This window comes from Lemur catta, chromosome 1, assembly GCF_020740605.2.
Source record: "Lemur catta isolate mLemCat1 chromosome 1, mLemCat1.pri, whole genome shotgun sequence".
NCBI classification, from domain to species: domain Eukaryota; kingdom Metazoa; phylum Chordata; class Mammalia; order Primates; family Lemuridae; genus Lemur; species Lemur catta.
In genome coordinates this window covers 144,385,680-144,498,995 of record NC_059128.1, presented here as the reverse complement: position 1 = coordinate 144,498,995, position 113,316 = coordinate 144,385,680, and the positions used below count along the sequence as shown (strand labels likewise).

At 37.9% G+C, this 113,316-nt stretch overlaps 1 protein-coding gene across 1 annotated transcript; it reads left to right on the top strand.

Annotated features, from left to right (window-relative positions):
* The first annotated feature begins 22,809 nt into the window (after positions 1 to 22,809).
* OXSR1 (oxidative stress responsive kinase 1) lies at positions 22,810 to 108,808 on the top strand. Its single transcript, XM_045536581.1, has 18 exons — positions 22,810 to 23,213; positions 35,193 to 35,305; positions 42,709 to 42,817; positions 53,043 to 53,184; positions 65,489 to 65,544; positions 71,828 to 71,937; positions 74,533 to 74,634; positions 78,103 to 78,236; positions 83,310 to 83,358; positions 84,008 to 84,073; positions 91,236 to 91,358; positions 96,035 to 96,070; positions 98,748 to 98,894; positions 100,318 to 100,382; positions 103,210 to 103,262; positions 104,737 to 104,805; positions 105,675 to 105,739; positions 106,116 to 108,808. Exons 1-18 carry the CDS (start codon positions 23,144 to 23,146, stop codon positions 106,188 to 106,190), a joined length of 1,584 nt encoding a protein of 527 aa, XP_045392537.1. The 5' UTR covers positions 22,810 to 23,143; the 3' UTR covers positions 106,191 to 108,808.
* Positions 108,809 to 113,316: the final 4,508 nt, after the last annotated feature.

The window sequence follows — 113,316 nt, the reverse complement described above, 5'->3', positions numbered from 1 at the left end:
AATTCTAGAAGAAGAGGTTGGAAAAACTCTTATAGGTATTGGCCTAGGCAAAGAATTTATGAAGATCCTAAAGGCAATCACACCAACAACAAAAATAAATAAATGGGACTTGATTAAATTAAAAAGCTTCTGCACAGCCAAGGAAACAATCAATAGAGTGAATATACAACCTACAGAATGGGAGAAAATATTTGCATGCTATACATCTGATTAAAAAAAGACATTCTCCAGGCCAGGCGCGGTGACTCACGCCTGTAATCCTAGCACTCTGGGAGGCCGAGGCAGGAGGATCGCTCGAGGTCAGGAGTTCGAGACCAGCCTGAGCAAGAGTGAGACCCCGTCTCTACTGAAAATAGAAAGAAATGATTTGGACAGCTAAAAATCTATATAGAAAAAATTAGCCGGGCATGGTGGCGCATGCCTGTAGTCCCAGCTACTCGGGAGGCTGAGGCAGTAGGATCGCTTAAGCCCAGGAGTTGGAAGTTGCTGTGAGCTAGGCTGATGCCACGGCACTCACTCTAGCCTGGGCGACAAAGCAAGACTCTGTCCCCCTCCCAAAAAAAAACGATATTCTTGGGACATTTGGGGAAATTGAGTATTAGATGATGCCAAAGAATTATCCTGATTTTGTTAAATATGATAATAGTGTTGTGGTTATATAAGAAAACCTCCAAATATGTTAGAGACCAATTCTGAAGCGTGTTGGTTTGAAATGACTGATGTCTGGAATTTGCTTTTAAATACTTAAAAAAATTAAGACAGAAAAATTAAAAAAGATATATGAAGCATATGTGACCATCTACTATTAGTTGCTAAATTAGAGATTCATTTCTTCTCTCAATTTTTATGTGTTTGAAATTTTTTGTAATAAATAATATGTTTTCAGTTAAAAAGTACAAGCATTATTGTAGACAAATGTGTCTTTTGCTGCATCTCTCTAAGGTAGGTACAGTATTTTAAAATCATTAATTAAGAATTACTGAAATAGAAAATTATCTTTTCCTATCTGGACAGGGGGGTGGAAGGAAAATTCGACAATATATTCTCAGACATCTGAAAATCTCATTTGTGGCAATTGGTTTTAAAACATTATTTATTTTAAGGGTTTTTTTTGTTTGTTTATTTTTAGAGACAGAGTCTCACTTTTTTGCCCAGGCTGGAGTGCAGTAGCATGACCATAGCTCACTGCAACCTCAGACTCTTGGGTTCAAGTGATCCTCCCACCTCGGTCTCCTGAGTAGCTGGAATTATAGGCATGTGCCACCATGCCAAGCTAATTTTTTTAATTTTTTGTAGAGATGAGGTCTTGATATGTTGCCCAGGCTGGTCTTGAACTCCTGGCCTCAAGCGATCCTCCCACCTCAGTCTCCCAAAGTGCTGGGATTACAGGAATAAGCCACCACACCTGGCTAATTTTAAGGTTTGGAAAAAGTGTTCCAAGAATATTTTCTGTAACTCATAATATTTTTCTTTAACCTAAAAAAGATTCTCACGAAGTGCATGGCATTTGAATCTAAAGGACCATGCTCACTGACCCTGGGCAAAGGGAGAAGTGCCACGGTGCCTTTGCAGCCATGCTGGGAACCTTGCTTTGTGGCAGAAGGGGACCATAGATCTTCAGCCAGCCAGGGAGATGTGAATGGACTTCTCTCCCTCAACAATGTAGCAGTAGCTTCTCTGGGCCTCTTGTTGACAGAGAAATCTGAACGATGGGGCTAGAAATTGGCAAACAGTGGAAAACTGGAGAATGCCTGTTCAAGCTAGGCTGGAATGATTCCAAATTCCAGAAGGTGAACTTAGAACCACAGAGCAGAACACAGGCAAGGCCATTGGGCTGGTGAGGGTAGAAGAGGATGGAGCTCACCATCAGTTCAGGGGAACATCAGTTCAAGGGAACATCGTCCCCACTGGCTGCTATTTGCCAGATGATGCAGAATAAATGTTCTAAATGCCCTTGGGGATTTCTGTTTCTGGGACAATATGGAGTAAACACACTTCTTCCTATTCCCTCTGCTAAATACAGCTAAAAAAAAAACCCCTGGACATTATATATAGAACAAACATAAGGAGACTCTGAGAGGTGGAGAGAAAACGATAGAATGATTAGGAACCTTGGGACCCATGGAATGATAATAGCGCTGGTTCTCAGGGTTTCTTTTTGCCTCATGGATCTCTGACTGAGCCCTGGAGAAGGCAGCAATCTGGAAACTTATGGGTACAGGCAAAGGAAACAGAGAGAGAGAGAGAAAGGAGAGAGAGAAAGCCTGCTCTTTCTAGCCAAAGGACCAGGAAGGGGCAACCTTGCAAGAAAGAAAACTTTTAGACAATAACCACTCTACTCCAGCTAAATCATAGAAAAAGTTGTAATAGTATCTACACCCGGCCATTCAAGGGCAAATGAGGAGCCTGAGCTTCACCACTGCCCAGCAGTAATGTGCTTCTCCACCATGTCAGTGGAGGCCATGTGGGAAGCAGCAACAAGGTACCTTCTCCCTCCCAGCCAGGGTGGTATCAGCAGAAACTTAGTGGGCAGCCTAAACTTTCATCCTTGCCCAGCAGTAATAGGCATCCTCCCCATTCCTTCCCCTCATCCCTACCCTGGGATGTCAAGAGAGGAACCTGAACTTCTGCCTCCACTGGACAGCACTGGTTTGGTGTCAAAGAAGGCTAGCTAAAACAGAAGATTTAAATGAGATCTGGAGTCTCATAAGATAGTACCCAAAATGTCCAGGGTTGATAATCACTTGTCATACTAAGAACCAGGAATATCTCACTTTGATTGAGAAGAGACAATCAACAGACCCTCAACACCAAGATGACACAGATGTTAAAATTATCCGACAAGAATTTTAAAGCAGCCAGTGTAATAATTGTGAACATGCTTGAAACAAATGAAAAAATAATGTCAGCAAAGGACCAGGAAGGAACAGCCTTGCAAGAAATAGAAAATATAATGAGTTAAATTGAAATTTTAGAACTGAAAAAAATAACAAAATAAAAAACTTCACTGGATGTGTTCTATCGTAAAATGGCAACAGAGGCAAGAATTAGTGAACTTTGAAGATAGAACAATAGAAATCACCCAGTCTGAACAACAGAGAGAAAATAGACAGGGAAAAAATTAACAGAGTCTCAGGAATTTGTGGGACTATAAAAAAAGTCCAGCATGTATGTCACCAGAGTTCCAAAAGTAGAGGAGAAAAAAGTTGGAACTAAAAAAATATTCAAATAAATATGGTTGAAAATTGGCCAAATATGACCCCCCAAATCCACATAAACCTACAGATTCGAGAAGCTCAGCAAACCCCAACTATGATAAATAAACTCAAAGAAATTCAGGTGGGGTGGGGAACTTGCAATCTTGGGGCCACATGTGGCATTCAGGATCCTTGAGTGCAGCCTTTTGACTGAATCCAAATTTTACAGAATAAATCCTTTTATTAAAAGGTGTGCAGCAGGGAAAGATGAAGCTTTTCTTGTCTCCTTTGGTCCTTAAAAAAGAATAATCTTAAAATCAGAAGGCTGCAACTTCCCCATCCCTGCTGGGAAGACCAAAAACAAACAAAAAAAAAAATTGCAAGCCAGCCAGAGCCAGAGAGAAAAGATGCCTTATCAATAATGGGAAAAAAATATTTGAATGACATCAGATTTCTCATCAGAAGCCTTGAAAGTCAGAATGCAGTGGCACAACATTTTTCAAGTTGACAGAAAAGAACTGTCAACTCAAAATCTTATACTCAGTAAAAATATTTTTTCAGGAATTAGGAGGAAATCAAGACATTCTCAGATGAAGAAAAACTACGAAAATTTGTTGACAGCAGATTTACCCTAAAAGAATAGCTAAAGTAAGTTTCTGAAACAGAAAGGAAATGATAAAAGAAGGAATCTTGGAATATTAAAAAAGAAAAACATTTCCATCAGTCAATGTTTAAAAAAAAAAAAGAACAAAAGAGAGTAAAAATATGAGTAAATATAGTATACTTTCTTTTCTTGAATTATTGAAATTATATCTGATGGTTTAAGCAAAAGATTAGTTGAGTGGTTTGTGTGCGAGATAGATTAAGGAAGTGGATAAGCACAGTGGTAATTTCTACTTCAGGCTATTTCGCAAGTGAAATGACTACTGGCTGTGAGAAAGGACTCTGGGTTCCCCAGAATTTCCTCTTTCCTCAAAATATCAAACCCCTCCAGGTCCCCCATCCTAAGCACCCATGCATGTGTTGTCTCTGTGATTTTCCATTTATGTAGAGAAAATATTTAAGGCAGTTATGAACAGGGGAGAATAAAGGGACTGAAAGCAAGGAAAGGCCTCTATATCTCACCAAAACTGGTAAAATGTCAACATGGTATAAGTGTGATGTACATATAATGCTCATACTTACATGTGCACATATAAGTGCACATATAATGTTATACCTAGAGCATCTACTAAAGGCACATATAATGTTTTTTTTTTTTATTTCAGCTCATCATGGGGGTACATAAGTTCAGGTCATATACATTGTCCATGTCCCGCCCATCCCCCCGAGTCAGAGTCCCAAGTGCGTCCATTCTCATTCTCCAGACAGTGCGCCTGGCACTCATCATGTAGTCATACCTCCATTCCCTCCCCCCCCACCTCCCTGGGTCTGCACCTTCAAGCATGACCATTCCCCAGAGGGTGTGCAATACACTCATCATGTAGGCATACATCCATCCCCTCCCCCCACCCCCCATCCCAGTCTGATATCCAATTGGTATCCTTCCCCGATGTGCATTTAGGTGATGATCAGGGAAACCAGTTTTCTGGTGAGTACATGTGATGCTTGTTTTTCCATTCTTTGGATACTTCACTTAATATAATGGGTTCCAGCTCTCTCCAGGAGAACCAAAGAGATGTCGTATCATCATTATTTCTTATAGCTGAGTAGTACTCCATGGTATACATATACCACAGTTTGCTAATCCATTCGTGGATTGATGGGCACTTGGGTTGTTTCCACATCTTTGCGATTGTGAATTGTGCTGCTATAAACATTCGGGTACAGGTGTCTTTGTTAAAGAATGACTTTTGTTCTTCTGGGTATATGCCCAATAATGGGATTGCTGAATCAAATGGTAGGTCTACTTGAATCTGTTTAAGGTATCTCCATATTGCTTTCCATAGGGGTTGCACTAGTTTGCATTCCCACCAGCAGTGTATGAGTGTTCCTGTCTCTCCGCATCCACGCCAACATGTGTTGTTCACATATAATGTTATACCTAGAGCATCTACCAAAACATCTATATGAAGAGATATTCTCAAAACACTGTAAATAAATTGAAATGAAATTCTACTTGAAATGACCAAAATTATAGAGATAGAGAATAGATTATTAGTTGCCAGGGTTTAAGGATGGTAGGAGGAAGGGAGTGGGTGTGACGGCAAAATAGTAGAGCTTTAACTGTGGTGCTGGTTACACGAATCTACACATGTGATAAAATGGCATAGAACTACACACACATATAGCAATGTCAAGTTCCTGGTGTTGTTATTGTAATATAATTACATAATATGTGTCTGTTGGGGGAAATTGTGGGACGGATACAGGAACTTCTCTACTATTTTTTGCAACTTCCTGCAAATCTATAATTATCTCAAAACAAGAAGTTGAAAAATTTTTAAATTTGATATTAATATATTTTAATTTGTATGAACATTAATATTGAATGTTATTTAATTTACTAATTAATAAATTAAATTGATTTAATTTAGTAATGTTGACATTTAAATGTATTGATATTAAATATTAATTAATATTTTATATTAATAATTTAAAATTAATATAATTGTAAATATTTTAATTTTATAAATAAAGTAAAAACAAAAGCCCCTGGGTGCTTATGCAATGACTAAAGCTTAATTTTCCATCTTGTTTTTTTAAAAAAGAATACTTTTCATTATAAAAGCAATCGTTGATAACATATATTCATGCACATGTAAAAGTATATTTATTTTTAACCACCATTTCATTTTATCCTGGGAAAATGAACCAACTTGGTTTTTGAGGATCTACTTACTACATTGGTCCAGGCCAAAAGCAGAATGTAAAGATCAGCTAGGCATGGCTCTGTCAAGGAACTTATAATAAAACCCAATGGAAGAATCGAGGCACAAAGGCAGGAAAACCAGAATAACTCGAGAGTTAGACCACAGAGCCCTCTGTAGCAGTTGGGCTGGCTTGTGCCAAAGACCATGTGTCCTACAAGTCCTGAAGACAAGCCTCTGAGATCTTCAAAAGGCCTCTGGGTGCAGATGACCTTGAGGTGGGCTTTGAAAGGTGGTGGAATTGTCAGGGAAGAGACTAAGACTGGGAGAAGGAGATTCAAGCACTAAGTGAATAATGTAAGCAGACATGGAAAGAGAGGCACGTTTAAGGGTGGAGAATAGACTGGTAGGAAAAAACCCTCCAGGTTCAGTAGGGATGACTGGAGACCCTGGAATTTGGGCTGCAACAGGGTGCATGGATTGTGTCTGGTTACAAAAGAACTGTTAAAACAAGAGTGTGGAGAAAATGAGTTTAGTGGTTGTATGCAAGGTAGATTAGAGAAGTTGATAAGCACAGTTGTAATTTCTGCTTCAGGCAACTGCTCAAACAAAAATGAGAAATGAAGTGACTGCTGGAACGGATGTACTATTCCAGGGTCCCCTGTCCTAAGCACTTATGCATCAATTCAATTTGCAATTACCTAACCCTGAGGTCAGGAGGGCCTGAGGGTGGGCCAAGTCCAAGGACCCATGAGGTAAGTCTCACAGGGTTTAGTTAGGCTCTTCTTGTTGCTTATCTATAAGTGAAAATGAATGTTTTTTAAGAACACCAGCCTCATCTACTTCAAGAGTCACCTCTTTCTAAAGCAGGGATACACAACAGAAATATAATCTGGGTCGCTTACATAATTTAAAATTTTCTAGTAGCCACATTAAAAAAGTAAAAAAGAAGCAGGTGAAATTAGCTTTAATGATATATTTTATTTAACCCAATATATCTGAAATATCATTTTAACGTGGAATCTGTTTAAAAATGATGAGATTTTACATTTTTTTGTGTGAGTCTTAAAAAATTCAGTGTGTATTCTACAGTTACAGCACATCTCCATGTGGACTAGCCACCTTTCAAGTGCTAAATCTCTACATGCGACTAGTGGCTACCGTATTAGATTATGCTTCTGCAGGGATCTGCTGCTCAAAGTGGGGTTCCTGGACCAATAATATCAACATTACCTACTAGAAGTAAGGACTCCCACGTTCTACCCCAGACCTAACTCATCAGATTCTGCACTTTGGTAGGATCTCCAAGGAATTCCTAGGTACACAAAGGTTGAGAAGCTCTGCCCCACACATTTGGGAAGAGAGATACAGGGTGCATGGTGTTTTGGCTACTCAATGTCAACATTAATCCTCATTCATATTCCATGCCACGATTTCCCTCTGCCCCAGCTCCAGAAACAAACCTAAACCGACAAGCACCCTTCCTTCCCCCAAGCACTATGATTGGTTCAGGAACGCCACATGACCCAATCGGAGTCAGTGAGACACAGAATCCTTTGGTAGATACCACTGTGATTGAATGAAAAAGGCTACAAGTTCTGGAGCCACTTGGGAGCCTGATGGGAGAGCCTGTTTGTGTATGAAGCCCATAAATGGAGGAAAACCAGATACTGATGACATCATGTGAGCCCCTGCTTCAAGCCTTACTGCTGGAATTTCCAGATATGTGAGCCAGCAAATCCCCTGTTTGTTTAAACTAGTTTGGGCTGTGTGCTAGATATTATCTGTCTTCTAGACATCTCCTCCCCTTGTTCTCCACCAGGCTCTGTGCCCTGAGAGACTGACCTTCAAGGATTACATCAGCAGGCTCCCTTGCCCGCTGGCTTCCTGTTGGGCTTGGCCACTGGGAGGCACCAGTGGGAGATCAGAGATCAGGAAGTGAATGAAGTCAGGGTATTTATTACCTTGTCTCTCTTCTTATGGGATTGCTGAGGGCCAACTAGTCATCTCTGCAAAAGGCTACAGCTACTTTCAGGCAGCCTTCTCCTTCACCTCCTTACTCTGGTCTCAGTAGTCCTCTGTCCCCTTGCTCCTTCAGGCGTAGGGCTGGTAATGGCTCCCTGAGGTTGCCAGCCCTAGAGTACTGCACTATTCCTTTTGGTTTCCCTATACCATGCCGATGCCTTTGCAAATAATTCCTTTATTAAACTGTCCTCAAATTATCCATTTTGAATATCTCTTTTGTTTCCCATTGAGACCTGACTGGTATAGTAATTGGTATCAGGAGTGGCCTTAAAAGAGGATTCCAGATTTGAGTTGCTCATGTATATGAGGAGGGCATGGATAGCCTCTTTGTTGGGGGGAAATTGGATCCTGGCAGTCCAGGTCATTCAGTGTCATCATAAAAACACAAATCATCACTGGTAGCACATGGGGCAAAGCAAAGGTAGGGGGCAAGACATGCAGAGATTTGACCAACCCACAATAAGTGTCATGAACTGAGTATTGTCTGGTCCACTGAACCATAGAATTGGACAGGTATATCAGTCTGCCATTGTAAATGGAAATGGTATATACTGAGTAGGTCCAAAGGTACAGTGAACTCCTCTCATACCCAATCCCACCGGCTAACTGTCTCCTTCCATATACCACCTAGGTCCTCAGAGGGAACATATATGGTCAGTTAACAGAGGAAAAGAAATTACAGGACTCTTTTAGACATGAACCTACACAGTATGCTGGAACCAGCTGGGTAACTGTTGCACCCCAGCCCACTCTAGAATGGCTTCAAAAGCAAGTGATGAAGGGATGTACTCTAGTGGGCAGTACTCCACTGCAGATCTACCTGAGGTACAGATCTAACTTGACCCGTGGGCAGTGACTAATAGGTTAGCCAGCTGGTCAGGGATTTGGAAAGAACAGATTAGAATATTGGTGACAAGGAGGTCTAGGGAAAAGATACATGTATGGACTTTTTCCAAAATGCAGTATATAAAGATATTCATGTTCCACATAAATGCTCATCTAAGGGCATCTATTGTGGTTGAGACTCTCAATTATCAGGAGGACAAGATGACCCAACCTGTGTAGGTCAGTTGGCCTCTTTCTCAGATGATCTGGTGCTTGCTCAATAGGCCCATTTACCAAGTGGCCATGGTGACAGGGAAGGAGACTATGTATGGCATTAACACCATAGACTTGCACTCACCAACATACCTGGCTACTGCCACCATTTTCTTTGTGGGAAGGATTTTAACTACAAATTCAAAATTTTAAATAGATAGAGGTCTATACAGGTTGTCTATTTCTTTTTTTTTTTTTTTTTTTTGAGACAGAGTCTCACTTTGTTGCCCGGGCTAGAGTGCCGTGGTGTCAGCCTAGCTCACAGCAACCTCAAACTCCTGGGCTTAAGCGATCCTACTGCCTCAGCCTCCCGAGTAGCAGGGACTACAGGCATTCGCCACCATGCCCGGCTAATTTTTTCTATATATACTTTTAGTTGTCCAGATAATTTATTTCTATTTTTAGTAGAGATGGGGTCTCCCTCAGCCTGGTCTTGAACTCCTGACCTTGAGTGATCCACCCGCCTCGGCCTCCCAGAGGGCTAGGATTACAGGCGTGAGCCATCGCGCCCGGCCTATACAGGTTGTCTATTTCTTAAGTGAGCTTTGATAGTTTGTATCTTTCAAAGGATTTGTCCATTTCATCTAAGTTGTTAAATTTATTGGCATAAAGTTGTTCATAATATTCTCATATTATCCTTTTAATATCTGTAAAAACTGTAATGATGTCACCTCTCTCATTCCTGACATTGGTAATTTGTGTCTACTCTCTCTTTCTCTCTCTCTCTTTTTTTTCTGACCAATCTGGCTAGAGGTTTAACAATTTTATAGATTCTTCTTTCTCAAAGAACCAGATTTTGGTTTTACAGATTTTTCTCTCTTTTTTTATATACTATTTTATTGATTTCCACTCTGGTTGTCATTACTTCTTTTCTTCTGCTTGCTTTGAGCTCAATTTACTACCCCCCCCCCACTCCTTCTCTATTTCTTAAGATGGAAGCTAAGATCACTTGATTTGCAACCACCCTCCTTCTTTTGTAACACGTACATTCAGTGCTATACCATTTCCCTAAGTACTGCTAAGTGCCAAGTTTTTTTATTCAGGCTGTGCGAAGCCCAGAAACCAGCCAAACTCCTGGTTATTGAATCTCTTTCAACATATTAAGGGAAGTTATTTGTCTTTACAGGAATAGACACATAACATGGATATGGATTTGCCTCCCCTGCCTATGGTATTTCTATCAGTACCATTAGTTTATAGACCTGCAAACTGCCTTATCCATTACCATGGTATTTCACGTGACACTGCTTCCATCTAAGGGACATTTGTGGCAAATAAAGTGTGACAATGGCCTCACAGTCTTAGAATTCCTGGTTTTATCACATGTCCTATCATCCAGAAAAAGATGATTTGATAGAATATTGGATTGATCTATTTAAGTCTTGGTTCATAAGCCTTAAATCAGCAACCAATATTTGGTGCCTTCTCTCCCACAAGCAGAATTCATGGCTTTGGGAAATGTCTTAGTCCATTTTCTGTTGCTACAATAGAATATCTGAGACTGAGACATTTATGAAGAAAGGAGGCTTCTTTTGGCTCACAGTTCTGGAGGCTGGGATATCCAGGATCAGGCAGCCACATTTGGTCAGCTTCTGGTAAGGCCTTTGTGCTGTGTCATAACATGGCAGAGAAGCAGAAGGGGAAGCAGACATGTGCAAAGGGGCAAAACATGAGGGCTGGCCTCATTTTATAACAACTCACTTTCACAGTAACTAATCCAGTCTCTTGAGAGCAAGAACTCACTCACACTCAGGAGAATCAACCAAGCCCTACAAGAGTGCCATTATCCCTCTTAATGACTTAATCACCTCTCAAAGGCCCCACCTCTCAACACTGCCACACCAGGGACTGAATTTCCAACTCATGAATTCTGGGGGACACACTCAAACCATAGCAGTTAATAAGGGGTAAAGGTAGTTTATTTGGTATAATCACTTGTGTACTCACTGTTACACCAAATAAAGCATAAAGGAATTTTTATGCTTCCCAACTCTACAATCTTGGGCCTGATGGCTTTGGGAATCCTAGTGCTAAATGGAATGATGCTTTCATCAGGGGACACAACTATGATTCCATTAAACTGGAAGTAAAAACAGCATCCTGACTTATAAATGTTGTAGCAGAGACTGACCCCAGCCTCTAGGTTTATGACCACCCTGCTAAAGACCATATATCTCAGAGTCCTGTGTAGCTAGGGCTGGTAGACTAGATTATTGCTTATAGAACATTTCATCCTTCCTTCCTTATAGGTCTTCATGGAAATAGTGTATCTTCTGCCCTGTGGATGTTGGGCTTGGTTATATGATTTTCTTTGGCCAATGAGATGCTAGCAGACCTGATCAAAGCAAAGACTTTAAATATTGCTTGCACAACTGGGTGAACTCAGGCTTTCATCTTGCCATCCTGACCCTGGATAGAAGAATGCAGAAGGGAGTGGGCTCAGGCCTGTGCCAGGTCACCAATCTTGCCCTAATTCCACCTTCTCCACATGGCTCCTAATGTATGTGTTTGACTTACAAAGGCATATGTGTGCTGCTATTACTATGAAAGTCATTTCCATGAGGAGCACATGTCCTGGGTAGCTTGCTGGTGGCAGAAGATGAGAGACACATGGAACAGACCTGCATCCCAGCTGCAGCCTGGAGCCAAGCCTAGCTGCGATGTAGATCTGCCAAATACCAGCTGATCTGCAGACACTTGATCACAAAATAAGTACTTACTCTGTCTGCCACTGATACATTGTGGTTGTTTGTCACATATCATCTTTGTGGCAATAGATAACTAAGGCCCTACATATGGCCACGTGATTAAGTTCTGAGCAATGGCATGTAAGAGGAAATGATACGTGCAACTTTTAGTTCGTGACCTTAACAGAAAGGTGTGTGCTCTCTACTTTCCCTACCTGCCTCACGCTGCAGAAATGTGGGTGTGGTTGTGGGAGCTAGAAGCTATGTGATGAGGATGGCAGAGACAGGATGGGAAGTGACTGGGTCCCTGACACTATGGAGTTAAACTATCAGCCCAGGACTGCTTACACTCAGACTTTTATGTCAGAGAGAAATGGATTTCTATCTGGCCATTGTTACATCAGGAATGCTGGCATTCTAACATGGTTTGGGTTTTCTGTCATGAACAACCAAGAGTCCTAACTGACAAATGGGTTTGTCACATGCCCGCCCCCGCAGCGCTTATGTAACCACAGCCCCTCCGTGTCCACTGATGGCCTGCTTCCTGTTCTGCTGTGAGTCCTGCCCCCTGTGCAGTTGAACGCTGGACACATAGTCTGCCCTGCATCACTACTGCTCCTGTCACAAGGGCCCCCTTTCAGCTCCCCTGCTAGCTGTGTGGGTGTATCCAGTTTCATCGACAGGATGGCTGTAACTGAACACATCCAATACCTGGCCTATAGTTTAGAGCACAAAGTTAGAGTAAGGATGCACATTTACTCACCCTATAACTCAGAGGTACAAAAACAACATAGCTCCTTTGTTTTCCGTAATCTAATCTTTCCCCTGAGCCCTCACCCTGCTAGGTGGGAAGGAGAAATTTAGGCTTGCCAATCAACAATATATGAGATTCTTTTGGTTCAAACACTGTCTTTGTGGGTAACTTGGTCTCTCTTAAGTGCTGTTTTTTAGGTCCAACTCCCTTCCCTCTTTATCTTGCTAAGATGGTGCCTGAGAATGTGGGAAAGAGGAGGCTCATGTGACTTTGTGGTGGAGGGAAAGGTTATCTTGGATCTCTGTGAGCAGGTCCTTGTTCTGTCCTCTGACTCTGTCATGCGGTGGCTGGCCTGTTCTGATACCTGAGTTCCTGTGTGTCACCTGCTGAGATGCAGCAGGCCTGGTATGGCCTTTGGAATGTGATGCCAGGACCCAGAACTGAAGTCCACAGTTTTAACCATTTTCTTTCAGGCATAAAATTCCACCTCTGCAGGCTTTTCATTCTCCGTACAAGCCTCTACAATACCTCCCCCCAATGCCTTCAAGGGGCAGAGGGAAACTTTCTCTATCTAGGAACTGAAGGGGTTAAGTTCTTGCACAGGGCATTCTGTAGGACACTTTTATGTAATTCTATGTAAGGAATCAATGTGGGGGCTTTACTATACTCTTGCCCAAAAGACAATGGGGAGGGGGGATAGTATGGGGAGGAGGGTGCTAATTGGGTTAGCATTTACCTAAGAGAGACCAAGTTACCCCCAAAAGACTATTTGAACCAGAAGAATCTGATAATAATAGAATAATACCTTCTCTGCCTTCTGGATGGGGTTGTCAGAGCTTAGACTCTGCTCTAAGGTCATAGGGATTCCTTCCTACGTCATGGTCCACTGCCATTCACCAGGGAAATGACACTAGTTCTGGGGCCCAGGTCCCCTTGAACAATGGAAGATGATCTCCTCATCAGGTATATTGCTCACAGCTGTAACATGGAGGCTGGTTCATCAATGTTTGTGCACTGCATTCCATGGAGACTAAACGGCACTTTAGTTTCCCTTCTTCGTGTCCTAAAATTTCCAACTCAATGCTCAGACAGGCAGAGAGGCCTAATCTTGGTAGACCCTAAACCCTAATTTACTCATTCAGCTTGGGTACTGAAGGCAAAAACAAGGCAAATAAGGCTCCACAATCCACTAGGAATCAATAAGAAAGCTTTTATTTCCATAATCAGATTTTGCAATGAGAAATTAGGCAGTGCCATGGACAAGCAATGATGCAGCATGGTATGGTGTGAATGACATCATGCAGATGTCTGTTTTTCCTGTTTTTCCTGCATAAGCAGACCTGAGTCAAACCATACAGCAGTGTTGTTACTCAACCTCTGTCTCTGTAATGCTTTCTTACTCTATTCCTACCAATTAATAAATAGCAGCTATCACCTATTCAACACTCAGAATAAGCCAGGTACTACTATGCTGAGCATTTCCAGGAATTTCCAGAAGCAAGTTTCTTAACCTTGCTGACTTTGTTTTCTCATCTGTAAAACTGGCATAAAAACCTCACAAGGCTATTTTACTGATTAAATGAGGTGTTTATACCCCTCCACACATTGCGTGGCACATTATAAGCACTTAAATCTAACTGTTGCTCTGAAGATTTTTATTGGGCTTTTTATCTGAATTTATGTTATAAAATTAGGCATCCATTCCATGCTGTCTCAATCTATTCAGTTCCTGAGTTCAGAGAGGGGGAATACCAAGGTATCAGAAGATAAATATGAGTATTCAGTTCCTGTGTTTAGATAGTGATGGATATTGTAGTTTTGAATGTTTTTATAAATTATACCCGCCCCTCAGAGATTCTGATACTCCTAAGTTTGAGAATTAACTGGTGTATAAATTTTTGCAAATTTTCCTTAAAAGGGAAGAAAAGCAACTCTTCATAAATTTCCAGATTGTCATTGTGCTGCCAGGGCTTAAGGTGAGCAAACCCCCAAAAAACCCAGAAAAATCCTTTACTTCCTTTCTAGCCATAGGGTAGCCCCACTACTATTCACCAGGGAAATAACACCAGGGCACCCACAGCCTAATTTGAAATACAGAATATTCACAAAAAGAGAAGACTATGGGTACACTACAGGGCAGGCTAAGTGCTCAGAGATGGTCTGGGTGAGGCGGTAAGTGTACACAACAGCCCTCAGGGCTGAAACAATCTCAGAAAAAGCATTTAAGGGGTGGGGGCTGAGAGGGGCAGGTGGGCTATAAGCTGAACCTAGCAGAGCAGGTCAGACTGGGCATGTGGACCAAAGGAAAAGCAGCATTCCTGGAAGGAGGAACGGCCTGAGCACAGGGGCTGAGGGAGGCACAGTGAGACTGGGTTCAAATGGAGAGTGTCAGAAGTCCCTTCAGTGTGAAAGGGGATGGCAGGAGTGGGTGTGCCAGCCAGACAAACTAGTATTACTGAAATGTGAGAAACCAAACTTAAAATTATGAAATACTTAGAAAGAGCACATAAACACTTAAGAATAGTTGGGCATGGCAGGAGTGGGTGTGCCAGCCAGACACACTAGTATTACTGAAATCTGAGAAACCAAACTTTAAATTATGAAATACTTAGAAAGAGCACATAAACACTTAAGAATAGTTGGGCACTTGTGTACCTATCACTCAGGTTAAGAAATATAACATTACCTGTATCTTTTAAATCATCTGTGTGCCCTACCCTGGCTGCACCACGTTCTTCCCCCTGCACTTAATCACTAAACTGAATTTTTTTGTGTTGTTTCCTTGCTCTTCTTAAGATAACTTTCTTGGATATTTTTGTGAATGCAATCATATTCCATGTATTTTTCCCTTACTTTCTATCAGCATTGTTTTGAGATTCATCCAAGTTATTCTATATAGCTGTAGTATATTATTGCTGCTGTATAATATCTACCGCATGAATAGTTTTACATTCTATTAGGGTGGTTTCCTTTACTTATTTTTTTTAGCCATTACAAAACATGTTGATGTAGGTTTTCTAGTATATATTGCTTGGAATGTATGTACAAAAGTTTATTTTGGATATATACTTGGGAGTGGAATTGCTGGGCTGCAGGGGAGGAGAGTTTTCACTTTGCTAAGTAATATCAAACTGCTTTCCAAAGACTTTGCAAATTTACATTCAAGACTAGCAGAGAGGCCGGGCGTGGTGGCTCACGCCTGTAATCCAAGCACTCTGGGAGGCCCAGGTGGGAGGATCACTTGAGGTCAGGAGTTCAAGACCAGCCTGAGCAAGAGCGAGACCCTGTCTCTACTAAAAAAAATAGAAATAAATTATATGGACTACCAAAAATATATAGAAAAAAAAAATCAGCCGGGCATGGTGGCACATGCCTGTAGTCCCAGCTACTCAGGAGGCTGAGGCAGGAAGATTGCTTAAGCCCAGGAGTTTGAGGTTGCTGTGAGCTTGGCTGAAGCCACAGCACTGTAGCCTGGGCAACAGAGCAAAACTCTGTCTCAAAAAAAAAAAAAGACTAGCAGAGGATGAGAGTATCTGTTCTTCATCTTGGCCAACACTTAATAATAATATTATCTGGCTTTTTAATTTTTGCCTATTGTTGAGGGGACAAATGATATCTCATTTGAGTTTTAATTTACATTTTCTTGATTATTAATGAGGCTGAGGTTTATTGGCCCCCAAAATATTCTTGTGGAATATTAGTAAATTGCTTTAAAGAATTTAAATTACATTGTTAGTGTTATATAATATTTCTCCTTATAAAGAGTTCAAACAATACACATAAAGCAAATGTGTACCTCACCTCCATGTACCTCCTAGACCTTATTTTATATATTTAACATACATGTAGAAATCTTATTCTACAACTTGCTTGTTTATCTTATAGATCATACTATTCCAGTATGTACAGATCTACTTCAGTCTTTCTAATTGTTGTATAATATCTCAGAGTGTGGATGAAACATAATTTTATCAATCCCTTTTTATTTTTTGAACAATATTTGGATTTACAAAATCCAAAATGTACAAAAGGGTATGCCCTTCTGCTCCTTTTCCTCAACAAGTCAGTACCCCTGGCCTGGAAGCAACCAAAGTTAGCTGAGATTGGCTAGTTGTTCACCAATTCCATCTGTTTCTTCTTCCTGAGCACACAGAAGCCATTTCTCAGACTCCTTGACTTAGGTTGGAGTCAGACAACTGGGTCTGATCAACACAACATGGGAAGAGGTAACAGATACAACTTCCAGTTTTGGCCCGTTTTTGTGGTGTTCTCTCAACTGACTGCCTGAATGCACAGGATCCAGTGGAAGACTCCAAGGAGGCCCTTAAAGATGGTGGGGCCACAAGATGGAAAAAGTCCAAATTTCTGATTCTCTGCCTGAAAAAGAGGGACCAGGGAACTCTACATTGGACTTTATGTGTGTAAGAAATAAGTTGTGGGGTTAAAAAATCCAGATGTTTAGGTTGTTACTTCAGCTACCAATAATTACGTGAACACATGTTTCTCATGTATCCTGAAATGTTCCACATATTAGGTAATTAAATAGAAAATGTCTGATTTCAAATCAAGAGTTTAGTTTATTACATCTCAAACAAGAAGCAGTACAATTATTCAAAGTATGTACCTAAACTATCGACACAGTTTTCCCATCTTAAAGGTAGCTTGCTTATGCCAGCAGTGAAGAAGCCTGGAGAGCGAGTGGCGATGAAATCGCCAAAGGCATTTTCCACAGCTTGTTGAGAACTGAACATTTTTCCTTGCAAGAAGTGGTCCAAAGCCTGAAAAAAGTGGTAGTCAGTTGGTGCAAGGTCTGCTGAATACGGTGGATGACAGAGAGTTTCCAAGTCCAGCGTCTGTAGTTTGAGTAGCGTTGTTTGTGTGATATGTACTCAAGAGTTGTCTTGCAAGAGGATTGGCCTGTCTCTGTTGACCAATCTTGGCTGCTAAATCACAAGCATCCTCATCATTTCATCCAATTGGTTGAAGTAGACATCTGCTGTAATCGATTGACCAGGTTTCATGAAGCTGTAGTGGATAACACCAGCACTGGACCACCAAACAGACACTGTTAACTTTTTTGATGAATATTCAGTTTTGGACTGTGTTTTGGCACTTCATCTTTATCCAACCGTTGTGCCAAATACTTGTGACTGCCAAAAAGAATCCATTTTTCATTACACATAACAATACAGTGTAGAACCGGTTGGCCTTTATGTAGTGACAGCAAAGAAAGGCACGCTTCAAGATGATTTCTCTTCTGATGCTCGTTTAATTCATGTGGAACCCATCTATCCAGCTTCTTTACCTTGCCCATTTGTTTCAAATGGTCCAATATTTTGGAATAGTAACGTCAAACCTTGCTGCTAATTCATGCATAGGTTGAGATGGATTCATTTCCACTATAGCTTTCAGCTCATCATTATTCACTTTGGTCTCAGGTCACCCACATGGCTCATTTTCAAGATTAAAATCACCAGAATGGAACTTCTCATACCATCAACGTACTGTGCGTTCATTAGCCACATCCTTCCCAAACACTTTGTTGGTATTTCAAGCTGTCTGCGCTGCATTGGTTCCATGATGGAACCCATATTCGAAAATAACATGAATTTTTGACTTACCCATCGTTTTACAAACATTGCTGTAAAAAAAATTTTGAAAGATAATCACAAGCCAAAATGTGTGTTTGAAAGAATGAGGATATACCTTTACACACACAAAAACAAGTAGTGTCAAAGTGAAATGTCAGGAATATCAACTGTCAAACTTAGCACTTAAGGAAATCAGACATTCCATACTTAATAACCCAATATATACAAATAATTACCAGTCCTCAATGGATACATAGGTTGTTTCTAAATTTTCCCTATTACAATAATGCCACAATAAAACTCTAATGAAGTAGGTTTTCAGACATATTAAACCTTCAAGAGATAGTGTTTGAAATGTTGCAGGCACCTGGGAACCTGTTCCATTCAGGTATTTCCCATCTTTCGCTCAGTTCAGCTTGAGCTTGTCAAGTTGGCATGGTGCCAGCATGGGAGAATGTGAAGCTCCTTTCTGGCTCAGAACCCAGCTTGATGCCCAGACTCTATTTGCTGCATGCACTGATTTTTTTCCCTATGTACCTTTATATCTACCTATTTCTTCCAGGTCCTGAGTGCCTGTCACCTTGTACATTCATTTCCTGGGTTTGCCAAGCTCTCAGTTTCTCACCTAGATCTAGACTCCTGGCTTATTCATGTCTCCTCTACTGTCACACTTAATCTATTTAACCAACACCATGTCTGAGTATGTGCCTCTGTGGGATGCTACTCCAGGCACAAAGCAGAAAGCACACCTATGTGAGGTATGGCTGTTGTCCCCCCTCATAACAAGGGATAACATCACTTTGTGAGACACGTGATAAGGGATAGGCGGGAGGGAACAGATTCTAGCAGTCTATAGTTGGTCTTGGTACTGACATGAAACTGCTGAGAAAATCAGCTCATGATAGATATATAAAATTGTGCTTTTCTTTATATTCATGTTTCTCATATAGGGTACACATTAATTTCTAGAATTCACATGTTTATTTCACTAAAGGAGCCTATAAAACTTGAACTACTGCAGCTGTAATTACCCACTTCAAGGCATCACTAGTCTTGAAATCAGCTTTTTTTCTCTCTGTCCTGCAGGTGCTAAAAGCAAAGCATACTTAAGGGCAACAAAGTTAAGAAGGGGAAGCATGAATATACTTTCACTCCTGGTTTCTTAGTCCAGACAGGGATTCTTAACTTTTAGGTTAAGTAGAAGATGCTGTCTATACTGGGCTCATATCCTTTGGGCCTACTCTGGAGTTTGCTTTCAGAGAGTTCTAGTACAGGAGGAGGACTGCCTGTATCTGCTGGAGTGTATTCTGTGACCTTAGGAGGGTGCTTTTCCAAGCACTGAGCTGGGTAGAGGTGCAGGAGTGTTGACCTTCAAAGAGGAAAGGGGTTGGTGGGCCAATGCCTCAGAGCCCTTGCCTCTCAGTGGGACAGTTCTGGGGTGTGTGCCAGTTTCCCAGGTGGTTCACAGCAGGATTAAACTCAGTGGCCCAGTGACTCCTCATTAATGCACCCTTAACCACTATCCTTCCTTTCTTGTCTCACTTCTCCACTTCAGACTGGTTCATGGAGTCACTTCCTAAACAAACTACTCGCACCCAAATCCTGGTCTCAGAGACTGATTTTGGGGGAACCCAAACTAAGACAGGGGTTCCTTTGAAAATGTGAGGAAAAACAAGGTCCCTCTTCCTAGGAAAACATGCCATACTTTCAAGAAAACTATAAAGGATTTGGTGTAATTTTAATATAAGTGCCAGGGTTCCAGAATCATCCTACCTCCCGGTTCCCTCTCACCCCTCAAAAATTACTAAGGGAGCCATATACAAGGACCAGCAGCATAATAGGAACAAAAGTATTACTTTATTAAAAGCTTCAAAAGTGCCAAAAATTCCATGGTACTCTGTTTAAAAAATAGTTGACCCTTAACTCTCCAAAAACTTTACTACTAATAGCCTACTGCTGACTGGAAGCTTTGCTGATAACATAAACCAGTGGTCCCCAACCTTTGGCACCCTGGACCAATTTCATGGAAAACAATTTTTCCACATACCAGGGCAGGGGCGGGGTAGGCAGAGCTCAGGTGGTGATGTGAGTGATATGGAGCGGGAGTGGCTGTACATACAAACTAAGCTCTGCTTGCTTGCCCACTGCTCACCTCCTGCTGTGCAGCCCTGTTCCTAACAGGCCACAGACCAGTCCTGGCCCTTGGCCCCGGGGTTGGGGACTTCATACATAAACAGTTGATCGATACATACTTTGTAGTTATATGTATTATATACTCTATTCTTACAATAAAGTAAGCTAGAGAAAACAAAATATAGTAAGAAAATCATAAATAAGAGAAAATATATTTACTATTCATTAAGTGGAAGTGTATCATCATAAAGGTCTTCATTCACATCGCCTTCACAGTGAGTAGGCTGAGGAGGAAGGGGAGGTGTTGGCCGGTCTTGTCTCAGGAGTGGCAAAGACAGAAGACAATCTGTGTACAGGTGGACCCCGCAGTTCAAACCCGTGTTGTCCAGGGTCAAATGTACTCTTTGCGTAGTTGGCTCCCTATTCTCTATCACAGTATACTTGCCTTTTCCTACATGATTTGCTTAGTTGTTTCCTGTTCTCAACCAGACTGTACAATCCATGAAAACATGAACTAAGTCTGCTTTGGTCAGCACTGTAGACCCAGTGTTCATGATAATACTATTACATGGAAGATACTCCATAGACTGAGAAAGAGGTTGATGTTTGGGCTCTGGTCTCAAACAGCCACCAATTCCTTGCTCATTAAAATCATGGGATCATAACCTCTTCCAGGCCGTGTGAAGAAAGCCAAGGAGACAAGGGAAATAAAATGAACAGATCTGCAGAATCTATCAAGCTGTGTATGTGCAGGAAGTAGAAGAGAATCCATTAATGAATGTATAGCGGCCGTGCCCACCAACAATGTGGGCCCATTAACATGTTGAATTTTCACCCTTAGATTAGTAGCTCCTTTTCACTGGGGAAGGGTAAGAAAGGAAGGAGGAAGGTTGCCAAAAATCTCGCCCTTAAGTGTATACTATTATGTATATAATTTCAAGGGAGTGTAAAAAAAAATCTCAAGTTTGTCCATGGTCCACACAGCCCGACAATCCCTGGTTAAGAATTTCTGGTTTATGGACTTTTCTATTGGTACAAACCTTGAAATTTCTAATCTTTACCATCAGATTTAGCTCCTCTCTGATATAGTTGATCCCCATTCCTGCAAAAAGGAAGCAGTACCTGCAGTAAATTAGGTGTCAGGAGTAATGACTGAAACCAATTTCTATAAGGCCTGTACTATGCTTCCTGGAACTGTGGCACCTTTGCTGTGACTGTAGTAGCCTATTCTTTCAATTTATACCTGTTCAAATCAGATTAACTCTGCAAGGCCTTGTCCAAATGCCACCTCCTCCATGAAATATTCTCCAATCCTACCAATCAGGTGGAAACGTGCTAGCATCTTCTAGCTGACTGCTTTGGCTTCATGGTCAGTGGACCTCCTACGGCAGAGCTCAGCATAAGGTTTCTAGAGCTTGGCGGGGCCTGGGTTAAGGTGTTTTGCTCAATGACTGCTATTGGACTGAAAGGAGTTCAAACGAGAACAGTTTTGCACCTACCCCTAAGCTGTCGATGCTCTACTTTCCATCTTACCAAGCGTGTTCAGTCTTCAGCTCATTCATTTCTCCAATGGCCCTACGTAGTCAACCTGAGAAAACTGAAGTTCTGTGAGAGTGCACAAAAGCCAAGGCCCTTGATAGACCCCAAACTGCGTGGGCCGACTCTCACTTGTTTCATAACCCAAGCCGCGTCAGGGGGAAAAAACCAACTTCCCCAGGCCCTCAAGGCAGGTGCTCATTTGCGCTCCTGACTTAAAGCAGAGAAAGGCCAGAACTCCATCCCTGCCCAACACGGGAAGGATCCGCGGGAGAGAGAGCCGCGACAAGCGGTCCGGGGAGAACGTCCTCCTCGAAAAGTGTCACGGGGCAAGCTTCCGGCTCCCCTCCGCGGGTAGCCCAAGGCCTTTCATCCTAGTTGGCAGCTATCCACACCCAAAGGCTACCCCACCCAGCCGCTCCCTCGGGCTTCTCCACACCCTGGGGAGCCGTTTGCACGTCTCGAGGGTGTGACGGCTACGCCGTGACGTCACGCCACAGGAAGCGGTAAAGCGAGCAGGGTACCGGGGCTGTTGAGAGCCTGGAGTCCTAACGAGAGGAAGCGCGCCCAGAGGCTGAAGGCGGGACTAACTTATAACTGACGTCCCATATACCTATTGCCTTCCTGATTCCTTCTCAAACAAACCAATGAATATGACGACGAAGGCGGCAACGTGCCCCAGCCGCTAGAAGTGGCTCCGCCCCCTCCATTTGGTGGCTCTTTGGTTGCCATGTTTAGTGTGGCTACTGCCTCTGTGTTACGTTAGTTTCTTCAGTGGCTTTTTGATGCCCTTCGCTGAACCGCTTCCAGATAATTTCTTTCCTTCCATCGTCGACTTCCACTTTCTCGGGCTTCCAGCTGGCTCGTTGCATATCCAGCCACACTTAATATGGCGGCTGGAGAAGGGTCTTAGGTGGGGCGTGACTGGCGTGGTGACGTCATTGCGCTGCGTGCCGGCAGGTGGAGAGAGAAGGGAAAGTTTGGCCCGTGCGTGGGGCTCGGGTGGAGGGCGGGACAGAGGGGCTGGGCCCAGGCGAAGCTTCTGTCTCTGCTGCTGCGGAGGTCGAAAACCGAGTGTGGGCCGGGCCAGGGAGTGCCGGCCGCGGAGGAGCGGGAGGCGAGATCTGCCGGAGCTCTGAGCCCCCGCTGCTCTGCCGTGCGGTGACCCCGTGCCCCGGCGCAGTCCGATTCGTGGCTGTTCGGCGGCGGCTGGTGGGGGCGCGGCGGCGGCAGTTGGGGGTGGGGAGCCGCACGGCGAGGAGACTAGAGAGGTCAGCTAGTTTGAGGGAGAGCCGAGGGCGCTGCTGCCGTCATGTCGGAGGACTCGAGCGCCCTACCCTGGTCCATCAACAGGGACGATTACGAGCTGCAGGAGGTGATCGGTGAGAGCAGGCGCCGCGGAGTGGGGAGGCGCCGCGCTAGGCGGCGGTGACACGCGGGAACGTGGGGAACCGCGGGAGCTTGGGGGAGCGCTGCTCTCGCAGGAATTCGTGCGGCCGGGGGGTTTGTAGGGCGTGTGCATGAAGCACCGGGGTCGTGGAGCGCGTCCGAAACGGGGTGGAGGTTTCGAGGCGCGCGCCTGTGAGGCGGGGTGGGGTTTGAGGGGCTCATGAGAGATTTGTGTACATGTTTGACAGATGTGTGAACATGAGCGAAGAAGAAAAGTGCGAGTGTGGGACAGGCCTTTTCGAGACTATGTGAGAAAGGGGATATTGGGATTGTGGGCACAGTCACCTATTTCTGGGATTGTGGGATAGGGCGCTTTAGTTCGTTCCCGCATCCATGCGAGAGCCCCTGGGTGCCACGAAATGCCAGACATTGCTGGGTGGAGCTGGGGATCCTCTCCAGATGAAGCTGCAGGTACTGGACTCAGCAAGGTAGACCCAACTTCTGACTCCTTGTAACTGACTTTCAAGTCAGGGAGGTAGACGTTAAATAAGTAGACAAAAAGAATTGAACAGGTTTTGGCAAGTGCTAGAAAGAAGATAAACAAGATAGTCTGATAGGGAATAACCTGGAGACCTCGTTAAGGTGATTTCAAGGAAAATTCTTTTTCTGAGGCCGTGACATTTAAGTTGAGCCCTGAAGGATGAGAAGTGAGTCTTAAGAGGCTAGGGAAGATTTTCGCTACTGAGGGGTGAGGAAATGCAATGGCCTTGAGGAGGGAAAGAGCTTGATGCGTTTTAGGACCTGAATGAACAAAGGTTAGCAAAGATAAAGAGGTAAGGGAGGACTTAGGAACATTCTCAGCCATGGTAAAGATTTGGGAGTTTTATTTTAAGTGTCACTGGAGGGCTTCAAGCAGTTCTCTGATGTGCTCTGATAGATGGGGCTGCTGTGTGGAGTAGATTTGAAGGGGGTCTAGGAATACCAGTTGGCAGAGACCAAAACTTGCACAAACATGGATTGTAATTCCCAGAGAAGCATACTGATTGGAGGAAGGTTGAGGACTGGGGATGAGGGGAGTATTTGTTGGATAACAATAACCCAGTGACCTTGGAAATCAAAAGGGGGTGGGTTTAGCTAAACAGAGGCTCAATCCAACTGACATGAGCAGATTCCTGTGTATTGGAGGAAGGAGAATTGTCGACTTTGTCAGCATCCTGCCCTAAAATTAGTTTTATAACAAAGACCAACTGAAGACTCCTTCGCTGCCTTGAGGGTGTCAGTGTTTGTTGCAATGTGTCTGTGTTTGGAAGAAACCTTGTCAAATTTATTTCCTTTTACTTCCCTCTCTTTTTAAAACAGTCTGGGCTAAGTTTTATCTGAAAGACATCACATCGTTTTCCTTAAGCCACTTCATGGGTCTGTGCCCTTGCTACATGCTAGGTCTTTGGCATGTACTGATTGGTTCTAAAGACAGGCTAGGTCTCTGTCTTGACTGATTGCTTCTGGTTCCCTCAATGAGAGTTTCGTATTGAAAGAAGGGATTAAATGGGAGATTCAGAAATGATGTCAGAAAAGTAAAGAAGAGGTTCCTTATCATTTTAGAAGTATTTTCCTTCCTTTTCTGGTAGTGTATACATCTTTCTAGGGTGAAGAGGATGGTTGTCATTCTTAAAGCCTTTGCTGTTAAAGGTGACATAGTATTTTGGAGTTGCAAGGGCTCTAAAGTTTTAGTGGTTTGTTAAGGTGTCCGCAGACCCATAGGATGTCTGTGAGTGGGCAAAAGGGAGTCTCTCAGTCCTCTAAGATAGGGTTAGTGTTCATCACATGCACAAAGTGGTCTATGGTTCATAAAAGGTTGAGAACTCTAATGTCATTTGACCACCTTATTTAATACCATAAATTCACCCATTTTAAGTATAAAATTTAGTGATTGTTAGTAAATTTACTGTTTTGTACAACAATCACCATAATCCAATTTTATAATATTTCCGTCACCCCAATGAGATCTCTTGTGCTTGTTTACTGTTAATCCCTCTTCCTGCCTCCAGCCAACCACAAATCTACTTTTTGGCTCTATAGATTTCCCTTTTCTGGACATTTTATATCAATGGGATCGTATAACATGTGGTCTTTTGGGTTTGGTTTCTTTCACTTAGCACAATATTTTTTCATCTTTCAAAACAGTTTTATTGAGATATAATTTACATACCGTAAAATCTACCTGATTAAAGTATACAATTCAGTAATTTTTTAGTAAATTTATAGAGTTGTTCAGTCATCACCACAATCCAATTTTAGAACATTTCCATCATTCCAGAAAAATGCCTCATGTTCATTTGCAGTCACTCCCAGTTCCCACCCCCAGTCCCAGGCAACCACAGATCTACTTTCTATCTCTATAGATTTGCCCTCTCTGTATATTTCATGTAAATGTAATCACAGAATATGTGTTTTTTTTGTGTTTGGCTTCTTTCATTAATCCTTTGCATAATGTTTTTTGAAGTTGATCCATTTTGTAGAGTATAACAGTACACAGTTCCTTTTTACTGGACACCAGTTGATGGACATTGAATTGTTTCTGCTTTTTGACTGTTTGGAATAGGGTATATGAGCATTCACATCAAGTCTTTGTTGTGAACATGTTTCATTGTCTTTGGGTATATACTGAGGAGTGGAATTGCTGGGTTTATGGTAAATTTAACCTTTTTTTTTTTTTTTGAGACAGTCTCGCTCTGTTGCCCAGGCTAGAGTGCCGTGGCATCAGCCTAGCTCACAGCAACCTCAGACTCCTGGGCTCAAGCAATCCTCCTGCCTCAGCCTCCCGCGTAGCTGGGACTACAGGCATGCGCCACCATGCCCGGCTAATTTTTTGTATATATTTTTAGTTGTCCATATAATTTCTTTCTATTTTTGATAGAGACAGGGTCTCGCTCTTGTTCAGGCTGGCCTCGAACTCCTGACCTCGAGTGATCCTCCCGCCTCGGCCTCCCAAGAGTGCTAGGATTACAGGCGTGAGCCACCGCTCCCGGCCTCATGTGTATTCTTAAGTGAAATGTCTGTTCAAATCTTTTGCCAGTTTGGGTTGCCTATTGGGTTGTTTGTTTTCTTATTGAGTTATAGGAGTGTGTATGTATACGTGAGTATATATTCATTCTGGATATGGGTCCTTCGTCCGATATTTTAATTAAAATATTTTCTCCCGGTCTGTAGTTTTTTTTCATTTTCTTAATGTTATCTTTTGTTTTGTTTGTTTTTTGAGACAGAGTCTCACTCTTTTGCCCAGGCTAGAGTGTCATGGGGTCAGCCTAGCTCACAGCAACCTCAAATTCCTGGGCTTACGCAATCCTACTGCCTCAGTCTCCCGAGTAGCTGGGACTACAGGCATTCGCCACCATGCCTGGCTAATTTTTTCTATATATTTTTAGTTGTCCAGCTAATTTCTTTCTAATTCTTTTAGTAGAGATGGGGTCTCGCTCTTGCTCAGGCTGGTCTCGAACTCCTGAGCTCAAATGATCCACCTGCCTTGGCCTCCCAGAGTGCTAGGCTTATAGGCGTGAGCCACTGGGACTGGCCTTCATGGTGTCTTTTAAAGCACAAATGTTTTGAATTTTGATATTTATCACTTTTTTCTTTTCTTTTGCTTTTGTTGTTATATCTAAGAAATCTTTACTAACCCAATATCATGAAAATTTTTTTCTTCTGAGTGTTATAGTTTTAGCTCTTACATTTAAGCTTTCTGTTACATTTTGAGTTAATTTTTGTGTATAGTATGAGATAAGGTGAATCACCTTGTTTTACAGTTGAAGACACTGAAACATAGAAAGGTAAAGTGACTGCCTGAAACCATATAACTAATTAATGGTAGAGCCAATGTTGGCATCCAGTGCTCCCATTGCCTAATTCAGGATCCTTGTTCCTGCATTTGTATTGATTGGTTTTTGGATATAAACTGGAAGATGGGGGTCATTGTCCCACAGATTAGGGGAAATAGCCTTACAGTGAAAAAGTGTGATAGGTGTTCACACCTATCAGATCCTTCCACTCCACACCTCACGCTCTTTCAGTCCATCCTCCCAACAGGGAGAAAAAAAGTTTTTCCTTGAACTGCAGCCTAGTAACAAGTAGCAAGACTCAATAAAGCATTGTATTCTTATTCTAACTTTGCTTCCATACCAAAATATTTGGAACACAGTATTTTGTAATAAGCTATAGTCTTCAAAATGAATCTTTGTGATTTCTTCAGATTACACTCAACTTTTTCAGGAGACAAATGATTGGAGTCTAGAAAAAAGAGATTGAGATCATTTAAATTTTGTTTTCAAAGGATTGTATTCTAGGAAAATCAGTGTAATGGTATCTCCTGCCTCATCAAAACACATACATATTTTTGAAATGTAGTATTTTTCTACTTAAAACTATATTATGGGTTGTTTCTCACATTCTGTTTTGTTCTCCCTCTTTCTGATAAAACCCTGCAGGAAAAAGAAAAATCTCTTCCTAGGAACATTTTAAAAGCATACGGACTGGGAATTCAAAGGACTGCCTTTTAAAGAATTGTATCATCTTAATCATGCTTTGGCAAGATTTGAAGTTCTTTGAGTATGATTATTTGTAAAAGGTGTTTGTATCATTCTCACAATTACTCATTGATCTTTTCAGTATTTTTGAGCTAATTCCTAGCCCTTAGTCTTGCATTAGAATTTTCTGAGCATGTATTATACTCTATTTGACATATGCTGAAGCATCTGTAAAAGAATGGGCTTTGGGGTTAGACTGACCTGGATTCAAATCCTGGTTTTCCCTCTTACTAGCTATGTGATTTTGTACAAATTATATAACTGGTTTTAGTGTCACCTTTTTCTCTGTAAACTAGGGATAATAGTACCTGTGTCCTTGAGGCTGTTATGCAGATTGAGTGCAATTGTGGGAAATATTTGGTTCATATTAAGTGCTCCATAGAATGGTAGCTCGTATTATCTCTGACTTTCTTTTTTTTTTCTTTTTCTTGGCCTTACATTTCCCAGGCTTTGGTATTGCCATGAAATATGAAACACTATGTGATTTGAAATCTTGTAACACTTAAATATTTTGAATGTTTTTAATGTTTATTGGAATATCACTGCATATTTTTTTTCTTGGTTCCAGGTCTCATTCAAGTTTAGATGGATTCAGGGATTTATGTTGGACATTGTAGCATAGCTGTGTAAGGCCCTCCCACCATGGTGTTACCAACAGTACAATATGATGGCAAAGAGGACAACCTGCCTGGCAAGGACTGTGCCATGTGACTTTTATTGTCATGCATCTTGAAAAGTCTCAGTAAATATTTACTATTTACTGCAGACTACAAAATTGAAAACTTTAGACTAGGTTTAAGATCTTTTTTTAGTAAGGTATGATTCACCTAGCTTTGACACTTCTGTGAAGGCAACTCACTAGCTCTGTTCTTTACTTTGCCCTCTCTCCTTCTTTATTTTCATTAATAGTTCACTAGCCACACATTTTGAATTTAAAGCAGTGGTTTCTGAATACAGATTCCAGGGCCTCACCTCTATCCTTTCCATAAATGTAAAGGACTTTGTGCTGTGAATAGAGTGTTGCTTAATAGTGTATTTTTTCCCTGATTGAGAGACTCAGCTAAGGTGACATTTTCAGTGAGGCCAGCATGGAGCCAACAGCCTCATGGATTTGAATCAAATAGGGTTTGTGTTTGTCTGCATGTAATGGAGAATGGAAATAATAGTGGCTTAATAAAATATTTTTTCCCTGATATAACAAAAAGACTGGAGGTGGCAGCCTAGGTGTTGTGCTGTTAGGCACCCAGTCTCCTAGTTTTTCATGCCAACATGTTTAGCATGTGACTTCATTCTTATAGTTGTTTCACCGCCTCTAGCCTCATGCTTGTGTTGTAGGCCAGAAGAATATGGGAAAAGGACAAAGATACATGACAGCTGAGTTGGTTCTTTTTCAGAGGGATTTCTTTCCTGGGTGCCTTACTCAGTGACTTCCACTTCTATTTTATTTACCAGAACTGTGTAATTTGGTCATTTGCAAGAGAGGCTGGGAAATGAAGCTTTTTAACTTGGCACATTATTACTTCAAACAAAATAGGTCAGGGTTCTCTTATTAATGAAGAAGGGGAAATTGTGCATTGGATAAGCAACTAAAAATGTTGGCCTCAAGTTTTTAAAAAAATTAAAATAGCTAAGTAAGACATTTTGCAAGTAAATAACCTGACACCTAGTAATCAGTTAATAAATGTTAGCTTTAATCTGAAGAGGCATTTGCCTACCAGTTAAGAACTAACGTCATGTAGTTTTGGTTTCAAGGCCCTAAAAGTCAGAACTTTTACTAACTGTAGGAGCTAAGTCTTACTTTACTTACTGCTTTACTTACATTGCTTTGTAAGACTAGTAATACCTAACTCCTGGGATTATTGTGACAGTTAGGTGAAAAAAAGAAATGTAAGTAAGGAAGGTACTCAGCATAGACTTGGCACACACAGTGGGTGCTCAGTAAATCTTAATGTTCATCATGGTAATAATGAGGTAACGCTCATGAAGACTGGATTGTTTTTGTGTTTGTTTTGCCCCAAAGAAGTAATTTTTTTTTTCTTGAAAATATATTCCACTACTTGATTGGTTAATCCATTCAACGAATATTGAACTCCTGTTATGTGCCAGGCACTCTTCTGGATGCTGGAGATAAAACAGTGAAGCAAACAGACAAAAATCCCTGCTTTCATAGAGTTTATAATCTAGTGGTGATAAAGGAGAAAACTAAAGCAGGGAAAAAGGTTAGAGACTGTTAGGAATGGAGGTGGGATTGCAATTTTAAATAGGCCAGGGAAAGCCTCACTGAGGTGACATTTGAGGAAAGACCTGAAGGAGGTGAAGAAGTGAACTGTGTGGTTATATTCAGGAAGTTTGTTCCAAACAGAGGGAACAAGAGCAAAGGCTGTGAAGTAGAAGCATGCTGATGTGATAAGGAATAGTTAGGAGGTGAGAATGGCTAGAGCAGAGTGGGACAGAGGGTAAAGAGACAGATAGGTGAAGAGGTCAGAAAGGTAAGGTGAGAAGGATGCATGGTCCTGATGTCAGATTGTAAATCATTGTAGAAAGTTGGCTTTTGCTTTGAGCAAGATTGAAAATCATTGTGGGGTTTTGAACAGAAGTTTTATATGACTTATGTTTTAAAACTTGGGCTGCCACGTGGAGGATAGTTTTATAAGGGTACAGGGCTGGAAGGAGAGGTTATCCACGGGAGAAAAGTAGTCGTGGAGATGGTGAGAAGTGATCAGATTCTGGATATATCATATTTTGAAGTTAGAGAATTTGCTGTTGGATTAAATGTGAGGCAAAAGGAGAGATAAGATTATTCCAAGATTTTTGGCAGGAGCATCTGGAAGGAAAGAGTTGCCATCCGCTGACATGGGAGATCACCAGAGTGAACCGGAGAGCGAGTGATGATTCATTGCAAAACCATCAGGCTGCTTGAATAATTACTCAAAGCATATGGCAGTGTATCTTTATTTTCAACTTTATGTGGGGAGAATTTTATCATGAGGACTATTCTTATAGCTGTTTCTCCAGTTCTAGGAGCCTTAATTTTCAACATGACTCTGATAAGAGGCATTATTTAGAAAAAGGGTTTACAAAATTATAAATTCCTGTATTTTTTATGGTTCAGGTAGATATGCCACAGTCTTTCAGAATGAATAGTCTGGGCTAGTGCTTTTCTTTAGTGAAGGCAAAACCTTACTAAAAAATATTTTAAAAAATCTTTAGGGTACATACTTGTTATAGTGATGACTGGCCAAAATTTGGAAGAAAATATGTTTATTTGATTTGATTCGTTTGATTTATCTTTTCTTCACAAGTAATAAGATCCATTTTTATATTCTTTCTTAAATTTCTGGGTCTGGTAGAGACTCTGAAAAAATATTTTTAGTCTACCTCATGCTTCGGCAGCTCCTTTTCTGTCTCAAGGCGGGTAGAGTTATCCAGTTTGAAGGATTTTAGGAGAAAGCTCAGCCACATTTTTGTACATTAATGCATTCTGGTGGATTAATATTAATATATGCTAACATTGCAGTTAAAGAACTAACTAGGAAAGGACAGAAGTAGGGTGGAAGAAGTAGAGATGTAAGAGTGGGGCATTGAGGATGCACACCAGTGTACAATAGTGAAAGCCTGAATTAGGTTGTTTTATTGGAAATTCTTTTAAATTTTCCATTGTATTAGTCTTCATATCAGGCCAGTGCTTAGTCGAGGACATTCGGGAAGTAGCTTTCATGCTTTGACTAAACCATTCCTAAGAGATACCTTTTATTCATGTGGATGTATATTTATACTGAAGTAATAGTTTTATAAAATAACATTTATCTTTACTATGTGCAGTGCATACTGATGTTTCTTATTTGATTCTATTTATGCTAAGAAAAATGATGGTAAACCCTGTAAATTAGCTTGTAGTAAAAAACTCTTCATTAAGGAGCCTGCTTTAAAGAAGAGGTGAAATATTTTTTATTTGTATCTCTACTGTGTTACTAGATTCTTGCAAAATAATGGAGAATAGTTAAAATAATTATGAATAAATTTTTAAGATTTTCTTTCCTATCTTATTTACATTATTAATTGCTATTTTCTATGAAGTAAATTTTTTTCTAATGAAAGAACATCATTGGCTATTCAGAATTAATGGTGTTGAAAGTAGTGAGTTTTTACAGCATTACCATAATCCTTCATGTTAGAACCTTAAAATATTTTTCAATTGCCGAACAATGCATTTGTTTTGGGAAGATAATGTGAAGATGGATGAAAGTGATTGTTAGAATAGAACTGGAGCCTGCAAGTCCCTTTTTATCATTGGGTGTGGGAAACGTTAGCAACTTGTCATTTGGTCATTTGTTAAATCACATGAGAACTTAATATCTTGCTCCTAGGGAGATTTGTTCTTTAAGCGAGTGAATCTTGGAGTGAAAGAAAGATACTTTAATATATAAACAATTATGATTGATAATACTTAGGTTTGGTGTTTCATTTTTAGAGAAACCGATTTTGTGTTTAATAATGACTAAGAAATAATAACTAAACTTAAAATCAAATATTCTCTCATCTATATTTTTAACTCCAGTATGGTTTTGGTTTATGTAAGACATGCCATTAATTAATGTATTTAAAGCTGATGTTTAAGTTGCTTCTGCTTTCTAGTAGAGTAGTATGATTCATTTCCTTGGTAGATAATTGTATTGTTTAGGACTATTAGGGCTCTTTGCTTTTTTTTTTTAAATGGCACCCCAGATGGGACTTGAACCCACAGTTCCTGGCTTAGGATGCCAGTGCCTTATCCATTAGGCGACTGGGGCTATTAGGGCTTTTTGTTTGAGAAAGGGGCCATAGCTTGAGTGAGGGCAAAACAAAGGAAGAGTGAAATGCTCACTGAAAAGAGTTTTGAGTCTGGCAGCAGTTCCTGGAGTAGGAGTTAGGGGCCTTGGAAGAGAGAGGAGAACAGCATGAATAGGTTTAGTTTAAGAAAGGTCAACAATGTGGAGACATTGTGACAGGGAATGGCCAATAAATGGTTAGTACTGTGAAGGCTAATATTCTGATGTTCTGTGCTATATTATATCCCCAGTACCCTAAATCATCAATAAAAGTCTGTTAAACATGAAAAAAAAAAATAAAGCTGATGTTTCAAGTTTTGTATATATAAAATAAATTAATCAATGTTGGATTATCTAGGGGTCGAATACTTGGTTTGAGAATTAATATTGGTTAAAAGGAATACCACTAGATAGTACATTTGTGAAAATTAATATTATAAAGAATTAGTGGACACATCTATGTATTAGAAGATGTCTGTTATCTGTTACCTTCATTCATGTAGCGTGTATCAGTATTTGTTCCTTGGCTCATATATAACTCCAGCTTCTGCTTCCATTGTCTTATCTTCTCTGACTCTGACCTTCCTGCCTCCTCCTTTCACTTATAAGGACTTCTGTGATTTACATTGGGCCCATCCAGACAATTTAGGGTAATCTTCCCATTTCAAGATCCTTAACGTCTGCAAAGTCCTTTTTTTGCCGTATAAGGTAACATATTCACAGGTTTTTTTTATTAATATATAATACATGGATTTTAGATCTTTTACTGTTATCCCACTACTCCCTAGGGCTTTGTTTTCTTTTTTTTTTTTTTTTTTCAGTCTGTTTTCTCTGTGTTGTTAAGCTTGAATACATTATTGATCCTGTCCCCAAGTTCACTGAATTTATCCTCTGTCATCTCCACTCTACTACTGAACCTATCCAGCAAATGATTAATATTATTTCAGTAATTGGATGCTTCAGTTGTATAATTTCTATTTGGTACTTGAAAAAAAAAAAAAACTTCTGGCCAAGCTCGGTGGCTCACGCCTGTAATCCTAGCACTCTGGGAGGCCGAGGCGAGTGGATCGCTCGAGGTCAGGAGTTCAAGACCACCCCGAGCAAGAGCGAGACCCCGTCTCTACTAAAAAATAGAAAGAAATGATCTGGACAGCTAAAAATATATAGAAAAAATTCGTCGGGCATGGTGGCATATGCCTGTAGTCCCAGCTACTCGGGAGGCTGAGGCAGGAGGATTGCTTGAGCCCAGGAGTTTGAGGTTGCTGTGAGCTAGGCTGACGCCACGGCACTCTAGCCTGGGTAACAGAGTGAGACTGTGTCTCAAAAAAAAACAAAAAAAACGAAAAAAACTACACACACACACACACACACACACACAAACTTCTGTTTCTTTGCTGAGATTTTCTATTTTTTATTTGTTTCAAGAGAACTCGTAATTGTTTGTAGAAGATACTTTAAAATTCTTGTCAGATAATTCCAACATCTGATTCATCTTGATGTTGGCATCAGTATGGTTGTCTTTTCTCATCTTTTCTCATTCAGATGTATTTTTCCTGGTTCTTGTATGACATGTCATTTTTTATTATGTTCTGGACATTTAGGTTATTATGTTTGAAGACTCTTGATCCTATTTAACTTTTCTATTTTAATAGGCAGTTACCCTATTTAGGTTTAGTGTATAGTTCCTGTCCTATTTTTGTGAGTTGGAGTGGTAATCTAACTTTCAGATGTCTTACAGTGCTGTTCTCTTCTGCTTTATTCTTCTGTCACCACTGGAACTCCTGTTCCATCTCTACAGGTGCTACTTGGGCTGACTGATGGGTGTGGGGCCCTGACTCTGCTGCTACTAAGGGCAGATTGGCTTGACATTGCATAGCTAGGACAGGGACCTAGCTGCCGCTGTGGTGAATCTGGCCTGCCACTGTTTCACATGTGGGGTGAAGACCACGCTGATGCTGTGATGCACTGGGCCCACCAGTGTCCTGAATGGGGACCAGGGAATGTATCTCCCCACTGGGTCTCTGCTGAGCTACCCCTTTCACAGTCCCTTGGCCAGAGAGCAGAGTTTTCTCATTTATTGTTTGTCTATCTCTCCATCCATCCATCCATCCCTGGTGGTGGTACCAGGTTGCAGGCCTCTCTGATATTCCTTCTGGGATGTGTAGGAGATAAAAGGAAAACTCAGCAAACTCGCTGTGCTGTTTGCTTGAAGTCTTGAGTTTCTTGGCTACTTTACCTTTCTCTTTCTACCTTTCATAGTCCTTTTATGATGATCTGTTGAATTACTTTTAGTATATTTAGTTGTATTTGGAGGAGAGGAGCAGGGAAATGTGATCCTATGCCATCATATTCTAGAACTGGAACCCCAGCAATTTTGAATTTTTTTGCACTGGTGTTTATTGACAATGAATATGAAGTGGTTGAAGCTTTTGCTTTAATTGGCACTCTTTAGAGTGTTTTTCTGCATCTGTTTGTTACTTACTGTAGGAACAAGATAAGGATTATTCTTCTCTTCAAATTGTGTGCGAATTAGAAATGTCATGTTTTATATATCCATCTATTTACTCATTTATGTTTTTATTTTTAGGGAGTGGAGCAACTGCTGTGGTCCAGGCAGCTTACTGTACCCCTAAAAAGGAGAAAGTGGCAATCAAACGGATAAATCTTGAGAAATGTCAAACTAGCATGGATGAACTCCTGGTATGCACGTCTGATATTTCTCATATATATTCATATCAGAGTGGGAAATAACTTGAAGTTTTTGATATGTTTCTTTTAAAAAAAAAGCTTTGTGATTTCTTTATTAATAAATAATGTCTGTCATAAAATTTATAAAATGTAGATAAGTAGAAAGGAAAAAATTTGGTATAATCCTCTTACTCTGAGAATTATATAACATTTGCTATATAATCTTTCAGACTGTGAACATTTAAATATCTGTATTTTTATGATAATATAATCATATACTTGCTCTTTTAATTTATAATGGAACTCTGTGTGTGTATATATGAATCAATATAACTTCTAATGTATGTGTAGTGTTTATTGAATAGGTAGACCACAATTTATTAACCTGTTCTCTGGTGTTGGATGATTACCTTGTTTTCCTCTTTTTTTATTGTTATGAACAACACTTGCTTGCTTCTGTGTTTCCTTAAGATAATATCATAGAATTATGATTCTGGGTCAGATGGAATATCCTTTAAAAGGTTTGGCCTCCTAGGAAGATAGTACCAATTTGTATTCTGACCATTGATAAAAGATAAGAGAGAGAGTGAACCCCAGGCAGCTTTGACTTCTCCAAAGGCTAGGGAAAGGATGAAGAAAGGGGAGTCCCAAGCAATAGCTGTAAGAGGTGTTCTATGGCATTAAGATGTAACTACACAGAGATTATTTTGTACTTTTATGCATTGAGACACCCAGAACAGTTTTAAGTATGTAGTAAGTGCTCAGTGCGGGGAAATTAGATAGTTTTAAAAGTCATTTAATGTTTTAAAATTTCAGTTTCCTTGGATTACCATGGAAATAATAATACCTGCTTTGAATACCTCATAAAGTTTTTCTTGAAGCTCAAATGATTTGAAAATTAACCTGCCATACAAATAAGAACTGATATTGTTATTTTATTAAGTAATTTCTCTAAGAGCATATACAGCTAGTGATAGAAAAGGCAGGGATTAGGACCAGGATGACCTGCTCATCCAGTAGTTTTTCACTCTCCCAAGTTGGATTTAATTTCTGGTGTTGTCTGTACTGAGTATTAGGGAATAATTGGAATGAAAGAAAAAGAGGTGATAAAATTACGTAGCAGATGAGACAGTTGTATCCCTTCGGGAGTTGGTAATGCATGAGCAGAAGCTGAAGGAGTGGATTGCTGAAGTGATCTTGAGCCACCTTTGGTGAGAGAACACACACTAGGAAGGAAATGTTGATTGAGATCCTATTTGAAGATCTTGGATTTATAGATACTGGCAGTACCTTAGAGCACCACTTGGACATTTGAACTGCAGTGATGATAAAAGAAGTCTGTAAACTAATTCTGTTAAAGAAAAACAAAATGTTTAAGTTACGTATTAAGACTGGAATTTGAGAAACCCAGTATGAATACCTATTTATCATTTGCCAATTATTGTGTGTAATCCATAAAGATAGTGGTAAGATCAATGAAAGTCTTACTACTTCATGACTGAAGAATCAGAGACTCAAAGTTTAAATAACTTAGCTAAGTTCACATGATGATGATAATAGCAAACATCTTTCACTACTAGGCACTTAAGAGTATTTTAATCTCACAAACATCTCTGAGATAGGTAGTAGCTTTATTTTATAGATGAGAGAAGTAAATCATAATAAGTGATAGAGTCTGGATTAAAAATCAGGTCTTTTTGACTCAAGTCTATTAACATCTACTTAGTATAATACTAACAAAATGATTATAATCTTAGTTCAAAAGTAGAAAGAACACCTCTTTTTAATTATCAGTTGACATTCTTGAAAGCAATATTTTTGCTATGACGCTGAGGCATTTTTATTTTATTATTTTATTTTATTTCATATTATGTTATGTTATTTTATTTATTACTCCTAGTACTATCATTCCCAAAAGTGGGGAAAAATGACTTTTAGTAAAGCAAGTTTAAGATAATTGGCTTTTTTGGGGGAAGAGGAGCAAGCAAGTAAGATCCCACTAGGCCCTGAAGAAATATCAGGAATATAAAGAGTACCTGATTTATTTATGATTTCAGGACCTATTGTATAGGACACTGAGATCTGAGTGCCAGGGGCTCTATTTCTGAGAGATAGGAAACGCTTTAGCTTACCTTAAAGAATGTGAGATCAATATACTAAACTTTTGATGTTGTGATATTAAAATTTATTTTCAAAGCTATCTTTATTATAATACAGAAAGGGTGCTCAGGGTTCTCCAAAGAGTGCTGATGTAAACTGGGCTTATAGGTGTGTATCATTTGTGGCAGTTGTTAGTGAGGAGGCAGTGTATTGCTCCTTCCTTTGGTCAAAATATTTTCTGTAGGGTGACCTTTGCTAAGTGTGATGGGAAAATCAACTATCAAGTCTTACTACATTTATTATCTCCAGAGATTGTGTGCATAGGCCTTTCTGTAAGAAAGGCACACTGTGTACTATTTTGAGATTTTTCTCTTCTCTGGTAGATGCTAGCACTAGATTCATTAGATAGACATCTGAGGGGGACATCAAGAGAAAGTGTCTTTCCTTCTATCAAGAGTCTCACAGTCTAGCTGAAGAGTTAAGGTTGTTGCCAGTTGTATAAGGCAGAGTGTACAAATGCATCAGGAAAGGTATGAAGTAATGTGGAGGAGGAAGAGAGCTTCTAGTTTTAAAGATGGAAGGCTTTGTGGAGATGTTTGTGGCCTGGGCCACCAAGGCTGGGTAGACTTTGAACAGACAGAAATGGAGACCCTGCCAGACAGAGGTTTAAAATCAGGAAGGAATAGCAGAGAAACTAGAGACCATAAAGAAGAAATAATGGGTGCAAATTAGGATTTTATTCAATAGGGGATGATGATAGCTATGGGTATAGAGGGATGTGTCTTTGAACATATATATTTTTTGAACAGAAATGACTTAATCAGAAGTGTTAGGAAGTTTAGTTCTATATTAACAATTTATTAAAATAAGCTTCATTGACATAAAATTCACGTACCATAAAATTTACCCTGTATTCACAGGGTTGTGCAACTATCACCACTATCATCCTCCATACCCATTAGCAGTCACTCTTCATAATTTTTTTTTCTCTAGCCCTAGGCAACCGCTAATCTGTCTGTCTCTATAGATTTGCCTATTCTGGACATCTCATATAAATGTATAATATGTGGCCTTTTGTATCTGCTTTTACTTAGAATGTTTCCAAAGTTCGTCCACGTTGTGGTATGTATCAGTTCTTTATTCCTTTTTGCTGAATATTGCATCATATAGATACACCAGGCATTATCCATTCTTCAGTTACTGGACATTTGAGTTGTTTCAACTTTTTGGCTTTTATGAATAATACTTTGATGAACATCTGTGTACAAGTTTTTATGTGTGCATATGTTTTCAGTTCTCTTAGGTATATACCTAGGAGAGGAATTGCTGGGTCATGTGGTAATTCTGTATTTAACTGTTTGAGGAATGGTCAAGCTGTTTTCCAAAGTGGCTGAACCATTTTACATTTCCACCAGCAGTGTATGAGGGCTTCAATTTCTCTACATCCTTGCCAATACTTGTTATTGTCATCTTTTTGATTATAGCCATCCTTGTGCGTTAATTCCATAACAGTTGGCAGAGTGAATTGCAGAGAAATAAGAGACCAGAGTCAGAGAGACTAGTTAGTAGGCTTTGCTGTAGTCCAGACCAACAACTTTAAAACTTTTTTCATGATGACCCACACTAGGAAATATAAATTATATTATGAACCAGTATTTAGATATATATATTCATAACTATTAATATAACTGAAACATTTTCATGAAGCAATTCTTTTTTTTTTTTTTTTGAGACAGTCTCACTCTGTTGCGTAGAGTAAAGTGCCATGGCATCAGCCTAGCTCACAGCAACCTCAAACTCCTGGGCTCAAGCCGTCCTCCTGCCTCAGCCTCCCGAGTAGCTGGGACTACAGGCATGCACCACCACGGCTGGCTAATTTTTTCTATTTTTTTAGTAGAGACAGGGTCTTGCTCTTGCTCAGGCTGGTCTCAAATTCCTGAACTCAAGTGATCCTCCTGTCTTGGCCTCCCAGAGTGCTAGGATTATAGGCATACACCATGCCTGGCCATGAAACAATTCTTAATTATGTGAAATGTGCTGTCATTTTCTATTCTCTCCTCTTCTTTTTTAAAAATGCAGTCCACTAAGTTTATTTGGTGACACATATAGGTTGTAATTCATGGTTTGAGGGACCCTGGGCTATGCAGAGAGGTATTAAGACTCTAAATTCAGGGCCGGACGCGGTGGCTCATGCCTGTAATCCTAGCACTTGGGAGGCCGAGGCAGGTGGATCATTGGAGGTCAGGAGTTCGAGACCATCCTGAGCAAGAGCGAGACCTCATCTCTACTAAAAATAGAAAGAAATTATCTGGCCAACTAAAAATATATATAGAAAAAAATTAGCCGGGCATGGTGGCGCATGCCTGTAGTCCCAGCTACTCGGGAGGCTGAGGCAGTAGGATTGCTTAAGCCCAGGAGTTTGAGGTTGCTGTGAGCTAGGCTGACGCCACGGCACTCACTCTAGCCCAGGCAACAGAGGAAGATTCTGTCTCAAAAAAAAAAAAAAGACTCTACATTCAGGCAGTGGCATTGGTAATGGAAAGGAGGACACAGATTTCCTAGATGGAAAATTTGTTACTACTAGAGTGAGCAGTCCATAAGGCCAGAGACTTTATTTTGTTTATTCTATATGAATGAATAAATTAACATTTACATGGGGACTGACTGAATTGTGTGAAATGGAAGAAAACTGTGTACATTTCAGTAAATAGAAAACCAGAGAGTAAGTGGTAGAAACCAAGGTGAGTGAGTTTTATGAAGGAATGAAAAGTCACCATTTAAAAAAGTGCTTCAGAAAACCTGACGTGGAGAACTGAAAAGTCCAAACAAAAAATCTGACATTAGCAGATAATAAAGGACTTTCAAGAAACTCAAGAAAGCAGTTTCATTAGAAGGGGTGGAATTCACTTTATAAGTGTTGAGGAGGCTTCTGGGAAATTTTAATCCGAATGAATAGACTATTGCAAATCATTCAGATATTTATTTTTCTTTTTGAAAAGAAAGGGAAAAAGATACCTCTTGTGGGAGTTAAATAGAGGAAGATTCCCCCTCCTCCTCTAAAGGAATAGAAGGGAAGAAAAGAGATATTTAAGGCCATTCTAATCTTTGAATTTTATGGTTCTTTGATAGTCCCGTTAGAAAACCCTTGTAATACTCCCCTTTTCAGGTTAAAGCTCAAAATCCTTAGCTTGCCATTTAAGACCTTGCACAGTTTGACCCCAACTCTGCATTAATTGTCACTCTCCCATGTGATTTCTCTTTTCCTCACATCCCCAGTCAATCACTGAATCCTGTTGTTTTTACCTCTTCATTATTGTCTCTTGACTCTTCCCTTTCTTTCCATTCATACTGCCACTAACTTTTTAAACCTTTTATTTTGAGATAGCACAGAGTTCCCATATGCTATTCACCCAACTTCCCCTAATATTAACATAACTGTAGTGCAGTTATCAGAACTGAGAAATTAGCTATTTATCATTTCTCTCTCTTTCACCCAGATGGTGGGAAAAGCCTAAACAGGTTCCTTACTTTCTTCATTTATTTTCTACGTTGCAGCCAGAGTGATTTATGAAAATGGATATATGGTTAAACCTTTGATGTCTTTCCATGGTTGTTAGGGTGAAGAGTAAGTTATTTAACACACAGGGTCCTTTATGATCTGGTCCCGGGTAATTAAAAACCTTAAAACCCTACTTATCTTTCCTATTTCAGTGTCAAGGCAGTAAAACTTTGAAGCCTTCCATGATTATGACTCTATTTTTTGTTAATGTGCCTCTCCAGTGAAGTCATGTAGGGTCTAGTACTTCTGTCAAACTGTTGATCATTCAGTGTTGTAAGTTAGTATTTGTCAAACTTCTTTACCAGAGTATAAGTTTCATGAGGACTCAGTATGGTAGATATAGTAGACACTTATTAATAGTATATGTCTGTTGAAAGCATGAACTACTTATCCTAGATAGGGTTACTAATTGTATTCTAAATATGTCTTACATTATTTTATCATTTAAAAAAATGATTTATGCCTATCACCTTGTACTGCTGTAATTTCCCCACATCCTATAGAACTGAGGTCCCCAACCCTTGGGCCACAGCCTGGTACCAGTCAGTGGCCTGGTAGGAACCGGGCCATGCATCACCACCTGAGCTCTCCCCCACCCCACTGCCCCCATCCGTGGAAAAATTGTCTTTCCATGAAACTTAGGAACCGGGCCACACAGCAGGAAAGCTCCATGAAGACAAGTACTTAAAAGTAGATTCCCAACTACTGTGGAACTTATCCTACTATCCTGTAATTGCCTATTTATTTGATAGTTTCCTGTTAGAAAACCCTTGTAGTACCTGCCTTTTCAGGTTAAAGCTCAAAACCCTTAGCTTGACATTTAAGACCTTGCACAATTTGACACAATATACTATCTAGTACATTGTACCACGATGAGAGGAGATATACAGGGTGTTTGGAAACTAAGAGTAGGGGCACCTAAGTCATCCTGGGGAGCTGGTTGGAAATGAATCTAGACAGAAGAAAGAATTGGAGTTAGCTAGGCTAAGATGATGGGGGAAATGTATCTGAGACAAGGGAGCGATAGGATTAAATGTCCAGAGTTAGAAGCAGCATTGCTCACTCGATGTCTTCTGTGGCTGAATTATAGGACTGGTATGTGAAGGGGGATAGGAATGAGATCAAAGAGGTAACCAGGGCCCTAATCATGTAGGATTTTATAAAGCATTTTATCACACCAAATCTAATTTAAATTTATAAACTGGGATAAAGTGAACTTAGACTTATGGCTCAGGTTTCTACTCTGGATTTAGTTTATGACCTTGTCTTATTTCAGTTTATTTCTCTTTTGTGTGAGAACTGTTAATCATTTCACAAAAATTAAATGAAGTAATATTTTGTAAAAAAAGATAAATAAAACCTATACAAATAAAAAAAACCACCCTCTGTTTATTTCTAATTATTCTCATGGTTATAAAACCAGATTTCCCAAGAGGATTCTTCAGGGCACCTAGAAGTAAAACTATGTGTCCCAGTGGAGGCCTCCTGTGGTGCTGTGCCAGGGTGTGATAAATAGTGCATATTCCTAGTTTCACAGATTACTACTGTAATGAATGAGTGAAAGGAATAGTATCAGAAGGGACTGAGGGAAACCAAGTGAGTTTTTTTGTTTAACCATTCTTGAAGAAATCAGAGCCATGGAGATACCAGAAAGGTTGTGACATAGTCTTTAGATTCCCAAATTTGGATTTGTTAACTTGCAACGTTTGTTTTAGACTTGTATATAATGAATTGTCACGTTTTCTCTTCTTTGTAGAAAGAAATTCAAGCGATGAGTCAGTGCCATCATCCTAATATTGTGTCTTACTACACATCTTTTGTGGTAAAAGATGAACTGTGGCTAGTCATGAAGCTGCTAAGTGGAGGTGAGTAGAGTACAATGAAATGCTAAGTTCCATGGTTGAAAAGTTAATAAAATTTTCCTTTTTTTTAATCATGGTTTTGTTTTCATGGATATTTGCATTTGAGGAGATACTGATAATGTAGTATTTGTTGAAGATGCTAGTATATGAGGTGAGACAGGTTTCACACCTTGTGTTTGATTGTCATGCTTCTTAAATCCCTCAATTTAGGATGGTTCCCTCTCCCTTCCTTCCTTCCATGACATAAACTTATTGAAGAATCTGGTCCAATTATCTTGTCCCGTATTCTGAATTTATCTGATTATTTCTTCTTGATGATATTTAACTTGATCTATATTCCTCTATTTTTTGTGTATTAAAAATTAGATCTAAAGGCTTGATTAAATTCAAGTTAAATAATTTTGGGCAGAATACTTAGTGGGTGATGCTGTGTACTTTATATTGCATCACATCTGGAAATACTTGCTATCTGGTTGTATCTTTAATAGTGATGTTAATTTTTTTTTTTTTTTTACTTAAGATTATGACAGCCAGGCCTCCCCATGGAAAAGTTAACATTTTTCCCTTTGCAGCTAGCAAGTAATCTGTGAGATGATACTTGGGCACAGTAAGTATCCAGTTCCCCCTAAGCTTTTTGTCTAATGATTTTGACATTCATTAATGGTCCTTGTTTGAATCAGTTATTTCATCAGAGGTTGTAAAATGGTGATTTTTCTTATTGCATCATCTCTTTTACATTTATAAACTGGCTTTCTTCTGTGAAGAGGAATTTGCCTTATCAACTAGGGCTCCTTGATTAATCTGTACTGTAGTTCTTACTGAAAAGGCAGGATGAATAATTGATTCTTTTTTTTGAACAACCAATTTTCAGAGTAAAACGTTGATAGAATAATTACCTCCAATGTTAGCAAATGAGAGGGTTTTTTTTTTTTTTTTTCCTTTTTCCAGTTGGGTAGGGCCTTCACTTTTTTGAGTATCATTATAGATGCAAGGATTTTTATACATTTGATGTCTTTCAAGCAGTTATAGTCTATTCTTTTTGATGCTCGGGTTGTCCAAAATTTTGTTTGTGGAAGTCCCTTCAGGGGTCACTCTTGTATCCTTTTGACACAAACCCATCAATCTTTGATTATATCCTTGCCTTTTGGTTCAAAGATTTCCTAAGCTTACACTTATATTCCTTTCCCCAGACCCAAAATCAGCTAATACTGTAATGAACTCTGGTATTTTTTACTGGAGAATGGTATTTAGAAAGCATAGCTTAGATGCTTGGGGTGCTCATTGCTACTACAGTATCATTGCTTCTAGAGCTTGGAAATATGGTATATTAAAAATAAATCATAATTTGACCTTAATATTTCAAATTCAAGTTTAATATCATAGATTTTTTTAAACTTCTTTAATATTATACTTGAATCTCTTTTCTCTTACACAGAAAATCTTAGTCCCCAGTATTAGTATAATTACTTCTGTGGTTTATCTGCAATATATATACAATTATTTGTTTTATCCTTACGATAAAATATAAGTGTTGCTGACTGCAAATAGTGGACCCTTGGCATATATAGACAAACATTTTGTTATGGCTACTTGAAGGCCCATGTTGTATAGTAAATTTGTCATTTTGCCAAGGCATGGATTTGAATCACGGTGGCAAGACTGGTAGTATGAGCGAGTGACGGAGCCACCCTAGCCTTCCCATCACTATGTTGTCAGTTTTTGTTTACATATATATCTTGTGGGGGAGTATGATTTTCCATTTTAGAATGCAGAATTACAGAAAAGAAAATCTATCTTTGTTTAGTTTGCAATTTTAATACTGTACTTCACCTTCCTTCTGCAGAGAGGCTGTAAAGGAAAAAGCATAGGCTTTAGAATTAATTTTCACCTCTCCTACTTGGAAATTATATGTCATTGGGAAAACTGTTTCAACTTTTTCAACCTTTTTACTTGTATTTTAAATGGGGATATCTTTCTGCATTTCAGAGTATTGGTGAGGAGTAAACGTGATGATATGTGTAAAGCATCCACCACTGTGTGCTGACATATAATAGGCGCACAAGAAATTTTACTCATTAATAGTAATAATCCCTTGCTATTTGATGCTTTTCAGTGTAGCCAGAATCACCTTTTTGTTTCAATCCCATTAGTGACACACTGGAGAAACTGGATTGCTTTGTTAAAGGCCCTGTTCATATGATGGTTGGAAGCCTTGCTAACACCAACCACCTTTCAAGATGGTGGTCGAGCATGGTTCTTTCAGTATGGAGAGATATGGGAATATTAGGTAATACTGTATCTTTCATTATTGATGACCTATAGCATAATTTTCTTTATTTGTAATTTACAAAGGTGTGTAATACAAAATTTTTAATATTTTGCAAAAAAGTCCTGAGGAATAGGGGGAATAAATTGTCTGCTTAATTTTCTCTTCCATACCTGTATGCTAGCCCATCCTTTCTGTTACTCTGAAGCAGAATGACTTTTTTATTTTAAGAATTCCTTTTCCTCTCTCAGTGAACATATGTCCTGATCACAGAAGGGGCAAACATGTAAATACGTAGGATGTCTTTTAAATGTAGCTCTTTATCCCTCCTTGTCTTAAGGTTTTCTGGGACAGTGCCCAGTTCTTCCAGCCTAGCACTCAGGAAATTTCCTAGAGGATAATTTTCAAACATGTTCTAATCATAGCTTTATGTAGTTACTTACATTTTTATGAGTCAATATAATTATTACATCTAACTTTTAAATATTAAAAATTTTGCATCTTTTTTTAAGGAAAATGAAATCTTTTGTTATAAGTGAATAAGGATTTGAAGAGATACATTAAACAATATTTAGAAAACAAAAGCTAGAACTAAGCACAGCTTAAAATAATTTTTTTTTAAGTAGGAAAGTGTCAGGATTATAGCTCAATTAAAATGCCATTCATCAAATACTTATTTATCATTAGTACATTGGTGAATAAAACTGTCAATTCCTTGCTCTTATGGGTCTTTTAGCTAATAATAAAAAGTGAGAATTAAATAATTACAAGTGTGTAGAGTGCTGTGAAGAAGTACCAGGTACTATGGGAACAAGTTCCAGGAGAACCTAACCTTACTGAGGGAGAATGAATGTGGTGGTATTAACAGAGGCTTTCCTTAGGAGGTGATGTCCAGGTGAGACCTAAAGAATAATTAGCCGAGTGAAATAGAGGGTGGAGGTGGTGTCAGGGGAAGGGTGGGAGATATGATCCAGATTGAGGGAACACTGCAGTAAAGGCGATGTAGGCAGTATGGAGGACAATGGTATATCTTGAGAACTGATGGAGATTCATGTCTGGGGCAGAGAAAGTAAGTGAAGAGGACCATTGGGTGAGGCTTACTGATAAACAGGGACTCCCTTTGAGTAATTAAAAAATATATAAATAATCAGAGTTAACAGAAATATGTATAAGGGACCTTTTTCACATTAACTTTTCCCATCAAAATACTAAAAGCATATTTTTGATTTAGCAACATTGTACTGATGTAGAATTTAATAAACTAATTAAATCATAAAATGAATAATAACTATCACTCTTAAATCCATCAACCAGGTGGACATCCTGGTTAAAATAAGTTTAAGTGTGTCACTATTATCTTTTCATAATGCTCCTTATAACTGTAATATTCTTATCTTTTGCTAATTAAAATCCTGACGTTACATGTTGAGATTTATTAGTACGGGAAGTTAAACTTGAGAAATTAGAAGCACTTTTGGTCTAAAGAGCTATTTCCACAATTTATTAGCACCAAACTGCAGTGTAAGAGTTTTAGAAATCAAAGTAATTAAGAAAACTTCTGAAAGCAAAAAAGAGGTACCTGTAAACACTTAAAGGGAGTAAGCGTAGAAATGCAGAGATCTAATTTAAATTCATTGTCTTGGATAGTCATTTAGGAATACCCTCAATTTTGTTATCTTCTAAGACATAAAATGCATGGGGACTTCCTTGATCTAAGCAGGATCCATGTGAAATATCTGTTATTATTAGTAACCAGCTTTGAAAGTTCAAGCAGCAGTGGGGGGGGGTTAAATTTCTGCAGTGTCTTTTGTTCTGAAATGGAATACTTGGAGAAAGCAAACAAATTTTGGCCCCTTTCCAACTTTCTGTGGCTCAGAAAGATACAAACAATAACCCTAGTGGATAAAGATTGATTAACATTTCTTGGTGGAGATACCAGTAACTAAACTGAACGAGTTGATTTTGTATTTAAAAAGTATTTTTTCATAGAAGTAAACTGAGGAAATTGACGTGTTAACCAAGTAATTGATTTGACTGAGCTATAATTGTCAGATTTAACAAGTGTCTTAAGCCAGTAGCTGCTTCACTACTTTGTCAATATTATTTTGATATTCAATAATGATTTTCTTGGAAGTTAAAGTTTTGCATTGCTTTTTAAATATTCTGTGCCACAGTCTATGAAGGCTTAGAGCAGATCTTTTTTTGGGAATAGATATCTACATTTAAACTTTTTGCTTTGTTAGAAAATTTGTACCAAATACTCTTGTTTTCCATTATTTGATTTATTTGCTTTTACTCTGAGAAATGCTTAGATTTTAATAGACAGCTTTCATCAAAGTAGCCTAGGTTGTTAAATTCCTTTTAAAATGAAGCTCTTTAAGCCTTACCTCAGATTTCTTAAATGACAATCTATATGTAGGGTCTGAGAATTTGCATTTTTTCTTACCTCAGATCTCTTAAATGACAATCTGTATGTAGGGTCTGGGAATTTGCATTTTTTATTGGCTTGCCGAGTAATTCCTTCACATGTTAAAGTTTGAGAACTCATGATCCCTGTAGAATATTTCTTACAAATTGTGCCTGAGGCCATAATATCGTATACACTGTTATAACCTTCCCTGTCATTCATACATTTCTTTAGGTATTAATTGAGTCATTCAGTGACAGTATGCTTAGCACATAGTATATTTTTCCTTCTCCTTTCTCTTAGTTGACATGAAGAATTTAATGTAATTTTTTTTTTTTTTTGAGACAGTGTCTTGCTCTGTTGCCCAGGCTGGAGTGCAGTGGCCTGATGATAGCTCACTGTAACCTCAAATTCCTGGACTCAAGCAATCCTCCTACTTCAGCCTTCTGAATAGCTGGGACTGTGGGCATGTGCCACCATGCCCGGTTCATTTTTTAAGGGTCTTGCTATTGCCCAGGCTGGTCTTGAACTCCTGGGCTCCAGTAATCCTCCTACCTCAATCTCCCAAAGTGCTGGAATTACAGGCATGAGGCCACTGTGCCTGGCCTTATTCTGTGTAATTTTGATGTTTAAGGAGGGAGGATTGCAAGCACCATCATCATCTAGTTAGAGGTTACCAGATGCCAAAGAAAACAAATGGATAAGAAGGGGGAACCTTTCAGAACCAGTATCTGTCAGTTAAAGATGAAGGTCTTCATGGCATGATAATCTCTCCACCTGCAAAAATTGTTGGAAGGAGACTGAAACTGAAAAGAAATTGTTATGCCAAAGAAAGAAGGAGTTTCTTATAGAAGCTTTGTTCAGAATGTCTGTTCTGGACATAGACTGGGAATAATGTGCATAGCTTTAATTTCCCTGTTGCTCATTGGATGATGTGAAATCAATAAAAATCTTCTAAAATTTTGAAAAGGAATTCCTGCTGCAAACTCTTTACAGATCTAGTAACTTTTTAATGTGCCCTAAAATCTTTGTTGTACCATTTCTTTGATCTACTAGATTGGAAGTTCCTTTAAAGTAAGCAATCATGTCATATATTCTGTGCATACAGTCCTAGATTTTACATATAATAGGGCTTAATTGTTAAATGAATAGATTGTGTTAATTTTTAATTTCCAGTAAGAATTTTTCGTTTGCATTCCATATTTTAGGTATTCTTTTTTACAAACATGGAACTTGATCAGTGTTTATATGAATGTCTTCATACTAAGCAGTACTTGTGTTGCCAGGATTTCTTGGAAGAATGAAACATGTGGCCCGTTGGTATAATCACTTTGCTTTGGGGATTAATGTGTGGTTGATTAAACTATGTAGAACAAACTTCTCCCTTAGGCATCTCCGCTTTTAGATCACCCACTGTGAATCCCAGTAATGGAGAGGGGAAAGAACCAGTGTAATAATGTATTAGGAAAAGCTATCTGGAAACACTGTCTGGCACCTCTCTGGTTCATTGTCTCTAGAGACTAAACTGCTTGTCTCCTACTGGAGGTGGGGAATGTTAGTGGGTTGGCTTCCAGGGAGGAAGAGGGATCTGGGAATCTTATTTTCCCTTATCTGGACTTTTGACTAGTTTTCCTGTTTTCAACCCTTTCTTTCACTCCCACCTCACTTTCTCTTATGTAGTACTTTGTGTGTACAGTTCTGAACTCTTTCTGGGTAGGGATCACTATTTCCTTTTTTTAATTTCAAAATATTAAGAGGGTACAAATGTTTTAGGTTACATGGATTGCTTTTGTAATGCCTGAGTCCTGGCTATAGATGTGCCTGTCACCCAGATAGTGTTCATTGTACCCATTAGGTAGGCTTTTGCCCCGCTCCTCCTCCCATTTCCCCCAGTTGATTTCCACTGAGTTTTTACTTCCTTCTGTGCACACGTGTGCTCATTGGTTAGTTCCAATTTAATAGTGATGTTTGTTTTTCCATTCTTGAGATACTTCACTTAGGAGAATGGTATCCAGTTCCATCCAGATTGTTGCAGAAGGTATTAATTCATCTTTTTATGGCTGAGTAGTAGTCCATGATATACATATACCACATTTTATTGGTCCACTCATGAATTGATGGGCACTTGGATTGATTCCACATCTTTGCGGTTGTGAATTGTGCTGCAGTAAATATTCGAGTGCAGGTGTCTTTTTGTTGAAAAGTTTTCTTTTCCTTGTGGTCAATACCCAATAGTGGGATTGCCAGATTGAATGGTAAGTCTACGTTTGGTTCTTTGAGGAATCTCCATACTGTTTTCCATAGAGGTTGTACTAATTTGCAGTCCTACCGACAGTGTATAAGCGTTCCTTTCTGCATCCACACTAGCATCTATTGTTTTTGGACTTTTTAATAGAAGCCATTTTAACTGGGATAAGGTGGTATCTCATTGTGGTTTTAATTTGCATTTCTCTGATGATTAATGACATTGAGCATTTTTTCATATGTTTATTGGCCATTTATCTTTCTTCTTTTGAGAAGCTTCTGTTCATGTCTTTTGCCCACTTCTAAATAGGGTTTGATTTTTTTCTTGCTGATTTGCTTAGTTCTTTGTAAATTCTGGATATCAGCCATTTATCAGATGTGTAGCTTGCGAATATTTTCTCCCATTCTGTAGGTTGTCTGTTTGCTCTGTAGTTGTTTCCTTAGCTGTGCAGAAGCTTTTTAGTTTAATCAAATCCCATTTATCAGGTCATTTATTAATATTAATTTTTGATCTTGCCATGATTGCTCTTGGGGTCTTAGTCATAAATTCTTTGCCTAGGCTGATACCTAGAAGAGTTTTTTCTACATTTTCCTCTAGAATTTTTAGGTTTCATGCCTTAAATCTAAATCTTTTATCCCTCTTGAATTAATTTTTGTGAGTGATGAGAGGTAGGGGTCCTATTTTATTGTTCTGCATGTGGCTATCCAGTTTTTCCAGTACCATTTGTTGAATAGGGCTTCTTTTCCCCGGTGTATGTTGTTGTCTGCTTTGTCGAAGATCAGTTGGTTGTAAGTAAATGGTTTTATATCTGGGTTCTCTGTTCTGTTTCATTGGCTTGTATCTCTATTTTTGTACCAATACTATGTTGTTTAGGTTTCTATAGCCTTGTGATTCACCACATAAACAGAAGCAAAAACGAAGACCATATGATCATCTCAGTAGATGCAGAAAAGGCATTCAACAAAATCTAGCACTCTTTCTTGATGAAAACCCTCAACAGACTAGGCATAGAAGGAACATATCTCAGAATTATAAAAGCCATATATGACAGATCCACAGCCAACATCATACTGAATGGGGAAAAATTGAAAGCATTCCCCCCAAGAATTAGAGCAAGACAAGTATGCCCACTGTTACCACCTCTATTCAACATAGTGCTGGAAGTTCCACCTAGAGCAATCAGGCAAGAGAAGGAAATTAAGGGTATCCAAATTAGGAAGGAGGAAGTCAAACTATTGCTCTTTGCTGATGATATGATCTCGTATATAGGAAACCCGAAATATTCCACCAAGAGTCTCCTGGAATTGATAAATAAATTCAGCAAAGTCTCAGGATTCAATACCATTCACAATAGGTACAAAGAAGATAAAATACCTAGAAATATACTTAACCAAGGAGGTGAAAGATTGCTATAAGGAGAACTACGAAACTCTGAGGAAAGAAATCACAGAGGATACAAACAAAGGGAAAAACTTACGTTCATGGATAGGTAGAATCAGCATTGTTAAAATGTCCCTACTACCCAAAGTGATTTACAAATTCAATACAATCCCCATCAAATTACCAAAGCCATATTTCACAGATTTAGAAAAAAATAATACTACACTTTGGAACCAGAAAAGAACTTGGATATCCAAAGCAATCTTAAGCAAAAGGAACAAATCTGGAGGCATCACATTACCAGACTTCAAACTATTCTACAAGGATCATTATTTCCTAAATGGCACACATCCCTTACATGCATCGAAGCTCAGATTTCTCCATTCTGCTTAGTCAGTTACTTTTCCTTTTTCTGTATTCTATCATCCAGAATATTGTTGCCGTCTCTCTTCTGTTATCTTTCCTGTTATTTTTTTTCATTATGGGTTTATGCCTCTTTTTAAAATCAAGTTTAATAAGTTAGTGGATTGTAAGTGAGAGCTAAAATAAGCTTGTGTTCAGTCCTTCATGTTTTTGAGAATTCCATCCAGACCACTTCTTTCCATATATTTTAACTCGGTAAAGTAAAAGTACCCAGGAGAGTGAGTTTTCAACAGAACTGTGTAAGTGGTTACTTTGCTTTTAGTCTTTTTTTTTTTTTTTTTTTTGGAGACAGAGTCTTGCTCTGTTGCCCGGGCTAGAGTGCCGTGGCGTCAGCCTAGCTCATAGCAACCTCAGACTCCTGGGCTTAAGCAATCCTCCTGCCTCAGCCTCCCAAGTAGCTGGGACTACCTACAGGCATGTGCCACCATGCTCGGCTAATTGTTTCTATATATTTTTAGTTGGCCAGATAATTTCTTTCTATTTTTAGTAGAGACGGGGTCTCGCTCTTGTTCAGGCTGGTCTCGAACTCCTGACCTCGAGTGATCCTCCCGCCTCGGCCTCCCAGAGTGCTAGGATTGCAGGCGTGAGCCACCGCGCCCGGCCCTGCTTTTAGTCTTGATCATTGAGGTCTTGTGCCAAGAAATGGATATTGAATATTACTAGTGTAGTCTGTGTTATGTTCTAGACTTCTTGGCACAGTTTCTAATATTGGAGATTATTTTGTTTTAATTCTGTGATCTTTATGGGCCATTGTACTGCCAGAAATCTTATGAATCTTGACAGATTTTTTTTGATTATAATTATCAGTTTTGGTAGTCTGTACTCTGTAATTTTAATTACTATGTACATGTCTTCACACCCTCACCCACCAATCTTTAGTAGGAGTATTATTTCCTTTCCTGGGAAGAATGGGATTGATAATATATCTGTCCTGTTATTTAAAGGGAACTACCATTTTTATTCTTTCCATATTGTGTTTACCTTACCTATTTTATTTCTATAATTTATTAACCTGAAAAATAATTTTAGCCCCTAAGTTAGTTTTTATATCTATGTGATCTTTCCAAATATTTCATCTCTGATTTGATTTGCATTTCAACTGTGTTTTTACATCTTTACTCATACAATACAGCATAGTTGAATCTGGTGTTGAAAGCCTACACTGATTTGTGGTATCTTATACTAGAGTGTCATTGGTGGGTGTGGTTTACCTAGGAATTCTTCAGGGGTGGTTAAGTATCCTCTACTACCTTTTCCAAATTCTTATTGGAAGTCTGAAGGAGATGCTGACAACGTACTATTTGGATATTAGCAGGCTACTTTTTATGTTTTAGATTGGAATTGAGAATAAATTATTAATTTTAACTTATATATTTCCTCATATTTGCTATTTTTTCCTTTCCTACACAAATTTATGAAAAGGTTCACATATGTTTTGATTCTAAAATGGATCTGAATTATATTGAATGAGTTAAACATTTTAGAAGACTATACCTTCTGTTTTCAGGTTCTGTTCTGGATATTATCAAACATATTGTGGCAAAGGGGGAACACAAAAGTGGAGTCCTAGATGAACCTACCATTGCTACCATACTTCGAGAAGTACTGGAAGGGTTGGAATACCTACATAAAAATGGACAGATTCACAGGTATGTAAAAGACAACACTTTTGTGCTATATCATTTCATTGAGGATGTTCCCATTCTTTTACAGAATTAATCATGGTCTTCAAGTATTATTGTCATTAACTCTTTGTATCACTAGTTTTAATACATTGTGATTCGAATTCTGATTATGCACTAGTAATATTATACAAGGAAATATTTACAAAGTAACAGCTACTTTAGAAAAGTTGGAAAATATAAAAATAGCAAGAATTCTTAATTTCTTATCAGGAGGCAATCACTGCTAACATTTTGGAATATTGCTTTCCGTTTTCTTTTACATGCTTAAAAATATTTAAAACAATACTGTATATATAATTTTGTCTGTTGCTTTTTAAATTTTACATTATATCTTCAGTATTTTCCAAAATTATTAAAAGTTCTTTATAAAATAACAGTTTTTTATTAAAGGTTTTTTCTTTTTTAATGAATAATATTTTTAAGAGCTTTTTAACATTTCATGGTTCAGGTGTTTTTGGATGTTTATATTTATTCAGTACAGATGGCAAGAATTCAGATGGTGATGGATTCTGTGTTATCCAAATCTGTTAGTACCTGGATTTGGTTTTCCTTCAGCTGAGAATATCTTTTTTGCCTTCATTACTGAAGGATAGTTAAGTTGGATATAAAAATTCATAGTTGACAGTTGTATTCTTTCAGCACTTGAAAGAGGATGTGCTGCTGAATTCTGGCCTCCATAATTTCAGATGAGAAATCCGCTATTTGAATTGGTGTTCACTTATAGGTAGTATGTTGTTTTCTCTGGCTACCTTCAAGATTTTTCCTTTCTTTTGGTTTTCAGAAGTTTGATTATGATATGTCTTGATGTGGATTTCTTTGCATTTTTTTTTTAGGGGTAGGGTTCCCAAAGCTTTTTGCATCTGTAGGTTTTTGTCTTTCACCAAACTTGTGAAGTTTTCAGCTATTATTTCTTGGGATACTTTTTCAACCCTATGCCTTTTCTCCTCTCCTTCTGTGAATCTATGATACAAATATTAGATCTTTTGTTATTGTATCATTATCCTTCAGACTCAGTTTTTTTTTTCAGCCTATTTTTTTCAGATTGAGTAAATTCTATTGATTTGTTCTGAAGTTGACTGATTCTATCCTCTGTCTTCTCTATTATATAGAACTTATTCATTGATTTTTAAAATTTCAGTTATAATTTTTATTTGGTTATTTTTTATAACTTCTATTTCTTGGCAGAGATTTTGTTTTTCATTTGTTTTAAGACTTCGAAATTGCATGTTGAAGCATTTTCATGATGGCTGATTTAAAATTCTTGTTAGGTAATTTCAGCATCTGATTCATCTCAGTGTTGGTGTCAGTTAATTGTCTTTTCTTTTTCAGGTTTTTCTGGGTTCTTTGTATGATGAGTGATTTTTTTATTTAACCATATCCTGAGCATTTTATATATTATGTTAGGGAGACTCTTGATCCTATTTAAATCATGTATTTTAGTAGGCAGTTGCCCTGTTTAGGTTTTGTATATAGGTCCGGTATACTTTTGTGGGCTGTGGTTCCAGTGATAATTTGATTTTTGGAGCCTATGCAGTGCTTTTCTGGTCTGATTTTTCACCTGGCATTGCTGGGGCTTGCATTTAGTTCCTGTTCATGCCACCCTTCCACGTGGAGTGGACTTCCCAGGGCTTAGTACTGGTAGGTGGAGAGTTGGAAGTAGATGCTGGGCTCATAGGTCTATGAGCATTCCCCCAAGCCCATCGTGTGAGCTGCCATCTGGCTCCAGTGGGCTCCCATTCAATCCCTGTTGGTATTACCTGTGGAGATGGAAGACTCTTCCACTGGGCCACTTTTTGTTGCTGGGTAGGGAGTTGGGACACATTGGACCGGCATCACCCTTTGCTGCTGGGTGAAGGTCTGAGAAATGCCAGCTGTGCCTACTGGTGCTGCTGGTGTGGGTGGTATGGGCCTACCTTGTGCACTAGATGTGGGCCTGGGGATGAAGTTGCCCTGTCTGATCTTAACTGGCACCGCTTGTTCTGGCATAGTGGGTGCTTCTGCAACTCCAAGTATGGAGTTGAGGGTGGGACACCCCCCCCCACCTGGGTCTTTGCTAGGCTATCCTTTTCCTGCTCCTTTGGCTAGAAAGAGCAGGCTTGGGATTTTTTTTTTTTTTTTTAAGTCTATGTCTCTTGACTGTTCTGTGTTTCAGGACTTTCTATTGCCCAGTTTGGGATTATAGCAGATTAGTAGAAAACTCAGGAAACTTAATGCCATGTTGTTCCTCAAGTCTTGAGGCCCCTGGCCTCTCTGCTTTCCTCTATTCACCTTTCAGAGTTCTTTTGTGATTGTCTGTTGAATTATTTATGGGAATTTTAGGTGTATTTAAAGGGGAGGAGTAGGGAAAAGTAAACCTATATCATTTGGTTTGGGACCAGAACTAGTCCCTGGGTTTGGAGTAGCACTACAGTTTTATTTAAATCTATTTTGTTCTTGAAGTCACATTCTGAATGTGTAATATGACATGTTGTTATGTGATATATGGAACTATTCTCCAAATATTTTATATTTATATTATTTTTAACATTGTGATGAACATCTTCCTCTGTCATTTCTATTATTTTTAAAATCTTACTTTCTATAAGAGGTCAAAGGGAAAACACATTTTATGGAATCTTACAAGAGATTGCCAAATTGCTTTTTTTCAGAAATATAGTGATTTATGCCCCTGTTAGCAGTGTATGAGAATGGTAAATTCATTGGACCCTTGTTAGTGTTGCCTATCAAAAATTTAAATTTGTAAAATTTGACAGATGAAGAATGGTGTTAATTTTGATATTCTGGATTATTAGTGAGGTCGAGGATAGATCGGGAGCAGTTGGTATTTCCTTTTGTGAAGTGTCTCACTTTTGCCTATTTTTTCTATTGATATGCTACTGCTTTTTTTATTCTGAGATTTTTATATGTTAAAAGTCATTCTTTCTCAGTTTTTGCCTTTTAATTTTGCTAAAGATGTGCTTTTTGGGTGTTGGGCTACTTGTACAACAAAAGGGCAAGAGGGAATCAGTTGCCAGAGTGTGATTAAAATCTTGAAAACAGGATGGGGCTAATGGAAAATCAAAACAGGTGAGTGAATTGGTGATGCATACGTATGCATACATCAGTGAAGTCAAAGAGTAATCATAGTGAAGTAGTTGAATAGTTATCTAGAAAAATTGGAGGTTATGGTTAGAGAGAGTAGGGTACCTGAATTAGTGATTTTGTAATTGGGTCAGTTTTGGTAATAACAGGATGAAAAATTGAGAAAGTAGAGAACTAAAGTAGAGTAGAGAAGGTTTTTAGAGATGGCATCAGTAAACCAAGAGGCAGGGTTTGCATGGATTGTCTGTGTGATTGTTGAAGTTTCTTGGGATAATGGTAAGATGATTTGGAAAGCAAGGTTGTAATGAACAACTGGGAAATGGAATGATGGCAACAACAAAGAGGGAGAGAAAGTGTTAAAACTGGGTGGCATGATTCTGAAGTTAACTGATTTTTTTTTTTTTTTTTTTTAAGTAAGAGGACGGGGAGAACAGTGATAAACAATAGGTTTTTATTTTTGAAGGATAGTTTTGCTGAATATAGAATTCTCGGTTGACTATTTTATGCTTCAGCACTTTGAACATGTCATCCCACTAACTCCTGGCCTCCGTTGTTCTGATGTTAAGTCAATTGTTAATTGTATTGATGTTCTCCTTACATGAAAAGTTGTTTTTCTCTTGCTCCTTTAAAGATACTCTCTTTGCATTTGGGTTTCAACAGTTTGTGTTGCTGCTAGATATAGATCTTTTCTCTTTGTATTTATTCTACTTCTGGTTCATAGAGTTTCTTGAATTGGTAGATTAGTGTTTTCCCTTCAAATTTGGAAAATTTTTGGCATTATTTCTTCCAGTATTTTTTATGTCTTTTTCTCTCTTTTTTCTTTTGAGGACTCCTATTATATGTATGCTTGATTTTGTTCCACAGGTCTCTGAGGCTCTGTTCACTTTCCTTTAATCTTTTATTTCGTATATTCTTTAGAATGATAATTTTATCTTTAGGTTTACTGATTCTTCTGTCCTCTAGAACTTACTGTTAAGCCCCTCTAGCAGATTTTTCATTTCAGATATTATACTTTTTAACTCCGGAATTTCCTTTTGGTTCTTTTCTTTAAAATTTTTGTATTAACTTGCCTGGGATAACTATGGAATCTGTTCTCCCCTGTGGTATGTATCCACTGATACATGTCTCTGCCTAGTTTGTTGTGTTTTTTAAAAAAAATTCTTTTTTTTATTTTTAAGTCTGGTTTGCCCTGTGTCTTTGTAGCCTAGTGGTCAGCCAATTAATGGGTGGAGGTTGTGCTCAAATACCACAAAGGAGTAAGGCATCCATCCTCCACTGAAGGATCTTTTTATGGGTTTAGAAATGAACATTTTCAAAGTTCAGGCTGTTTTCCAGTTTGCCTGGGTTTCACTTTTGGGCAGGTACTTAGGAGTCTCCAGTGCTCATGTGCACATCCTCAGGGTTAGCTAGAAGTATGTGAGTAGCAGGTGCCTCTTTGTCTCTATTATTTTTGGCCAGGAATATCTTTATCTCAATCTAGACTGCAACCATAGGCTAGTAGAGCCACTGTTGACCCTCTTGTGCTAGTCAGCCTTGAAAAAGTTACTTCAGTTGACAGTGTCACTGGGTATAGGTGTTACCCACCTCTTCCAATTAAATGAGCCTCTTTCAACTGTGGCATAGAAGCTACCAGTCATTATGGTCTGTCTACCCTAGTGGAACCTCCATGTGGGGCTGAGGAGTGATAGGGTAGGGGTTAGTCCCAAACTGGAACACTACAGTGTCCCACTGTTCTTACCTGAAATGCAGCTGGTTTTCAAGCATGAATGCTTCTCAGGTTGATTTCCAGAGCAATGAAATATGGTTGTTTTGTCATTTGTTATATTTGTCCAGTTTTAAGGTTGCTTTTTAAGGGGGTAGATTTACCTATTTCTTCACTTAGCTGTAGCTGGGAGACCTACTCTTAGTGTGCTTTTTCTTGCCTTGAGATTGTCCTAAGAATAAGTACATTTTTTTTCCTATCTGAAGAAATTCCTAAAGAAAATCTCTAAATAAAAAAGTTGTTATATTTACATTTTGTATTCTTAAAATTAATTCCTAAATAAGACAATTTATGTTATCACATTCATGGGTAATATTAATATATTACTATTATTAGTCTCACTTTGCAAGTGAAGAAAAGAAACTTCATTAAGTTAGGGGATTTGCTCAAGCTTACAAAAATTTTCAGTGGCTTATAAGCTAACTTGGACAATTTGGAATGGGAATTTCAAAGACCTTTTTAACAATGACATTATTCAAAGTAATGCTTTTTAAATGGCAGCCTCTCAGGTCACTTTTAAAAAGATGTTACTCATTTAGTTAAATGAGAGCTGGCATATTTTACAAAGTAGATGTTACAGTCATACAAAGTAAAGCAGAGACTGAGTTTCTTTGTGCCTGCGCTTCTAAAAAAGACGGTGACCTTTATGTTTACTTCAGTATGTATTTGGGGCTAATTTTACTATCAACTAGAAATTCTCCGTATGTAAAGATTTAGGAATAAGAATATACTTTTATCAGTGTTCTAAAGTGAATACTTTGACTTTGGATATATTTAATAAAAGAAGACAACACAGTATATTTAAAGAATATTAATCCCAGTGGCAGACCTAAATTCTGTTGAGTTAGCAACTAAAAAATGTAACTGGTACTGAGTCAATGTATACTTCATTAATAAGCACAGTCTTTCTTAGCAGGCCTTGGAAGCAGACAGCTTAGATGCAGATCTTTGCTCTGTCACTTGTTGGTGACCTTTGACAAGTTACTTAATTTCTGTTTGCCTTGGTTTTTTTATCTGTGATAATATAATAGTACCTACCTCATAAAGCAGTTGTGAAAATTAAATGAGATACGATATACAGTACACTTAGAATGGTATTTAGCACACAAGAATCAGCGAATGCTGATTGTCATTATTATATACAGAGGTTGGCAAACCTTTTCTGAAAAGGGCCAGATACTAAATATTTTAGGCTTTTATGGATCAGATGTTCTTTTGTTTTTTTTGAGACAGAGTCTCACTCTGTTGCCCGGACTGGAGTGCCATGGCATCAGCCTAGCTCACAGCAACCTCAAACTCCTGGGCTCAAGCCAACCTTCTGCCTCAGCCTCCTGAGTAGTTAGGACTACATACATGGGCCACTGCATCCAGCTCAGTTTTTTTTTAGTGAATCTGAGCACCTACACTGTGGCCTTCACGAGTGCTTCTCAGCTCCCCCCAGGGTGAGGTAGGAAGGCTTGAAAAAAATGAAGTCAAATATTTCCCCTCCCCCAGGTGAGTTAGGTTCTGGTAAAACCAAGGTGGTTAGGCTCTGATAAAGTATTTCTCTTGAGAAGTGGGTTTTTGTTAGGGAGAACAGAATGCTCAAGGCCCATTTCAAATTGGTTACTTTTCTTCTTCTCCTGTGGGAAGCATGAGGGGAATTTTCTCACATCTATACCCTGAGAACCTGGTGGGGCTCTAGGAGGGTAAAACTCATCCAAGTGTAGGAGTTCCCCTTAGACTGGGCCTTCTGGGGTTTTTAACTGTCAAGCTCCTCCACTCCAAGCCTCCATTTGTCAATTACAATTTAAGTTTTTCTGCCCCAGAACTGGCTCCAGTAGTAGACTTCTGGTCCTGGGCTTCTGCTCCAGTAAGCTGTAGTTCTGTTTTACTGTTTCTACAAATTTGTAGGCAGTGGTTTGCTCTGTGACCTTAGTTCTCTGACGGATCTAAGAAGAGTTGTTGGCTGGGCACAGTGGCTCACATCTGTAATCCCAGTGCTTGGGGAGGCTGAGGCGGGAGGATCGCTTGAGCTCAGAAGTTCAAGGATGCAGTGAGCTATGACCATGCTACTGTACTCCAGCCTGAGCAACAGGGAGACCCTGTCTCAAAAAAAGAAGAGTTGTTGATTTTCAGTTTGTTCAGCTTTTTTCCCATTATGAGGACAGAAGTGACGGTTTCCAAGCTCCTTACGTGTTGGACTGGATAAGATTACATCTTAAAATTCCAGAGTGCCTTTACTGTCTGACATCCAAAGCTTTTCCTGTACAGATGATATCCCGATGTCCTGTTGATTAGCAAGTTAGTGGACCTGACTTTGGATATTATTTACACCTCTGCCAGCAGGGGCGGCTGATAGACACAACAAAATTCAAGGGCCTTCTTGCCAAGTAAACTTTCATGGGACTATTTGGGCAGATTCACAATGCTCAGTCCCTCTGGCTATTGAGGAAAACCTGCTATCTGTTTGACCCTCCCCTGTCCCCACCACCACTGCTAAAAAGAGGCCTAGCACCCTACTTGGACTTGTTAGGCATTAGACAGTATGTGCCTCACTTGGACATTCTGCCTGGTCCTTCATATCCACTAACCTGCAAATCAGCATCCTTTGAGGGAGGTGTGGAGTATTAGGCTGCATTAGAAGCTATCCAGCAAGCTGTGGTACAGTCTATGTCTTTGGGACCCAATACTGTAATGAACCCTTTGAATTACAGTTTTCTGTGATTGAAGATACAGGTATGTATAGGTTCAGAATTATTATCTTCCTGGTAAGTTATTTCTTTTGTTCTTATATAATGACCCATTCCTAGAAATGCTTTTGTATTAAAGACAATTATCTTATTTTAATAAAGCTATACTAGCTTCCCTTTCGTAAGTGTATCTTTCATTGAGGTCCAGGTTTTTCAGGGTCTTGGCTTATGAAGGGGTCTCAGTTATAGCTCCCAAACTTAAACTGGCCCAGTGCCATATTTTCTACTGAAGTGTGGATTTGAAAACCTGAGCCTCTTAGCCATTTGGGGCAATATCTTTGTTCTGTCTCTCAGGGCTTACTGCTCTGCCTCTCAAGTATCATTTATTTCTGAACCTTAAGAATTTTCTTTCCTTTATTTCGTGTTCAGTTATGTGATAATTTTTTCCCCTAATTTATCTAGCAGGAGATAAGTGTGTAGCAGGGTGAAGAGTGTATTTTGGGGTGAAGGCCTGGGGAGCAGTGATGAAAGTCTTTGTTTTCCATGCACAGTTTGCCATGTTACTGGAATGGGATTTCTCTGTTTCATACTTTAAATCATAAACTCTCAACCTTGGCTACATACTGCAATATGGGAAGCTTTAAAAATTATTGATGCCTGGGTGCATCACCAGAAATGTATTTAATTGGTCTGGAGTGAGGCCTTGGCATTGGGCCTTTTAAAAGTTCCCCAGGTAATTCTAATGTGCAGCCAAGGCTGAGAACCACTACTTACACTTTAGCAGTAACCAACTCTGTGATACACTGAGACTTAAACAGGCTTTGGAGAAAGTTGTGTTATTTTGAAGCTGAAACAGGTATTTTTAGTAGGTTTTGCTACTTCTCATATCTTTAAAGTTTAGTTGTTGTTTCAGGTGGAGCCACCTAATATAGCCTGGTGGTTCAGATCAAATAATTTTCTTCCATCTCTACTGTATTTTCCCCTTGGCCTCTAGGCTTTAGAGATTTTGACTAGGATGAACAGGTTTCTGAATTGGATTTATACTTTTCTCTGTTTCTACATACCCAAATATTTTTCCCATTAAAAAGGTTAGCTGTAACAGAAATAGTGGATATTTTAAATCAGTGTATGATGCCTAAATGTAGTGTATTTACAGTTCTGGTTTTGTTCTCATTGCTTCTCTTGACCTTTTTCAAGTTTTCCATAAACTGTGCCTATTGATGAGTAATGAAAATGTTATGGGCAGAAACTTGTGTTCTGTATTAATGAGAAAGTCAAGCATGTCTATGATAGTCCTTTTAATTTTAGAAGGAATATGTAATTTGGGGGCAACAGTGACATGTGAGAAATGGCAATAAACCATGAAAAACAAAACTCACTATTGCTATTTAAGAGTGGATAGAGGATTTAACTGTCGGGCTGCTGAGTTGCTTGATATTCTTTGTGGCAGAGTAAAAGGTTATTTAACTGAGAACTACATTGATTTCCAGATATTTAGTTACAAATCTTTTCCTTGGAAGGTCAGTTGTCCTGTTTGAGGACAGAATGTGGTATTTTTGATTGTCCAGTGAGTCATGATACTCCTCTGCTTTTATTCCTAGAGACCGTTCTACAGATTGCACTTTTGGTTTCAAAAGGGATACACGGATTGATTATTTGGGAAATTGGTGGGAAAAAGAAGCCACTCAAAGTACAGACTCTACTGAAAATGGATTACTGTCTCTTCAGTTATGAAAGACAAAAACTTATAAAACATTATTTGAATAAGTAATACATATACATGGCCTAAAAAATTCAAACAGCACAAAATGATGTATGGTAGAAAACAAATCTTCTCAATGTGACCTGTGCTAAATTATGTTGATACTATGTACCCTTGATACAACTTGATGAAAATGGCACTTTACTTATATGATTTTTCCTTCCAAAAACCCATAATACCAGTTTAACCATGAGAAAAACATCATAAAAATTCCAATAGAGGGATATCTATACAATACTTGACCACTATTCCTCAAAATCATTATGGTCGTTAAAAACAAGGAAAGTCTGTAACCCTAAACATTTGCACCCCCTTAATATGCTGAAAGAAAAAAATAAAAAACAAAACAAACAAACCAAAAAAAACCAATCAAAGTCTGAAAAACTCACAACTAAGAGGAGCATAATGGCAACTGAATGTAATATGGTATCCTGGATGGTTTCCCAGGACAGAAAAAGTATGTTAGGGAAATCTGAATAAACTGTGGTCTTTAGTTAATAATGATTTATTAATACTGGTTCATTAATTATAAAAAAGTACCAAACTAATATGTTAATAATAGGGAAATTGAATGTGAGGTGTATAGAAGCTCCTCTGCACTAGCTTCTTAATTTTTATGTGAATCTAAAACTGTCTAAAAATAAAGTATTAAAAAGAAGCCCTCTTCCTTCCTTGAACCCCCAGTACACTGGTCCAAAGGGAATTGCTTCTAGCGTTTTTCTTATGACTCCTTTGAGAAAGACTTGATGCCAATATAAACATAATGCATATATCTCTCTCTGTCCTGCTTTCTTTCTTTTTTTTTTAGAGAAAACATAAATGGCCAAATATTATATGTAGTATTCTGTTTTCACTTAAGAATACATTTGGAGATTGTTCCATATAAACACGTATATTCATTAGTATTTGTAGTATTTTATGGTATGGATATACCACAGCTTAACTGGTCTTTTGATGGATAATTAGATTGTTCTCATTCGTTGACTGCAGTGTGTTAGTTTATAACCCTAACATTTGAAAGAGTTAGGAGATGGGGAGTAGGGGATGGAGCAGCAGGGAGAAAACTGTCTATTATTTTTTTTAATGTTTATTTGACATATTTTGTTTTATTTTGTTGTTAATAGTCCACTTCTTTCCAGAAGAGGATTTGAGGCAAGCTGTCTCCTATGTAGTTATTTAAATCTATTTCATGAATATCTGGGAGATGCCTCCTGTTTACTAATTGTAATGTTACATAAATACAGGTGATACAGTAATATATTAAGACACACACCTGGATCTACCTCATGGTGAAATGAGAGAGATAGACATAGAAATATGGTCAGACAATACACTATGCTAGCACTGTAGTACAGCCTACTGCAGAAACTCAGAGGAGGGAGTGACTATGGCTTTTCCCCCATTTGGTTTTAGATGAATTCTGAAAAGGGAGTTGGAAGTTAGTGGTTGACTCAGTTGGATGATTTTTGTCACCAAGGAAAGAAAATGTCCTCAATTCTCTCCTGTTTGTAGTGTCTAGAGTCAGCGACTTTACCTTCATGGAGCAAAGCAGACTGGCCTCTGCACTGCTAAGTCAGCCTCTGGGAAAGTGACCCTATAAATTGCTTGGGTTCATAAACAGTCCAAAATACTCAGTAACATGACTGATTTCCTTATGCTTCAGTATGTAGGAAAGGCATTGTATACTGTGGTATGATGGTGTTGCTGCACACAGTTGTGGAACCATTGTTCATTATTTGCCAAGGAATGGTTATATCTAAAGATAGAGGAAAAAAGGGATAGGGACAGGATAAAGTGTTGTGCTTTTCTAGCCTCAAGGGCTGCCTTTCTTTTGTTTATTTAATTATATTCATTTTTAATTACAGAATGACCATATAAGTATATTCTCATGAGATATTAAAACACTGTTCCCCTTGACTTTAATCCCACTCATCTCCACAAAAGGAACCATTTGTTGCTGTCCATTTGGTATACATGGGAAGGAGTATGTGGGTTTGTAATATTAATGGTGTCATATAAAATGCACGGTCCTCCCATTTCATTTGTTCCTTTAACAATGTGTGTTAGAGGGCGTGTCATGTCACAACTTGTTGAATGACATTCTATTTCATGAATGTAACAATTAATTTAACCTTTCTACTATTGTTGGTTATCTGTTACCAGTTTTTGTTTTTTATTACAAACAATGCTGAAGTAGAACTTCTACTCCTTGTACATTCCTTGTACATTTATGAGAGTTTCTGTAGGGTACCAACAAATGGATTTGCTGCTCTTAGGATTTAGGTATTTTTAATTTTGCCAGATTACTGACATGTTGTTGCATGAAGCAACAAAACAAGTTATAGATTTGAAAGGGTTGTGTAATATCATTTGTGTTGGGAGAAAAGCCCACATACGTCAAGGTATATAGTCTATTAACCAAACTGGTAACAGCTGAAAACTTTGGAGAGACTACTAGAGTTGAGAATAGCGTTTAAAGGGACTTTGGCCTTTTTTGTGGTATTTAGATTTTTATAACATATATTACTTGAGTCTATATAAATAGTTAACAATAAAAATATAGAGATATCTGAGTAATTTATAACTATTTGCTATAGGCATAGAATAGCCCCTGTTTTCAGCTGCATGCTAGATCATTTAAAAAGTTTGATCATTTATTAAGGTGTAGAAAAAATCAGTTTATTTCAAAAGTAAAATTATGTGAGGGTCACATTCTATGGCCACTGTTACCATAATCAAGAATATTTAATCACCTTGGATTTTCTGGTTATTATAAGAAGCTATACTTTATTGTAGCTTTCTGTTTAATGTTCAGATTCTAGTACAAGTGACTAAAGTTTTAAAAATTTTACTATTGGCCTTAATATCCTTTAATGTAAAATGGAACACTTAAATATTGCTAGTGTTATGTGAATATAGTAAACAATTGCTTAAATTATGTTACTTCATAAAATAGGTGTTTTTTGATATGTAACTTTTTTTTTTTTAAAGAGATGTGAAAGCTGGAAATATTCTTCTTGGAGAAGACGGTTCAGTACAGATTGCAGGTAATGATTAGTATTTCTTTTTATTTTGATTGAATGGTCAGTAGAACCACATTACTTTTATGTTTTCTTAATCCTTATTTTCTCCTGTTCCCTGGACCGTCTCTATTCAAGCATCCTCTGTTGGCCCATCATAGGATGCTGCTGACTTTCAAGGTATCTTCTGGTACTCATCCTTCATTTGAGATCTGAGACCTTTTTCTGACCATTACTCATTACCTTCCGTTTGTCCATCTCTTACCCCTTTTAGCATCTTCTGCTATGGGTTCTCATAGCATTGTGCACTTTCCTTTAAAGGAAAAGTAGTCAAGAATACTTACTGCGTTTAAGAATAAATATGTTATAGCGAGATTATACAAAGCCTTCTGTCCTAGGAGAAATGATGTATTTGTCAATTAGGAAAAGGTGTCTGAAAAGTAGAAATGCACTTTTGGCAGTTTCAGAGCTGAAAGGGTAAGAGCTGGAGTCTAGGGCCTGCCAAAGGTGGCTGTCCTGATGAAACATCCCCTCCTCCAGGCTACGACTCCAGAGCGACTGTACCCAGGGATTGTCTAGCAAGCAGTTCATCTGAGAAGACCTCAGCTTGGTCCCAGACTGCTAGAATAGTCAGGTGTTTGGTTTGGCAGGAGGAAGATAATCACCCACACCTTAAAATTTTTTCTTCAACTTTAATGATATAAGCCATATTTGACAAACCCACAGCCTACATCATACTGAATGGGGAAAAATTAAAAGCATTCCCACTTACAACTGGAACCAGACAAGGTTGCCCTCTATCACTGCTTCTATTCACCGTAGTGCTGGAAGTCCTAGCCAGAGCAGTCAGACAAGAGGAGCAAATCAAGGGCATCCAAATGGGGGCAGAAGAGGTCAAACTATCTCTGTGCTGACAATATGATCTTATATCTTAAATGTGGGAAAAACTCTTATAGACATTGGCCTAGGCAAAGAATTTATGAACAAGACTCCAAAGGCAATCACAGCAACAACAAAAATAAATAAATGGGACCTGATCAAATTAAAAGGCTTCTGCACAGCCAAGGAAACTATCACAAGAGCAAACAGACAGCCTGCAGAATGGGAGAAAATATTCGCATGTTACACATCCGATAGAGGACTGATAAATAGAATCTATATAGAACTCAGGAAAATCAGCAAGAAAGAATCAAACAACCCTATCAAAAAGTGGACAAAGGATGTGAATAGAAATTTTTCAAAAGAAGACAGAAGTATGGCCAAGAAACATATGAAAAAATGCTCTACATCTCTGATCATCAGGGAAATGCAAATCGAAACCACAATGAGATATCACTTAACTCCAGTGAGAATGGCCTTTATCAAAAAGTCCCAAAACAATAAATGTTGGCGTGGATGTGGAGAGATGGGAACACTCATACACTGCTGGTGGGACTGCAAACTAGTGCAACCTCTGTGGAAAGCAATATAGAGATACCGCAAAGAGATACAAGTAGAACTACCATTTAATCCAGCAATCCCATTACTGGGCATCTACCCAAAAGGACAAAAGACAGTTTATAAAAAAGACATCTGCAATTAAATGTTTATAGCAGCACAATTCACAATTGCAAAGATGTGGAAACAACCCAAGTGCCCATCAATACGTGAGTGGATTAATAAAATGTGGTGTATGTACACTATGGTGTTCTATTCAGCCACAAAAAACAGTGGTGATCTAGCACCTCTTGTATTATCCTGGATAGAGCTGGAACCCATTCTACTAAGTGAAGTATCTCAAGAATGGAAAAACAAGCACCACATGTACTCACCATCAAATTGGTATTAACTGATCAACACTTAAGTGCACATATAGTAATAATATTCATTGGGTGTCAGGCAGATGGGAGGCGGGAGGAGGGGAAGGGTACATACACATATAAATAAGTGCGGTGCGCACCGTCTGGGGGATGGACACGCTTGAAGCTCTGACTTGGGTGGGGCAAAGGGCAATATATGTAACCTAAACATATGCTGAAATAAAAAGGAAAAAGGAAGAAAAAAATATAGGCTAATATCTTCTTGTCCTTTAGATAAGGAAATATTTTAACCAAGTCAGATAAAGCTCTAACATAAAAGATTTATGAATTTGACTTGTTTAAAATTAGTAACTTCTACTCATGAAAAGAGGAACAAACGGCTTATCACTATTAAGAGAGTAAAAAGGCAGGCCACAGAGTAGAGAAGACATGGGTTTCCTTATCTAGCATGAATCACACCATAGCCAGCCACCTGCGTGAACTAGGAATTTGGGAACGCTGTGCTGTCTCTCCTTCACTCATGTTCAGTCTATCACTGGGCCCTGCCAACACTGCCTCCTGAGCTCATTCTTTTAATTTTAGCCATTTTTTTCTTGTGGTAAAATATACATAATGTAAAATTTACCATTTTAACCATTTTTAAGTTTATGGTTCTGTGGCATTAAGAATATTGCTATTGTGCAGCCATGACCACCATTCATCTCCGTAACTATTTCATCTCTCTTGACTCAAACTCTGTCCCATTAGAAAACAATTCCCCATTCCACCTGTCCCCTCAACCTAGGTGACCTCATTCAACTTTCTGTCTCTATGAATTTAACTACCCTAAGTACCTGGTAAGTGGAATCATACAATATTTGTTATTTTGTGATTGGCTTACTTCATTTTGTATAATGTCTTCAAGGTTCATCCATGTTATAGCATGTCAGAATTTCATTATTTTTTAAGGCTGAATAATAATTCCATTGTATGTATATACCCATAAATAGAATTGCTGCATCATATGGTTATTCCATGTTTAATTTTTTGAGGAATTGCCATATCATTTTTCACTGCAGCTGCACCAATTTACAATCGTACCAGCAAGGCACACGGGTTCCAGTTTCTCCATGTCCTCACCAATACTTGTTAGTTTCTTTCTTTTTTTGGTAGTAGCCATTCCAAATGACATGAATTGGTATCTAGCTCACTGTGGTTTTGATTTGCATTTCCCTAATGATTAGTGATGTTGGGCATCTTTTCATGTGCTTATCGGCCATTTGTATATCTTCTTTGGAGAAATGTCTTCTCAAGTCCTTTGCCCATTATTGAATGGGACTTTTTATTGTTGTTGAATTGTGGAAATTCTTTATTATATATTCTGGATATCAGTTGCTTATTAGATGTATAATTTGTGAACTATTTTCTCCTACTTTGTGGGTTGCTTTTCACTCTGTTGATAGTGACCTTTGATACATAAAAGTTTTCAATTTTAGGCCGGGCGCGGTGGCTCACGCCTATAGTCCTAGCACTCTGGGAGGCCGAGGCGAGTGGATTGCTTGAGGTCAGGAGTTCGAGACCAGCCTGAGCAACAGCGAGACCCTGTCTCTACTAAAAATAGAAAGAAATTATATGGCCAACTAAAAATCTATATAGAAAAAATTAGCTGGGCATAGTGGCGCATGCCTGTAGTCCCAGCTACTGGGGAGGCTGAGGCAGTAGGATCGCTTAAGCCGAGGAGTCTGAGGTTGCTGTGAGCTAGGCTGACGCCACGGCACTCACTCTAGCCCGGGCAACAAAGCAAGACTCTGTCTCAAAAAAAAAAAAAAAGTTTTCAATTTTGATGAGGTCCAGTTTATCTACTTTTTCTTTAATTGCCTGGAATTTGGTATCAGACCTAAAAAATCATTGCCAGATCCAATGTCATGAACCTTTTCCCCTACATTTTCTTTTAAGAGTCTTATATTTTAGGGCTTATAACTTTTTCAGACCTTATTATAGATAGCATTTATTATAAAGCATTGTAATTGCCTGTTCTATATTAGAAGTTGCACAAAGGCAAGGACCTTGTTTTCCTTGGTCATCACTTTTGATCACATAGTAGGCACCAAAGTCCATCTTGTACTTTAGTTGAAATTGTGTTAACAAAGGAGCTAAAATGATTTCTTGTACATTTTAGTTAACTATTTCTCTTTAGTTAGCATTTTAAAACAAAAGGCAAATGGCATTTTTGCCACTTAGTTTCTGTTCTTCACTTTATGGTTGGATTGATTATGTTTCATTGGCATTGTAGCTGTGCAGGTTATTTAACAGGAAAGCTTTGGTAAAGTGGGTATTCTCACATTCCTTAGCTAAGTGTTTTAACTAGAGTCTTGAGGGTTGGCAAGTCCTACTTGGAAACAAGCAGAGGTGTACCAGCTACAGATCCAAAAAGTCTAGATTGTTATTAAATCCTGGATTTTGTTTTTAAAGATGGGGTCTCACTCTGTTGCCCAGGCTGGAGTACAGTGTTGTGATCATAACTCACTGCAGCCTTAAACTCCTGGGCTAAAGTGATTCTCCTGCTTCAGCTTCCCGAGTCTTTGGGATTATAGGCGTGAACGACCACACCTGGCTAAATTCTGGATTTGAAATTCTGGATATTTTAACTATTTGAAGGTTTTCAGTAGGTTTTAAGAAATTAAAGAATTTCATAATTGAACCTAACATCTATATTATATATAACTTTATTGAGTATTATATTTAAGTATTTTAAGGCATAGCTTTGTTCCACTAGTTAGTAATAAAAATGCTAGTACTTACTGAGTGCTTAATATATTACAGGGATTGGCCGGGCGCTGTGGCTCACGCCTGTAATCCTAGTACTCTGGGAGGCTGAGGCGGGAGGATCGCTTGAGGTCAGGAGTTCGAGACCAGCCTGAGCAAGAGTGAGACCCCGTCTCTACTAAAAATAGAAAGAAATTAGCTGGACAACTAAAAATATATAGAAAAAATTAGCCGGGCATGGTGGCACATGCCTGTATTCTCAGCTACTTGGGAGGCTGAGGCAGAAGGATTGCTTAAGCCCAGAGGTTTGAGGTTGCTGTGAGCTAGGCTGACGCCATGGCAGTCTAGCCCAGGCAACAGAGCAAGACTAATGTGTATATATACACACAAATATCGAAAGTAACTGCCCAAATTCAGCTAGCTAGTGGCAGAGCTGAATGCACTGAATATATAATACTTCCCCCCCCATGCACTTTCCATAAATGTTTACTTTGTTGGTATTGTTAATTTTACAAGTGGAGCAACATTTTAAAGTTCCTAGATATTTGCCAGTTCATGAGCATCGAGAATTGTTAAATTTTTTTTTTCTTTAAAACTGTATTGTGTAGACCTGCTGTTTTACACAGTGATGAGCAAATAATTCCTTCAAGATGGCTGAATTTATAGACTTCTGAATCTGGAATTTTCAAGTTTGACTTGCTAAAATTACCCTTTTTACACTGGACTTGTCCATAATTTATTCTGTTTTCAAATATAGAATCATTTTACAGACTGCAGAGTGTTCTGAAATACACATAAACCAAAGGGGAGTCAGATAAGGTGTATAAAAATTGCATAAGGTGTATAAAAGCCTCACTATGTTAGTTAAAGGTCTTTCAGTTGCATCAGAAATTACCACTGGCTAACTTAGCAAAGTAGGAACTTTTGAAATATACTGGGAAGTACACAGAATCAAAGAATCACCTGAACAGCTAAGCCTCAGGATGGGCAAGCACCCAGTTGTGCTGTTGACCTTTAGGATGCGGCTGTTAGCATGACTCAGCTCCAGTGACCCTCAATTTCCTTGTCTTTCCATTCAAGCTTCATGTTTCCAGGAGACTGTGATTGGCCTAGCTTGGATTAAGGTGTCTAATGCTGACTCAAATTAGCTATGCCCAGGGGTCAAGGTCAGGGAGCACAGACACGTGCTCAGGACTATTTATAGAGAAGGAAGAATTAGGGTGAGACAGGCTGTCCTCATCAGTGACTAGTACTTTGGCTCCAGTATTGTGGGATAAAAACTTTGTAGAAAATATCCTGAGACTTAGAGAGGTGAACTGAGTTTAGCAGTGTCACACATCTATTAAGAGGTAAAGTTAGGATATGAATTTAGGATTACTAACTCTAATTTATTTGGTTCCAGGTTCTTGATAACTTTTTGATTATGAAGCTGAAAAGATTGGATTTCATTCTGTAGGATTTTTTGAGCTGAAAGGGCCATGTCAAAGTGATAATTAAAAAATGAATGAATGAATCAGATAGTGATATGTAGAATGGATTGGAGCAATGAGGAAAGAAAATCTGGGGAGATGATGATGTGTCGGGGTGGAGAGGAATGGAGTGAGGGACCTGTTAAGCTATGCCTTAATTTAGTAAAAAGTTCAGCAAAAATGAAACTGTCATGCTGTTTATCTTATTTACGTAAAAGATGGTGATTACATTATTATTATTGTCTGTTTGTGATAGTTAATGTATTTTTAATACCTTGCTGTTGTATTCTATTTCAGACTTTGGGGTTAGTGCTTTTTTAGCAACTGGTGGTGATATTACCCGAAATAAAGTGAGAAAGACCTTTGTGGGCACCCCTTGCTGGATGGCACCTGAAGTTATGGAACAGGTACCGTGTTTTTGTCCTTTTAAAATGGTTTAGGGTTTTGTTATGAAACTGAAAATACTTAGTAGTATTTTCTTTTGTTTGCTATACTAGGTTAGCTTTGGGAAATATATGTCTCTGCTTCTTGGTTAAGACTTTAGTCCACCTTTGAAAACAAAACAAAACAGAAACACTCTAGAACTTTACAAAGGACTTATGAAACTCAGGAATAATATAATTAAGATTGTTTTAATAATTTTATTAGTACAAATTAGATGACCTAATTTTTTTTATTGTTTTTTTTTTTTTGAGGCAGAGTCTTGCTCTGTTGCCCAGGCTAGAGTGAGTGCCGTGGTGTCAGGCTAGCTCACAGCAACCTCAAACTCCTGGCCCCAAGCAATCCTCCTGCCTCAGCCTCCCATGTAGCTGGGACTATAGGAATTTGCCACCATGCCGGGCTAATTTTTTCTATATATATTTTTAGTTGTCAAGCTAATTTCTTTCTATTTTTAGTAGAGACAGGGTCTCACACTTGCTCAGGCTAGTCTTGAACTCCTGACCTTTAGCGATCTTCCCACCTTGGCCTCCCAGAGTGCTAGGATTACAGGCCTGAGCCACCGCGCCCGGCCTTAGATGACCTAAGTTTTTACATGTAGTTTTATTGCTGTTTCTTGAAGAGCTGGTTGTCTCTACATCCCCATTTCCCATTTGCTCTTCACAAAATTGTAATCTGGTGTCATTCATCACCTCACTTTAAGGAAACTCTGCTGCTTCTCAGATCCAGTGCTTATTTCTTATTCCTTATTTTACTTGTCCTATTGGTGGTATTTGAAACTGTTGACTAGTTTAACTTTATCCGCTTCCTTAGTGTAACTCCCTCATTCTTCTGCTTGTTAGGCTGTATCTCTGACTTCTCTTCTGGCTCTCTTTCTGCTCCTAAATGACACTGTTTCCCAAAACCTTTATCTTGGGCTCTTCTCTTCTCTGACTGCAAATGCTCACTAAATGTTCTCATCTGTGCTTCTAGTTATTAATGATTTCTAAATTATGTCCAGTCCAGTCTTGTTTCCTAAGTCTCCAGATAGGTAATTTCTAGGTCTTGATGGATGCTTTCCATAAATGTCTTATAGCCATATCAAACCTTTCCATAAGTGTCTTATAAGCATATCAAATGTTAAGAACTTAATTCATTTCTTACTTTTTTTTTTCTTTTTTTGGAGATGAGACTTTGCTCTGTTTCCTGGACTAGAGTGCAGTGGCATCATCATAGCTCACTGCAACCTGAAACTCCTGGGCTCAAACGATCCTTCTGCCTCAACCTCCCAAGTAGCTGGGACTACAGACATGTGCCACCATGCCTGACTAATTTTTGGGAGGTTTTTTGGTTTTGTTTTTTTATTTTTTTTTAACAGGATCTCACTGTGTTGTTCAGGCTGGTCTTAAACTCCTGGCCTCAAGTGATCCTCTCACCTCAGCCTCCCAAAGTGCTAGGATTAAAGGCATTAAACACCATACCTGGCCTTTTACGCTGTTTTAATCACTTGTGTTCACCCTGTTGGTGAAAGATTCCCACCCTACAGTTATGGGAGTGGCTGAATATATAACACCTGATACTGAACAGATGAGATTGACAGCAGTTTGTTAGTCACATATACACACAGCCTGTGGAAGGAGGATGGTGCATGCCTCTCAGAGACCCATGGGGTTGCACTGATGAACAGAAGGAACAAAAAGGGGCTTTGGGAGACATGCTTTATAGTACCAAGAGAGTGAGATGCCCCTTGGTTTCCTTAGGAGGATGTGATTGGCTGGCAGTGAGCTGAAACCTGCTGCTTGGGGATAAGCAGGAACTGTACCTGTTCCATTTGATAAGGAGGATTGTTGGGCTAGGGGACATTATCCACAGAGGCAGGGCGGGGAAGAGAATTTGTACTTAGGTCGTTAGAGGCCCCCATATTTTATCAGGTGGCAAGGCAGCACATACTGTTCAGTCTTAATTTTAAGTCTTATATACTCCCCAAACCTATTTCTGCTCCTGTATTGCTAGGATAGAAAATTAAAGTTTGTAACCATATAATGAGGTGGTGACAGTGTAAAAGGAGAGAAATTTGGCAATGTATTCACACCAACTTAAAAAATATTCACATCCTTTGTAACATTTTTCATTATAGAAATTAAGGTGATAAAATAATACCATAATACAGATCCTTTGGAAAACAAAAACTTACCCCACTGTGAAACATTTTGTTCTAGTTCTTCTAGTCTTTCTAAATAGACTATATACCTGTTATAAAAGTGTCAAAACTTACGAACAATTTTGTGTTCTTCATGTTTTATCATAAATGTTTTTTTATATTTTCATATAGAATTCAGAAACATTGCTTTTAATTGACTATATAGTTTAAGTGAATAGGCCATACTTAACAATTTCCCTATTATTCAGGCTGCCTCTTTTTTTTTTTCTATTACCAAATATATTTAGCTTTTGCCTACTTTAAATTATTTTATTGGTTTAAAGCTTATGAGCACTTTCATTGTTCTTGATATGTATTAGAAGCTAACTTTTGAAAGTTCTTTTAGGCTAGTGAATATAATCATGCACATCTCTGTTCTTTGCAGGTCCGAGGTTATGATTTTAAAGCTGATATCTGGAGTTTTGGAATTACAGCTATTGAACTGGCTACAGGGGCAGCTCCTTATCATAAGTATCCACCAATGAAGGTGAGGCTCACATTCAAAATACTACTCCAGCTCAAGTCCCAATTCCTTTTCAGAGCCTTTCTTCATTTGCCATTCTTTCCATTTGTTTATTGTGGGAAAATACACATAATATAAAATTTACCATCTTAACCATTTTTAAGTGTACAGTTCAGTGGTATTAAATACATTCATAATGTTGTGCAGCTATCATCACCATCTATTAATATAGCCAAGCTTTTTTCATCTTGTAAAACTGAAACTCTGTACTCATTAAACCATAACTATTGATTCCTCCTATCCTCAGCCCCTTGGCAATCACTATACTGCTTTCTGTTTGTATGATTTTTGACTACTCTAAATACCTCATGTAAGTGGAATCATGTAGTGTCTTTGTATGATTGGCTTGTTTCACTTATAATGATGTCCTCAAGATTCATCCATGTTTTAGCGTATTGCTGAAGTTCATTCCCATTTAACACTGAATAATATTCCATTGTATAGATATACCACACTTTGTTTATCCATACATTGATGGATACTTGGGCTGCTTCCATGTTGTAGCCATTGTGAATAATGCTGCTATGAACTGTGGGTATACACGTATTTCTTTGAAATTCTGCTTTCAATCCTTTTGGGTATATATGCAGAAGTGGAATTGCTGGATCATATGATAATTATATTTTTAAGTTTTTAAGGAACAGCCATACTGTTTTCCACAGCAGCTCTATCATTTCACCTTCCCCCCAGCAATACACAAGGGTTCCAGCTTCTCCTGACAACACTTTTTTTTTTTTTACTTGGTGTAAGGTGGTATCTCATTATAGTTTTGATTTGGATTTTTCTAGTGATTAGTGACATTGAGCATCTTTTCATGTGCTTATTGCCATGTAGATAGAGATGTTTATTCAGATCTTTTGCCCATTTTTGAACATGGTTGTGTTTTTGTTGTTGAGTTGTAAGAGTTCTCTATATATTCTGGATTTTAATCCCTTATCAGGTATATGATTACAAATATTTTCTATTCTGTGAGTTGCCTTTTTACTCTGTTGATACATGAAATTTTTAAACTTTCATGAAGTCTAATTTATCTACTTTTCCTCTTGTTGCCTCTGCCTTTAGTGTTATGTCTAGGAAATTGCCAAATCTAATATTGTGAAGCTCTTACCTTATGTGTTCTTCTAAGAGCTTTATTGTTTTGGGTCTTACATTTAGGCCTTTGATCCATTTTGAGTTATTTTTGTATATGTTGTTAGCTAAGAGTCCAACTTCATTCTTTTGCATGTGGATATCCGGTTTTCCCAGCACCATTTGTTGGAATGGGTCTTTTACCCATTGAATGATCTTGGAACCCTTGTCAAAAACCATTTGACCGTATATATGAGGGTTTATTTCAGGGCTCTCTTTTAGTAAGTTTCTAAATAAGAAGGTTTCAGTCCTCCAGCTTTGTTCTTTGTTTTCAAGATTGTTTTGGCTATTCAGGGTCCGTTGAGATTCCATAGGGATGTTAGGATGGACTTTTCTACTTCTGTCAGTGGGATTTTGATGGAGATTGCTTTCAATCTGTAGATGGGTTTGGGTAGTATTGACACTTTAACAATATTAAGCCTTCCAGTTCACAAACATGGTATAGTATGTGTTTCCATTTGTTTATGCCTTTTAAAATTTCTTTCAGTAATTTTTTAGCTTTCAGTGTACACATCTTTCACTTCTTTGGTTAATTCCTAAGTATTTTATCCTTTTTGATGTTAATGTAAATGGAATTATTTTTGTAATTTCCTTTTCAGATTGTTCATTTTTAGTGTATAGAAATATAACTGATTTTTGTGTATTGACTTTGTATCCTGCTACTTTGCTGAATTCATTTATTAGTTTTAATATTTTTTTGTGTGAAATCATTAGGGTTTTCTCCATGTAGAATCATATCATCTGCAAAGAGAGATAATTTTATTTTTTCTTTCCTGATTTGGTTGCTTAATTCCAATTTGGATGCTTTTTCTTACTTAATTGTTCTGGCTAGAATTTCCAGTACTATGTTGAATAGAAGTGGTAAAATGGGAATCCTTGCCTTGTTTCTGATCTTAGAGGAGAAGCTCTCAGTTTTTCACTATTAAGTATGTTTGCTGTGGACTTTTCTTATATGCCGTTTGTTATATTAAGGTAGTTTCCTTGTATTCCTAGTTTATTGAACATTTTTATTGTGAAACGGTGTTGAATTGTCAAATGCTTTTTCTACATCTATTGAGATAATCATGTGGGGTTTTTCCCCTTCATTCTGTTAATGTGGGGTATTACATTGATTAATTTTTGTATTTTGAACTATCCTTGGATTCCAGGAATCAACACCACTTTGTCGTCATGATGTATAATCCTTTTAATATACTGTTCAATTTGGTTTGCTAACATTTTCTTGAGGATTTTTGCATCAGTATTCTTAAGGGATATTCATCTATAGCTGCTTTCTTTTTTTGTAATGTCTTTGGCTTTGGTATCAGAGTAATGCTGGTCTAATAGATTTAATAGCCAGTGAAATGGCTTATTTTTTAAAAGGTTGTGGTGAGTAGGAAAGGGTGAGGTTTACTTTTCCTCCATAGTAGGCTGTTACTCCTGCAGTTACAGCCAGACATACATCTGTTAACTTATTTGCTCAAAATGAGAAATACTGCCAGCCTTACTAATTGCATTTCAGTAAATATAAATTGAATCAGAAGAGAAAGCAGTAAGTCTGATCATTGCCACCTTTTGTTTTTAGTGTTGACTTTGTAACACTTTTGTTTTTAGTGTTGACAAAAATGATATGTGCTTTTATTAAAAAGTCAAACAATATAAGAAAACACAAATCACCCAAACACCGCCACATAAATATGACCTCCATTCCTTATTTCTCTATGCATCTAGTTAGTATGTTGTCATGGAAGTCAGGAGGGAAGATATTTTGGATGGACAGTAATCAAGATTGTCAACTGCTGCAAGGAAGACAGGAAGAATGTGGCCTGAAAAAAATGCATAGCTTTGTTTACTAGGACATCAGTGATCATTTCTGTGATGGAAATATTTGAGAGGTTCTAGGAAGAGAAGGCCAGATTGCAAGGGGTCAAGGAAAAACAGTGCTATGAATAGGTAAAGTCAGCAAGGTTAACACTTTTAATTTTGCTATGGTTTTAATTTTAACAGTAGTTTGGGCAGTATAAGAATTTGGAAAGGGGACATGAAGAAACAAAGGATTCTAACTAAAGGACATAGCAAAGCTGGTACAGTGGGCCCTTGTGGATGAGTCTTCTGGGAAGCCAACCATCTATAGCATATTATTTATGTGGAAGACACATAAATAACTCTGGGTTTTAAACAACTGATCTAGATGTGAACTTTTAGAAAATAAAATCTATTTGTATTCATGGGAGGGGTTTTGCGTACATTGAAAAATCTTGACCACAATAGTTAGTTAAACTACTGAGTCATCAGAAGTTTACACTATATTGAAAATTCTTACAGGTGTTAATGCTAACACTGCAAAATGATCCTCCTTCTTTGGAAACTGGTGTTCAAGATAAAGAAATGCTGAAAAAATATGGAAAATCATTTAGAAAAATGATTTCATTGTGCCTTCAAAAAGATCCAGAAAAAAGGTAAAATATGAAAGTTTACTTTCCTCTCCATCTAATATGTAAACCACTATGGGAAGGCTAAGAATCCACATACATACATGCACAGGGAATTATTTGTGCACATTCAAAAGAACTAAATACAAACTTTTTAAAAAGTACACAGAGACCATTACACTAGATTGGAAATAGAAGTTGATTTCTACCTCCTTTGTAGTATATGGTGTACCCTAAATAGTTCAGCTATTTCCTGCTTAATTTTTTATAATTCTAAGATTGTACATTGTGAATTCTGTATTAATAAAATGCCAGGTTAGTGGGAGAGGTTTGTTTTCAATTTGCAATTTAAAATTTATAAATAAATAAATATTTTAATGCCATTTACAATATTAATAACAAAAGAAATACAGCAAATTTATATTTAGTGTCAAACAATCATACTTATTTTCATGTTAGAAGATATTTTAGTAAGTGAACCAAAAATTTGAATAGCTTCCTTGTCAATACTAGACGGATTGAATGGCAAGTGAGCAAATAAGAATATCTAATGTGTATAACTTTATGAATTAGAATCATAGAATGTTGGAGTTCATTAAGTACAACCTTTTACTTTTGAGGTCACCTGATACCCTAGTCATAGAGGTAGGACTTGAATCCAAAAGTCCTGATCCTAATTTAGGGCTCTGTTCTTACTGAATTTTATTTTTCTGTTTCACATATATTCCACTCAGCTTCTTAGCACTGAGTTCTTTTAATTTTGGTTTCTCTAAATATCAACAAAAGTAAAAGACTTTGCCATTCTTGATCATGTCTCTAGTATATGTACTGGTGCTTTAGAATATATTGTTGGAAATATTGGAAAGGATAAGAAAAACAGAGGCAGCAGAGTTTGTACTTGTGTTTTTGGAATTTTTTTTCTGTTTCTGAGTAAATGTTAAAGAAAGATAGGGAACACTTTTACTTTGGCCAGATTAGTTAATTTAAAGGACAAAACTCTCTTGTTACAAATACCTAAAAATGCCAGATAAAATCTATCAAGCTTAAAGATCTTCAATGCCAGAAATAAGGAGAAAACTATAAGTGAGAGAAGAAATATTGTGAACGAATCCAGTAGCTGCCCTCAGTGGGATACTATTTATTCCAATAACCTACTGGTTTGGATTTGTTACTCCCATATGGAGAATGGAATTGAGATCTTGGGCCCATCCAATGGGAATTTGAACTGAGATCCCACTTAAAGCTAAGACCTTCAGATATTTGCATCCTTAATAAAAGGATAGACCAGAGTAAAAACTGTCTATCATCACCAAGAGACAACAGAAATCTCTCCTGAATAATCAAGCCCTTTGACCTGGACATTCCACAGGTTTGGAGTCTAAATATATACTACCCATTCAGAAACCCACAGGATTAGAAAGTAAAAAAAAAAAAAAACATCACCAAACTGTTTTATTTTTGGCAGGAATGATCACAGAACTGGAAGAACACTTCCAAACTTCAGGTCTCATGGGATTCTCAAACATAATGCTCCACTGAAGATAAGATCACAATCCAAAATTATGAAACACACAGTGCAACAATGCATTATGAACTAGAGTTAGCAGACACAAGAAGGATTTGTGTTCCAGGAAATTTAGATAACGCAGTGATAATCAAAAAAGATATAAAACATAAGTATGTTTAAAATAATTAAAATCATAAAAGAAGAAATCAAAACCACAAGAAAAGACTATGACTATCAAAAAAGAATCAAAGAGCACTGCCAGAAATGAAAAATATAATAATTAAAATTTAAAACGTGGCCAGGCGCGGTGGCTCCCGCCTGTAATCCTAGCACTCTGGGAGGCTGAGGCGGGCGGATCGTTTGAGCTCAGGACTTCCAAACCAGCCTTAGCAAGAGCGAGACCCTGTCTCTACTAAAAAATAAAAAGAAATTAGCTGGACAACTAAAAATATATAGAAAAAATTAGCCGGGCATGGTGGCGCATGCCTGTAGTCCCAGCTATTCAGGAGGCTGAGGCAGGAGGATTGCTTGAGCGCAGGAGTTTGAGGTTGCTGTGAGCTAGGCTGACGCCACAGCACTCTAGCCCGGGTGACAGAGCAGGACTCTGCCTCAAAAAAATAAATAAATAAAATAAAATAAAACAAAACGTAATGGATTCCCATGAGTGTGGGCTGGACTTACTGACTTGCTTCTTATGAATAGACTATGAAAAAGGAAAATTAGCACCTTCACAGTGAAGAAGCTTGGTAGACACCTTCTCCACCAAGTGATCAAGGTTAACCTCACCGTTAATAAAACATACTGATATTATGTACCTGTGTTCCTCCTGATGGTGATACAGTGAGAAGTGCACATCACCTATGAGGTGTTCTTCCCCAAAATTCATAGCTTCAGTATATATTGGGAGAAATCAGACAAAACCAAATTTAGGAATATGCTACAAAATACCTGATCAGTACTCTTCAAAAGTGTCAAGGAAAGGAGAGACTAAGAAACTATCACAGATTCATAAAGACTAAATGCAATAAGGTGTTTGTTCTATATTAGATCCTAGAACAAAAAGTGGATATTAGTGGAAAAACTGGAGAAATCTGAATTAAGTCTATAGTTTAGTTAATAGTATTGTACCAGTGTTAATATTTTAATTTCTTGATAATTATACTATGTTTTTCTAAAATGTTAACATAGCAAGCTGGTGAAGGGTATGTAGGAACTGTGTACTATCTTTGCAACTCTTCTGTAAGTCTAGAAATTATTTCAATTTCTGTAAGTCTAAAATTATCTTAAAACATTTTTAAACAGTAAAAAAAAAAAAAAACCCAAACCCTAGGAAGCTACAGAAAATCTATTCTAGTTGGTAAACCTTAATTAAATTGTATTTAGAACGTTTGTAAGTTAAAGTAAAACACAGCAAAAACTCTCAGTGGACTAGTTAAGCACAACAGCCAATAAAAAAGATAATTATTTATTGATTTATCAAGTACCAAGCACTGTTGTAAACACTTGGCATATATCATCTCTTTAATTCTCACAGTAATCCTATGAGGATGGCACTGTTATTTTCATCTATTTTACAAATGAAGAAACTGAATCACAGAGAAGTTAAGTAGCCTTGCCCAAAGTTACATAGCTAATATATGATGGTGTTAGAATTCCAACCCATGTGATTTGACTAGAGTGCCTACTCTTAATCACACTTTACTGAGGAAATTGCTGAGAATATAGCACAGAAAGATAAAAGATGGAAATATGAAAGAAAGATAACATCTCGAGGATACAATGAGAAGATTCAGTGTGTGTATGCACATCCATACACACACACACCCATACACATATGTACATACACATAAATATGCACTAACCAGGAGAGACTAGAGAGAATGTGGGAAAAACAATATTTAAAGAAATTATTCCTGAGAATTTTCCAGAATTGATGAAAAACCTATAGACTCAGATTAAAGAGCCATCTCCCCAAAATTCTAAGCAATATCCCCCAGCCCCTACTTGTATACATTGTTGTGAAACTTCTAGATACAAAGCAAAGATAAATTTTTACATGAAATCTCAAGAAACAGATTACCAACTGAGGATTAGCAGGTAGATTGATAACCACTTCCCCAGTAACAACAGTTGAGGCCAGCATTTAGTGAAATGCTGAGAGAAAATACAGTTATGCGTCACTTAATGATGGGGATACATTCTGAGAAATGCATCATTAGATGGTTACGTCATTGTGCAACCATGATAGAGTGTACTTACACAAACCTAGATGGTATAGCCTTCTACAGGCCTAGGTTACACAGTGTAGCCTATTGCTCTGGCCACCACTAGATATGTGGTCTGCTGACCAAAATGTCATCATGTGGTGCGTGACTGTGACTGTTAACCCAGAGTTCTCCATCTATTCAAACTATCATTCAAGAGTAAGCATGAAATTAAGATACTTTTCACACAAAAATTGAGTTTTCCAGTCACATTCTATATTTAAAGAACTCATATAAGGTGTACTTTAGAAAGAAGGAACTGCACTGAGAAGAAGGAATGAGTGATAAGCAGCAGTGTTGTGCAAATTGAGAATATTGAAATCTCGACTGAATGAAAAAATGAGAATGGTAATGCCTAATTTCATTTTGCATAGCACTTTCACATTTATTCACTTTTGGCATCTTTATAATAATCTTCTGAGGCACCAAGTCTCAAGCTTGAATGCACTTTGAAATTACCTGGGGCTTTTTAAAAACTACTGATGCCTGGATTTGCCCGCAGAGATTCTGCTTTAATTTGTATGAGGTACAGCCCAGTCACTGAGAATTTTAAATACCTCCCAGTTAGTTGAGTGCAGAGCAGTGTTTAAGAACTGTTGCTTTTAGGGACTTGGCCAGGTAATACTGAACCTTAGAGAAGTTGTGGTTTGCTCAGGATCACACAGGAGGCAAAATCAGGTCCATTGTCTAAGTGTAGAATTCTTTATTCTGAATGATATTCTTTTAAAAGTTTGTAAAATTGACAATGATGCCTTTACTCAAAAGGCAGTAAGACCAGGTACAGTTGAGTTAAAAACTGAGTTTTAGCTACATTTGGGTAATGTACTTAACTTATAGAATCTTCATTTTTTAAAAGGGAAGTGTGAAATCTATTTTTAAGACTCTATAGTTACCTAGGTTGAAGGCTAGCAGGCAGCCAGGTGGTAAGAACCAGAGGGCTTGATTTGGTCTGTTTCCTCTTTGTGAGTTTAAATATATTTTTATGGCTTGATAAAAAGATAGTATCCAACTTACTGCTTGGGAAATAATAATATTAAATAGCAAATATATTGGAAGCCACTAAAATCATGCTTCCTAAAGAAACATTTCACTAATGAATTTTTCAAAGAATCTACAATAATTATCAGAACATTTGTATTTGAATTTTTTATTGTATTCAATGTCTTACACCAAGTTTATTTTACTTTTTGCGTTTTAGCAGGTTAAAGAAAGTAGAGTATGCTGAGTTTTTATTTTGCTGCTGAAAAAATAATTTTCTCATTTTTGAAGGTAGAAACTCACATGACATTTGAATTAACTGTAACACTTTTTTTTTTCCCCTGGTTTTAGACCAACTGCAGCAGAACTGTTAAGGCACAAATTTTTCCAGAAAGCAAAGGTAAGAAATTCTAGCTTGTGATTATATACACTCATATGATGCTTCAATTAATTACCCAAATTATGTTCACTGTTCAGAAGTTGCCTTTCTTAAGGTGATTATGTTTGGAGGAATGATGGTGAATAAAATAATTGTGGAAGAGACTATGTATACAATTTTTTGTAGTTAAGATACTTGCTTTGGAATTTAGTTAATGCATTTTTATGGAAATTAATTTAAATTTCAGGTTAAATTTATCATAGGAACAATGATTACTAAATTTTGCTATCATAAATACAATCTGTATCAACTCTCATTTCAAGGTTTGCTACTGAATTAGTAAACATCTGATTTCCCAAAGATATCGGATAGTGGGATGTTACTTTAGTTGGAAATGTGAACCATGATCTCAAAGGATGTAAATTTAGTACAGCAAACTTTTCATAGATAATGGTTCATACAGTACACTAAAGCTCAATTTTCCGTCAGTTTATAAAGCCATGGGAGTAACATACTAAAGGAGCTTCAGAGTAAAAGAATGGAGGTTTTTCTCATACTTCTTTATAAAACAGTTACTATTTCACATTTTAATTATGGTGATTTTTGTGTCAGTTTTTTTGGTTTGATAAAAACTTCTTTTAAGAACAAAACATTTGCTTTTCCTCTGTAGAATAAAGAATTTCTCCAAGAAAAAATATTGCAGAGAGCACCAACCATTTCTGAAAGAGCTAAAAAGGTAAATAGGAATTTAACTCAGTTTTCATGAGAAATTGCATAGATTTACTTTATTTTTGCATTTTGAAATTATATGTTAAGTAATACTTTGTTAATGGTATATGAGTATTATTTGTTTTCTTTCAGTCCTTTCTAAGGCATTCTTTAACACGTTCATTCAACAAATATCATTGATCTACTATATGCTTAGGTATTGCTCTGCTATCTACTAAGGTGAAAAGTTATGCTAGACAGCAATTGGTGAATTAATTCTAAACCCTGTTGAAACACTATTTCGATCTACCAGACTGAGATGTGATTTTATAACACATAGCATTTATAGCTTTGGATGTAAGTGTTGGTATCCTCTTCGACCTCCAAATTTTCTCCTGCTTTTACTGAAAGGCCAAAATAATCTTGTGCATATGAAATTTCTAAGAAGTTTGGTCATAATGTGAGTATAGAGAAATGCTTTAAGATCTCAGGGTAAAACATAAGAATTTACCATTCTGTGATACTTTTATGAACCTCTGGAACAGTAGGGAGAAGAAAATCCTCCCTTTTCCCCCACTCTTACCTCTCTGCTCAAAGCAGACTTATCCACTGTGAAGGAAATGAGGCAGTGTAGGCTTCTGCTGATGACAGACTTGAAGAAGGTAAAGGTCCTATACCATATAAAATGCAGTGGTAGCCTTTCCAGGAAGTTAGAATAATTCTGTCTAATAGTGGCTTATTCTCTTCTGTAGATCTCACTGCTTGGGAATTCTGATATTATTAAGAAGGTTTGACATAATAAAGAACCAGAAAAGTGTATTAAACACTTCGAAATGATGTCTTACTAAGCACAATTAACTTGTCTCTATTTTAGAGATATATTTTTCTGCAAATTTGGATATTCAATCTAGTAATTAGGGGACTCTGTTTTCTTCCTAAAGAGTTCTTTTTGAAAAGTACCAACAACCTATTGTTTTCTAGTTTTTTTCTTAGACTTAAAGTTATTTTTCCCTTCTGGAAAAATTTCCTCTCCTACATTGGATCTTTTCACTTGCTATACTTTTTTCTTTGGATGTTATTTCCCTTTATCAGTGGTTATAATCCATTGCTAAATATCAGAATCACCTGGAGACTTAAAGGAAAAAAAAAATAAGCATAAAGAGTATCATCCCAAACCAACTGAAGTCATATCTCGGGGGAGCAGGACCTGGAAGATTACTCTCGTGGGTAGCCACTGGTTTAAACACTTACTGAACTCATTCCTCCACTTCATTTCAGGTCTCTGCTCAAGTGGCCCTTCCTCAGAATAACTTTCTCTAACTAGTAAAATACTACCTTCCCATGCTTTTATATCCCTTTACCTTACTTTATTTTACTTTAAAGACCTTATCATCATCTGCCATTGTATAGTCTTTCTATACCATTAGAACAAAAGCTTAATGAGAACAGGTACTTTTGTTCATTGCCGTATCTTCAGTATAACTAGGGCCATTCCTGAGACATGATATTCTTTAAAAAATATGAATATATATTAAAATCTCTGTGCTTACAATTGTTTACAGTAAATCCCAAGCAAGAGATATAATTGATTTAGTATCTGCAGTCTGATCCATTTAAGAAGAGTGAGCCTCAAAAGAATAGCACAGAGCATACCTGCATTTATTTCCACCCTTCTGCCAAAAATTATCTACTAAAATAACAGTTAAGAGAATACAAAGAAAAGGCGCAAACCCCAAATGGACAAAAAAGAAAAAAATGGGAGAAGTGAAAGCTGCAACCAAATTTTCTAAACTGTGATGCCACTAAATCAGTGGTAAGTGATTTGGCAAATCAGAGGAATGTAGTTGCTGAGCCAGTGTTAAAGAAAGTTTAGAAGCTACCTTGTACAACAGAGCCGCAAAAGGCAAGGAGTTAATACCAGGTACCTCCAGAAATGAGAGTGAAAGAGGGCTAAAAAACCGGGAGGGTTGGGTGAAAGTCTTAAGATAGAGTTAGACTGTGGTTCCCCTTTCTCCCTCTGTGCTGCACCCCAGGAGATGTCGAGGTTTATTCTGCAGAAAGGTAAAAGAAATGGTCTCTGAACTGAAGGACACAGTTACCACAGTTGAATAGTGGGAACTTACTGAAAAGGTGCATTTAAGTGAATGTTTACATGCTGAATGTTAAGAACCCCTAGTCATATTACTTCATTCAACTCCTGGAACATGAGCATTAAAGCTTATTATCCCCTAGACAGGACATTGGAAGATCTTTATTTGATTTATCTGTCTAGCTCAAGACAAAAAACTTAATGTTACTGACATTGGGGGTTCCTCTGTGAAATGCCCACCCAGATCACTCTATATTGAAGCTTATAGTCAGAAAACTCCACCTACTTGAAAACTCAGTGCTTCCAATCAATGTTTTAGTTCCTTGGTCTTAAATATGAGCAGAAATCTAGGATCACAGGATATCTGAGGAAAACCTCTTAATATAAAAGATAGAGGACAAATAAACACAGGAAAGAAAATCAGAGAAAATAGACTTAGAGTTATGATTTTATTAGGTCATTAAATATGAAATGTCCCTTTTCGAATCAAAAGTTTAGTTTATTACATCTCAAACAAGAAGCAGTACAATTAATCAAAGTATGAACCTAAAGTATTGACACAGTTCTGCTATCTTAATGGTAGCTTGTTTACGCCAGCAGTGAAGAAGCCTGGAGAGCAGTAGCAATGAAATCACAAAAGGCCTTTCCTACAGCTTGTTGAGAATTGAACAATTTTCCTTGTAAGAAGTGGTCCAAAGCCTGGAAGAAGTGGTAGTCAGTTGGTACAAATGGTGGATGACAGTTTCCAAGTCCGGCCTCTGTAGTGTGAGCAGCATTGTTTGTGCCACACGTGGTCAAGCATTGTCTTGCAAGAGGATTGGCCTGTCTGTTGACCAGTGTTGGCTGCTTAATCACAAGCATCCTCATCATTGCATCCAACTGGTTGCAGTAGACATTTGCTGTAATCTATTGACCAGGTTTCATAAAGCTGTAGTGGATAATACCAACGCTGGACCACCAAACAGACACTATTAGCTTTTTTTGATGAATGTTTGGTTGTGGACTGTGTTTCAGCACTTCATCTTTGTCTAGCCATTGTGCCAAACACTTGCAATTGTCAAAAAGAATCCATTTTTCATCACACATAACAATACAGTGTAGAAATGGTTCACCTTCAAGTTGTAACAGCAAAGAAAGGCAAGCTTTGAAAGATGATTTCTCTTCTGACGCTCATGTAATTCGTGTGGTACCTATCTATCCAGCTTCTTTACCTTGTCGATTTGTTTCAAACAGCCCAATATTGTTGGAATAGTACCATCAAACCTTGCTGCTAATTCATGTGTAGGTTGAGATGGATTCGCTTCCACTACAGCTTTCAGCTCATTGTTATCCACCTTGGTCTCAGGTCACCCATGTGGCTCATTTTCAAGGTTAAAATCACCAAAGTAGAAATTCTCAAACCATCAACATACTGTGCATTCATTAGCCACATCCTTCCCAAACACTTTGTTGATATTTCGAGCTGTCTGCATTGCATTGGTCCCACCATGGAACTCATATTTGAAAATAACACAAATTTTTGACTTGTCCATGGTTTCTCAAAAATTGCTCTAAAAACAAATTTGACAGATAATCACAAGCCAGACCATGCATTTGAAAGAATGAGGATGTGTCTTCAATGAAAATAAAACAAGAAATGTCAAAGTGAAATAGCAGAGATATCAGCTGTCAAACTTAGTACTTAAGGAAATCAGACATTTCATACTTAATAATCTAATATTTAAGTTGTCTTCCTGCAGTTTAAATAAAATCATGACTCTCGTTAGAGATAAGAATTTGCATTCATAAAAGATGAACATAATGCTATTTAAAAAGAAGCATTTGGCCAGGACAATACAGTGAGTAAAGAATAATCTTCAGCAGATGGTGCTGGCACAACTGCATATCCCCATGCAGAAGAATGAAGTTGGGTCTTTTCCTCTCACCTTACAAAAAAATTAACTCAAAATGTATTGTAGACCTAAATGTAAGTGCTAAAGCTATAAAACTCTTTAAAGAGTATAGGAGTAAATCAGTGGGAACTTGAGTTAGGCAAGCTTTCTGAGACGTAACAAAAATACAAGCCATAAAAGTAAAAATAAATTGACTTCATCAAAATTAAAAACTTTTATGCTTTAATGGATACCATCTAAAAGGTGAAAAGACAGCTTAGAGAATGGGAATAAATATTTGCAAATCATATCTGATAAGGGACTTACATCTAGAATATATAAAGAACTCTTGCAACTCAATAATAAAAAGACAAATAACCCAGTTTACCAAATGGGTAAATGATCTGAATAGAAATCTCTCCAAAGAAGATATACAAATGGCCAATAAGCACATGACAAGATGCTTAATATTATTGGCCATCAGAGAAATGCAAATCAAAACGTTAATGAGGTACTACTTTACACGCTCATTGGGATGGCTATAATAAAAAAGACAGTAACAACTGTTGGTAACAACTGTTTCCACTTTGGAAAACAGTCTGGCAATTCCTCAAAAGGCTAAACAGAATTACCATATGACCCAGCAGTTCTACTCCTAGGCATACCCAAGAGAATTGAAAACATACATAAAAATGTGGCTGGGCGTTGTGGCTCACACCTGTAATCCTAGCACTCTGGGAGGCCGAGGCATTGTGGCTCACACCTGTAATCCTAGCACTCTGGGAGGCCGAGGCGGGAGGATTGCTAAAGGTCAGGAGTTCAAGACCAGCCTGAGCAAGAGGGAGACCCCATCTCTACTAAAAATAAAAAGAAATTATATGGACAACTAAAAATACATAGAAAAAGTTAGCCGGGCATGGTGGCGCATGCCTGTAGTCCCAGCTACTTAGGAGGCTGAGGCAGAAGGATCGCTTGAGCCCAGAGGTTTGAGGTTGCTGTGAGCTAGCCTGAAGTCACGGCACTCTAGCCCAGGCAACAGAGCAAGACTCTGTCTCAAAAAATAAAAAATAATTAAAAAAAAAGAAACATGTATACAAGTGTTCATAGCAGTATTATTCATGATAACCAAAAAGTGGAAACAACTCAGATGTCCATCATTTGAGTTGATTGGGTGATCAGGTATATAAAATATGGTGTATCCATACAGTGTAATATTATTCAATAATAAAAAGGAATGAAGTTTTGATACATGCTATGATGTGGATGTAATGTAATGTGGATCCTTAAAACATGCTAGTTAAAGAAGCTAGTCACAAAAGAGCAAATAATGTATGGTTCCATTTATGTGAAATGTCCAGAATTGGCAAATGTGTAGAGACAGAAAGTAGAGTAGTGGTTTCCTAGGACTGGGGGTTTTGGAAACAAATGGGCAGTGGCTTATAAAGGATGTGACATGTTTGGTGGGGACAGGGAGGGGTTGATGAAAGTATTCTAAATTTTTAATTGTAGTGATGGTTGCACAACTCTGAATATACTAAAAATAATTGAGTTGTATACCTTCAGTGGGTCAATTATATAGTGTTGAGTTATATTTCAATAAAGTTACTATTTTTAAAAAGGGGGCATTCACCAACAAAAAGTTCATGGCAATTGAAAACAGAAGAAATGAAAAATTCAATATAAAGGTTGTGGGATAAAGTTGAGGGAATTTACCAGAAAGGAGAGCCAGAAGGCCCAGATATAAATAACAGATTTGAAAAGAGTTCATATGAAAGGGTTCAGCATTTGAAAAAGTTCCAGAAAAGGAGAACTTAGAAAAACAGAAGAAAGGAAATCATTGAAGAAATAATTCAAGAAAAATTTCCAAAATTGATGGTTATGAATTTCCAGAATTAAGGATCCTGAGTACTCAGCACAATGATTAAAAATAGACTAACACTAATGCACATTACCATGATAGGTCAGAATATTAGAGGCAAAAAGAGGACTCTATAATTTTCCAGAGAAGGGAGGAAATGTTACAAACAGGATTGGGAGTCATGATGACCTCAGTAACACTTCTGGAAGCCAGATCACAATGGAGCAGTTATCTTCAAAATTAATGAAAAGAAATGATTCCTAACCCAGCCTGTTTTTTTTTTTTTTCTTTAACCAAAGCATAAAAGAAGTATGGGGATAGAATCAAGATAAGTTCAGAAATACATGGCTTTAATAAATGTACCATGCTAATAGTGAAGAAAGGGTTTAAATTTAAAACAGAAGTCATGTGATCCAGGAAGCACAGTCCTCTGGATGATGGTAGAATGCAATCTGGAATAGCAGACCTGGCATGAAATCAGCCTAGGGTGGAGCAGATCAGGAGGCTTTGGTTAGAGAGTCTTCTTGAAGAAGATGATACTGATAGAATACTTAATCTATTTGAATGTGATGAGAGGAGATTTACACAGCTGAGAGAGAATAAATACTAACTACAGGGGAAACAAAAAAGGTATGCAGGAAAGAAAAGTAATGGTAATATACAATAAGGCTCAGCTGTGAGTATCATGTATATAATTGCATTATGCAAACACTGAATATTGATCTAACCAAAATTACAATATATCTTGAGAAAAGAATAGAGGATTGATAATATAGTTAAATTCTCATCTTTTGTTGTGGGAAGTCCCATAGATAATTCCTAAAACCAAAATATGAATGAATAATGATAGGAACACATTAGAGAAATGAATGTAAATCTAAAATAATAAGCTATTGAAAGTGGTTGCACCTGTGGAGAAGATAGTAGTTAGGAGATTTCTCTTTTCCTTAACAAAACTTGCACAGCAGCTTGAAAAATATTAATATATACAATATAATTTTGATTTAAAAGCTTAAAAAACAACAGATTCTTTGTCTTGGGTTTATTTATTTTGAACAGAAAACCTTTTTTTTTTTCCCTAAATGTCCCAGGGCATTAAAAGATTAATCACATTTGACCTATGACTTCACATAAGAAGGATTTTGATGTTGTTTGGGCACAGAGTGTAGAAGTACAGGGAAGGTTGATGGTTGTGGAGACAGCAGAGGTTATGAACAGAGAGTATTAGAATATATGAAGCGCTTGTATGGGAGCGCTTATGGAGAAGATGATTATCTACTTAATGGGTTGAAGTGATAGAGAAATATGATTGAGTTTTCTGTTTAGTAAATGTGAAACGCTACCATAATCCATGTTTCTTCCTAATGAGCAGGTTCGGAGAGTACCAGGTTCCAGTGGCCGTCTTCATAAGACAGAGGATGGAGGCTGGGAGTGGAGTGATGATGAATTTGATGAAGAAAGTGAAGAAGGAAAAGCAGCAATTTCACAACTCAGGGTAAATTTTGTTAAACTGTATGATTTTGCTAGAACTTTCTGTGGTTCTTATTCAGCTTAATCAGCTAAAATATAAAGAATACAATTATTAGTGACAGAATTTCCTTGAACAACTTATTAACATCAGGAGCCCAGTTAATTCTGCATGGAAAATTGGACTGGCACATCTATTTGAATATGGTAATATTTAGAGTATATAACCCAAATCTATAGATGAAAACTATAATGTCTAAGATGAAAAATACTCTGGATAGGATTAATTAAACATTGCAGAAGAGAAAGTTAGCAAACTTGAAGGCCTAGCAATAGAAACTTTGTCCCTGAAGTCTGTTATCCTTCTATCTGAAGAGGAACAGTGTACCTCTTCTTTAGTTGGTATATCCTAGATATATGTCTGGGGTGTGTGTGTTTGCTAAAAGCAATGAAGACAAGGGTCTTCTACTGCTTCAAGTTGATTGTCAGGACTCATTCCCAAGAATAGATGTGTGTATAGGAAATAGGGTTTGACAGTGTTATGCCTTCACTCAGGACTTTTTTTGTGGGATGAATAGTGGGTACAGTGGTATCTCTGTCTGCTTTTAGGATCTACTTTGGTGAAAGCACTTAGGACTCTTTGTTGATCAACATTGAATTTTTTTGGCCTTGTTTATCTAATGAGGTCTTTTGAGTCTAGTCCTTTTGCAGAGCTAAGTTTGTAAAGGCCTTGCCAATGAAAATTGGCAAAATTTATTAAGCTTTAAGCTTGGAAATGCTCATAAAACATAACATATAAACATTCATTTCTATACAATTGTGAGTTTAATGTTTCATTATAAATGTGAGACTATGGTGTCTTTTCTTACTTTTTCATGTGACTCCTTTCTGAATTGATACCGTAATGTAATCTAATATTAAAGCTGCCAGAGGAAGCAAGAGCTACATAAACCTTATAGTTCTAGCTTCCTATGAAAGAGATGATGATGCTATTTTTTTCTAACAAATATTTGGAAAGATAAATTATAGCTTTTAATATCAGATTATTACTGCCTAACCATCTGTAAGAAATTTGGTAGTTCTGAATTAGTTATAATAGCTTTTCTATAACCTAATACACTGGTATCTAAACAGCATAGAAAATTATATACTTTGTCCACAGAATAAGTAGCTTTTTCTCCAGTATTTTTCATGTTATGTTTGTAGCCATTTTTGAGATCATGAATTCTTTTTAAGAAAGTGAGCCTTTTAAAACTAAATTGAGCTACATTAAGACAAGAATATACCATGACCAAATGGGATAGGGTAAAATGATGGTTCAATATTGGAAATCTTATAATATTAATAGAGCTGAGATGAAACCATATTTTTATTTTCATAGATTCTGAAAAAGCCTTTGACAATATTTAGTACATATTCATAATAAAGACTCTTGTATAGATCTAGATTTCCATCTTTGTATTATTTTCCTTATGCCTGAAGAACTTCTCTTAATATTTTTTGTGTTGTAGGTCTGCTGGCAATGATTTCTTTAAGGTTTTATGTCTGAAAATTCCTCTTATTCACCTTTATTTTGACAAGACATGTTTGCAGGGCATAGAATTCTAGATTGATAGGCTTTAAAGATGCTTTTTCACCATCTTCTGGCTTGCATGTTTCCACTGAGAACTCTGGTGACATCCTTATCTTGTTTCTTTATAAGTAATATGTCTTTTTTCTATGACCACTTTTAAGATTTCCTCTTTATAAGTGCCTAGGTGTATTTTTCTTCATGTTTCTTGTGCTTGGGGTTTTGTTGAGCTTGTTTGATTTGTGGGTTTATAGGTTTTTATCAAGTTTGGAAAATTTTCAGTCATTATATCTTCAAATATTTTTTCTGTCCTCCAAATAACATGTATATTAGGCTACTTGAAATTGTGTCATATCTCACTGATTCTCTTTTCATTGTTTAAAAATTCTTTTTTCTCTCTCTCCATTTTGTATAATTTCTATGCTAGCCTTCAAGTTCATTTATCTTTTCTCCTGCAACTTCTAATCTTCTGCTAATTCTATTCAGTCTGTATTTAAGAATCTCAGGCATTGTAATAGTCTAGAAGTTTGGTTTTTTTTTTTTAAACTTCTTCCATGTCTCTACTTAACTTTTTAAAGATATGTAATACAGTTAAAATAATTATTTTAATGTTCTTTTCTGCTAATTCTAACATCCATGTCAATTCTGGATTTGAAAAATGAGTAAATGTCTTGGTGTTTTTGGGAGCTAGGATTCTCACTGTAGAAAAAGAGACAAATACAGAATGGGGCAAGATGAGAAAGAATCCTTTGGGGATGGATTTGAATTGGAGGTTTTGGTGTGAATTCAAGCTTTTTAAAGGGTGTGGGTGTGTGAGACAGTGAGAATGTCTTTGTGCCTATGTGTATATATATATGTGTGTGTACACTTGGATATATCTCATTTTTGTCTACTGAGGGACCTTGAAGCAAAAGCACACCAATAGTGATAAGCATACCTTACACCCAGATCATGGTCTCTAATGCAATTCCCCACTTAAAGGAACCAGGACTCCTCTGAGAAATCCTTTGAGAAATGGCTGGTTCCAGGGCTTGGGCAAGGAAAAGATAAGATGAATCTGGAATATTATCTTTTGCCAGAAAGAGAAGATGCTTAAAAATTAAAAACAAAAACAAAAACCTCATAAGAATGCTTGAAGGAGCACTCACTGACCAACTCTGGGCCAGTTTAACCATCAAAATAATTAAATGCAGTAATCATTTAAAAATTGGAATCTATGAGTCCATATTAATTATAAGTAGTACATAAATAAATGGAGGGACCAAGGGATAGTTCTTCATGACAGTAGAATCCCAAATGCTGACTGGTAAATGTGAAGGAGTGTTGGAGGTGGAAAATCCTCATTTTACAATCATCATCACAAAGATGGGATCAGGCAGGGATCATCAATGATGCTAAATATAGGGGGAAGTTTTGCTGAGCAGGATATTGTCAAGGTCTTAAAGTGTCTCCCTACAGATTGCCTATTAGTTGCAAGGGAAAAACTAGTTACTATATATATACTGGAGAAATAGGACAATTCTTTGACCAGGTGATTAAAATTAACTTTGCTAACATGGGGCAGATGAACTTGTGATATCCTAAAAAGGACACGATCACTGTGTAGAATCCAACTGGGAATTCATTTAAGTTTAGTAATAAGGAAACAGATAAACCCCAAATGAGGGACATCTATTTATATAGTAGGGGTGGAGTGACTATATTCTTCAAAAATGTTGATGTTCCAGATTTTAAAAATCTAAGGAAACATGACAGCTAACTGTAATATATGATCTTAGACTGCATCTTATACTGGAAGAAAAACAAAAGGCTACAAAGGACATTAGGGTCAACTGACAATTAGACTATGGACAGTAAATTAGATTAAAATATTATGTCATTGTTAAATATGCTGATAACTGTAGTGTGAAATTATTTAAGAAAATATTTCTGTTCTTAGGAAATACATACTCTGATTATTAAGTGGCAAACAGCCATGATATGTGCAACTTATTTTCAAATGGTGCTGGAAAAATATGATTAAATACTTAAATTTAGAAAGAGAAAGTGAACACCCAAATGATAAAGCAGATGAGGAAAGAAAGGTTAATAATAGATGAATCAGCATAAAGGGTTTACTGGTGCACTTTGTATTGTTCTTATTCTGGCAACTTTTCTATAAGTTTGAAATTATATTCAGAGTTTTTTAAAAAATGATTTTGGATTGGCCACTTACTTGCTGTATTACATTAGCTATTATCTAAACCTTGATTCTCCTTAATAAAATGGTGATGAAAATTTTAAAAAAAAATCCCTAAGTTGACCTTTTAAGAAGTCTGACTAAATCCATTTTTGGCAGAATTTACCATAAATTGATATTTGTTTGGAGGTAAGTTTTTTGGTAAACTACAATGTCTGTATCCAGAATTACTACTGTTATGCTTTACCAAATAAACTTAGCTTAGATTTTATACACACAGATTATAACTGTTCATTTCCAAATAAATGTGATTTACACCAGGTACTTGAGACCTCACCTCAATTTATATTAAAATATCAATTTATTTCCACTAACCATTTTTTATTTTTGGACGACCCACGTTTGTTTACATACCAGATCCCCAAATACCTAGCTCTGAGAGTAAGGGTAGTAGTAGACTCTTGAAATGCAGCTTTCATATCATTGTTTTTTAATTTTGCCTCAAGAGTTTTCTCCATTAACACCCATAATCAGAATTACTCTACTTTGAGAATGTGTTGGATAACTAGCTTGAAAGTTTAGGTTTTGGTCTGGGATCTTATGCACTTAATATGTTCGTGATTAGTGGAAAGAATTTTCCTTTGAAGAATGTGACCATGCTACTGCCTGAGAACTCAGTCCCATTATGTTTGCTTATACAGCTTCTAGTTATAGAATTTTAAAATACTGTAAGTACACTGATGTATTTCTTACAAGCTACCTAGACAAAAAATGCAATAGTATTAGGACAGTTTTCTTTTTCCAGAAAACTTTCACTAGAGTTGCCTGTGAGTTAATGTATGGATCAGAATTAAATGGCGTTGACTTGGATTCAGCATACTTGCAGTTTGGAACCGTCTACAAGTACTGTCTACAAGTTCTGAGTTAACAAGCATCCTTTTTGTATTTCTTTTAGTCTCCTCGAGTGAAAGAATCAATATCAAATTCTGAGGTAAGTAATTGTGATTATTGTTTTGGTTTGGTTTTAATTTTAAGCACTTTTTTAAAATGTGTATACCAAGATGGGAATGAGACTTTATACTGGTCAAATCTTAAAAATTGGCCTAAGGGCCCAGAATGTTCTCCCTTGCTTGTTTAACTTTATAAATTGGTTTTTTGGCTTGGGCTGCTCGAAGTAGAAGGTAGTCTTTTTGCATTAATCTGTGCAGGAATTTGTCATGTGCTACCTTTCCTTTTTGAATTTTTTTTTCCCAACCTCTTCTCTCGTGAAATAGATTCTATTTTCTTTAGTTACTGTGTCACTATGATAGGAAATCCTACTAAACAGAATCCTGTTACGCTGACTTGCCTTATTCTCACTACCCAAGGAAAACAATCACTTCCTGGGTCTATTCTGTCATACATTCTTCCTTCTGGCAGCATTTTCATTCTGAGCTGAGTTTTGGTCTAACAAGCACACATCTGTGGCTCTTAAACCAATTCTATTCTTGCCCTATGCCCTTTCACTTCTTTTGTATACTTAATACCCAATTTATATACACGATTATGTACACAATTTGTTTACCTAGAACTGTATTACTTAAGACTGAAAATAAATACTGTACCTTAGCATCCTAACAGGCCAGTGTCTGATAACTTACACATTTTAGGATTATTTGTTACTTCTGACTTCAGCTACTTTGACTAATTCATAATTTCTCAGAAATTGAGCGAAAGGCTATTTTACAGATTATCCAAAGTTTTCTTTTTAATCGTCTTTTTGTTCCTTTGCCTAAATATCATTGCCACATGAGTTCTCACATACTTAGATTCTCATGCTTAGTACTTTGTTTTTTTTTAACTTGTGACAAAATTCATATAACATTTTGCTCTGCATAGTAAGTACTTAGAAAATATATGTATATACAAATTCACATAACATAAAATTTACCACGTTAATCATTTTCAATTGTACAGTTCAGTGGTATTAATGTGTTCACACTGCAGTGCAACCATGATCACTATCGTCCTCCAGAACTATTTCATCTTTCCAAACTAAAACTCTGTGCCCATTCTCCCCCACCCTCATTTTCTGTCTCTATGAATTTGTACTAGGTACCTCACATAAATGGAATCATACAGTATTAGTCCTTTTGTGACTGGTGTATTTCATTTGGCATAATGTCCTCAAGGTTCATCAATATTGTAGCAAAAATGTCCTTACTTTTTAAGGCTGAATAATATTCCTGTGTGTGTGTGTGTGTATGTATGTGTGTGTGTATACACATACCACATTTTTTTATTCATCGGGGTCAGTGGGCACTTGGGTTACTTCTACCTTTTAGCTATTGTGCATAATGCTGTTGTGAACATGGGTGTATAAATATCTCTTCAAGATTCTGATTTCAGTTCTTTTGGGCATATACCTAGATGTAGAATTGCTGGGTCATATACTAATTCTATTTTTAATTTTTTGAGGGACCACCATACTGTTTTCCATAGAGGCTGCACCATTTTACATTCCCACCAACAGCGCACAAGAGTTTCAGTTTCTCCACATCCTCTCATTACTTTGTTTTACATATCCTTTATTTCTTTAGTGTAGATAAACATATGTGCATACAATTTGAAAGTTAAATATCCTTTTTAAGTAGTACTAATAATTAACATTTCCAAAAGTATTCCTACAGTTCTATTTTTCTATACAAATCTAGAACCAATAAGTAACTTATGACTTCTTATGTATGAAGTTAAAGGAACACAAAATTTTCTCCCGTGTCTCTTTGGTTTTGTTATATAATGTCAGCTATTAGGCCTCTAGTTTTACCCTTTGAATTTTTTTTTCTTTCAACTGTACATTTTGGCTGTTGCATTGTTTTTTTTTTCCCCCACTAACTGTATAATTTTGAATATGTTTAACTTGTCTTTGTACCTAACATCATTCTTTTCCCCCAACTACATAATTAAAATTTACAAAATATTTCAAACATACAAAATAATATGTATATAATATCTGTGTTAGTTATAAAGCTTCACATCTGTTTTCGAAATACATTTCAGATTTGGTTGGTTGTCTTTGTAAGTAATAAAAAGTCCCCACACAGAAAAATGTAGCTTGTATATTTTTGTATTACATATTTAAATCTTTATTTTGGAGGTGCTATTTTGCTGGGCAAAGGGGATGGAATAGATGTGGTTAAAAATAAATATAATGCTAAGTGAAGAATCCAGACACAAAAGACTACATATTATATGATTTCATTTTTATGAAATGTGCAGAAAAGGCAAATTTATAGAGATAGCAAGTAGATCAGTGGTTGCCTAGGGCTGGGTGTGGAGGCAGGAATTAATTATAAATGGACACGAGAGAACTTTTGGGGGTGATGCAAGTGTTCTAAACTGAATCATGGTGATATTTGCACAATTCTATACATTGTGCAAAAATTATTGAATTGTATACTTACCATGCATGAATTTTGAGGGATGTATATTAGACCTCACAAAGGTGTTAAGACTTGGAAAACCTAGAAATACTTGACTTCCATTTGGAGTAGAGAAGTAGTGATACACAAAAACTGTATACTACACAAAAATTACTTTGAAAATGTAACCCCATAAGGGTGCACTTGGCTATCAATAGACCTGCTTTCCTTTCCACTCAAGCAACACTGTGTGTGTTTTTGTTATAGCTCTTTCCAACCACTGATCCTGTGGGTACTTTGCTCCAAGTTCCAGAACAGATTTCTGCTCATCTACCTCAGCCAGCTGGGCAGATGCCTACACAGCCAACGCAAGTCTCTCTCCCACTCCCTGCAGAGCCAGGAAAAACAGCTCAGGTAAAGTGGGATGTGCTTTTAATGGGCATCCTTGAGGCTAGATGAGAAAAGCAGATATTAACGTGGAATACAACCTAATGTAATCAGGTTGATGTCTTTGTAGATTTTGAAACAAGTTAGAAATTCTGTCTTTACAGTTTTTGTATGTGGAGAGTTTTACAAGGATCACACAGGTTTTTAAGCAACAAAATAGGTTAATGATGGAAATATTCCAAACATCAAAAATTTTTGGCTGATTTGTTGTCAGCTCTGCATTAAATCATTATTACGTTTAACTTCAGAATGTATTAATAGCTGATAGAGTTCGTAGAGAAAGTAAGAGAATTAGTGGCTGTACTATTTTCTTTTTGCTCACTTAGGCTTGTATTATTTATTAATACTCTCTGCTATCCATGGCTTTTTTTATTACTCTTAAGATGTTTGTCAATTTTGTGAGGGTTGATCTCGTTACCACCTAATTGTAATCTGTAAACCAATTTAATCAGGCACACAGAAACTTTATTAAATCATACTACACTGAAAACAGCCAAGTGAATGAAAGCCCCACTGTGAACCACTGCATGTTGTGCAACTCTCACTCTCCCTTCAAGAATCCTCAGATGCTGAATCAACATGTAACCTTATGTCACATAGTTAGAATTAAGAGTTTTTGTATCAGTTCATTTATTAAATATTAGAAGTTTCATTTTCTAACATTTTAGATGAAAAGAAATAGAAATTAAAGTTTTGGGTTTTTTTCTTTTGCACCCTAGTGGATCATCTTGTGTTCTGCCTTTGGAGATGACTGCTTTGAGCACTTCCATTTAGTAATGGCACTGACTTCATTTAATCTTTTCATTTCTGCCCATCATAAGGGAAAGGACAGAGTTGTCTTAAGAAAACTGATGGAAAGATTGGATTCATTTTATAAACAACTTAAATAGAATGTATGTTCTCCCATAAGCAAGGAATAGCTGTACAGTTTGCAGAGAGGATTAGTTTAGCCATAAAAAGATCTGAACCTATGGGTTGGATGGATTCCTAAGGGCAGTTGGTTCAGGCCCTTCCTTTTTTGTTGCCATATGCTACACTGGCACATTTTTTAAAGTGAGAAACTTAGCTTCATGCTTTTCACCCTTGTAGAAGAGAACAAGGGTCTCAAAAATACAAAATGTAAATGTGGCTATGTATGGAATTTCATCTGAGTTTGAGAATTATCTTTCTAGTTGTGTTTGACTTAGGCTGACATTCAGCTTTTCTTTGCTGCTGCGGAGTACATGTCCTCCCACAGCACCACAACAGGGAATGTCCTAGCGATTAGGATGACCTCAGCTGGAGTTGAAGAAAATTGCTGCCAAGTAGATGATTCCTCTGCAGATGACCGTTAGTCACCTCCACACTTAATGTTCCAGGCAATGACTTTATACCTTTCAATGCCTTTTAGGCTTTGTCTTCAGGAGCAGGTTCACAAGAAACCAAGATCCCGATCAGCTTGGTACTAAGATTAAGGTAAGTAGGCATTTTTTGTTCTCTGAATATTCTGCATACACGGGAATAGTGTATGCCTCAGAGTAATTGGACAGGATTGTGTGTTCTCCTAGGTTGTGTTGTTTGCTTACAGATGTATTATCTTCCTCAGAAATAATAGTAGTCGTGTGAAGACCTGAATGTTAACAGGTGCTTGACTGACTGATGCATGCAATCTTCTTAGTTGTTTGTACACCAATAGTGATGAATTTGTGCATTTGAAGTATAGTTTGGGTTAGGAAGCATTTTCTATAATTGAGGAGCAGTTATTAGGGGAGCAGCATTAGCTGCCTTATCTGAAGATCAGTCTCATAATTGTGACCCTATAAGCACCGTGGATTCTGAAATCAACTGACCCAAGGTAGGGGGCTTTTTGATTGTGATAGAACAAATAAAGGCCTTGTTCTTAGAAGTTAAAAAGAAATCTTCTAAATGTATTTTTAGTCTGCTTCTCTGTTTGACAGCAAGTATTCTAAATTGGTGGTTCTTGCTGGGGGCATATAGTGAGGTCCTGACAGATTGCTCACTAGATAGCTGGATTAGGATTCCAGTGCTTTCTTGTCAGAGTAGCTATGGCTGTTGTATTGCTCTAAAGAGATGTCTTTCTACACATAAATGCATTGGAAAAAAAATTAGTATTAAAGTGTCACCTGAGAGAGGTCTGTTTAAAGTGTTACTAACATTTTAAAAAAGAATTGCACTGAATTATCATTGACTCATCTCCCTTCTGTATATGAATTCCTAGTCATCATCTCGGTAAGGTTGTCATTAGAGATAGAAGCAGCAAAAGCTGTTTGGAGAATGTTTTGATCTTACTGCTAGGAGCAATGAAATTATGCCATAAATATGAAGAAAGCTGATTGAGTTACCTTTCCTTTACAGAAGCCTACTCAATATACCTGATCCCATCTCAAATAGTTCTGAATTAATAGGATGTCTTGGTAATCTTGTGCCATTTTAATTATACATTAAGAATACCACTTGTCTCTGTAAAAACATGGTTTGGAGGTCTTATAGCAGTTAATATACAGTACAAAAATTCTATTTCGGCCAGGCGTGGTGGCTCACGCCTGTAATCCTAGCACTCTGGGAGGCCGAGGTGGGTGGATCGTTTGAGCTCAAGAGTTCGAGACCAGCCTGAGCAAGAGTGAGACCCCGTCTCTACTAAAAATAGAAAGAAATTAGCTGGACAACTAAAAATATATAGAAAAAAATTAGCCGGGCATGGTGGCGCATGCCTGTAGTCCCAGCTACTCCGGAGGCTGAGGCAGAAGGATTGCTTGAGCCCAGGAGTTGGAGGTTGCTGTGAGCTAGGCTGATGCCACGGCACTCTAGCCCGGGCAACAGAGCGAGACTCTGTCTCAAAAAAAAAAAAAAAAAAAAAATTCTATTTGATGTGTGCTTCAGGAAGATGGAGAAGGTACTTTTAAGTGATGTAGTTTGCTTTTCTGAAAGTGGTGGTTTAATGAACTATGTTCCAAACAGTTTATGGAAATAGAGGCTGGATTCTTATGCTCAGTGATGAAGACTTTAAAGTTATATGACCAGAAGAGATGATAAGAAACACATTTAAACTACTTTATTATGTTGTTGTCTTTGAAGGTATTTGTGCCTGGCATGCCAGTTCAGTCACTAAACGTATACCAAACATTTTGATCTGAATTTTATTCAACTTTCAGGAAGAACAGATTGAACAGTCATGTATTAAGCACAGACAATGTAGAACACTCTTAGATACTGTGGAAGGATACTGAGAAAAGAGAAAATTTAATGACTCCCTTGGTAATCAAATCAAGGTTGGAAGTTGATTTGTAGTATATACTTACACAGCCAAAAGCAAATTTCAGGTAGTATATGTGCAGAAGTATAAGTCTGTACATACCGGTGTAGAGAGAGGGCAATGCAAGGGAAACTCATTTGGGGGCAGGTTGTATTTGAGATAGGTAGTTCTATTTTAAGCACAATTTCAGTAACATCCTCAAGTATAGTATTTGTCAAGTAGATCTAAGCCTTCTACATTGTTTAGATAAAATGAATTTAGATCCTAAGTAATCAGGCATGTCTGCCCTTAGATATAATGTTCTAATTTTACCTGGTTAATCCCATTACATAGTGTGGTGATCACTATAACTGTGCCTTACAGTTATATTTGAATTTCTGGAGTCATATATTAACTCTGCTGCCAGTATGGGCCAATTCCTCTACCCATCTTCTCTGCTTACCTAAATCCTGCCTATCCGCTAAGTCCTATCTAAAAACTACCTCTAAAGTTTTTCCTCATTATCCCAATTTCATGTATTCTCACCTGAACTCCGGTGGAATTTGAGGGAATATCATATGTTTCATTTTATGAGTCTTCTGAGACTGATCACCAGTGGTAGGCAAGGTGCTCTCCTACACACAGTGGGCACGTGGGAGTGGAGATAAGGATGAAAAAGGCATCCTGTATCGTTTTTAATCACACCTCCCTGTGCTCATACAGATTTTCCTGTTAGTTTGATATACTCATCTTAGTGGGAATAAGGATGGGAGTGGGCATATGATAAGAACTAATAAGAATCTCTTCAAAGGCATGAAATATTTATATTGATGAAAGAGGGACATGGATTAAAAGGGTTGTAGGACAATTAGATGGTCATTCTGAGTTGTTTGCTCTGAGCCCTGCAGTGTGAACACATCAGGATAAATCATACGATCTGTGGGATCAGAACAATCTTTCTTGAGGCACAGCTTTCCTAATATATGTTGGCAGAATCTCTATGCATAAATTCAGAAATTCTTCCTTTACACATTCTGCTTTCTTTCGTAGGAATTCAAAGAAAGAACTAAATGATATTCGATTCGAATTTACTCCTGGGAGAGGTGAGGCATCAAAAAGATTGAAAACAAAATAACTTCTGATTTGTTATTTAATGAAATGTTTCTGTCCTTTAGATGTGTTCTGGCTTTTAAAGGATGATAAAAATTTTTCTGATTTTTGGGAACATATGAATAATATAAAAATGCAGTTTTTTTCCTACTAAACTCATTTAGAAAACCTTATATAATACAGTAATGAATATAGCTCTTATTTACTGTTTACTGTAGGCCAGGCATTGTGCTAAGTGTTATCTCATTAAATTCTCATTAGAGACCCTTAAGGAAAAATTATTATCCCCATATGGTAGATGATGAAATCAAGACTTAGAGGCAAAGTAAACTCTTCAAGGTCACACAACTAGAAAGAGGTCAAACCAGATCTGTCAGAGTCCAAAGTTCTTGCTTTTATCACTGTACATGCTTGCCCTCCATGGTGGTAAAGAAGAAACAAGGCCTACATTCTCCTCTCTCCTCACACAGAAGCTGAGCCCTGTCATCCCCTGTTTGTGACCATGAACTTCACCTTAGAACAAGGCTTGTTTTCTCTCCTTTATTACTCATGGTTCAGATTTGAGGAGTAACTAGCAGCTAGCAGATATCTGCCCTGTATATCACACTTACTCTGCTGCCATCTCAGTATCATTAGCAACTATTAAAGAGAACAGATGCAGTTACGCAGAAGTATATCTGTTTTACTTTTTTAAAGTCAGGGAAAGTCACATTTTCAGGAATTAATTCAAATTGCTGGTCATCTACATGAGTGTGTGCACACCCGCTCCTCAGCAGGCCTCCCATTGCCTCTGAGGGGCACAGTGTTGAGAACCAGCACTGCTGAGTTGGTTGGAGATGAGGTTAATTGGAGATACTCTGTCCTCATCTTTTTAGTTTCTAGTTATAGCCATTGCTCAGATTGTACCATCTGAGATAATTAGGTAAGAAGAAAAGCCCACCAGAATAAAAAAGGGAAGTGACTTTAGCAAAAAATTTGGAGTATGACTCCCAAAGAGAAGAGAGTGCAACTCGTTCTCTCAAGTTTTAATTGAGAATAAATTATTCTGCTTATTAGCTCAAGAAATGTTCCACATTCAACATCATAGAACACAGAGAGCTCAGGTCCAGGGTTGTGCTTGAAAATAGGAATTTCTTCTGTAGCATCACTGTTGGGTGCTCTTCTGACACAGGTCTGAACCCATCTAAATGATACCATTGAGAAAGTTATCTTTACACTGAGCTGATATTTGCCACCTGGTTCACATAGATTCTGCCCTCTAGCTAGATCTGTGAGAGTTCCTCACTTGAAATAATCCCAGTCATGGGAAAAATCCTTGTGTGGGAGGAGGACATCTTCTGCCTTCTTGGTTCTGTGGATTTAGCCAGTAACCTTGCATCTGACAGTGCTGACACCCATGCTGGCTCTGAGAGTTAACAGTGACATGTGTGCACAAAAACTAAAGCACTTTGTTCTTTATCCTTGCAGATACAGCAGAGGGTGTCTCTCAGGAACTCATTTCTGCTGGCCTGGTCGATGGAAGGGATTTAGTAATAGGTAACTACACTGTGCCCTGCCCCTGTACCCCTGAGTCTGTCTATATACTTAGTACCTAGAAAAGCAGGTTTTTACTCCGTTGAATAGGTTGAATCATTCTTGAAATGGTTCTTGGCTTTGCTGAAAATTACGGGTATTGGGGACATTTCCTTACCAAAAAAACTAAAAATTTGACTTTTGAGTTTGCTTTGTGACCTGCAGTGATAGTAAATGAAAGCATGCCCAGGCCTTTAGGAGACTAGTAGAAATGATGACAAAAGTCACAAGTTAAAGTACACTTGGCCATATCTAATCTATTTTGGCTTCCTAATCTTTGTGGCCCAGAAGTGGGCAAAAATCATTTAGAGATTCAGTCCTAGAAAAAGCAGTAAGAAAGGGAGAAGGCACAGTCAGGCCACAGGTACATATTACTGAAGGAAAGACCATTGTCAAGGGTAGGTGCACCCTAGACACAGTCCCCTGTGAATGGCCAGATAGTAGTTTAGGCTTTGTGGGCCTTGTACAGTGTCTGTCATTTTTAAACCATTCTTAGCTCATAGGCAGAACAAAAACTGCTATAGTTTGTTGACTCCTGGTCTGGGGCTTTCTGATCCATAAATAAACAAATCAGACTTCTTTCACCCAAGTGTCTTTTCTAGGTTAATATAACGTTTTAAAGAAAGTTAATTTGACAATGATTCAAGATTTACTTGTACTACTTAGAGATAAGTTTAAAAGATACTTTCATTTGAATAGTGATTATTTAATCTTTCTGCTTCCATTTTGATTATATGTAGAATATTCTTAAACTACCATTTAAGCTTTTAAAATATGGTTGAAAGTGGATTTATGTAGCTTTTCATTACTTTTTCTGTTTTGTATGATTACAGTGGCAGCTAATTTGCAGAAAATTGTGGAGGAACCTCAGTCAAATCGATCTGTCACTTTCAAACTGGTATTCATCCCCTTTTCCTTATTAAGACATCTTACCTTTTACACACCAGCACCCTCTGCAGACCAGATTTTATATTCCCTGAGGGATGAGAATATTAAAATATGGTGGATTGTGTTCATTCAGCCTCCCCAAGGCCCTGGGCTGATGTCTTCCTTTGAGTAGCCTCCAGTCCTCGCTCCCTCTCAGGAAACCTCTGCCCCAAACCCATGACTACTCTCAAGATAAATTATTGGCCAGTCTTCTTCTAGCTGTGCACCCAGACCCATTCTTTTCTGGAAGAAATACCTGTTGCCCACTGTCCCACGTCAGTTTTATTTGCTACCTGCAATTTTGTTTTTCTGAATAGCCACAGCTTCTCATTTTGTTTGGTTCTCAGGCATCTGGTGTTGAAGGCTCGGATATTCCTGATGACGGTAAACTAATAGGATTTGCCCAGCTCAGCATCAGCTAAACCACAGCCCTGGAAGAGGCGGCCCAAGGAGATTCCACACATGCACATCTCTGTTGCTTCTATTGGTCTAAACCCACTACTGCCAAAGAACCCAGCAACAAATCTCCCAGCTAGGAGCGTTAGAGGTCTTTCTTTATGTTCTTCCTGCCATCATTCCTCCTTTTTCCTACAGGGAAAGAAAAGTTGGATCACCAGTGGCCAGCATCCCCTTAAAGAGTTCCGTTAGTAAACTTACTCCATATGTCCCATATCTTCCTCCATCTGAGAAGTGGCCCATGTGCCTCAAGTCCCAGGAGGGAGATTTGTCAGCTCATTCTTGCCTTACTCCAATGATGGCCCAAGTGGAAATTAGCGCTATGTTGGGCTTCCTCATCCTGCCTGTTCTCCCACACCTGCCAGGATGTGGGCATCTTGGGATATCTCTGTACCACTGAAGTAGCAATTGAAGTTGATTGTTCAGCTGGAGCCCAGAGAATTTAATTTAGTGGGTTTTTTTTTTTCCTTTGAACCTGATGTGAATTCTAGCAACCTTTTTTAGGAAAAAAGCACAGCCTCAGATGGAGGCAGCCTAAACTGTGTTTTTGTTTTGTTCGTGGTGTTTCTAAGCATTTTGCTGAAGCTGCTCTCAGGCACCCCATTCTTCATTGCTCCCTCCAGAAAGGGTTGCTAGCCTTAACTTCAGCTGGTGCAAAACATCTGACTGTAGCCAAACTTCAGCCGTCGGATCCTTCAACATGGAACTTAGGACTGTTATTAGAGAAAACATCAAGTAATGGCTCATAAAAGTGAATTTGCCAGAGGTGGTTTTTGAACAGGAATCATAATTCAAATTAAATTTAAGAAAAACTCCTTGATCCTCCCATGAAAATCAAGTTACCTGGCCTCCAAGTCATGAGGAAGTGGGTGTGCAAGGCTGAGATTTCTACAGCAATAAAGGAGACTCACAATCAGCCAGAGAGGCCTGCCTTCTGTCCCCTCTCCTGCACTGACCCTTTGGAGGGGGTCCCTGTGCGCTGAAGCTGACTCAAGATGGAAAGTGAAACCACATGTGCCGTGACCTTTAGGTTTTATGAGTAGACAGTGTTCATTTGATTTTCTACAGAAATAATATAAATTATTCTTTTGGTTTAAAAAAGAGCACTCATAATGCAATATGTGAATAATCAGTGTGGTTGACTTTTCTTTTTTCCTACTGTTTCATAGTCAGCCTTTGTCTAACTGCTAATAATCCTACTAAGTTTTATATGTGAATGGAATACTCAATCTGGCCTTAAAAAGACACACAAAGGTAGGCTGTGGGCCCTGGAAAGGGTAGGGTTGCCTTTTATAGAATCGCTCAAGCCCTTTCCAGCATTGTTGGTCTGATGAACAAGATTTCTTTACCTAATTTTCTCTTGGAACATATCTGAAAGCTTTCCCCACAACTAACTTGTCACACCTTTTGTTTGATTCTGAGTTTGTAGTTTTAGTCATGGGTTTTCTTCACCTGCCCTAGGTGCAGAAACATTTGGGAAAGGGATGGATGTTGGGGAGGAAGAGATGGGGGATGGATTTCAAATGAGGGTTGAGAGGAGGGTAGATTAGAAGACCAGACATCAAAGTTCAAGGTGTCAGCAGACTTGGTAAAAGGTGAGAGCCTGTTGAACTGGGAGGAAGAAAGGAAGATTAACCAGCTTGCTAGAAAAATATTAGCTTTTCTTTTTCTCTTTTTTATTGGGCGGGGTGGGGAGTAGGCATAGTGGGGGGAAGCAAGGACAGGGAGGTGGGAATGAGGTATGGAAAAGAGACAGTGTCCTCTTTGGCACACAACTAATGAGTGGCTTACCTTAGAGTCTGTTTTTTTTTTTTTTTGGTTTCAAACAAGCCCATCACAATCTACTTATTTATGAATCCAAGGGGTGGTGACATCACTCTTACAGCTTTCTATGTGGAGGGGTCTGGCACCCAGCTGGCAATGAGCTGCAGCCCATCCCCCATTCACTTTCTCCAGCCTGCCATTACCTTTGAACTGCAGTGGCGCAGGCATGACAGATAGAAGTGGGCTGGGGCTTTCTTTTTCTTTTCAGTTTATTGTTTGCCCTGCTGGGAATTAGAAGACAGATAACCAAGTCCCAGGACAGTGTTATTTCTTCTTCTGCATCATGTGTGGTGGACTCCCTTTGCTGGCTTGTGCAGTGATGCTGAGAAAATAAGTGAACAGAAACTACCCAGGTGGGGCAGCAGGTAATCTGGTGAGCAACCTCACTCCATTTCAGGAGTGGTGGTTTACGGTTCGCCTCTGTTGCTAGGTCCCCAGGATCCCCTTGTCCCTGGAGAAGGGACTAACTATAGCACAAAGTAATATGTGCCAATGCTATTTGTGAAATGTTTGTTTTTTTCTAAATGATTAACGGATTTGTTTGGGTTTTTTGCTTAAGTTTTGAACCAAATTCTAGAGCCAGCTGATACTATTTAATAATCTGGAAGATAGAATAATGATGTATCAATAAATGGAGATTCCTCCTTATGACATGCTAGATTATGGAAGGTGTAAAATATTCAACTTTTTCCTCCTTTTTTTGAACTTTGTATTTTACTGCATGTTTCTTTCATTTTTAATCAATAAAGAATAAATTGTCCTTAGTAGTATATGGATGCTTTATTTTAGTGGCTGTTGGTGAGCAGCTGTGGGTTGTGGGTCAAGGCATCAGTACTAACTTTAATTTTTCATGTGAATAGAAGCTAAAATATATATAAATTATAAAATGTGTGTATTGATCTACAAATTGTCTAGAACAGCTTAAAACCATTATATAGTTGGAGAAACTGAAACCCCAAAAAGGAGATACGAGGTCATCCCAAGGAAATTTGATAGGGTAGGATGTGAAACTCGTTGGATGGCTTCGATCTTTTCTAAATCTTCGGTTCTGCTCATGCTGTTGGGGAAGTGAAGGATGCCAGATTCAAGCCCTTGGCAGTCCCTTTTTGAAAGCTCACAGCAGAACTGAACTTGTCCCTGCTTGGCTTTGATATTGCAGTGGTGGGGTTTCAGGTAAGATTCTAGGGTCCTCTGTACTTTTGTCATTCTCCTGGATGAGTAATCTGCTTGATCATAATCTTTCCCAACAGCAGTGGCCTTGGATCATGATAGGACTGCTTCTGGGCCCTGGTGTTTTCAGAGCTCAGGGCTGTGGAGCCTTGGAGTTGACAATGCCATGTGGCAGCTGCTTGAGTTTGCTTTCAAGATAAGCAGATTATAAAAGTGGACTCTGACTATTATGGGGACCGGGAGGAGGTGCTGGTTAGTTAAAAATGACTGTGGTATGTGGAGGGAGGTGGGCAGGGTCAAGAATAAATTGAGCCTCTCTACTTTAACCATTCTTTCTAACAAGATCGGATCAAATCACGAGGCTTGGTTCCTTAGCTTTACTTACTGTATAGCAGCAATACTCAGGGTGACAGTTCTGGGATGCCTCCTTTGGGTCAGGTCATCTAGCCCAAGGTTTTTGTGGTTTTTTTTTAAATAAACTTTATACTTTGGAACATTTTTAGTTTCACAACAAAATTGAGTAGGAAGTACAGAGTTCCTACATATCTCTTGAGCCTACCCACGAACAGCCTCCTCTGCTATCAACATTCACCATCAGAGAGGTACATTTGAGAAAATTGATGAACCTGCATCATTATCACCCAAAGTCTGTAGTTTACATTAGGGTTCACTCTTGGTGTTATACTTTCTGTAGGTTTTGACAAATGTGTAATGACATGTATCCCGCATTATGGTATCATACAGAATAGTTTTCACTGCCCTAAAAATCCTGTGTGCTGCCTATTCATCCATCCCTCCCCTACTCCCCCCTGGGAACCACTGATCTTTTTAGTGTCTTTTGCTTTTTCCAAAATGTCATATAGTTAGAATCATATAGTATGTACCTTTTTCAGATTGACTTCTTTTACTTAGTAATATGCATTTAAGTTTCCTCAATTTTTTCTTAGCTTGATAGTTCATTTCTTTTTAGCAGGGAATAATATTTCATTTTCTGTACCATAGTTTACCCATTCTCCTACTGGAGGACATCTTGACTGCTTCCAAGATTTGGCAATTATGAATAAAGCTGCTATAAACATTTGTGTGTAGGTTTCTGTGTCGACAGAAGTTTCAGTTCATTTGGGTAAATACCAAGGAGTGTAATTACTGGATCATATGATAAGAATATGTTTAGTTTTGTAAGAAACTGCAAAACTTGTCCAAAGTGGCTATACCATTTTCATTCCCACCAGCGATGAATAAGAGTTCCTGTTGCTCCACATTTTTAACAGCATTTGGTGTTGGTATTATGGATTTGGACATTCTTATAGGTGTGCAGTGGTATCTCTTTTTAATTTGCAATTCCCTAATGACATATGATATCCATCTTTTCATATGCTTTTTTATTATATATTCTTTGGTGAGGTATGTGTGTTCAGGTTTTTGGCCCTTTTTTTCCCTGCCATATTTTAACTTTTTATTTTGAAATAATCTCAGACTTACAAAAAAATTGCAAAAGCAGTACAAAGAATTTCCCTGTATCTGTCCCCCAGATTCCACAAATGTTAATATCTTCCATAACTACATACAATTATCAAAACGAGGAAATTAACATTCATAGTATATTATTGACTAATCCCTAAACCTTGTCATCAGTTGCCCAGCTACTACTCTTTCTGGTCCCAAGATTCAATCCCACATTGTATTTAGTTGTTACGGTTTCTTAGTTTCCTCCAACCTGGGACAACTCCTCCTCTGTCTGTATTTCTTGTAACCTTGACGCTTTTGAAAAGCAATGGTTAGTTATTTTGCAGAATGCCTCTTAATTTGGGTTCATCTGGTATTTTCTTATGATTAAATTCAGGTTATAGACAGGGTGAGGTGGCTCACGCCTGTAATCCCAACACTTTGAGAGGCCAAGGCAGGAGGATCACTTGAGTCTAGGACTTCAAGACCAGCCTGGGCAATATAGTGAGACCTCATGTCTACAAAAACCTATGAAATTAGCCAGGCATGGTGGTACATGCCTGTAGTCCCAGCTACTCAGGAGGCTGAAGTGGGAGGATTGCTAGAGCCCAGGGGTTTGAGGCTGCAGTGAACTATGATTGTGCCACTGTACTCCAGCCGTGGTGACAGAGCAAGACCTCATCTCTAAAGAAAAAAAAGAAAGAAAAGAAAAAAAAATTTAGGTTGTGCCTTTTGAGGAAGAAAACCACAAAATTGGCACCAGGCTATTTGCTGCATCATTAAGAGGCACATGCTGTAAATATGTCTCACTGCTGGTTATGTTAACTTGAATCACTGGATTAAAGGGTGTCTATTTGGTTCCACTGTAAAGTTACTATTTTTTCCTGTCGTAATTAATTATTGTTTTATGGGGAGATAGTTTGAGACTATGTAAATATCCTGTTATTCATCATACTTTGCCCACTAATCTTAGCATCCTTCAATGATTCTTGCCTAACACAGTTATTATTGTGATATTTGCCAAATGGGGATTTTGCATTCCCATCTTTCCTTCTATATTTATTAATTTGAATTCTGTGAGGAAGAGCTTTCCTTTCCCCCTCACTACGTATGAATTCAATTATTTATTTATGTAAGCATAGACTTGGCAAATAGACTTTGCTGGGCTGATAGGGGAGAAATGATACCCTGGTATTGCTTTAATTTGATTTCTCTAGTTGTATGTGAGGTTGGAAGGTTAAAGGGGCATTTATAGATAATAGACTTTTGCCCATTTTTAAATCAGTTGCTTTTGTTACAGTTTTAAGAGTTCTATGTACATTTTTGGTAACAGTCCTTTATCACATACGTCCTCTGCAAATATTTTCTCCCTGTCTGTAGCTCATCTTCTTATCCTCTTAACAGTGTCTTTCAAAGAGCACAAATGTTTAATTTTAATTATATCTAGCTTTTCAATTATTTCATGGATTGTGCCTTTGGTGTTATATCTAAAATGACATTCCTGTGCCTAAAGTCATCTAGGTTTTCTCATATGTTGTTTTCTAAGGGTTTTATAGTTTTGCATTTTATATTTAGGTCTGAGATCCATTTTGAGTTAATTTTTGTGAAGGATGTAGATTTATTTGTAGATTCAGTTTTTTTGCATGTGAATGTCTGCTGTAATAGTGGACTCACCTGATTCTCCATTCATTTCTATCAGTTTTTGCCTGATATATTTTGATGTTCTGTTGTTAGGCACATACTCATTAAGGGTTGTTGTATCTTCATGGAGAAGTGACCCCTTTATCATTATACAGTGCCCGTCTTTGTCCCTGATAACTTCCCTTGCTCTAAAGTCTGCTCTGTTTGAAGTTAATATTAATTAGCTACTCCCACTTTGTTTGGATTAGCATTTAGCACAGTAAATTTTTCTCCATTCCTTCATTTTTAATCTATATGTCTTTATATTTAAAGGGGGTTTCTTTTAGAAAACACATAATTGGTTTGGGGTTTTTTTTAAATCCCTTCTGACAATCTTCCTTTTAATTGATGTATTTGACCAATGACTTGTAAAGTGATCAACTATTGATATAGTTGGATTAACGGATATTTGTTATTGTTTTCTATTTGTTGCCCTTGGTTCTTTTTTTTTTTTTTTTTTTTGAGACAGAGTCTCACTTTGTTGCCCAGGCTAGAGTGAGTGCCGTGGCATCAGCCTAGCTCACAGCAACCTCAAACTCCTGGGCTTAAGCGATCATACTGCCTCAGCCTCCCGAGTAGCTGGGACTACAGGCATGCGCCACCATGCCAGGCTAATTTTTTTTCTATATATATTTTTAGTTGTCCAGATAATTTATTTCTATTTTTTTAGTAGAGACCAGGTCTCGCTCAGGCTGGTCTTGAACTCCTGACCTTGAGCGATCCACCTGCCTCGGCCTCCCAGAGGGCTAGGATTACAGGCGTGAGCCACCGCACCCGGCCACCCTTGGTTCTTTATACCTATTTTTGTCTTCCACTCTTTTTCTGTCTTTTGTAGTTTTGATAATTATTTGTGATTCCATTTTATATGCCAGATAGACGTTTTTATCTTTCTTTAGTAATTGCCCTAGAGTTTGCAGTATATATTTATAATTAATTTAAGTCCACTTTCAGATAACACTATACTACTTCAAA

Excerpts from the sequence above, each read along its gene's own strand:
- OXSR1 (XM_045536581.1), top strand. The coding sequence starts at position 23,144 with ATGTCGGAGGACTCGAGCGCCCTACCCTGGTCCATCAACAGGGACGAT. Across the intron at positions 83,359-84,007 it reads AATTTTTCCAGAAAGCAAAG|AATAAAGAATTTCTCCAAGA; the intron begins GTAAGAAATTCT and ends TTTCCTCTGTAG. Across the intron at positions 105,740-106,115 it reads GATCTGTCACTTTCAAACTG|GCATCTGGTGTTGAAGGCTC; the intron begins GTATTCATCCCC and ends TTTGGTTCTCAG.